We start from the raw sequence: 135,031 nt of genomic DNA, 5'->3' as shown, positions 1-135,031 counted from the left end.
ATTCAAGGGATTAGATCTGATAGACATACTACGTGAAGAACTATGGATGGAGATTGGTAACACAGTACAGGAGGCAGTGACCAAAATCTTCTCCGAGAAAAACAAACGGCAGAAGGCAACAACGTGGTTGTCAGAAGAAGCCTTACAAATAGGTGAGAAAAGAAGAGAAGTGAGAAGCAAAGGAGAAAAGGAAAGTATACCCAACGGAATGCAGAGTTCCACAGACTAGGAAGGCGAGATACGGAAGCCTTCTTAAGTGAACAACGCAAAGAAATAGAGGAAAATAATAGACTGGGAAAGACTAGATCTCCTCCTTTGTGGGTCCTCCAGGTCGCTGCACTCTCGTCTCACTTCTCTGCTCCTGGACCAAAGAGACGTCCTCACATTACTACCTTCATTTTGACTCTTCTGCACAGCGCCTTTAAAAAAAAAAAAAACAAACCCTCCTTTCCCCTCTCTTCCCCCAATTATGGAAGAGAGGCAGGACTTCCTGTTCTTTTCAGAGCGACTGCCGGAAGTGAATGCGCGCAAATCGGCTTTGCCAAGTCTGGAGAGTTTAGGCTGTCTGTGCTAGTTGCTGTTTTTGGGAACGAAAAATGCCAGGTCTGGCGGCCGCAAGCCCTGCCCCATCTGAGTCGCAGGAGAAGAAGCCGCTGAAGCCCTGCTGCGCCTGCCCGGAGACCAAGAAGGCGCGCGATGCGTGGTTAGTGCGCAGTCCGGGAGGGGGCGGCCGGAGGCTCCGCGTCTAGCGCTCAGGCCTTCTGCCCTGCCTGGGGCTGGTGTTGGTCCTCGCTTAGGCGTGTGGTACTCTTGAAGGCTATAGAGTCCAATAGGCTTCGCAGTTGGCTGGCTGTAGACTGAGCTCTTAGCTCACCCTTGGGAAACAGATGAAGGGATTGGAAAGAGGTCAGATTGACTCGAGTTTGCTTCGTCCACTCATTCCTTCCTGCAAAGAGTTTCTGAACGTGGAAATGTTACGGGTCAAACACTGCCTTAGGTTCCAAAACGTAGAAATGGGTAAAGATGCTGCTTGGTTTAAAGGAACTTAAAGTTAATGGAGCATTAAAGTTAATGACTGCTGTGCGAGGTTTGGCAGTATCAAAGAGTACAATTTCTGGTGATTTCTCCCAAAATTTAGGCATAGTAAGACACAGGGTACATTTCTTAAAGACTACAGAAAACCCCCTTATGCCCCCACCTCTTCTAGCTAGATGATTTAAAAATCAACCAGGCTATGATATAAATGATATTACTGTATTAAGAATAGTACAACTAGATTACCATCAACTCGCATTCTTGTTTTTATTGTATACAGCCTCTATTGTGAAACAAATATCTGAAGGAGTCTTCAGATAATGTGAGTGTTACACCTCTCCCTCCAGTCCCTTTTTGTCCTCACACAGAAAGTAAAGACATTAACACTTAAGTATTTTGCAAGTAATACTGTGAAGGGAGAATTGAAGACTACAGTGGGATACTGTGCTTCCACAGTTAAAAACAGTAGGTGCTTATTGAACCTTCAGATAGTATTACATCATGATTAAAAGCCTGGGATGCAGTTTCAGTTTGAGTCCTGGTTCACCAACCAGCTTTGTGACCTTGAGCAAATTAACATCTCTGTCTCATATCTGTAAAATGGGCCTAAGGTTTCTGCCTTCAGGATTACTGTGCTATAAGTCATATTTGGTGCCTAGCACAGTAGTTTCAGTATTTAATAAATGATCAGGGTGAGCTAGCTATTTTCATAAGGAGCTTGCTATCCCATGCAGACAGCCATTAAAGCTAGTGAAAGATAGGTTGTATTTAGAAGGAAGGAGAACCTACCTTTTTAAAAGATAACTTGTGCAACAGTTACCTCTGACCCCTATGGTGGCTCCCCAGATATCTAGAGTCAGGAGTCAGTTTTTTCATATAATTGATTTTTTTCGTGGTCCTAGTCTTTGTAATTTTACAAGTGAAAAGTTCTTTGATCATCATGAGTTGGGCTCCTCAGGCCACCCTTGGCAGCCAGATGTCTTTTGCTGTTTGTGTTGGGTGTCTTGTGGCTAGAAGTAAATTTATTTAGAGGTATTTGAATGTAGAGCAGAATAAAAAATGTAATTCCTCTGTGATAGGCAAAAAAAAAGCTCTTCTTTCTGTACATTTAATGTTAACTTTTTTCTCAGTTTATTTCATTACAGAGCAGTAATATTCCTTGGATATTGTCTAGGGTCAATATTTAATATGCATAATTATTTCTTCTAATCAGATTCCTCTACCCCCAAAAACTAGTTATCTGTGGAACATTTTCATGGGCAAGGGAGTATCACAAGAGCCAGTAAAAACAAATTTGGTATAAAACCATTTGGTGTAATACCATTTTTAAAACTCCAGCTGTATTCTGTCAGATCCGTGTTCTGCCTCACTCCTCATCACTTAGCTCACTTACCACTAATGTGCTTAATGCCTACTTTATTAACAAGTGCATTTTGATTTATAGCATAATTGAGAAAGGAGAAGAGCAATGTGGACACCTAATTGAAGCCCACAAGGAGTGCATGAGAGCCCTGGGATTTAAGATATGAAATGGTGAGCATGGTACTTTCTTATTTGGAAGGTAATACATAGGCTGATTGCTTCAAATTTGTGTATTGCTTTACAGGTTTAGCAATCATTTGGCAGCATTCTTAGGGCTTCGTCATAGTTCAGTCGATAAAGAATCTGCCTGCAATGCAGGAGACCGAGGTTCAATTCCTGGGTCAGGAAGCTCCTCTGGAGAAGGAAATGGCAACCCACTCTAGTATTCTCACCTGGAGAATCCTATGGACAGAGGAGCCTGGCGGGCTACAGTCCATGAGATCACAAGAGTCAGACACGGCTTAGCAACTAAACCACCACCTGTCTGAAAGGTAGCTCACCTGGTTAATCTAACATGCCTAAGTATAACTAGAAAAATAGCTTTTCAGTTTCTAGTGTACAGAGTAAATGATGCTAATAAATTGAGAAATATGGGACTTCGCTGGTGGTCCAGTGGTTAAGACTCCCAGCTTCCACCGCAGGGTCCCTGGGCTCCATCTCTAGTTGGTCAGGATCTTGCATGCTGCATGTTGCCACCAGAAAAAAGAAGTTGAGAGGTGTTTTGTGGATTTGGGAAGGGGAGAATTAAGCTTTCAAGTAAGGGCTTGGCAAAAGCTTTTAGAATTATGTTATGGATAGGAGAATCATGGCTTAGGAAGTTCAGAATGTCCAGACAAAAAATTCAGTTGTCTGATTAAAAGGGAAATATTCTGTTTTTTTGTTTCTAATCTTGTGAGTTTTTAGGAAGAGCTTTTTAAAAAAAATTAATTTATATATTATAGTTAGAGGCTAATTACTGTACGATATTGTTGTGGTTTTTGCCATTCATTGACATGAATCAGCCATGGGTGTACATGTGTCCCCCTGTCCTGAACCACCCCCTCTTCCCTCCCCATCTCATCCCTCTGGGTTATCCTAGCACACCGGCTTTGAGTGCCCTGTTTCAGGCATCAAACTTGGACTGGTCATCTGCTTCACATATGGTAATATACATGTATCAATGCTATTCTCTCAAGTCATCGCACCCTCGCCTTCTCGCCCAGAGTCCAAAAGTCTGTTCTTTATATCTGTGCCTCTTTTGCTGTCTCACAGGGCCATCGTTTCCATCTTTCTAAAGTCCATATGTATGCGTTAACTTACTGTATTGGGGTTTTTCTTTCTGACTTAGGAAGAGCTTTTAAATATGGAGTAGGCAGCACATGGAAGCATTGCTTTCTGCAAAACAGAAATGGAATTGTCGCTGTTTCTGTTGTACCATGCTTTATTCTAATAAAAGTAAAACCTCAGTTTTTGGTGTTTTGGGCTGTGCTGGGTCTTCGTTGCTGCATGGGCTTTTCTCTAGTTGCAGAGGCGAGGGGCGCTCTCTAGTTGGGGTATGCCGACTTCTTATTGCGGAGGCTTCCCTTGTTGCGGAGCACAGGCTCTAGGGCTCTCGGGCTTCATGTGGTCTCGGTAGTTGTGCCTGGCACGCTCTAGAGCACTGGTTCAGTAGTCGTGGAGCACGGGCAGATTTGCCACGCGGCCTGTGGGATCTTCCCAGATCAGGGTCGAACCCACGTCTCTTGCATTGGCAGGTGGATTCTTTACCACTGAGCCACCTGGGGAAGCCTTGCTGGACATACCAAGTGTTCAATAGAAGATTCTTGATTAAATGAATGAATAAATGAGGAAACTAAGGCCCATATGTATGAAGTGACTACCTCTAGGCAGGGTCAGACCTGTAACCTCTGTCTCTAGACAGATGCCCTCTGCTTGGTGCCCTTACTCCCCCATAAGATCCACACCATACCACCATTTTAATAATAGCTGAGAGATAAAGCCAAAGCTACATACCAGTATAAAAGTAATAGAAAGCCTGGCTTCTTTCCCTTTCACCTGTTTCCTGCCTCTTTGAAATTTTACATGTGACCAGCCTTCCTCTTTGAGCTGTGAAAAAGGGGGGATAAGGAACCAGCTGATAAGAAGTATCACTATGAGGTGGAAAACAGTCTAGACTGAAAGTCCTGGGGCTTAACTTTGGTTCTCCTCTTCTCTAGTTTAGAGTGTGTTTTACTTGAACTAAATATATGTTCATTAAGATACTAATTTAATCATATCTGAGTTTTACTTTTTTGTTTATAAAAAGAGATCCATAATATATTTTGTGATTTTTATGTATGGTATTATGAACCTGTGTATACAAGATATACTTAAGTGACTTTTTAAAAATCTTATGGTGAATCATTTTGTAAAATAAGTGAATATGGTTGTGGGGAGCTTAAAACATATAACTGTTTTTTAAAAGTATAACTTGATTACTTCAAAGACATGTAATCTCAACATTTGTACATGATTTCCTTGTCCCTTTCTTTCTAGTCAGTTGTGTAAGCTGTTGCTTAGGGTTAAGCCTGCCTTGATAAAAAGGATGATATTTTTTTTAAATGCTAATTTTAGGAGCATCCGAAGTTTTGCTTGGACTTCATGTGGATCTCAAAGGTGATACAGTTATTGCTATAAGTAGCATATATTCACGAGGACCAGAAGATATCATGGTTTTCTTTGTTATTGGGATGGAGAATGAGAGTGATTACTATGGCTTCATTTGTGTATAAAAGAAAATGCAAGAGCTTTGGGCTTAGAAAACAGTTGAACCAGTTGTGTGGTATTGAGCAAGTCCTTAAATTTCTGAGCCTTAGTTTTCTCATGTGTAAAAGAGAGAGAACAGTACATGACCAAACTACTTCTTAGAGTCATCGTGATGATTAAATGATATGTGTATGAATAGGCTTTGTAAACTGTCAAAGAGAAACCAGATAGCCATATCTTGAAACTGTGGATAGCAGACATTCTGTTGAGGTCTGTTTAATATATGTCATGATTAGGTATTTTTGAATCCTGGTTATGAAAAGAATCTGAATCCACGTAGGGCCTTTCTTAGGATTGAGAATATGTTTTTTATTTTCAGCATAATGCCACTTTTGGAAAAGGAACAAGTGTTTGAATCTACTTTGGTCCCAGATGCCCTATTTCCCTATCCCCCATGGGGAAATGGAGGGACCATGAAGTCAAAAAAAAAAAAAAAAAAGACTTGCTCAAGTTAGGAATGGATAGGTGGTGGGATTAAAACTGGAATCTTGATCTTGTTTTGTTTTGCCTGGTCTGGGTCTTTGCTGTGTGCGGGCTTCCTCCAGTTGCTCAGAGCAGGGGCTCCTCCTCTTGGCGGTGCCGGGGCTTCTCATTGTGACGGCTTCTCTTGTGAAGCACAGCACAGCAGTTGCAGCTCTAGGGCTCTAGAGCATCGGCTCAGTAGTTGTGGAGTATGGGCTTAGTTGCCCCAAGACATGTGGAATCTTCCTGGACCAGGGATCAGATCTGTGTCCCCTGCATGGGCAGGCAGATTCTTTACCACTAGACCACCAGGGAAGTCCAAATCTAGGTCTTTTTCGCTCTCCAGATTGCGAGCACTTTATACTTCACTCCTTGCACTTAATGAGATTTTACTGACAATGTATTCATTTTTAGGTTTACCTAAAACTTTATTTTGAATGCTAGTTACAAAGACCTTTTGTTGAAATACAGAGGTGGATATAACCTAGCAACCAGGTCAGTAACTGGGTAAAATTCAATACTACTATCTGCACTCTTATAAACTTAACTAAATTGTTGTCTCTTACACCATTAGACCACATTTTCCTGAGGATAGCTTCAAGGGAAAAATATTTTGCAATCTCAGATCTTCCCAGTAATGATCATGAAAGTTCCTTAATTCAAAAACCTTAGTAGCTTTTATTTTCTAAATAAGATCTTAATTGTACCTTGAATCCAGAATATTGAACTTAATATGAAAGTAAGTACATTCAACCAGAAGTGTACCTTATAATCATCTGAGGAATGTTTTCCAAAATTCACAAGCTTGAGCCCTGATCTGCACCTGTTAACTGAAGCTCCTAGATAATTTTCAGGTGTTCCTCTCTACGAACCATTGGCTTAAGCTAAAGAAGTAGTAGCTGCTGCTGCTGCTGCTGCTGCTGCTGCTAAGTTGCTTCAGTCGTGTCCAACTCTGTGCGACCCCATAGACGGCAGCCCACCAGGCTTCCCCATCGCTGGGATTCTCCAGGCAAGAACACGGAAGTGGGTTGCCATTTCCTTCTCCAATGCATGAAAGTGAAAAGTGAAAGTGAAGTCGCTCAGTCGTGTCCGACTCTAGCGACCCCATGGACTGCAGCCTACCAGGCTCCTCTGTCCATGGGATTTTTCAGGCAAAAGTACTGGAGTGGGGTGCCACTGCCTTCTCCAGAAGAAGTAGTAGGGATAATACTAAATATAAACTGTCTAAAGATTTAATAGTAGCAAAAACAGAGACTTAAAAACTACTCCAAAGAAAAAATAGGGTGTGATTGTGGTGATTCTAGACATTTACAACTGCTTTTTTTTTTTTTTGGCTGCGCTAGGGCTTCGTTGCTGTGTGAGGAATGTCTCTAGTTGCGGCGTGCAGGGGCTACTCGCTAGTTGGGGTACACAGGCTTCTCGTTGCGGTGGCTTCTCTGGAGTCAGGCTCCGGGCACACAGGTTTCGGTAGCGGCAGCACACAGGCTTTAGCGTGCCGGCTCAGTAGTTTTGGTGCACGGGCTTAGTTGCCCCATGGCATGTGGAATCTTCCCACACCAGGGATCCAACCCATGTCCTCTACACTTGCCAGGTGGATTCCTATCCACTGGGCCACCAGGGAAGTCCATGACTGCTTCTTTTCCTGAAAGAGAAACTAGAGGAACCTAAAACCTGCTTAGAAATGGCGGCTGGTATCTTTCTGCCTTTAAGACCCAGGAGGCACCTAGAGAACACAGTTTGGGGGCTAAAATCTTTGAAATAAATTAAAGGACCAGCACTGAGTAGTGGTGATACTCAGTATTTAAAGTTTGATTGAACTTAATATTTGGTTAAAATATGTTTAAAATATGCTGATTTCACACACACAAAACAAACTCAGAGACAAATGATGATGTCTGAAAATATCCTGAGAGTCAAGAAAAAGAGTCATTTTTGCTGTTTGAACATTTATTCATTCAACAGATATCTGTCTTCTGTCAAGGACTTTATACCCAGAGGCTTTCAGAGGGTAGCCCCCCTGATGATGAGTAGCTGATAACAGAAGAGGTAGCAATGCTATACAGACTGCTGTCTCTTGAAATGAGAGTGACTTCATTTTTGCATATGTTTACATGTATTCTTCTTCTGAGCCTTTTAGAAAAGAGAGAATTTATATATTTATATTGTTGATAAGGCTTATCTTTTCTAAACCAAATGCAGGAATAGCTAGGTGAGGGAAGCATTGAATTAGACTTGACCCGTCGGCCAGTCCAAATTGCTTAGCTAACTTGTTAGCATTGTTTCTGTCTTCTGGGATAGGAGTCGGGGTGGGTACGAGCTTTTTGGAGAGACACCTGCTATGACCAGCTATGACTATCCTCCGGTGCTCTCCCTTTTTGATCTTCCAGATTCATTTCAGAAGTGTTACCCTTACTTTGCCCTTGGGTTTGAGTGAGTAACTTTCCACAGGAAATGCCTTGTATACAGAGCTGACCTGCCTTCCACTTCGTGGATCTTTGCCAAACATACTTGAGTCAGCAAGGAGGGGGTTGCAAGTTTCTTCGCTTGAATATCTATAAAAATAAACCTCTTTGGGGAAGATGTTTTTGAGAAAATAAATGAACATATAGTTTTTACTTCAACAAAGACTTTAAAGATTAAACCTTGTAATGAATTAAACAGTTTCTGTGATGTTTTTATATTTAAAGTTAAGCAAAACTAAAATTTTAAAAGTGTGGATCTTTTATTTTGTGGCTGGTTTAGAATAATTGTGGCAGTTAGTTAATAGTCCTCGGCTGAAGCATCTATTTCTAGCATCTTAATTCCTGACTCCATAGGTCTAGCATGATGTTTGAAATTTTAAACTTTCTAAAATACATTTTTTTTCCTGCAGGTGGTCTGCTCTGGGAGTGAATAGTTCCTGAAGAATGAAGAAGATTCAGTAACTTTGGGAGTTCCAAAATAAAAAATTATTTATAATTTATTAAAAAAAAATCCCTGGTTAAAGTCTTCAGGTGTGTTTCTTTTTGTATTCCTCACATCCTCAAGTGGTATTTATTTTTCTTAAGGAATATCTGTGGGTTTCTCATTTGTGGATTCAAACAACATTGGATCAAAAATATTGGGGGGTGGGGGCGAGGGAATTCCAGAAAGTTCCAAAAAATAAAACTTGAGTTTGTCATTTTTTTCAACTATTTACATAGTATTTACAACTGTTTACATTGTATTTACAACTGTTTGTGCAACATTTGCATTTTATTAGGTATTATACATAATCTAGAGGTATATAGGAGGATGTGCTCAAGTTATATAGAAATACTACATCATTTTGTATAAGGGACTTGAGCAAACACAGGTTCTGGTATCCACAGGAGGGTCCTGGAACCGATTGCCCCAGATCCTGAGGGACCGACTGTAGTATAAACAAATCTTATAACAAATTTCTTATGTTCTTGTTGTCATTTTGGGAACTCTGGATATTTTTTGTCAAGAGAAAGCAGATACTGATCTTATCTAATGAAATCACAAAGATTAGTTATATAGAAGTATTCAATTTATAATGGATCTGATAGTCAAACCATCTCATTCAAGGTTTTGTTTTTTATTTTTAACTTTCTTAAAGGTAAGAATTGGACAAATCTTCAGTCTTAATATTTTAAGTCATTATTGTTCTTTAGTAATTCTCTCTTTTATGAAAGTAACTTGTTTAGATTTTGGACCACATCAGGGTGTGGTGGCTTGAAAGATCTCAACTGTTTTTTTGCATTTTAGAATAGACTAGGATCAGAAGTTTAATGCCTAGGGGCCAAACAGTTATCTCTTATTAATTAGAAGCTGGCCCAGATCAGAGGCTGGATTTTTACAAATAAGCCGCTAATGAAATAGCTTAGGCCTACACTGTCGTGATACAGAATATGTGTTCTATTCACTATGTTCTATAGTTCTAACATACAGAACATAGTGACTAGAACATAAAGTATGGATCACTATAGCAGCCCTGTGGTCCTATTAGCTGCTTTTGAGCAAATGAGGCAGCTGGTCATACTCTGTCTTTGAATTTTAAATCTTAACAACAAAAGATACTGTGAAAACTAATGAGAATATGTAGGGTTCATGTGTCATATGATTGGAAGGTTGCTTCTTAAAAAGGAGCTGAACTAAATTGTTCCTAAGATCCTTTCCTAGTTAAGAGATGGCTCTGGGGCTTCCCTGGCGGTCCAGTGGCTAAGACCCCGCACTTCCAATGCAGGGGGTGCAGGTTCAATCTCTGGTGGGGTAACCAGAATCCCACATGCTGTACAGCTGGGGGAGGAAAAAAGCGTAGCTTTGAAGTGTGCCAGGCTTAAGTTCAAGGCTTAAGTTCAACAGATGGCTACATGACCTCAAATGAGTCAGCCTCTTTGGGTCTGTTTTTCTCATCTGAAAGGAAAAATTGGAGATAGTAGTAATACAAGATTGAGTACTCATTAAAGTGGGGGTATATAAAGCATTTGGCACAGTATCTAGCATTTAATGTTACATTCTCTGTATTCATATTTTTACTTTAATATTTGCTTGGATATAGAGTTTTATTTAAGTGGACATTGTGTAGATTTCAGAGCATTCTTCTAGGGTGAGGAATAGAATCTTGGACTCCTAAGGGAGATGATGTGAATCAACTTCCCACCAATATAGATAGCTGGCAGATGGTTATCCACATTCTGCTTGAATATGTCCTGGAACTACAAAAAAAAATTCCTAACCTTATCTCCCAATGTTAATTTTTGCTGTTCCAATTTTTTCTTACGCTTTGAATATATTTTTTTTAAAACAAAAAATTTAGGTCATTTTTCTATGCTACTTTTCTTTTTTTGACTGTGCCAGTTCTTGTTGCAGCACACAGGATCTAGTTCACTGATGAGAGATCAAACCCTTGTCCCCTGCGTTGAAAGCATAGAGTCGTCACCACGGGACCACCGGGAAGGTCCTTATGCTACATATTTTTAATGCAATCATAGTATTAACTCTTCTCAATATATTTTATCACCTGTGAGTATAATTCTACAATACGGTTTCTATTAACTATGTACAAATCTACTCCATGGCTTACCACAATTTAAACAATTCTCTATCTGTACATTCATTTCACTAAACAAATGTTTATAGAATGCCTGTGATATGTTAGATACCATTCTAGGAACTGGGTCTCAGTATTGAACAGGATACATACCAGATACCTAAATTATTTCTGATTTTTAAAATGTTTGGTTTTGTTGGTTTTGTGGAAACAAGGAAGAAAGAAATCAGCTGAAATGCCACCAGTCTACAATAGACCACTTCTTGGTGACCTTGCGATTTATCTCTTTCTGCATGTATGCTTTTTTTTTTTTTCCATTGGCTATTCCATTATAACACTACAATGGACGTTTCCAAAGGAAATTATAAGTGTCATTTAAGCAAAGATGGGCCAGAGGCTTTGGATGAGTCCTGCCTGACTGATCTCTAGAAAGGTGGTGCCCATTTGTACCTTAGTACTGAGGGTGTCTAGTCCCCTGACCTCTTAGCAAGATTAATTTTTTCAACCTTTGTCAATTTGATATGCTTACCTGATTGGTAAAGGAATTAAACAACCCTTCTTGACATCTGCCATACTTAAAAGTACATCTCACAAGATTGCCCATCATTCCCTAGTGCTTAAGCCTTCTCAAAGATTATGTGTAGCATTTTGTTACTAATAATAGTAACATGTTACCACAGTAATTTGAAAAAATGAAGAACTTAGCTTCCCAGTAGGTTGTCAGCATGTTCTGACATATCTCTTGGCTAAGCTCCTGCTATTCATGATACCACCCAAATTCTCAATACAGATACATTCATGCTGTTCTCTAAAATTAGTTCCCTTTGTCTAACCTTGAAACATTTGACTTGAAGGTTGATGAGAACAGGACCATACACCTGTGCAAGGTCTGCTTTAGGATAACTATACAGGTCTGATGTGAGGAGAAACTATAATCCCCATTTCACAGGTGAGTACAGGCAGTCAGGTTAAAGAAATTGTTCTGGTCAAATATTTGGTGACCTGGGATGTGAGTCTGTCAGTAGAGTTCAAGCCCAAAAACCCAATGTTCTTTCCTGTACCAGTTAACTAATAAAAATTATGTATTCATAGCTGTAAATTCATTTATTCATTCAGTACATGTTTAGTGAAGGCCTGTTATGTGCAAGGAACTGCCCTAAATGTTGAGTATGTGAATATGTGAATCATATGTATCCCCTGTTCTCAAAATGAAAGGATGTTTGACTCAGTATTTACTGAGGACATACGAAGTGTCAACTGTGTGCTGAGTAATGAACAAAGATTAGTAAGACATGGACTCTGCTCTCAAAAAGCTTATATTCTGGCGGATATATGTATATAAGCTATAAAAATAAAAAGGTGAATATTCAGTGCTATGATAAATATTCCAAGATGTCTTCCTAAAAAGAGTACATGTGTGAATATACCCAGTGTTTCTTTAGCTGTGATAAACTGCTAGATGGTAGTTCTGTGTTGATGATGGTGCTTTTGACAGTTAAGTTATACAAAATCTTCATCAAGGAAAATACGTAACTGGAAGTCCAGGGTTAGGGCAAACTCTAGATGCAGTGATATCAGAGACTCAGTGATGCCATCCAAGAATCAAGTTATCGATATTTTTCACCTCAGCGCTCTCTTCCGGGATTGATGAAGCTAATCATGTGCTTTCTTGTTTAAGTCCAGCAGCAGAGAGAGAAACTATTCCTAAGGCATTGAAGTACCCTGCACCCCCTACCTTTTTGATCTGATTGAGCCAAATTAGGTTTTGTGTAAGACTCAATGGACTGTAGCCTGCCAGACTCTCCTGTCCATGAGATTTCCCAGGCAAGAATACTGGAGTGGGTTACCATTTCCTCCTCCAGGGGATCTTCCTAACCCAGGGATCAAACCCGTGTCTCTTGCATCTCCTGGCAAGGGGATTCTTTACCATCTGTGCCATCTGGAGAGAGTATAATGATAATTGTCAACAGAAAGCCTTATGCTGATTGGCTTAAACCAGGATCCCCTCCTTGGATCCATGTGTAGTTTAGATATCAGAACAAAATTGGAATTCTGTTATAAGGAGGAAGAGGTAAATGGTAAATACATGTTGAACAGATGACCAGCTTTGCACCAAATCATCTTGTTTATTAACCACCAAATTATTCTAATGGTCAAATTGAGTTTAGAGAAGGATTTCTTCTCAGTTTACTCAAACTTTTAAGAGAAATTTATTGATAGCACATAACAAGTCATCTGATACTCAGTTTTCATAGAATAATATAGGAGATGTTTAATAACTGCTAGCTGAAGAGCAGTCCTTATGGAGATCCTTGCATGCATGCCTGCTAAGTTACTTCAGTCGTGTCCAACTCTTTGCAACCCTATGGACTGTAGCCCACCAGGCTCCTCTCCATGGGATTCTCCAGGCAAGACTACTGGAGTAGGTTGCCATGCCCTCCTCCAGGGAATCTTCCTGACTGACCCAGGGATCGAACCTACATCTCTTATGTCTCCTGCATTGGCAGATGGGTTCTTTACCACTAGTGCCACCTGGGAAGCCCATGGAGATCTTTAGGGAGATCTGCATCTGAATGTATTCAACTGCAAGTACTAGAATGCCCAACTAGGATGGCTTAAATACTTAAGCCATGTAATTACTTAATACATGTAATTTGTTTCCTGTTATAAAGCCTGGTGGTTGAAAGTTTCAGATTTGATACAATGCTCAGTGATACTTTGAAGAACCAAAGCTTGTTCTATTTTTCTCCTCTCTAACCTTCTCATCCTTAGGTCTGTCTATCCTATCTCATGGCTCTGGTAGCTTCAAGCATTACATCATTATACAGCTGTACTCGAGCCAGAATTAAAGGTAGCAGGCGTCCTTACTGACTCTATCAGGGAAAATACTTTTCCTCGGGTGCTCCCACGTACACAGCCTCATGTCTCATTGGTCACATGCCCACTCTTAAACCAGTTACAGTAGAGAGGAATGGGATAGTGTGCTTGGCTTTGACCAGTCTTATTTCAGGCCCTGGCAACCCAGAGAGAAGCCCACCCTTCTTCATATATTGTCCAAGAAAATCAGAGGTCCACAGATTGGGGGGAAAGGGGAAATGGGATAAGAAAGTAGTAGCGTCTGCCTGAGATCAGCTCAGCAGTATGTGTCCAATGCCTAAAATCATGCCTGTGTTCTGTTTTAATAACTATATTAGCAAAGCATTCATCTCAAACCCAGTGTTTCTCAAACTATGTGAGGTGAAGGACTACTTCAATTTTTTCCAATTCATAGGCTAATAAGTTTCCTGTCAAATTGTATAAAAATGTCTAAGTGCTCTCAATTTCTGTTCATGTCTCATCGTGAACCAGTAACAGCTCTCAGACCAGCCGTGGCCTGTGACCCCTCTTGGAGAGGTGGTTCAGCTGGCCCACTTAATCTGGCCCCAGCTTGCTTCTCCTGCCTCATGTCCTGTGCTCCCTTTGATTCACCTGTAACAAACTGTTCTTCATTACCAGAATACGCCATGTATTTTCATTTTACTTCTGGATTTGACTTCACATTCTGTTCTCCCTTCCTGGCAGGCCCTTCCCTAGCTGGGGGAGCACCTACTGAGCATTTTTTTAGACCAGCTTAAATGTCACCTTCCCTGTGCTGTTTTTCCTGAATTCTTTGCTCCACCCATCAGCGAGTGCTTCCTTGAACCCCATCCTATCTAATGGCATGGTTGCGTCAAGCATTACATATCACACTACTCAAGCCAGGATGAAAGGTAGCAGGCCTCCTTACTGTCTCCACAAAGGAGTATACTTTTCCCAGAAGCTCCCCAACACATGTCCTCATTGGCCACATACCCAATAAGTGTATTTTGGGGGTTGTACTTTTTTCTGGGCCAGTCTCCCTCACCAGACCAAAAGGTCCTTGAAGGTGATCATTGTCTTACTCATCTTCTAGCCCCAGTTCCTGGCACACGTACTTTGTTCTAAGTAAATGCCTATTGAATAGGACTGATGCAAACTTCTGTGTCTTTCCTTTTATTCTCCCCAAATATTTTCTACAGTGTATTTGTGGCTTTCCGTGTAAGAACATACCATTTTGACACACACTTTTTTCTCTCCTCTTCTATCAAACCTAGTTTTAAAAATAAACAAGATACAGCTTTCCATTGTATGCCCATCATAGGTCCCTTCCCATAGACATCACTGTCACTATCACTGCAGGAGGTGGCATGTGGGATTTATGCCGCCCCAGTGGCATACTCAAACCCCCGTAACAATGAATGAGCCTACACATGGACATATATAAACTTCCAAAAGTAGCTGGCAAGGTGGTACAGCGCAGAGAACATACAATTTAGAGTCACAATGACCTAAGCCTTAGCCTCTTTTCACATACTATATCACCTTGGGAATGTTCCTTAACCTTATTGAGTTCATTTCTTCCATTAAAAAAAAAAAAAAAGCATCATGGGAAGACATGAGGAAATAATACCTGCTTGCTATATGTTAGTACCTTCTGCTCAAATGAACACATTTGTGAATTGACAAAGAAGCTAGGCTGAGAGCAACAGTCAGTGGGTCTCCTGTCTCTTTAAGGGGTCAGGGCCAGCCACTGGTCAGGCTGACTGAGAAAGATGACCTGCTTTGAAATTCTATCTTGGGCAGAGCCTTGGTTGCTTCTGATTTCCTTGCTCACAGGCTGGCAGAGACAGCCACTTGACAGCTCAGGGGCGTACATGACTAAGGTGGAGGGATGAGCAACTGTTGCTCGTTAAAGGGGGTGGCTTGGCCGGGAGGCAGGCAGGTGACAGAAGAGCAGCATATGGAAATCCCCAACTCCACTACTCAGATGATATCACAGATCCAAATCACTGCTGTGGGAAAGGCTGGGGGTTGGGGTGTGTGGGGCAGGGCATTGGAAGGGGAGGCCTTCTCCAGGCACTCTCTTTTTTCCTTTACCACTGATTTCCCACCTCAACTTTAGAAAAAAGGGAATAACATGCACATTTGTTTGTCAGGCAATTGTAATTAAACAAGAAATAGAACCAGCTTTTGGCATGCTGTGCGTTTTCACACCTCTCTTCCCATGAGTCTGCTATTCTTACCAGTGGAAATCCTCTTCTCCGTCTATCTGGCTAATTCAATCCTGGCCCCCAAATTCCTTGTTAGCCCTTGCGTCTTCCTTTCTTAATGCCATCTTCCTCTTAGGCTGCCACCTCTCCTGAACTCAACTCAGTTACTGCACTTCCCACACTGACTCGCCATTGTTTTCTGAGACCGCTCTTGATAAGAGTGAGAGCTCTTGGGAAACTTTGATTCTCTTCAATGCTTGGTTCATCGCAGGCGCTCAGTATGCATTGAGCTGAAAATTCCTACTCCTCAGCATGTCTGACAGTTCCTAACTTCTCACTAATTTTAGTTAGGTCACCAGCAGTATAATAAAGGCCTCTATGGAGGGAATGCTTGAATAATTCTAGAAGGTCACCAGGTGCCCCTCCACTTCCCCAATCCCTGGCCCCAGACCTCAGGGGCTATAGGAGTAATGGTAGTAAGGAAACAGAAGCAAGGAGTCATTTGGAGGCCAGGGGGACATTGCTTAGTGTTTGCATATTCCCAGATTTTAACTTGGTGACCCAAAGCAGACCACAGGGTCATCCAGAAGTTCCTGGACATCCTCAGACTTCCTGGGGGGAGTCGCGTTAGGAGTCACGGATCTAGTCTTGAATTTCCACTTCCTGGGCAAACTACTTGGGACACAGCTGTAAGTCTGATAGACGAGATCAAATCCTGTCTCTGTCACTACGCGTGGGAATTTGTTACCTCTCTAAACCTCAGTTTCTTTCAGATCTAGGAGAACGACAATATTTATTTGGAATGCAATTGTGTGATGACTAAATTATGTGCGTATAGAATAAGTAACCTATATCTGGCACTTTGTAGGTGTTTAATAGGTGATGGTTATTATCATTTGTCAGTATTGAAGTGGGTGGGATGATGGTCTGAGCAATGTATCACCATTGTATAAACTATTACTAGAGCCAGATACACGCAGAAGAAAGAATTCAAAAGTTGCTTCGTATAGCTATTTTTGTTTAATGAATGTCCAATAAATGCCTACTGATATTTCCAATATGACTTCATAAAGGCCTTCGAGGGGTTTTCCACTTCTCACTGTTAGGATTTTTTTCTGATAATAGTCCCCTACTTTCCAACCTTGATGTGCCCTCCTACCTCAGGAGAGCCCCGAGCCCTCCCCAAAGGGGGCTCTGGACAGTGTCCTACCTGTGGTGTGACAGTAAATTCTGGGCTTGCTTTCCCTTTGTCCACCCCCTCTGCCCCCTTCCCCTGACTTGCCTCTCTTGCCCAGGCCTTATCTTGTCCTCTGGGGAGGTATGTTAAGTGCTCTGCCAGCCTGCCTGTATGCCTGGCCTGTTTTTTCTCACTGCCAGTACCTCTTGGATTCCAATTCCAAACATGGTATCCGTCTGGGGTCACCCTTTCTTCCGGTGCCAAGAGAGACGCATTCCAAATGGAGCACAAATGTGCCTCCCGTGCTGGGAGCTCTTCATTCTGTTTGGGAACAACAGAGAGCAGGATGCGGCTGCTTTATTATCCCTCACTGCTGAAGCTTTCAGCCCCATAGCCCTATCTTTTTCTCAGGACGATTTAGGTTTCCTGCCAAGAGTCAAATGTGAAGACTCTTCTAAGAAACCTGGAGCCGAGGACACTTACCAGAGCTTTGCCAGGAGGGCCAGAGCCTTGCTGAGGGAAAGAGAAAGAAAAGTTTTCAGTTCTCCATGAAATATATGATGTTTTGCTATTCATTCCCAAAGCTGCTGGAAGCATTCCTCCCAAGAAAGGTGGAGCTGGCGGGGCGAAGCCAGAGGTGAGACGACAGTTGGGAGGACAGGTTGACCCATTTCCTGAATTTCCCATGTGGGGACAGTCTTAGAGCCCGACAGGCTTTGAGACCCGAAGATGAGCAGCAACGGCAGCGTGGAGGGCCAGCTCCTCGGGCACGGGCCACTGTGCATCGCCTGGAGGCAGGACCTGGAAGGGGCTGTCTTCCACCTGGCCAACTGCTTCCTGCTCCTGGGCTTCATGGGTGGCAGCGGGGTGTACGGGTGCTTCTACCTTTTCGGCTTCCTGGGCACAGGCTACCTGTGCTGTGTGCTATGGGGCTGGTTCGGTGCCTGCGGCCTGGACATTGTTCTCTGGAGCGTCCTGCTGGCCATGGCCTGCGTGCTCCAGCTGGCACACCTGGTGTACCGCCTGCGTGAGGGCACCCTCCCCGAAGAGCTGGAGCTGCTCTACAAGACGCTGTGCCTGCCCCTGCAGGTGCCCCTGCCAGCATACAAGGAGATCGTGCACTGCTGCGAGGAGCAGGTCTTGACTCTGGCCACGGAGCAGACCTATGCCGTGGAGGGCGAGACGCCCATTGACCGCCTGTCCCTGCTGCTTTCTGGCCGGTAAGCCACTCTGTCACTACCCAGCATTTCTTCCCCACGCCCACGCTTCTCGTTTCCCAGTGCCTCCCTTTCCATTTCGTATCTCTTCCATTGAGGAAGGATGTGGCGAGTCAAACAAACCAAAATAGATTTTTCTAAGCATATACTTGCTTCCCCTTTCTTAATATTTTTTCATGAGGAAGCTAGCTCATGGTTGGCAGAAAGAATTGTGAGTATACTTGCTGCTGCAAGGTGTGGGGTGACTGTTTCTTGACCCTGGCTCTGAAATGACCACAACATGCCAGCATGTCATGCCTAAACTGCAGCCTTATCTCTAAGCTTTGAAAAACTGAACATTTCAATAAGATTAATTAGTTTCTTCTATATGCATTCAACCTTTGCTAAGTGCCAACTATGTGTAAGGAACAGTGCCAAAATGGGAGATTTTTTGTAACCCCTGCTCCCGCCAGGACATCAGAGATATCAGCTGATATCTATGCAGATTCTATGGTAAAGCCATATATGCCCAGGTATGGAGCAGGAATGGGCTTCCCTGATGGCTCAATGGTAAAGAACCTGCCTGCCAGTGAAGTAGATGTAGATTTGATCCTTGGGTCGGGAAGACCCCCTGGAGAAGAAAATGGTTACCCACTCCAGTACTCTTGCCTGGGGAATTCCATGGACAGAGGAGCCTGGCAGGCTACAGCTCATGCAGTTGTAAAAGAGTCAGACACACCTTAGCGACCACGACAACAACAATGAGGTTACCCTAGTCCACATTTCCATTCCAGATTGTTCCATTGAGATTCCTACAGACCAGGAGTAAAGTGCTATAAATCTGAGGGCCAGAGAGTGAGGGGAGAGTGGTGATGTCCATGTGTGTCTCTTTGAGGATATGGTGGAGACACCTGGCTGACACATTTTAAGGAGGCTGACAGTCAGACCTTAGCAAAATGGGCTTTGTCAGGATTAGCCTGCATGTGAATGTTGGCCATTGACTGATCTCTTCTGAACAAATACTGTGTAGCTCTGTGCTGCACATTTGGTAGGAAATTATGAATTCTTTGAAATATTGCCCTAATGGGACTTGTATGTGGGAGCTAAGCATCTGATAGTAAGCATCTTCACCTGCTATATACTTGGACTGGCTCTGTGGAAAACAAATAGAGTATTTAAAAACTTTGTCTTTAATTTCCTCTTTCCTGCTTTTTTGAGACCAGAAGAATGCAGTGATTCAAAGAAAAAAAAAAAAAGGAAAGAAGGAAAGAAAAGGGGAAAAGAAACAAAGAAACCAGATAAGATTGCCAGTGGGGAAAAAGACTTTGACTTTGATGATGACGGTACTACCACAACTACTACTAGTAATGTGGATACCATGCATTATGGACTAATGTATAGAATCAAAGTATAATGTACACATGTCTTAATTTTGTTTGGACACTGAGGTCCTGGGTTGAATGAGCTATGAGCTTTTGTGATGTTTCATTTCATTTATGGTTGAAGTATAAATAAATGAATGTGTGTAAACAAATACACATGTAGATACAAATATATTATGACTATTGCCAAAATGTTTGCCACCTACAATTCCATGCTTAAAATAAGGACAGTTTAGGAAGCATGCTCGTTCATGAGACCCATGATATTGTTTGCATCTCCTAGTATCTCTGTTCTAAGGAGGGGATTAAGACAGGTAGGAGAAACACCCACTGCGCTGTATGGTGCTCATTTATGGAAGCACATAATAATTATTATATGGTTCAGGTATCTTTTACATGATAGATTTACCATGAACTTGTGGACCATGTTCCTGTGAAGAGGGGAGAGGGGCTTGGCCCCTCAGTGTGGTTTTTTCTAGTATGCGCTGTGCTTAGTCACTCAGTCGTGTCCAACTCTTTGCAACCCCCTGGACTGTAGCCTGCCAGGCTTCTCTATCCACGGGAATTCTCCAGGCAAGAACACTGGAGTGGGTTGCATGCCCTCCTTCAGGGAATATTCCCAACCAGGGATCAAACCTAGGTCTGCTGCATTGCAGGCAAATTCTTTGCCAGCCGAGCAACCCGTGAAGCCCTTTTCCTAGTATGTGTGTGGCTGTGTGTTAGCTGCTTAGTTGTGTCTGACTCTTTGCAACCCCACAGACTGTAGTCCACCCGGCCCCTCCATCCATGGGATTCTCCAGGCAAGAACACTGGAGTGAGTTGCCATTTCCTTCTCCAAAAGGAACTAGAGAAAGAAAGAAGGTGAAGTTGCTCAATCATGTCCAACTCTTTGCGACCCTATGGACTGTAGCCTACCAGGCTCCTCCATCCATGGAATTTTCCAGGCAAGAGTACTGGAGGGGGTTGCCATTTCCTAGTATGCTGCTGCTAAGTCGCTTCAGTCGTGTCTGACTCTGTGCGACCCCATTAGATGACAGCCCACCAGGCTCCCCCATCCCTGGGATTCTCTAGGCAAGAATGCTGACGTGGGTTGCCATGTCCTTCTCCAGTGCATGAAAGTGAAAAGTGAAAGCAAAGTTGCTCAGTCATGTCAGACTCTTTGCAACCCCATGGACCATAGCCTACCAGGCTCCTCCATCCATGGGATTCTCCAGGCAAGAGTACTGGAGTGGATTGCCATTTCCTTCTCCATTTCCTAGTATACCTAGCATCAAAAACTCAAGTTAAAAGTTATAAATTTCAATATTTTCCTTGCTTTTCAAGATTTGAAGTAAGAGTTTTGTTTTGATATCTTTCAACATCATCCTGTCTCAACTTTGTAAAGTTGGAGCTGAGGAAAGGACTTCTAGTCTATAACCAGCCTCCGACTTTAAAAGAGAATCATCGTTATCTTTGGCTGGTGAGGTACCAACCACCTTGAAGCAGCAGAATAGAACTCCATGCTGAGAAGTGGGGGCTTCTGATGGAGATCTCCCCAGCTCACATGCATACCTCATCTGGAGCCCTTTGCTAAAACCTCAGACGTCCTTTTTTATTTTCATAATGCAATCAGTCCCTTTCAAGACTCAGAAAGGCAAAGTGACTTCTTCAAAGTCCATCACCCTGTTAAGCTGTGCTTAGTGTTGGAGAGTTTTTCTCATATACAATCCCAAGCATCAACTCCCACATGCACAGCCTCCTGAAGAGGCAACCAGCTCTCTGAGCTGTTCATGGAGGAGGAAATTACCTGTTGTCAGGAGATCAAGGAGGAAGAAGAGACTCAAATGATAAAGGATATAGTATACAATATGAGTGGCTTCAGGGAGCCATGCAGGCTCATTAGATGTTGTTGTTTTAGTCGCTAAGTCATGTCCAACTCTTTTGCAACCCCATGGATTGTAGCCTTCTCTGGAGCCTCCATGGATTGTAGGCTCCTCTGTCCATGGGATTTCCCAGGCAAGAATACTGGAGTGGGTTGCCATTTTCTTCTCCAGGAGATCTTCCCAATCCAGGGATTGAAACTGCAAAATCTAAGGAAAACAAAACAAAACACACAGGGATTGAACCCACATCTCCTGCATTGGCAGGTGGATTCTTTGCCACCTGGAAAGCCCCTCATGAGATGTTACTCACACTGTAAAGTCTTGTCCCTCCTCACTGGCTTACTTGGGTGGCCAGATTCCTTGCATGGGAAGAGGATGAAGGATGGGAGGATCTGATGTGTATGGCAGCAGCTTCATTCTCTCTGGTTGTCTTTCTTCCTTTGTTCAAGAAGCTTTTCCTTGAGGTTTTGGTCCCCTTTATGGTGACACAGTGAGTTCATTTGTTTGATCTTTGCATCCCTCTTCCTTTCCTTTCTTCCTTCCTTCCTCCCTCCCCATTTCTGAACATATTTATTAAGAGAGCTAGAGACTAGGGATCTCTTGTTAAAAAATGAAAAATATTTTCCTTGTACTCCTGGAATTTACAGTCTATCAAGAGAGTCACTAATTAGTGACTCTAGTCACTAATTTCAAGCAGGAAGGCAAAGTGCAATGAGAGCATATAAGCAGTGGACCTAAATTTTCTGGGGGGGGGGGCAGATGAGACTTCCTGCAGGAAGGAATGTGTAAGCTGAGGCCTGAGGAGAAGGTGTGGATTGGGAAGAGAGGCAGCTGGAGGGAACAGAATATGTGAAGCCCATGAGGTAGGAGCACACTTCATTTTCTCTTGCATCCTTTCATTACTCAGGGAAGTTCTGGTGGCTAGCTACACATTTTGATAGGTCTTGTAGAAGCAAGAGTGTTTCTGCTATCAGAGAGTGTAGGCTGACACCACATTCTGGGCTTGGTTTGAGACCTACATCCCTTTCTGTTTTCTATCTTTAAGTTGTCAGATAATATATAAAGTTTGTTAATTGATAGTGGTCTTTGATAATTTGCACACATACATATATATCTAGGCATTCACTGGGAGCAAGAGATGGAGTGCTAATATCCCCTTGGCCAGAACTTAATCACACGGCTCTACTCAGCTGCAAGGGAAGTAGAGAAACATTGTCCAGCTGGGCAGTCATGATTCCAGTACTATAGAAGAAGGGGGAAAGCTGATATTGGAAAACAGAATTCCATACTGGATTTCTCAGATCCTCATCTGCATTCTGATCTGCTTCTCAATATCCTATACATCCTTCAGAAATCAGCTGAAATGACGTCTTTGAGAAGTCTGCCACTTGGAGAGAACTAAGCGCTCTCCCTCCTCCAGCCTCCTGTCTCACAATAGCGCATGTTGACCTACAGCTAGTTATTTATGTCCCTGTGACTTCCACTAAATTGTGAAATCCCGAAAAGTAAGGATCAGATTATTGGGTCTTCCCTGGGGGTCCAGCAGTTGCCATGCAGCGCAGCTGAAGAGTAAAAAAGAAAAAAAAAGGACCAGATCATCTCCAGGTTCCCAGACTTCCAGGAGCACAGAAGGTTCTCCATACATTTTTTTTTTAAGACAATTAAGCTCCAAAAAAAGTGGAACAATAGCTCCTTCCAACTGGACAGGATGTACCTTACAGAGCTTGTTGATCTGCCCTCTTTGTTCAATAAACTCGTTCCCAGTGCAACTGACTTTAGAAGAGAGGTTGAAACTGAGACTCTTGAGTTTTCTAGGTAAAAGAGGAAAAAGCCCATTCTGGATCCTAGTCATTTTCCAATCTTTTAACATGTAATTTAAACTCTGGAGAAGCTTTGGGTAACCACTTCTCTTTTCCCACACAGTCTCTTCTCTCCCTTTGCCAGGGTTCGTGTGAGCCAGGACGGGCAGTTTCTGCACTACATCTTTCCTTACCAGTTCATGGACTCTCCCGAGTGGGAATCGCTGCATCCCTCTGAGGAGGGGGTGTTTCAGGTAATAGGGAGCCCCATGGCAGCACTGCCCCAGCCCATCCCACTGCAACCCAGCAACATGCGTGCTTCCATCTTTCCTCTCTTTTTGCACACCTTTGAACTACTGCCAGTATGATGCTAGAGGTGGGAGCACTCTCCTCCAGTGGAAAAAGTGCCTGGCAGAGGAGGGGTAGGGTAGGGAGGCGCTGATCCCTGAAAGAGGGGCCATGTCACTCCTATGCCTAAAACTCTTCCAGAAGACGCCAGTGACCACAGGATAAAAGCCCTCACTCCTTAGAGAGTGACTTAAGACCTTTAGTGACATCCTGGAGCTGCCTCTCCAGCCCTTTCCTCACACTTCCTGCTCACACCAGCCATGCTGAATTACTTCCCCAAACATACCACACTGTTTTACACGGCCGTGCCTTGGCCCCTACTGTCGCCTCTATCCGAAATGCACTTCCCTCATCAGGAGGAGGCTATGGTGTCTCACTTCCTTTGAAGCCTGCCCAGACTGACCTCACCAGCTTCCACCCCCACACATTGCCTGCGTGCCTCCTCTGTTCCTTTTACTATGCTGACTGCACACATGTACGATTCGGTTTTCTTTCTGTCTTTTGCATAGTAAATTCCTTGACGTAGAAATCTGGGCTTTCCCTCTCCATCTCCAGGCTCCAAAGGGCAATGCTTTGTACACAGTAGTAGGTGTTCAGTAAAGTTTCACTGAACTGCCTCGCCAGTAGGCCACTGGTGTCTCCAGAGTGCTCCAGAGGACATCACATACACTGTCTAAGGTCAGGGCCTGGCTGCTCGAGCCCTCCTCTCCTCTCTGTCAGTCCTTCAGATTTCAGTTACCTTCTTTGTAGTTCTCACTTACTGCACGGCTAGCATGTGACAGGCACTACCTATTTCATTGCCTTATTGATTCTCACAACAGTCCTCTGGATTGAATATTGTTATTAACCTGTTTAACAGATGAGGCAACGAAAACCTCAAGTAATTTGCCCAAGCGCTTCATCTAGAAAGTGGCAAAACCAAGTTGCCTGACACCACTATTCTATTCTTTTTTAAAACGGGGGGTTACCAGGTGAGTGGAGGTCACACATATACACCATCATAGGGACTCCCCTGTCCAGATAGTTGGCCAGGACTGGGTTCCCTCTGTCTCCTATCAGTTCTATCAGGAAGTTCCTCAGGCAAGCACTTATGCCAGCCCCAAAATAGACACATGCCAGGCGGTGCCACCTGGCTGGGCCTGCTTCCGCCCCACCCTGACTCTTGGCTCTGTGAGGACAGGCCCTGAGGGGCGATCCTAATCCCCCTGCCTGGACCATCAGCCACAGGCCCCCCTCTGAACATGTGCCTCCCCCACCACACACTCACATCCTCTCCAAGCAGCTCAGCAGTCACCTTTGAGAACTCCCTCAGAGCCACAGGAACCTTCAGGAGGGCTGAGTCAGGTCCTGAGCCAGCCAGACCAGGCTCTGTTTCTGACACTGAAACCGAGAAACAGGTGGTGGATAAGCCGGGTGTCCTCCCCTTAGTTATGCTTGAAAGGAAGGGCTATGACCCCAGATGGCCTCTCAGCATCTGAGAGGGATGTAGGGACTGTCACATTTCTTCCATTTGTATTTTTAGTAGGCACCTCCACTGGGAGCCTTGAGATCCACACACTTGCTCTTGGCTCGGTGAAGTCCCATTTCCTCTTTGCAAATGTCAAGAGTTGTCTCAGGTTGTAGTTCGTCTTGTCCTTGCCTTTGCATTTGCATAGTCTTTGTTGACTAATAGGGAATCCACAGTGACTGAATCATAATTCTTATTGAGTTTGCCACAAGAGATAAACATTCCATCACACCTCTCAAGAATTCAATGAACAATTTATTGACTGTTAAACACTGCGACCCTCTTATCAGTTACCGAGAACATAACATGGGAGCGATCACATGGAAATCAGCATTATTTCTCCAATTAGCATCATGTTTTACTGGACTCAAGTTCTCTTTATGTACATCATCTCATTTAATCCATTCAACCAGCTTCGAAGGTGAAGGTTAAAGAAAAACCTGGTCAAACCAGTCAATCCATTGGTTTCTGAAGATATTTAGGAAGGATTTTATACTGGGCATGAGAAAACAACATCAAGTTATTTTACAACTTACAAGATTAGTAGTTTTTACCTAATTCATTCACTCATTTCAGTAATATTTATTGAGCTGTTACAGTAACCTGGGCACTACATGGTTTGTTTTTGTTTGGTTTTATTTTTGGCCACATCACATGGAATGTGGGATCTTAGTTCCCTGACCAGGAATTGAACCCATGGTTCATGAGCCCATGCCCCCTGCAGTGAAGTATGGAGTCTTAACCTCTGGATTGCTAGGGAGTTCCCATCTGGACAGTATTAAAGGTGCTCAGAGTGTATCAGTTAACAGAACAGACGAAGGTCCCTGCCTTCATGAAATTCACATTCTAGTAGGTGAGACAAAAAATTAGCCATAGAAATTATGAATAAGTAAATTATGTAATATGTTAAAAATAATTAATTATAGTAAAAAAATAGAATAGTTTAAGGGAGAGATACAATTGACCCCTGAACAACATAGGCGGTAGGGTTATTTTCACACAGTAGAAAATCCATGTATAATTTATAGTGAAAGTTGCTCAGTAGGGTCTGACTCTTTGAGACCACATGGACTATATAGTCCACGGCATTCTCCAGGCCAGAATACTGGAGTGGGTAGCCCTTCCCTTCTCCAGGAATCAAACCAGGGTCTCCTGGATTCCAGGCGGATTCTTTACCAGCTGAGCTACAAGGGAAGCCCATAATTTATAGTCCAACCTCCAAATATACAGTTCCCCCAGATCTGGGGTTCCACATCCTCAGACTTAACCAATCAGCCAATTGTGTAGCACTTCAGGTATTTACTATTGAAAAAAAAATCCCCATTTAAATGGATCCACACAGTTCAAACCTGTGTTGCTCGAGGGTCAACTATAATTGCAATTGTAATTGGAGATTTCATGGAAGTCTTTGTTGAACTGGTGATATTTGAGCAAAGACCTGAGGTGATTAGCAGTGTGAGCTCTGAGAATATCTGGGGGGATAGCATATTAGACAGAGGGAAGAGCCAGTGCAAAAGCTGGGTGTGAGAGAGACTAGCATGTTTGAGGTCCAGAAAGAAGGTCAATGAATCTGGAACAGGGAGAGAGAGGGGGATGAAGAGCAGGAGAGGAAGTCAGAGAGGTGGTAAGGAGACATGTCATCTAGGGCCAGAATGTATATTTTCTAAATACAGCCCAAAGGATTTCCTAACACATTGGATGCAGTATGTGAGAAAAAGAGGATCAAGAAAACTTCTAAGACTTCTGACCTGAGAAACTGGAAGGATGAAGCTGCTATCAAATGTGATAAGGAAGGCTGCAGATAGTACTGGCTTTGGGAGAAGAGAGGGAAGTCGTTTGGGAGGTACTAGATTTGCGTCATCTATAGACGTTTAAATACAGACACTGCGTAGGCAGTTGCATACTTGAGTCTGGAATTAAGGAACAAGGTCTGAGCTTGAGACTAAGTTTGGGAGTCATTAGCCTACAGATGATATTTAAAGCTGTTACATTGGACAAGATCACCAGTGAGTGAGTGTAGACAGAAAAGGGATTCAAGAATCCATTAACCCTGGGGTACTCTAGTGTTTAGAAGTTGAAGGGGGTAAAAAGCAGCAAAAGAAGCTGAAAGGGACGAATCAGGAGGTTATATCAGGAGAATGTGGCATCCTGGGAGCCAAGTGAAGAATATGAATGAGGAGGACTGAATGCCGTGAAAACTGATCATCAGACTCAGCAATGCAGAAGTCGTAGGCAACCTTGCCAGGAACAGCTTGTAGACCACTGGGGCAAAGCCTTGCTGGCCGAAGAGAGAGAATACAAGGAGAGGAATTGGTAGCAGCCAAGTATGGACAACTTTTTCATGGAGTTTACTGAAAAGGAGAGCAAATCAATGGAGTGATAGCTAAACAAGGAACTAGAGTGAAGAAAAAAAGATTTTTATTTTAAAATTTTGACTTAAGATGGAAGAAGTAACAGTGTATTTGCTGTTCAGCGTTGAGGACACTTCTTGCATCCTTATTAGCTCTCATGTGTACCCACTTCATGTGCAGCACCCTGATTTCTTGTTTGGGAATTGTTAGTAAGTGCACTGAAAGTACAGGTTATGGTAGATGTGACAACTACTTGTTGAGTCAGATTAGCAACAGATGGATTGTGAGGACCAGTATTCTCATGAGGCAACAAGTCTGGAGAGATTAAGCAATTTATCTGATGTCGCACAGCTGGTAAAGCTGGAATTGAAACTCGTTTCTGGTCTTGATGAGGCAATTTAGGCCCTGACTTGAGTGCTGATGACTGAGGGGTAGAGGAAATGAAGGAAGGGAACCGAAGAGGGGTACTGCAAATGGGAAGGGGAGGAGGGGAGCAGAGGGGCTGTTCTGGAGGCAATGAAATGAAAGGATTATATATATGATCTCTGATAAAGAACCCCACCTTTAACGAGACAACCCACATAAAGCACTTAACATGATGACTGGCACATGGTCACCTCAGCAAATGTTAGCTGTTGTCCTCCTTCTCATTTCCTTTGTCTCCATTCGTGAATCTTCATCTTAAGCTCTGCCAAGCTGCTCACTTTTAAAGTACTTAGGACAGGGTATAAAGAATTGTGTGATTCCACGCACTTCTCCTTTACTATACTAAGAATGTTTGCATTCGAAACCTATCTTTACTACTCATCACTATTTTAACAAGATTTTCAAGCACCTGCTCTGCGCTGTGCACACATTACTGACCCTGCAAGTGTGACTTAGCTGTGCATCATGGGCACATAGCCAAGCACACAGAAATTACTAGATGTCTACATAAACGGAGAGTGGGGTATCCTTCCACTTTGTGTTCTTAAGAGTGCCGCTTGGGACTTTCCGGGTGGTCCAGGGGTTAAGACTCTGTGCTCTTGAGGCAGGGGGCATGGGTTCTGTCTCTGGTTAGGAAACTAAGATCCTGTAAACTGCAAGGCACCTCACCCCCACCCCCCCAAAAAAAAGAGTTCCTTTTCCTCTGTGCCCCTTTTCTGAATTTAGTCATCAGATCCATTTGGTTACTTGTAGGGCCCAAGTCAAGTACAGCTCATGGGTCTGAAGACCAGGCCAGCATTCTGTCCACTTGATGTAGCCTGGCATGCCTGATCAGAGGCTCTCTTCTCACTGAAATTATTCCCAATTCTTCTTTGTGTCCCAACTCCAATATATTATCTTTTATCCTTAAAAACTGTCATCAGCATCCTGACCTTTCTTCTGAGCACCAGGAGACCCCTATTCTCTCCTGGGATCACAACAGGCTCAGAACCTTCTGCAGCCATTAGCGGGATCAGCCATGGAACATAGTGTCTGAGAGCTGAAGAGACTGGAGGTGGACTGTGAGGTTCCAGGAGGTGATCTCAGGGCTCTTCACAAGACAACCCCCCTACTCCATCCCTCCCACCATATCAGTGCACACAATAAAAGTCATTCATTGGACCTCTTCAAGGCAAGGCCCTGGAGAGGTACTTCCATAGCTTCTTCAGGAGAAGTGCAAAGTGCAGCAATTTGCCAAGTAAACTGTATATATCTCTGTACTAAGCTTGGACACATGTTTGAGTTTCAACCTTCACTTTCTGTCCCTGACCCCTCTCAGGTCACTCTGACAGCTGAGACTGAATGTAGCTACATTTCCTGGCCCCGGAAAAATCTCCACCTCCTTCTGACCAAAGAGCGATACATCTCTCGCCTCTTCTCGGTCCTGCTGGGCTATGACATCTCAGAGAAGCTCTACGCTCTCAATGACAAGCTCTTTGCTAAGTTCGGGCTACGCTTTGACATCCGTCTCCCCAGCCTCTACCACGTCCTGGGTCCTGCTGCCTCAGATCCAGGACCAGAGTCTGAGAAGGATGATGAGGAAGTCCGTGAGCCGGCGGCATCCCCTCCTCAGGCCCTGCACACGTCTGTCCAGCAAACACCTCCTAGCTCCCCACCTCCACTGGTCACCAGCTCTCCTGCACCTCCTCCCTGGGTCAGAATGTCCAGGCCCAACAGCGGCGTCCTGGGTGAGGACTCCACCAGTCTGGTTCTGGAGGATTTTGAGGAGGTGTCGGGATCAGAATCATTCATGGATTATAAGAGTGATGGGGAGTACATGAGGTGAGGGGAGAACTAACATGGGCACGGCCCCCCGGCTCGGGATCCTGTGTAAGTACTCAGAAGGCAGTTGCTGCAGTCTTGCCAATAGCTGGCCTTAACTTGGTTTATGAGGGCAAAAAATCATTTCACGGAGCCTGTCCTCTCAGAGGACTCCCAGAAAGTGGCATTAACCCAACCCTGCAGATAGCAACTCACTCCTGTTGCATGAAAGGCATGAGGGTTTTTTAAAAAAACTCATCCCTTATTAATTGTGATTGCTTTCAAAAGTGGTCTGGCTGGCTGACATTTGACCAAGCAGATAGGTTGCTAATTTTTTGTTTTTCCAAAGTTGTGCTAATAACCAAGGTCACATTTAAGGCTAAAGGGTATTTTGTTATTGCATGCATTTTAAAGAATACTTTAAAAAGCTGGCATGGCTCAAATTCCTAATGATTCTTCTTGGCATATAGTCAGCTCCAGAAAGCAGTCATTATTTAGCCTGGATTGGACAGGCACTTCTGTTAAAATCGCCCCTATTTCAAAGAGGCTTGTGATTGGAGGCTAATGACACTGGGAGGAAAATGTGCCCACCTTGCTATCCTCTGACCCAGTGGAGAGTGTATTGCTCAGGCCCAGGACTGGACACTGCTGAGTGAATGTTACCACGATAGAAGGACTTTCCTAGAAAATCATAACTGTGGGAGGTAGAGTGGGCGTGAATCTGACGTAGGAAAGTGTGTGTACAGCTCAGGAGAGTGTACATAAAAGGCTGTGCTGAGCAGTTCTGGGAAATTGTTCTCACGTTCCCTCTGACTGCTCTCACAATGCTCTGACATTTTCCTCTAGGACTCCACCCAACCATGGTGCAGGCCTGGCTTTTCCTGAGGAAAATACCACTGTTCTCAATTTGGAAGACATTTCCAAGGTTGGGGAGGGGTGCTTAAGAGATTAATCATTCTTTAGGAAACACTGTTTTCCCAAGGAACTATTTCAGGTAGGAAGGCATCTAGGGTACTTTGAGGTTAAGTGAGTGAATGTTTGTACGTTTTGAAAAGCAAATCACATAAATGGAGAAAGAGGCAAGAGAGATGAGTGCTAAAAGATTAGCTATTTGGTTTCATGGATATGGAACTAATCATCTATGGAATCAGTCCTTAGAAGCAGTGTCTAGCAGATCACCCTCTTGACCTCCTCCACTTGTGTGGTCCTCTCCCAGGGTCCGTCCCCCGCTGCGCTGACAGTCGCCTCCCTGCTAGCCTACCCACCAGTGTGTGTGAATTCTGTCCCGTGGGCCCCACTCTTTGTCCCCATACCTACCCGCCTGCACACACTCTGAACTCACACAGCTCCCTGGGTCCTCCTGTTCTGCCTGCTTCTCTTTTCCCGGCTCTATTGGTTCTCCTCTTTCTCCCCTCCTTTCAATTTCTGCTCAGTCCTTGGCTTCCTCAGTGTGCTGCTTTTAAGAAGAAAAAGGCCCATTTCTGCTTCTTCTCTGTTAACTTCCCCTCTCTACACTTTTCCTCCACGTTGACCCCATTTGACTATTTATGTATTTATCTCTGTTGCCTTCTTCCCATTCCTCCACTTCCCATCTTGCTCCATCTCTTCTTCCTAAACTGCCCTATACGCCCAACTTAATTTTCAATCCTGACTCTTCCAAGATCAGTACCTCTCCCTAACCCTATGAAGAAGACCATTCAAGTGAGGATGCGAGAATTCTCTTCTCTGATGGCTACACATTTCATGCATGAGTTTTCCCAAACGTTAATAGGCAGGCAGTGTTTTAGACAAGAGACCTGCCCTGGGAGCCCAAAGTCCTGATTGCTATGTCTGGCTCTTCTACTGTTTGCAAAGCACACAATCTCACTGAATCTTACTTCCTTCACATGAATGTGTTGACCCAGCTGGCACCCCCAAGGCCCTCCTGGGTTTATGTGAGAAGGAAAAGGATGAACTGTTCAGAGGAGGAAAAAGGAGCAGGCAGGCAACCTTATAATGGACACAAGCCCCTGGACATCAGTGTGTCTTCCAGTAAGAACTCGCGGCTGTGTTTCACTATGATTTCTCTTGTGACTTGGAGCTGTCCTCCTCTCTGCTGGGTAGCAGGGTCCTACTTGACTATCAGTTCTCTCCATTCTGTACCTGTGAAGAATCTCACCTACCATGTGAGAAGCATGGTAGGTGAGATGTTCACATGCAAGGTGGTCCCACCTCTGTCTCTCAGGTCCTCTATTCTTAATACTATTGAAAAAAAGGCTTCTTCCCAAATTCAGCCTTTTCTGAGGTTCACAGTGAGAAAACTGCTAATATAACTCACTTTCTTTATACTTACTAGTATTTGAGTATAAAGAGAGAATATATTAGAATCATTTTTGGTTTAAGTAACAGAGAGAAAGGAAAAAACTGTGTTAACTGAGCGCCAAAGAATTGATGCTTTTGAACTGTGGTGTTGGAGAAGACTCTTGAGAGTCCCTTGGACTGAAAGGAGATCCAACCAGTCCATTCTAAAGGAGATCAGTCCTGGGTGTTTATTGGAAGGTCTGACGTTGAAGCTGAAACTCCAATACTTTGGCCACCTGATGAGAAGAGCTGACTCACTGGAAAAGACCCTGATGCTGGGAATGATTGAAGGCAGGAGGAGAAGGGGATGACAGAGGATGAGATGGTTGGATGGCATCACTGACTCAATGGACACGAGTTTTGGTGGGCTCCAGGAGTTGCTGATGGACAGGGAGGCCTGGTGTGCTGCGGTTCATGGGGTCGCAAAGAGTCGGACACAACTGAGCTACTGAACTGAACTGAACTTCCACAGAGTTTTCAGAACAATTTGAAAATGTGATCAAATTGACCAAATTTCAGACAGCTTTAGTTTGTGATAATGGGATAATTTAGCCCAGAGACATTTTTCCCAAATTGTATTTTGGGACGTTTGGTTTGACCTATTTGTCATCAAATTCCTTTTATGGTTATTATTGTAATGAATAAGCATAGTGCCTCAAGACTGGTACCAGTTTACTTCTTTCCTTTCCAAAGCAGGGCACAATTCACCATCCAGTCCCTGACTCTTCCGCAACCAAAACTGTAAGCTCATTGCTATTCACGCTGGTCTAGAACTTAACTTAAGAGCCATGAAGCTGACTGGATTCTGCATTGTTGGGAGTGACATAGCTGCATCACACTGACAGCAGTGCTGTGCCTCACACCAAGACAGTTTAAACCAACTGAAAATAGTCAGCATTTCCACTGGAGCATTCTTCGTTTGTTTGTTTTGAAGAGCACAGTTTTCAGCCTGGTGGTACCTAGAACTGAGCCAAAACTGGTTGTTACTTTTTTAACATGCAAAGCAATACTGTACGATAATGTATTCATGCAGGGTCTCACAGTTAGACCTCACATTAACCCTGCCTTCTCTAGAATCTTTCCTGTTAATTCTATGAACATACTCCACAGTGTTTCATTTGATGTCTTACAGGAGATGCTCAGTGAATACATCTCTGAAGTGGTCAGTTAAGTTAAGCTACTGAGTCTACTATCACAAACTAACTGAAAGCTGTCTAAAATTTGGCCAGTTTAGCTTATGTTTTCAAGTTGTTCTGAAGACTCTGTAGTTTGAAAGTAAAGACTCTTATTGCTTCCTTTTTATTATTTAAATAAACAAAGAAATGAGAAACACATTACAACATGGAGACTAATTGTGGTCAAGGAAAGAGGCCAGGACCAGGACATATTACCAAAGGCCAGAGAACCAATTCAACAAACATTCACTGAGTATCCACTATGTATTTCAGGCACTGTGCCAGGTAATCGTATTATGAGTAGTCATGAGTAACAGCTGAAAGACTGGAAGATGCTTAATCTGCAAGAGATGGACAAGAGTAATATCTTCAAATTTTGAAAAGATATCTTCACCTTAATCGGGTGACGTTCTTGAGGACAAAGATGAATTAAGGACTGAAAGCTATAAGGAGAATGGATTGCTTCAAGGAGTAGTAAGTTACTCATTACTAGAAGAATTCAACTAGTGATCAGAAGAAATCTTCTCAGAGGTTTTTTTTAAGGTGATTCATGCTCCAAGCGAAGGATGCCTTATGTTATTGCTATTAAGGTGACTTCTAACTCTGTGATGCTATGATTCAACGATTCTAAGTTGTGAATCTTGTCCTGCCACATAATTACCTTCAAGGGCAGTTCCCTAGCTGCGGAACAGGGCTTATAGTCTCATAGATAATTAATACCTACTAGTAAGTAAGTGGGATTCCCTGATAGCTCAGTTGATAAAGAATCTGACTGCAATGCAGGAGACCCCAGTTCGACTCCTGGGTCAGGAAGATCCTCTGGAGAAAGTGGCTCAGCTGGTAAAGAATCTGCCTGCAATGCAAGAGACCTGGGTTCGATCCCTGAGTTGGGAAGATCTCCTGGAGAAGGGAAAGGCTACCCACTCCAGTATTCTGCCCTGGAGAATTCCATGTACTGTGTAGTCCATGGGGTCACAAAGAGTCAGACATGACTGAGCAACTTTCACTATCCAGTATTATTCAGAAGTAAGTAAATAGGTAGCTTCTGTTGATGTTATCAGGTTGCTTGAGGAGTAATTGAGATAAAATACACAAAGGCAGTTTGTTAAGCTGTATATTCCTAGTTTAATGTATAATGTATTTAAAAATTCTGTACTATGTATAGTTATTTGCAAATTCCTCCCCTTCTCTCTCACTCTCACTTCCCTCCCCAATCCCTCCCCCTACTCCTTCTGAGACACATGATTTCCCCTTATTTCCTCCAGTCTGGTTTCCTAAGGGAGGTAATAACTGACAGGATCCCCTGACAACAAAAGGAACAGCAAAAAGTTGGAGGCCCAAAGAAAACACACACTAGCTCCTTGGCCGCTGGATAGCTAAGGGATGGTCAGACCTTCATCTGTTTTATTTGTGCAGAGGAGACAGATCACCGTCACACTATATTCAGGTCCCTTCCCTCAGAAGTCTCTATGGTGCTTTGTTAGCTCTCAGTGTTGTTAAATAGCACTTTTCTCCCAGAACCACTGGAAAGCCTCCTGGGGCAGAAGACTTGCCCTTGAAGGTAGCCTGGCAGGAGCTGCCTGGGGTCTCCTGGTCTGGGTCTCTGGATGGTAGCTCTGCTTAACCTGGCAAGGATCCATGTTCAAGTAGTTAAGTTAGAGGCAGCAGTTCCCTCCCCACTTAGGACCACAACAGCCTGTATTTGTTTTTCTTCTATTTCTGTTTTACAGGTCTCATTTACCTACTCCTTGCTTTGTAAAAATAAAACACAAGGGTTTTATAAAACTCACTGGTTTTCTATGCAGATTTTTAAACTCATTCCATAGTGTTAGATAGGAAGCATAGTTCTATAGATTCTTCATAGGAAGCAACCAAAGTTGATCTCTTGGTCTCTTCTCCTATAAAATGAGGGAATTGAACTATATAACTTCAAAACTGACTCACCCTAATATTATAGAAGAAAATGATGCAACGATTCAACTGCTCCTATCGTGGTAGACATTGCATACAGTTTAAATATTGGAAACTTGTAGAGGAAAAAGAGACCTGAACAGAACCCTCTGAAGTTATGTGAGCTATCCCAAGCCACAGTGCTGAAATCCTTCCTCTGTTTTTCCACAGCTTCCAGAACTCCTCTCCGGAGCTACTCTGAAGTTATGTCCAGGGGACAGGCGCCCTTGGCTCCAACCCAGACTCCTGAACTGTAAGGGTCAACGGACCATCCTTTACTCTGGCCACGTTAATCCTCACAGGATGGTCACTTGCGTGCACACCCCTCTTCTCACCCACTGGAAGGCTCACAGGCAAGGTTGGAGCAGACACAGAGTATGCCAGCACTGCAACCACACCAAGGCCCCCGAGTGACTTTTAGAAATTTGCCTTCATCAGCCTTCCTTCCAAGAGAAGGCATCCAAAAGTGCCAAAGCACAGATTCTATCCTTTACTAACTGCAGAATTTCAGGCAAGTCACATAGCCTCCCTGAGCATCATCTGTAAAGGGGTGATCATAAAACCCACTTCACAGGGTTGTAAGGATTCCGTGAGTTGATTTCAATAAATCACCTAGGACATGCTGTGACACCTAGTAAGCACTCAATAAATCACTCATTTCCTTTCCTTATGTTGTTTCCTTAACTTTCTGAAAGGATCAATGAAGTTAGCTATCCAAGAAGTTTTCACTGTTTTTGTCTTGTTTTATTTAAAATATTTTTCTCAGTTAAGGTTCAATTTAGATAAGTAGAAATTTTAGAATCTAGTTTGCCCTTAATCTTTTACATTCAACTTATAAGTCTTTCCCTTTATTTACGACCCTAATATTAAACAGTAGTTTTTAGAAGTAGTTTTACAAATCTCTTTACTTAAATTTCCTTAAACATTTTAAAGTAGACTTACAAATTTAACATATTCTGTTTTATTTTTTCCCCTAAATACTTACACGCCTATTCTGGTTACCTATTGCTGTGCAACATTCATCCCTAAAGCAGTGAGTTAAAATCATCACGATAATTTGTTTTGCTCATAAAAGTGGGGCTTGACTGGGCTCAACTGAGCTGTCCCCACTCAGAGTTTCTTGTGCTGTTACATCAAGACAGTGGCTACAGCCAGGACCTCAAAGGCTTCTTGACCCATGTGTCTTGGGGCCCAGGCTGGGAAGACTCAAACAGTTGAGGGCTGGGACAGCTGGGGATCCTCGGGCAATCCTTGCTCTTTCAAAAGTTTGTTTATTTTGTTGCTGTATAATACTCTGTTTTAGGGCTTCCTTGATAGCTCAGTTGGTAAAGAATCTGCCTGCAATGCAGGAGACCCTGGTTCCATTCCTGGGTCGGGAAGATTTGCTGGAGAAGGGATAGGCTACCCACTCCAGTATTTTTGGGCTTCCCTTGTGGCTCAGCTGGTAAAGAATCCACCTGCTATGCGGGAGACCTAGGTTTGATCCCTGGGTTGGGAAGATCCCCTGGAGAAGGGAAAGGCTACCCACTCCAGTATTCTGGCCTGGAGAAATCCACGGACTATATAGTCCATGGGGTTACAGAGTTGGACACGACTGAGCGACTTTCACTTCACTTCACTTCATTCTGTTGTGTGAATATACCACAATCTATTTATCCATTCCACTACTGATGGGTGTTAGGGTAGTTTCTAGCTTGGGGCAATTATGAATAGTGTTACTATGAACATTCTTCACCTTATCTTTCAGTGCACATACATACACATTTGGTGGTATATGCTGGAATTACTGAGGCATATGTTCAACTATAGTAGATACTGCCAAACACTTCCTAGGTGATTGTACCAATTAATATTCCCACTAACAGTTTATGAGCGTTCTGGTTGTTTCACATCCTCCCCAATAGTTGGCATCGTCTTTTTTTTTTTTTCATTTTAGCCACTTGGGTGTATGTAGCAGCATATCATTCTGGCTTTAATTTTTATTTTCCTGGTGAATGATTAGGGTGAATATCTTTTCATGTTTTTCTTAGCCATGCAGATATCCTCTCTTGTGAAGTGTCTACTCCAGTTCTTGTCCATTTCTCTCTATGCTTTTCTCATTGACTTTAAGGAATTCTTTAAATATTCAAGTTAAAAGCCCTTTGTTGCTTAGATATTCAAGTGTATTCTCCCGATTATTTTCTCTAAATAATGTCTTTTGATGAAAATAAGTTCTTAATTTGTATGTAGTAATTTATCAATCTTTTCCTCCATCATTAATGCTTTCTGTGTCATGTTTAAGAAAACTTTTCCTGCCTTGGATTTATTCTTCTTTGTTACCTTCTAAATGTTTTATTGTTTTACATTTCACAGTTAGGTCTACAAGCAACCTGCATTTGGTTTTTGTGTATGGTATAAAATAAGGATCAAATTTGTTATTGCCTTGTGGATATCCAATAGACAGCAGAATGGATTATCCTATCTATACTAGTGTTCAGTGTCCTCTTTGTCATAAATCAAGTATCCATGTATTTGTAGGTCTCTAACTAGATCTTCTATTCTGTTCCATTAGTCTATTTTTCTACCTGTTGACAATACCATCTGGTTAATTATTGTAGCTTTATGTTTTGATATCTGGTGGTCTTCATTCTTATTCAAGTCTTGGTTATTCCCTTTGCATTTCCATATAAATTTTAGAACCAGCTTGTTATTAATAATTTCTACAAAAATATAGCTCTGCTGGAATTTTATTAGAATTACATTCACACTGTGGATTAGGTTGCTAAAGAGTTAATATCTTTATAATATTGATTTTTCAATTTATGAGCATAGTTTGCTTCATTAAATTTTTTTTCTTAATAATGTTCTGTAGTTTTCCATACAAATATTCTTGCACAAATTTTGTTACATTTATTTCTAGGTATTTGTTGAATTTGGTGCTATTGTAAATATTATTATTTAATACTTTTACTTTCTTTTATCACTGGTATACAGAAATATAATGGATTTTTGTATCTTCAACCTCCATCCAGAGATCCTGATGAATCCATTTATCAATTCTAATTACTAATCCATGCAGTCTTCCAGATTTTCCATAGATACATTAGTGTCATTTGTAAACAATGACAGTTTTATTTCTTCCTTCTTGACCTATATTTTCTTCCTCCACCCTCCTCCCACTCTTCCTCCTCTTTCTTTTGGTACCTTGCTGCACTGGCTAGGACCTCAAGTGCAGGGATGAGCAGCAAGGATGATGAGGACATTCTTCTCTCATACCCGACTGTAAGGAAAATACTTTCAGTATTTCACTATTAAGTATGACATATGCTATTAGGTTTTTATAGTATCCTGTCAGATTAAAGAAGTTCTAGTCTTAATTTTTAAAATCATGAATGAGTATGGAATTTTATAAAATGATTTTTCTGCATTAGTCAAGTTTTTTTTTCCTCTATTTTATTAACAAACTCCAGATAAGTAAATGCTAAAACAAACCTGCATCCCTGGAACAAATCCAATTTTATTATGATATATTTTCCTCTTTATGTATATAGAGCTTGGTTTATAAATACGTTGTTTAGGAGTTTAGCATCTATGTACCTTGTCAGGTTTTAATATTAAGGTTATGCTGACTCTCTGAAAGGAGTTGGGAAACATTTTCTCTCTCTCTTTCGCCTTGTCCTTTGAAAGAGATCTTTTCACCGAAACAAATTTTATAACTCTTTGTTCTCTCCCTATTCAGTTGCCCAGGCCCCAAACCTTGGAGTCTTTCCATCAGTTTTGTTAGTTTTTTTTGGCTGTGCCACACAACTTGCAGGATCTTAGTTCCCCAACCAGAGACTGAATCCTGGCCCCTGGCAGTGAGTGCCCGGAGTCCGAACTACTGGGTTGCCAGGGAAATCGCCTGTCTTGTTACCTCTTTCTTCACAATAGATCCCCAGTTCAACTCACCATGTCCACTGCTACCACGAGATTCAAGCTACCATTATTTCATGGCTAGATGAACTTTAATAGATTTATAACTGGCTCCTGATTTCTGTCTGTCCTCCTTATAATCAGTTCTACACAAAGTGATCATATCAATGTATGTATGATGTCTTCACTCTCTTGCTAAAAATTTCAAATGACTTTCTATTATAAATGACTTCCAGAATAAAAGCTAAACTTTTCACCATGTGTTATTAGTCAGAATCAGTCTATTATGACGTAATATCATACAGATTTATTGCTCTTAAAGTCTACTGAGAATCTGTATGACTCATCAGGGCAACTGTCTTCATATTGCAATTCAGTGATTCAGCCTACTTAGACCTGGCTCTGTCCGCTGAATAAAGAAGTGGCTTGACGTTCCTGCACTGGCTCTTTGATGCTTTGGCCCCAAAATGATACTAGTCCCTCTGCCCTCAGTCCATTGACTAGAGCTAGTCACATGGACCTACTTAATTAACTCTGTGCTTTGCTGATTAAAGGAACTGTGAAATATGGGAAAGCAAAAGAAATACCTGAAGAATGCTACTCTTTTAGCCATTTATGACCCACGAGGCCCCACCTGCCTGCCTGCCTCTCCAGCCATGCTTCGTTCCTCTTTCTCACTCATGTTTCAGCCACAGTACACTTTTGGGTGCTCCTCATGCACACCCAGCTCCTTTCTACATGAGGATCTGTGCAGTTTTTCTTTCTCTCTGCAATGCTTTCAATCATAGTTTCTCCTGGCTGCTACTTCTGGTCATCCAGTTCTCAGCCCAATGTCATCATCCCAGCTAAGACACCTGCCTCACCTCACCATAACCTTCTGTCCTCTTGCCTTCTTGTCATCTTCAGAGCCCTATTTCCTCTTTCCTCACATTTTAGGATTCCAGTTATGTGCTTTGTAGAACATTTCAGTGTGTTCTATAGAGCTCTTCTGTTCTTTTCTCATTTTTTTTCTAAAATTATGCTGTGCATTTATTTTCTTTCTTGTTGGATTTCTGTCTCTTCCATGTACATTTCACAATAGAAGCCTCTTGTCAGTCTTACAAATCCAACCGCTCTCTTGCCAATCCTTGAGGGTTGTTGTAGGCAGTGAATGAAGCAATAAACGAACAACAGAAAGGCTCATTGTACACTGTAAATTGAGACTGAAAAATGTCACCTGGAGGGTAGGGCACCACCCCCCTGCAAGCTGGGGGCCTGCCCAGGTAGGGCTGTAGTTACACACATGTGGTACATAACAGAAGTTCCTCGGGATGGAAACCTCTTTTTTTAAAGAAAGATTGTGACTGTGCTGGGTCTTCATTGCTTCTGCATGGGCTTTCTCTAACTGTGGCAAGTGGAGGCTCCTCTTCATTCCTATGTGCAGGCTTCTCATTGTGGCAGCTTCTCTTGTTGCAGAGCACAGGCTCTGAGTGCACAGGCTTCAGGAATTGTGGTGCACGGACTGGTGGCGTGTGCAATCTTCCCAGACCGGGGATTGAACCCATGTCTCTTGCACTGGCAGGCAGGTTCTTATCCACTGTGCTACCAGGGAAGTCCTGGGGACCTCTTTTAATGTGTGTTTGTTTTTAAAAGGATCAGACTTTGATGTCATAGAAGTTGTGTTTTTATTTTTTAATGTCATATGTAATGGCAAAAGACATTTGGATTCCAATAAGGGTTATAGATAAATTTATAGATTGAAAAAATTAACCAAAATAGTATCTTTATCTATTTGAAACAGTGTTGCATACATGTATGTACAAAGCATTGTATTTATTCAGTCTCCATAAAATTGTTCACATGATATGGATTTGTGAACATTTGACAATAAGCCCATGCTAGAGATCCACACGTGTATAAAAAAAAAAATCTGATTACAACTTCATATACTCAGGAATAAAGCCTGACATATACTCAGATTTGCTCTAAGGAGAGGATAGTAAGTATTCTTTTATCCCATTAACACTTACAAAATATCCACTGCTGTCAAACACTAGTCTTGATACCACCTGCTTTGCTGGATGAATCACTTCATGGTCTCTGCCCTGAAGGAGCTCCATATCTAGAAAAGAAGATACATGAGCTTTAGGCACCTCCCCCATCTCTACCATAGCCTTACTAAGTCAAGCTCCCTGAGCCTGACTCCTTTGAGGATTAATCTTCCCAGATTTCTCAGTCCCTTGTACAAATAGGCTTCCTGTGACTCATACTAGTTTAAGATGAAGCTAGAGCCCTGATACATTTACTAATAAACACTATGCCCGTCCTTTGTGGAAAGCCTTAACATGAATGGTTGAAACCACTACAAGAGCTATAGCAGTTCAGCAGGTGTCACTTCCCATTTCTGGGATTGGGAAGGGTTCACAGCAAAGTTGATTTTAAGCTGTGTCTTAAAAGCTAGAGAAAGGAAGGCAAAACAGAAGCAATTCAGGTAAAAAATGCATGTAAGTCAAAGTCTGTGGGCTGGATGTACAAGGAAGGCACGCTTGCAGAAGAAAAGCAATAGCTCTCAGTGACCGGCTGTGGAATCCGAACTCCACAAGGCAGTGGGACGTGGACCTGGAAATGGTATTTTCAAAGCAGCATGGAGGGAGATTGTGTTCAGTGCACCCCATGGGGTCTGGCAGAGTGTAGCTGTTTCTCAAATATTCATGTTCTGAGGGACTTGAGAAAACAAAGCCAGGAGAATAGTCAAGGTCACTGAAATGGTCACTGGGTTGTGAGGTGCTGTTAGCAAATGCATGTCTGTGTGCTTGATACACAGCAAGACCAAACAATTTTAAAAAATGTTGGAGTTTGGAGTAGAGAAAGGTTTATTGAAGGGCCATACAAGGAGACGACGAGTGGCTCATGCTTTAAAACCCCTGAACTCCCAGAAAGCTTTCAGCAAAGCCCTTTTCTAGGAAAGGTGAGGGAGGGATGTGGTTAGTTGTTGCAGACTTCTTGGTGTCTGATCATTTGTTCTTGAGGTCAGGTCAGAGTCAGATAATGATGTTTCTATAAATTTCCACCAAACAAACATTACTTTCTGTTTTGACTAGAAAGAACAAAATCCCAAGGTTCAGCTTTTACCCTCTGAGGTCCAGGCCCTGGCTAAAAGTAGCAGGTCTCTGCGGGGCTAGTTACCCTGCTGGGAGCATTGGTCCAGCACCCAGTCTGGGTCCTCATGCCTGTGCCCAGGCCTGGCTGATGAGGCAGACCTCAGCTGGCAGCACCCTCAGGGCCAGGTCCCAGACCCTGCCCAGCCATCATCACTGAGGAAACAAGGTACCCAGGACCCAGCCAGTCCTCAGGCTTTCATTTAAACTGGAGAGAATTACTTGCATAGGATCACTAGGAATATATATTGTAGCAAATACCAATCAGGTTAATTCCTAGCTCACAACAATTGCCCTTCTTTGAGAAGGGCCACGACAGACGTGGAGCTGAAGTAATGATGTGCAGTGTCCTTGCAACTTAACCCTGGCCTCTGGCCACCTCCTAGGGGTAGACAGCTGATCTCAGCTATACCAATTTTTGAAACTTTGAGAGACTGAAGTTGGTTGAAGCTGTTACCTTAACAGCAGTATCCATATACTCCAGGTGCTGAGGCCTCCATGGACTGTGACCCACGGAGACTGTCGTCACCATTAGGTAACGGAGCTGGGTCTGGGCCTGGCCAGTGGGCAACTATGGCGAGGGATCTGGAGCTCTGTAGAACACAGACCTCAGCCTGTTCCTGGGTCCCCCAGCTAAACCCACCCACCTAAGGCCTGGAGGGCCGCAGAGAAAAGGCTGAGATCTGCCTCCTACCACACTCTCTGCAGGGAGAGGACCACTGCAAGGCTGACTTGGTGGAGTGGGACCCCTAACTGCGGCACGAAGGGTCTCCCAATAATAGTCTCGAGCTAATAGCTGCACACCTGCTCCGCCCCTATCACAGTACCAGGGGCCAGAGAATGTGATGGCCGTGGGAAGAGACACCTGGGAGAGACCTGGGGAGAACTTCCTGGGAGGGGAGTCGAGTCCACCTTAGAGATTCTGGGTCTTCTTCCCTGAATATTCTGAACACTCTGGTTTCCTGTAGATGCCCTCACAAATCCTGATGACTGAAGAAATGTGAGTAATGCCCTGAGCAGTTTCATTTCTAATTGTCACTGAATTTATACACTTACACATGTCTTCTACTCAGAAATTTCCCTGGAGATCATGGGATTTTATTTCACTTTTGGTTCACTTCTCTGACGTGAGCCTTCCCACGAGCCCTCCTCTGCACAGCACATGATTGCAGCTGTTAACGGACAGATGCTCAATGGCCTGGAATTGCCCTCTGTCAGCCCTGAATCCTATGCGTCCCACAAGGCTGGTGCAAACATCCCCTCCCTGCCCACTCTCAAACCATTTCCCTTCAGCTCTGTCAGTATCAGTCCCCACAGGACTTGAAGATCCTGTGGGCTTGCCTTGTTCAGCCCTCCTCTCCCCCTAGGCTTCCTCTGGAGGCACCAAAGGGCCATGCAGACCCTGACCCATGGCCATGGTCTCACAGGGCACTGGTGTTTAAGTGGCACCGACTGGAGCTTTGTTAAGTTCAGCTGCTACTCATTTCAGCTTGGGGGGGGGGAGGTCAGATAAAACTCTTGGGATTTTAGCCCTTCGAGTTCTGCTTTCCAGTTTCCTTTTGCTTCTGTCCACTGTTCAAGCCAGAACACTTTCTCTTTGACTCGTGTGTGGCTGAGGAACGAGGTCCTTTCTGTTTGGTGTCTTGGGGCTCAGGCCTGGGGGTGCCCCCATCTCCTGCCCTGGACAGCTTGGTCTTCATCCTCCGCCCTGAAGTGTCTGAGAGGAAGACATTGGCGGCGACTCCGTTCTCCAGTTTGGTTTCTTCTCTTCCTTGTTTCTTGTAACTGTTACCGAGCACAAGGTCTAGGTGCCTGCTGCACAGTGAGGCCAAATATACCAAAATGCAAGAAATTGGAGCAAATAAAGGTTTAATGAAGGGCCCTGCGAGGAGGTGGATGGCTTATATCTTAAAAACCCCAAACTCCCCCAAAGCCTTCAGCAAAGCCCTTTTTCTAGGAAAGGAGAGGGAGGGGCATGGTTAGTTGTAGACTTCTTTGTGTCTTTGTACCCTGGGTCAGGAAGATCCCCTGGAGAAGGAAGTGGCAACCCACTCCAGTACTCTTGCCTGGAAAATTCCATGGATGGAGGAGCCTGACGGGCTACAGTCCATGGGGTCGCAGAGAGTTGGACACGACTGAGCAACTTCACTTTCACTTCTCACTTTCTTTGTGTCTGATCCTTTATTCTGGAGATCAGTCACGGTCAGATAACCATATTTTTGTAAAACTCCACCAAACAAACAGTCCGTTCTGACAAGGAAGGGCAAGGTCCCAAGACTCAAAGTTCATCTTCCAAGGTCTAGGCCCTGGCTAAGAGAAGGCGGCGGGGTGGGGCATCCCTGCCCTGGCCAGTTACCCTGCCCAGGAGCATTAGTCCAGCACCCAGTTGGGTCCTACTGCCAGTGCTGAAGAAGCAGATCTCAGCTGGTGGCTCCCTCAGGGCCAGGTCCCCAGACCCTGCCCAGCCATCATCGCTGAGGGAGCCAGGCGTCCAGAACCCAAATAGCCCTCAGCCTCCTCAGGCCACCCAAATAGCAGTCTGGGGGCCAGATCCCGCAGACCCCAGCCCATGCAGATGGCCGCTGCTATTAGATCCCAGAGGCAGGAATAGGGGCGAGGTTCACTGCTACCTCAAGGCCTGGGACCAGCCAGTGTGTGTGGCCGGTGGACACAGGCCTCTAGAGCCCTGCAGGACACAGCTCTAAGCCTGTTCCAGGGACCCCTCAGCTCACCTGATGGCCTAAGGCCGGGTGAGCTGGAGGGCCCCGGGGAGGCCAGGACCCACCTCTTACCTCACTTTGCTTTGGACAACCACCACCCCTCTGACCACTGGCAGAGCAATGCTACTAACGGTGGCTCGCTCTGGGGAGGGATCTCCTGTGACTCCAAACAATGGCCAAGTGGCCATTGCTCACTGACAGTTGCCGGTTGGGGGTGCAGTCTACTGCCGGCGCCGACCAATGGCTAAGCATGACCACTAATCACTGCTCGAATCTTCTGGCTTAATGGTCTCACAGCAACCGTTGCCTGGTAACAGGTTGCTGGGTAAGGCCGGCTGCAACAGCTGCGCGCTAGGGGCTGTGCACTGCCCCACTGTATTAGGTAACTGGATTCCTCAATATTCTCGGCTCCCCTTCTGTTTCGTTTCCCTCCTTCCTAAATGATTTCAACGTCTGTTTCCTTAGTCACAAACATAAACATTAAAAAAAAAAAAGCATCCTGTTTATACTGTTATTTTATCTAACCTAGTAAACTCCACTTTAACGCAACTAAATATGGATATATATTTGAGAAGGCCTTCAGTTTGTGGGTGTGTGAGCATGTGATTCCAGCTTCCAGCCTGGGATCCTCAGGCCAAGCTAAAGAAGCACCCCTAGCAGAGTCTCAGACATCAGAGCTGCCAAGGGATGATTTAGCCCTGGAAACCCTGAGATCCAGTGAGGAATTATGGAAAGTGAAAGTGAAAGTGAAGTCGTGTCCGACTCTTTGTGACCCCATGGACTGTAGCCTGTCAGGCTCCTTCGTCCATGGGATTTTCCAGGCAAGAGTACTGGAGTGGGGTGCCATTTCCTTCTCCAGGGGATCTTCCGGACCCAGGAATCGAACCCGGGTCTCCCGCATTGCAGGCAGACGCTTTACCGTGGGAGCCATCAGGGAGCTGCCAAGGGATGGTTTAGCCCTGGAAACCCTGAGATCCAGTGAGGAATTATGGAAACCCTAGCCCTTTTCTTTTGGTGGTCAGTGTTCATCATCCCGCTTCCGCTATGTCTAATGCATGCTTCTTTTTGCAGTGATTGCACTTATTTGTTTGTTTAGAGCAATGATTCCCAAATCTGACTGCATATTAAAATAAACTGAGAAGTTTTTAAAATACACCAATGCCATAGACAAAACAAGACAGCCCCAAGAGTTGTTAACTGTTGAAGCTGGATAGCAGGTATATGGACATTCATTATTGTATATTTCTAATTTTATATGTGTTTGAAATGTCCCATAACAAAAATGTTTGAAATATAAATATATAAAACAATATGAAACTGGGCCTATAGCAATCCAGTTACAATTGAATTTTGAGAGCCCCTGGGCTTAGAATCTGTAGTTCTAAATGCTTCCCAGGGGTTCTGAGGGTGGAGATGGGGCCATGGGGGACATGAAGAGGACTGAAGGGATTATAGTAGCTGCCTCTGGACTGTGAGCTTAGGTGAAATGTCAGATGACTTCCCCTAAAGTATTTATTCCTGATTTAGATAATTGATCAAACATCCCTAGAATGGTGACTAAAGGTATCCCATGCATCCCACTGTTTAGCTCAAGTATTTTTGTAAACTATTGTTATTTGTTTATTTTTCCTTTTGGCCGTTGTGGGCCTTCATTGCTGCACGGGCTTTTCTCTAGCTGTGGCGAGTGGGGACAGCTCCCTAGCTGTGGTGCCCGGGTTTCTCACTGCAGTGGCTTCTCTTGCTGGGGAACGTGGGCTTTAGGGCACGTGGGCTTCAGCAGCTGCACTCATGGGCTCTAGAGCACAGGCCCAATAGATGTGGTGTGTGGGCTTAGCTGCTCCGCAGTATGTTGGATCCTTCCAGATCAGGATTGAACTCGTGTCTCCTACAATGGTAGGAGGATTCTTTACCACTGAGCCACCAGGGAAGCCCTAGCTGAAGTATTTTAAAGTAAATTATAGACCACCAACACTGGCACGTGATGGCTCACTTAGGAGCTAATGAGTGAGTTTCTGAAGAGAATAGTCCTTTCCATTTTATTTGTATTTGCATTCTCAGCATCTAGCACATGGCCAGACATTTTGTCATTATAAGTAAATGTTTGTTAATTTTTTTAAGAAGGTGAGAATGACATAAGTAGACATTGGGTTAAGACACACCGTTAACTTCATGTAGGGTTAAGAATATGATGCTCTGGGGCTGGATTGCCTGGGTTCAGATTTCAGCTCTGCCATTTAACCTCGTCATTCACTGTCTAGTAACTTTACTGCTTGGCCCCTTACCTTGCTCCTATGTTAAATAGAAAAAAAAAAAAAAAGAACCTATCTCATATATTTGTTGTAAGAGTTTAAGTATATATACTTAAACATGCCTGGGACATAGTAAGCATTCAGTTATGTTGTAGTTCTTGTTAAGAAGAAGATTGCCCTCAGAATGGTGCCTGGTACATGGTACACCACTGGCTTATAGTAAACGTTTGCTGAATGAGTGAATATTCTGGTTTTGTGATTATTTGTCTCCAGTTTTACCCATTTCACTGTACTCTCCGGTTACGAAATACAGCAGAGGGTAACTTCTGAATTGAAGGTTGGGTTGAAAGTCAAAGGAAGTAATCCTGAGGTTGTGTAGATTCAGTTTCAAGCCCAACCAGGAGGGCTGAGTGAACACTGTGGAAGTTTTAAAGTTGAGAGGCCTGGTGATTGCAAGAGAGAAGGGATGTTTCTAGTTAAGTCAGTCTGACCCCAGTGCCTTGAAGAGGGGTACCCGTATATGAGGCTGCTCTTCATAGGGTATTTACCTAGATTTCTTCCCACCTCTCCACCTTCCAGCTCTGTCTAAACTAAGAATCTGTACTGGCTTAGGCCTGGATAGATGTTAGAGATCCACACTTCAAGGCAGCAGCAAGGATTTACTTCCAGATAAACACTGTCCCTTGTTTATCTTCAAAATGTTATGAAAGCTCACACTCACATGTAATGAAGAGCCATTTAAATTTATCAAAACCCAGTAGAAGTGCCCAAGTTTGGAAGTACAATATAAATGGGAGAATTGCTATGCTTTCCTCTAGTGGCTAACAGCTTTGGGAAATTCCCTTAATCTTTTTGGATCTTGGTTTCCTCCTCTGACACTCTGTAGCTTGATGACTAATGTGAAAGGTTATTTAAAGAACATAATAATAATAAGTATAGTGAATCAACTCATCAGGGGCTAAGGATTTCTTTTGCTAAAGAATAAGAAAGAAATCAAGGAAAAGAGATAAGAATTTAGCCACAAAGTTCCAGAAGTCTAGTTAAGAAGTTAAGTGAAAGTGAAAAGCGAAGTCGCTCAGTCGTGTCCAACTCTTTGCAACCCCATGGACGGTAGCCTACCAGGCTCCTCCCTCCATGGGATTCTCCAGGCAAGAGTACTGGAGTGGGTTGCCATTTCCTTCTCCAGGGGATCTTCCCAACCCAGGGATTGAACCGGGGTCTCCCGTATTCCAGGCAGACGCTTTAACCTCTGAGCCACCAGGGAAGCCATGAAGCCCTTATTCTAAGGACATCAGTGAAAATTATGGAGCAGGAAACTGGTAAGTGTAAAAAGAGTTTGTAGAAGGGTTATTGGCCGAGGTAAATAGAATGGACTAGAGGAGAAAGAAGCTGGGGGAAGAGAGACTAGTTTGAGTTTGGTGTCAGATCCAGGGTCTTACCACATAACTGAGGGAACAGACAGGAGGGGACAGGTAACAGACAATTTTTTAAGAAACAGTCTTTTTTTTTTTAATTTTAGCAAGCGCTATGATGTTCTGAGTCAAAGATGACTCAGGCCTCAAGCCTGGAGATTGGATGATGGTGGTGGCTCTTACACTAAGGAGAGGAAGAATAACTTTGGGGGAGATGTTGATTTAATTTTGCATGAGTTGAGTTTGGGTTGCTGTCAAGATACTGAATGGCCACAAAAATTAAACAGTATGGTTTCATAAAAAAGAGGGTAAATACTGAGGATCAGGGAGGATTTCAAGGCCTTCAAATGGGCATGGAAAGACTCAGGTACAGCAATGCTCCCATCACCTCTAAACTCTCCTCTAGAAGGAGGAAGCCATCTCTTCTGGAGAAGAGGCAGGACTGAGATGATCACCACTGGGCTTGGGTGTGCTCAGAAGTGATGTCAGAGGTGTGTTAAAGGCTAGGGAAAGCAGTACGTCACTTTCAGAACGTCACTTAGAAAGACTCAACAAGGAGATCAAGGACTGGATGAGAATGCAGCAATTTGGAAAGAGTTGTATTTATATGTTGTGTCCTTTATGCACAACCAGAGCTTCCCTCTGCAGCGATTTTAAAAGGTTAAAGTGTAACAGTGGCAGGTGAAATTCTGAAACAAGTTGAATAAATGAAGGCCATTCCCAAAACTTATGAAAAGACACCAGCCTTTCGAGTCAAGCCTCTCTGTGCCTTATCCTCTCTCTTTGCCTTTGTCTATATCCTTAGAGCATTATCTTTAATTAAAAGAGCTTTTATTGCATGCTTATGATGTGGAAGACACAAAGAAAGAGAATACATCGCCTATCAACATGGAATAAGCTATTCACCACCAGTGCAAGGCTGCACAGATACCAACTGCAATGACCTGTGAGTGGCCGGGCTTCCCAGAGGAGAGAGCTGGAAGTGGACCCAGAATGACGGGCAGAGTCTGAATGGAGGTAGCACCAGCTGCAAAGGATTGGAGTAGGCATTGTCCACAGTATCTTTTAGGGGATACTGGCTTAAGCACACTCGGGGAAATGGCAAGTAATTTTAGTTAGATAGAATGGGGCCAGACTGAGGAGATCTATGTTTAGAGACATTGGTTAAGACATCTAAGTGCTAGAAACCAACTGAGCAAGTTTTTATGTACAGCTGTATAATGTGGTGGTTAGAGCCTGATGGCTTGGTGGGAATCCTGAACCTAGTTGTCCAACCATGGGCAAGCTGTTTAATTTTCCTGTCCCTCGGTTTTCTTATACGTAAAATGAAGTAATATATACAATTGTCGGGAGGATTATATAAGGCAATTTATATAAAGGGACTAGAATGCTAAATGCTTAGGAAGTTTTAGCTTTTTACTTTCTCTTTCATAACTTTTAATATTAATTGAATTTGGGGACTTCCCTGATGGTCCAGTGACTAAGACTCCATGTTCCCAATGCACAGAGCTTGGTCAGAGAAGTAGATCCCGCTTGCTGCATTGAAGATCAAAGATCCCACGTACCTAAGACCTGCTGCTGCTGCTGCTGCTAAGTCGCTTCAGTCGTGTCCGACTCTGTGTGACCCCATGGACAGCAGCCCACCAGGCTGCTCTGTCCATGGGATTCTCTAGGCAAGAACACTGGAGTGGGGTGCCATTTCCTTCTCCCTAGCACAGCCAAATAAATATTTTTTAAAATTAGTTGAATTTTATAACCATGAAAACAATAGCCTTTATTTTTAAAAGTTCATCACAGCTCACCTATAGGAAATTTCACTGCTCTGAGGACTACTGTGTCTAAATGAATGTCATTTTTAAAAGGTAATAAAATTTCAGGCCCTATTCTTCTGAAGGAAAGAGCATTATTCCAGTTTCACGGATGGCCAACTAGTTGGCCAACTTGGAAAGTGTTGAATACTACATGGTAACTCCAGAGGAGAAATTTGGTGATTTGGGTTACTGATCTTAGGTGAAGCAATTACTTGAATAAGTAGTTGCAAAGAAACTATTTCTTTCAACCATTGTCAGAATGTATGTGAATTGATATGACATTTTTGGAAAGTAATCCAGCACTACTAAACTTTTGCTTTATCTGTTGACCCAGCTATTCTCACCAAAGAAATATATCATATAGAAATAAGTTTACAAAAATACTTATTGCAGCATCATTTATAATTGAAGAAAACTGGAAACAGCCTTAATATTCATCTCAAGAAAGTGGCTGGCTAAATTATGGTACGACCATGCTCTGGAATATATATATATCCAGGGAATAAATTAAGTCTATGTATGGCCCAGGAGGAATATTCATGATACATTGTGAATAATAAGGGAAAATTACAGAATGATGTGTGTGCTATGATTTCATCTTTGTTAAAAAAAAAAAAAACCCAAACAAAAAAAGTCCAACAATCGTGTGTGTATATATTTGTATTGATGTGGAAAGATGTATAGGACATACATCAAGTTATTGACACTCATTAACTTGGGGTCATGGAAACCATAAAGTGTGTCTACAATCTGACTTGTCAAAATGAACATATATTGCTTTGGGGTGAACGTAACAGGAAGACCAAGGTTGAAAAGAAATCACTCAACTGCTTTAAATCAACCACAGTATTCAGATCTTGAGTTATAATCTTGCTTTCGAAAGACTTCACTGGGTAACTGGGGTCTTTATTCAGTAATCACTAGATAATCCCAAAGAGAAGGTTAGAAGATGGTGGGTAAGTATATTCTCTCCAGTAATCAGAAAGCAGAGACTCTTAAAATTAGAGATCAGGAAGTTTGATGTTGATTCCCAGCAAAGAATAATTCACTAAAAAGTTTGCTGGCATGTATTTAGATAATAAAGTAGCAATTATTAGGAGCCTGCATTTCCATGAATTAAGTCATGCTAAAGTTAAATTAATCATATTTTAATCAGGCTATTGCTGTACATATAAAGAATTGAAACTTTTATCATAATATGTAAGTACCAAGGTAAAATGAGTTAGAAATATATGCAAAAGTCCAGAGTATTGGTTGATCTTAATTATATTTGATTAAGATCAATCAATCTGTTGATTTCAATTTGTTATCTCTGCTGCCCTGGTGGTTCAGTTGGTAAAGGATCTGCCTGCAATGTAGGAGACCCGAGTTTGATCCCTGGGTTGGGAAGATCTCCTGGAGAAAGGAATGGCAACCCACTCCAGTATTCTTGCCTGGAGAATTCCCTGGACAGGTGAGCCTGCGGAGCTAGTCCATGGGGTTGCAAAGAATCAGAGACAGCTGAGCAACTAACCCAGAAGTAGGTCTCTACCTTTGGCCTCCTTTCAAGTTCTTAGCTATAGATATAGAAAAGAAGTCTACAAAAAATGTCATATATATCTACATATAGATATAAATGACATAAAGCTTAGAGGGAGTGCTAAGTATTCTTTAAGAAAAGATTAGGATGTGAAAATTTTCTGATGGGTTGGAGAGACTACAATAATAATATGTGAAGGAACTGCATTACATGGAAAGTTCATTCAGGTTCTAAAAATTAACTCCACAAGAAAGCAAGCAGTCTGGATCAATACAGATTTTTAAACTCTGAAGACCTGTAGGTAACCCTAAAGCAACTCTTGGGTGACGCAATGGAGGATTAACAAAGAACAAATGAACCATGTGCCTCTGGTGTACTGTGGGGGGGAAAGCCTAGTAAATGGAGCCCACTCTGGGGACTGCAGTACAAACTGAACATACTCAGAATAGTGGCCGGAGAAAAGAAGCCTCCAGAATTAATGTTTTTAGTGTCACATAAGTATAGGGGCCGATTCCTGAATTAAAGAGATATCACTTTGCCTATAAAGGTCTGTATAGTCAAAGTTATGGTTTTTCCAGTGGTCAAGTATGGATGTGAGAGTTGTACCATAAAGAAGGCTGAGTGCTGAGAATTGATGCTTTTGAACTGTGGTGTTGGAGAAGATGCTTGAGAGTCCCTTGGACTGCAAGGAGATCCAACCAGCCAATCCTAAATGAAATCAACCCTGAATATCCATTGGAAGGACTGATGCTGAAGCTGAAACTCCAATACTTTGGGCATTTGATTCGAAGAGCCGATTCATTGGACAAGACCCCCGATTCTGGGAAAGATTCAAGGCAAAAGGAGAAGGGGGCAAAAGAGGATAAGATGGTTAGATAGCATCACTGACTCAACGGACATGAATTTGAGCAAACTCCGGGAGACAGTGAAGGACAGGGAAGCCTGGCATGCTGTAGTTCACGGTGTCACAGAGTCGGATCCAACTTAGCAACTGAACAACAACAGTCTCTGTTCATGAAACCCTGTCTCAGTGGGAGTTGGGAGTGACATGGGTATGAATGAGAGACCCACACTCCACCTTTGCCCTGCCATCAAGCAAGTTGTTACCGCTGCCCTTTTCTTAACTCCACACACATCCTACATATGTAAAGCCAGGTTTCCTGGAGCATAGGCAGTGAAATTTAAGGTAGCGCATAGACCCAGCATTAAATAACATCAGATCTCATGGTGAATTTGCCAGTCATGCTCTAAATTTCTTTCAGTCCACTGACTGTATACACAGAAGAAAGTCTCTGTTTGGTGTTGATAAAGCTTTTGACATTTCTCTCACACTTGCTGATTTTTTCTTTTTAATAAGAATCAAGCAGGCCTGGGGCATAGAGCCTTCAGCAAGCCACAGGAGCTAGTTGGAGTTTTTAAACACTGTTATGCTCTTGTATTTATTTTTATAAGGGAAACTGGCTTTCCATGTATGGTAATGATCTAGTTGCTAATGGGGAGCAAGATAAAATGTGAGAGTCTAACAGTGCTTTAAAGTAAGAGAACAGGAAATACAGCCTCATTCAGTTCAGGGTAGGTCTGTCTCTAGGGAGGTTTTTTTTTTCCCCCTCCCTAAAACCTTATTTAATACACATGCAAAAAAGGATAGTCTTGTAAAACCTTTTTAAAATTAGAAATTAAGTTCCCTGTGATCACTTCTGGCCTTTACATTTCTAGGTTCAGCACAGGGCATTTCGGACAGTCCCTAAATTCAGCTTTCCATTCAGCCACACTGGCGTTTGCTCTGCTTTCTGCCTCCACCCTTTCCTCTAGGGAAGTTCTTGCAGGGAACCTGGGTGGAGTGAAAAAAGGGAAGGATAAAAGGAAAGAAGGGTTTGGGTTTTGAGGGGAAAAGAAACCTCTTAAGTCCATATATTGAAGAAGATTTTTCAAGTATGTTGTTCTACTGACTGGGGTGGACAGTGCCGAAAACAAAGTGTGTCTGTGAACATTCATACTGTATCACCTGGCCTTTGGACAAGGGCTGAAGCTCTCTCTCCTGATGACCTAGGTGAATTAGCCCGGATGCAGCTGCAGCCTGTTGCTTGCATCATTTGCCCAGCTTCTGTTGTGGAGAGTGAATTGGCAAGTCAGCAGTTTGCTTTCAAAGCCCATTTATTTAGGTGTGGTTTTTTTTTTGGTCTCAAACACTATATGTACGCCCACATTCTTAGCAGCATTATTCACAATAGCTAAAAGGTGGAAGCAATCCAAGTGTCCCTGATGGATGAAACAATAAACAAAATGTGGTTTGTACACACAATAAAATATTATTCACCCTTGAGAAGGAAGGAAATTCTGACACATACTGCAATATGGATGAACCATGGAAACTTTATAGGTAAAACAGGCCAGATACAAAAGTATAAATATTGTATGATTGCATCAGGTATTCTGGAAGAGTAGAATTCATAGAGACAAACATTAGAATGGTGGTTACCAGCATTTGAGGGGAGTGGCAAATGGGGAGTTACTGGTTAATGGGGACAAAGTTTCAGTCCTAGATGATGAAAAATTTCTGGAGATGGATAGTGGTAATGGCTGCGCAACAATGTGGATGTGCTTAATACGACTTAAATCTTACACTTAAAAATGGTCAAAGTTATTACTAAGACTTTAGCCAAACCCGGGTGGCTCAGCGGTTAAGAATCCGCCTGCCAGTGCGGGAGCCGCAGGAGGTGCAGTTCCGATCCCTGAGCTGGGAAGACCCCTGCTCCTCCCACTCCGGTATTCTTGCCTGGGGAATCCCATGGACAAAGGAGCCTGGAGGGCTACAGTCCAGGGGGTCTCAAAGAGTTGGACGCAACTGGAGCAACTGAGCACAATAGAACCCAGGCAAAACCATTCAGTACAGAGGAATGCAGGAGTGCCTGGCTACGGAGAAGGCAGTGACGGTGTGCGCCATGCCTCTCTGTTCCCACGGCCATCCCAGCCATTCCCACCTTCTCTGCTCGGTTGTATACCCCGGGGCCACATCAACGCGCCTCTTGCCTTCCAGCTTCTGGCTGGAGTCACTCAGTGGGAGCACCAACAGGAGAACGAGGGAAGAAAGAAGACTGAGGATGGAGAATCTGTTTACCTGGTTCCCTCTCTGCAGGATTGCTGCCCCCTCACTGTCCCTTGACCAGAGGTCCTGCAGATCTGTCTGTCTCCAGACTCTGGTGCTTCCTCCTCTGGCCTCTTCAGACATAGAACCCAGCAGCTCCCACTGCCCCCAGCCACAGGGAACTTGCACTGTCCCCTGTGATTTCCTCACTTCCTGCCAACACCTTTGTAAACAGTCCTCTTAATAAATTCTCAAATTACACAAGTTGAGTGTACCTATGGCTTGGTACGAGGTTATTTATAAAGATCAAGGTTTTAGAAACACTGACCCAAAGAAAATCCACCTATATTCCCCAAAGATTGCTCTGAGCTACCTAAACCTCCCAGATACTCAGAGAAGGCAATGGTAAGGGATGGTGAATGGTATCGTCTTCCTCCCCATCCTCCATTCCCTCTCTCATACCAAGTACTTCTTTTCAGTTGCTATTTTAACATTTTCTCATGTTTTCGCCAATCCTGTAGATCGTAAATCACATTTTTGTACCTAACAGAATTTCATTCCAATAAAACAATTGAATGATTCAGATATTCCATAGTTTTATTTTGAAAAAAAAAAAAAAGGTATTTCTCCTGTATATGTTTCTATTGAATCCTAGGTACAGTTGTCCAAGCATATGGGGCAATTGTAGTTAAGCATGAATAGGAAGGTTGAAATGGTATCTTTGTAAAACTCTTTCAACTGACAATGGAGATAAAGCTCTGTAAAATGAGCCCTCTCTCTCCCCTCTAAGGTGGCTAATTATGGAGAAAGTAAACAAGACTTCTGCATTCTTTCTTAGTCTTAATGGTTTAGAATAAATTGAATGCCCATTATCCCTCACTCCCAATCCAGGGGGATGCATCCTGCCCGTATACTATATACAGGTTATTTTCAGGTCATGAGACACAGTCTCACTTGCTTGTAAGTTCACTGGCTCAGGTAAGCAGACCATCTTTTTGCTGCAAAAGAAGAGAAACAAGAGGGTGTGTGCTCAGGGCAGGTTCCTGGCTGGTCAGGAGAGAAGGTTCAGAATTGTGAGATCTTGTGTTTCACTGACGTCAGGTCTACAATCATCTCTGAGAAGATTACTACAGGAGTCCACGCCTGTCCTCCAAGGGCCAGGTGTGGTAAGACATACTCTAAATGCCTGCTAGAGGTGGTGCTAAGGGGAGAAGAATTCCGTGTTCACACCCATGACCGTGACCAGCAGAGGCTGGAGAAGGGGAAGTATGGAATGAGCAACCTTTGTTTCAATAAAACTTTACAGAGGAAACTAAATAGAACAGATACATAAGACATATATATCAGATAAAATGGAGTTCCTTATATTAAAGTGGGAATGGGGAATTAAAGTCCACCCTCTTTGGCTTCTTAGCATCCCAACCCAAGATGGCCCTGCAGGAAGTTCAGGACACCCTTGGTCTCTGTCATCTCCCCATCAGGAAGCTTATCCTCATGATGAAACTGTACCTCAACAAGTGTCATATCTGAGCTCAGCCTGGTCCTGGTGGGTGTGTTTGGGGTGGGGTGGATCTGGGGCTTACTTGTCATTGACAGGCAGAGGAGCAGTGCAGAACCTCCCGATGATGGTCGTCTGGTCTTTTTTCCAAACCCGGTGGGAAGCCTGAAGCTTGAGCTTCACCTGGTGTATCTGGCACTGAGGGCTGGGGTGAGCTAGGACTCCTTTCCCAACACGCTGCTGTTTAGGTCTGGAAGGGAAAGGGAAAGTCACTTACTGTCACACATTTGGCCTTGGCTTCCCCTTGGCTCCCATGGGCTCTGTGGGTAGCCCGGTCAGTTAGTTCCTGGGAGGTGGGCACACAGTCCTCTGCATCATCCTTACCAGCACCTTGCCTGCACCCCACAGCTTTGAACATGAAGCGAAAAATAGGTGCTGAGTTTTGAAAGTAAACAGGTGGATCCTGCAGCAAAACAGCAGCTCCAGGATTTACACATCAGGGTAAGTGTCCTAGTTAGTGATGATCTAAATTCAGGTTAGTGAAGATATTTACTCTCAGGTCGAGGCCTCTTCCAGGATGTTGAGTTCTAAGAATTTTGCGTGAAGACTACTCTCTCTATTCAGACTGAGTGTGAACGTGTGAAAGTGTGAACGTGAAGTCGCTCAGTCATGTCTGACTCTTGCGACCCCATGGACTGTAGCCAACCACGCTCCTCTGTCCATGGGATTTCCCAGGCAAGAGTAATAGGCCTTGAGGCCAATCAGAGCTGGGGTGGAGTCCAGGTGTGGTCTCCTTCCGGCTGCAGCTTTGGTGTCACCCAGCCCTAGGTCTGAGCCTCAGCCCCTGCTCCCTGTGCCCTGCCCTGAGCTGCCCCTCAGGGGCAGGCTCCTCTGGGCTCAGAAAGAGGGACTGTGAGAAAGAGGGAGCTCCCAAGGGTGCTGCTTTCCCCTCAGAATGCCATTGGGTATTGTCTAAGCCGAGCATGGTTCCCTTTCCTTTCTGGCCTCTGTGTGCTGAGGAAATGTCTTCTGTGTGTACTTTCTAACCCAGGTTATAGTTTGTTTGTCCTTTTGAGGAAGATCCCATAAAACTTTGTATAAAAGCTATTCCATTTTTTTTACTTTTGATTTCAAAAGTGTTTATTTCAGAGGAAAAATAACCAAACTGTTCACTTTAAGAGGCTGCTTGGATGGAAAGCTTGGAAACTAGAAGGACTAGTTGCGGTGGCCTGGGGACTTGACCTGGGTCCATTTTCTAATTGGAAGGAAATCTTGGGGTTTCACAAATTTATAAAAAGTAGGGGAAAGACCACACATAAACCCCCTTCCCTTCTTTTCAATTTCTGTTCTGCAAGAGGAAACAAAACCCAAGGAATTGAAGTAATCATGTTTTTCAAAACAGTAATGCAAGTCTCTTTGGGGAGAAGAAGAAATCTTTGGATACCCATTCCAATTACTTAGGAAGCTTCTCAAAGTGTAGGAGGTGAGACCATGCCTGGATATTCTGTGACTGGTCTGGGCTGGGGCTTGCTGTCAGCAGTCTTTAAAGCTCTCCAGGTGATTCTAACAATCAGCCAGTCATTATCATGATTTCTGCAAGTGTTGGCTCATCTACCCAACAGAGAGGTGGGCTGGAGAGGTGATAGAAACCCATTTGTAGAAGTTAACATGATCTTGAACTAATCTAATGAAAATTACTCAGCTGTATAATCTGCAAGGCTTACGTGGGCACCCGAGGTCTGTGTCGGGGTCCTGACTGCCTGCTGTCTTGTGCTGTGTGGCCTGGGAGAGTTGGAACCCTGCCTGGTGGCAGAGTGTTTGGTAGTGTAGACGTGCACTCCTCCAAGAGGAAACTCATCTTCCCTGACAGCACAGTTAATCTGCATCCCTGAAGCCTGAGAAGTGTTTCCAAACCCAGATCTGATCCTGTCGCTCTCCTGTTTAAAATTTCCAGCAGCTCTCCAAACTGCTCTCAGGATAAAACCCTAGGTCCCTCCCCTGTCCTCCAGGGGTGGCACGGTCTGGTCCTGACTAGCCCCCCCAGCCTCTTGTCCCCATGCCTGATACCACTGCCTCCAGGGTCACATCTCACGAACCCATGGGCTGGGGGGAAGGATCCTCCCAAACCTTCAAAACTCTACTCAAACACTGTTTCTCCACACTTAGTCAGGCTCCATCTTCTTTGTTCTCACAGCCCCTGTCACTGCTGACAATTGTGCATTTGCAGGTATGGGCACTGATCACACCCCTGTTTGCACTACACCCCTCCTGCTGGCTACATTCCTCAGGTTCCCAGGCATGAGTGGGAGGCTGCTTCAGGCAGTGATTCTGAGCTCCTGCCAATCACTCACCCTTCCCACCCCCGATCCCTACTTGGTTCTACCAGCACCACTTGGCTTTGTCCCTGTGGCCCTGGAGTGTGAATGACTGCTATTGCTGAGCTCTGCATTGCTTCCCCATCCTCTGTTGGGTCTTCAGTTCTCCCAACATATTTGTAATTAGCTCCTTGTGTTAAATTCCTTCTGTTGGACTGCCTGGCTTGGGCTCTAGTTACCAGACTAAACCTTGACTGAGGCAGAGATTTATCTGGTTAGTCTGCTTCCTGCTGCTTGTGAGTAACTAATCAATGGCTTTTTAAAGAAACATGCACCACAGCTGCTGAGTTGCTGTCCCCTGCCAGGCTTGCAGCTCCCTACAGTTGAGGCTCTCTGCCTGCTTGCCTCAAGCCTGGTCCCACCAGCTGCTTGGCTCAAGTGTGACTCCACAAAGGAGGAAAATCAGCCCCAGTTCCAGGGACTGGTGCCACTGGGCATCAACCCCACTGGCCCTTACCTGGCACTCCCTGGCTAAGTTACCCACTGCTTGGGAGTCTTCTCCGGTAACCCACACTGATAGCTCCCTCCCCACTCCCCCCATCCCTCCATCCAGGAGTAGGGGCTTCCCAGGTTCTCACCAGCCCTGCTTGGGCCAATGGCCGAGGTCCTCCTACTTGCTGGCATCTCTGATGCCCCTGCCTGGATTCCTGACGCAACGTCCTGTCAGGGGCCTAGTTCCCACATTCTCACCCCCTGTTGGGATGTTCCCTTACTGCTGCCTGCCTGCTATTGTCTGAATACACTCTTCTTGGGCCCAATACTCATCCTGAACCTGGAACAGTTGCCTGGCATGTGTCTGTGGGTCCATCTGCGGTAGGTGCCACCCTCACCCCCACCCCTGGCCCAGTTGGCTCCGCCCACCCATCAGTGACCACACAGAGCATGTCCTGGGATGCGTGTATGTAGAAGGAGAGAAACCAGCCGTGCGGGACACTTACGTACATGGTGATCTTGACCGAGGAGGTGACACTGCCGCTAAGGAAAGTGACTGTGATGCAGGTGTCCTTCTTTCTTGGCTCCTGCAAGTGAAACTCCACGAGGCTGTGATACACTGGGAAACCAAAGCAGAGCAGACAGCTGGGCCAGAGGTCAGTGGGTGCAATACATGAAACATCCCAGAGAGCAGCACAGCAGTTAGAAATCTCACTCTAACACTTAGCAGCTGTGTGCCTGGGCACAGTTACCTCTCATCACAGGTTCTCAGCTTCCTCAAGTCTAAATTGTGTTCAGCTGCCCAGTTGCATTCTGCTCTTTGAGACCGCATGGACTGCAGCACACCAGGCTTCCCTGTCCTTCAGTCTCCTGGAGTTTGCTCAGATTCTTGTCCTTTGAGTCAGTGATGCTATCTTAACTATATCATCCTCTGTTGCCAAGTGTAAATTGGGATAACAAAATTACATACCTCACAGTTCTGAATGAGAATTAAATGAGTTAATACATATAAAGTCCTCAGACAGTCTGTGCCTAGGAATCATTCAGTACATGATAGTTTTCATTATTACTTGTAATCCTAGAATGTGCCTCTCCTCTCTGTTTGGCAACATTATCCTGATGGTGTGATTCTGAAAACCAAACGGTGTCTATCTTATACTAAATAATTAACTCATAAAATTTGGCAATGCCCCTCCCCCCTAGCATGCACACAGTGTTAGGAAATCCACCATATGTGCAGGAGATGACTGTGGCCCTCCCTGTGGTGGCTGGGGGCCCTCCCTGTGGTGGCTGGGGGCCGCCCTCCTGGGCAGCACTGAAACTAGGGCTCTCAAAGCTGGTATTGTCTGCACAGAGTGGGTGAGCAGCCTGGTTCATGGTGATACCCCTGGGTCTGCGGTCCCTCTGTCAAGAGAGGTTAAGAAGGATTGCAGCTTCCCCAACACCCTAGCCCTTCCTCAATAAGGGGTAAGCCCATCTGGCGGCACCTGGCTGTGACTTTGGTCTCTGAGCATTTTCACAGACTCCTTTGGTGGTTGGGACATAGCTAGAGAGGTAGTCCTTCACCTCTGCCCTACCCGTTCTTTGTTCATTTGTTATGTTTTATGGGTGATTATTGGGAGGAGGGGCTAAGTGGATTTAGGGAGACAGCCCAAGTTGAAGTAATGATGTGATCCATATGGGCTCATGGGGTTAGCAACCGGACTCCTGCCAAGAACCCACAAGAAGATAGGAGAGCACTGCACTCTGCCCCTCCATAGAGGGGAACAGCAGCTGCCGCGTCCCCCGTCTCTCTTTCTTAGTTGTTTACTGTGGATGCAGAGTGTTATGTTGACGGGCAAGGGCTGAACAGGAGTGGATAATCAAAATGTGGGAAAAAAAAAAGTCTACCTTACATAGTTTTAGGAATCTAATTCTCTGTGCTGAGTTGGATATATCACTTTACCAGCAGGTATCAGTGATCAAGACAGTTTCCTAAGGTTCTGCTTTTCTCTTCTCTGATTACTCTGGAAGCCCTAGGAGGGCCAGGTCTGCTAACATTGGTGGATGGGAACTGGTAGTGAAATTCCTACCTGCTCTGGGCGTGACAAGGGCAACAGAACGTGAGCCCTGGAAGGTTTGCCAGGAGAACTGGATCCAAGGTGAGGCCCTGCCACTTACCAGTTGTGTTGTCTTGCCTAAGTCATCAAACCTCTCTGTGCCTCACTTCCTTCATGTGGAATCAGTAACCCCCAACATCACCTCATAGTACACTGTGAGGAACGGGGTGATGGAGAGAAAACACTTTGGGTGAAATGTTGCTCTACAAGAGAAAAATAGTATTTTTGGAAAAATGATTTTTTGGGAGCAGATTCTCTGTCCATGCTGGCACCTGCCTGGCAGAAGCCAAGGGTGACAGCTGTCCTGGTGAGCAGTGCTGAGGCCGAGGCAGGTCAAGAGTGCTGGAGAGTGGGAGCTTGGTGCCACAATGACCTGGGAGTGGATGAGATGGATGTCAGGTGGGGTACCAGGTGGGCGACACATACCCTCCCACCAGGAGAGGAGGGGCCCATCTCTGATGCTCAGAATGGAAGGCTCAGAGGATGCAGGCCCCTCTGAGGTCTTTGAACAGACATAGCCATACTTCTGGGGGAATGGGGAGGGGATCTCACAACAAATATGAAACAGAAAAAGTCTGGTTCAGTGAATTCCCCTCAGCAGGGATCTAAAAATGCCTTCAGCCTTCATGTGTGCCTCAGGCTCCCTGGCTGTCCAGCAGGGAGGAGGCACCAACAGCTGCCCTGGAGCTGGAAGTAGGAATGAGAAGTCGGGTCCCTGCAGCCCTGCCTCTGACCCAGAGAAAGCATCCTGCCTCAGGCTGACCTCTGAGCGGCGGCAAGGACCCAAGAGTAACTGAGAAAGATGCCTGAAAAGAGCAGGTTCTCGGAAGAGGGGGCAGAGATATGAGTGCGGAGGCAAGCAGCGATGGCGTGGACAGGGTAAAGATTTTGAAGACAGAAGACCGGAGTTGAATCCTGGCTTCTTCACCCTCCCACGGAGCCTTGGGCACATCACTGCTCAGGGCTGGGTTGTCAGATGAGAGGATGGATGTGAAAAGCCCCCCACTTTCTTCTTAAGAAGTAGCCATGAATTCTCTCTAATGAAGTTACCAACACCCTCATCTCAGCTTCCAAATTTTCCCATTGTCGGAGGGAAGGGAATTATGACTCACTGAACCCAGTCACTGTGCAGCGTCTGCCTGTGTGCCATGTATTTCATTTTATCCTCATAATTAATTATTTGCAATAAGTACTGTTTGCCGCATAAGCATGTAGAAGTTCAGAAAGATTAAGGAACTCCTGATCACATAGCAGGTAAATGGAGAATTCGAGAACAATTTAGGTTTGGGTGACCACAGAGCCTGAACTTCAGGCGCTCTACTACCAGGAAGGTATGGCCACAAACATCCCTCCAACAACCAGCCCAGACACCAGTGATCAAAAAGTCATTTAGAATTAGGGTGGTCGTATAATTTCCCACCCAAACCAGCATACTTCTACTCTGAACACACAATAAAGCAGACAGGACTCCAGGATAAAAAAAAAAAAATTAGGAAGTATAGCCAACCTAGATAAGATGCAAATACCATTGGAAGGAGGATGGTTCAGCCCTTAATTGATGTTATAGATTCTAAGACTCCCTTTTCTCTCACATTAATCATCATTCACGATCACCGGCATCTTAGCGTCAATGAAATGCAGTGGTTAGGAGCCACAGTAAACAGTTGAAATATATATGTGAAGGTTCACTATTCCTCATGAACCCTGACGTAGGAGGGCTGCTAGAGTGGAGACACGCAGGGTGGACAATGAGGAGGGGGAAATGTATGCAGGAAGAAGAAACCCAAAAGATGCTCCCAAATACCACCCTAGAGAGAGAGCCCACCCTGGAGGGCAGGATTCCATGGCGGGGTGGGAGGAATGAAGGTCAGTATACTGACCGAAAGATAAGATGCCCCCAGGTTCTTATCCAGAGAGCAATGATTTGGGCTGGCTCTGATAAGTTTGGGTTCTATCTAAGCCCCGGAGATGCTGCCCTCCACCTGTCACTTTCCATGACTTTTTGCCCCAGTTCTTCACCTCCCACTTTGGCTACCACGCTGGGCTGGACACAGCCCAAGATGGAGGCCTGGACCCAGCAGGTCAGCACACTGGCAAAGCTGAGCAGGGCGTTCCTCCCCACTCACCACAATACGGAGCCATGGAAGTGGTCAGCAGGTAGACCTTCACCTCCCTGGGAAGTGGCTCTATCTTGACACCACCTTGTTCCACCAGCCCTGGAGATAAAGAAGCAAAGACAGCAGGGCCCTGAGGAGGCCATTTCAGGGTTCAGTGGCACCCAGCCTTTTAGTGATGAATTCATGCACCCGTTCATTCTACAAACAACTGTGGTGAGTCCTGGAATACAGCAACTCCATCCAGACAGGGATAAACACACAAGTAGCCAGAAAATACATTCTTCAGATTATCTAGCCCACTCCCAAGGGGTATTTATGTGAAATTATGAAATGATGTCTTCAACTTGCAAGACAATCTATATGACAGTTCTTTTAGTGGTATTTGTATCCTGTGCATTGGAGCACAGGAAGTGTTTGAGCTGAAGAATAGTGATTGATAAGTTGGAGAAGGGCTTTCCAAGCAGAAAGTATAAGTCTGGGCAAAGGGATATTGGGTGAGGAAACATGAAAAATATTCTTGGAAGTATGAGTAGTTAGCATCCCTGAGGTGTTTAGAAAAAAAGGAAAATCTCGTGGGAGATGAGGCTGAGCAGAGAGTGTAAAGTGGTTGTTAACCATCTGGTCCATCACATGCGTGGGAAACAGTGACATATGCCTGATGAGCAGGAAGTAATGTTGTTTTGCTTTATAATGGGAAACCACGCCTACTTTAACACTTTGTCAAGCTGATCTTCATTTCATTCATATAAGCAATGGCAGACTGCTGCAGTTCTGAGTGGCAGCTGGGGGATGGGAAGTGGGAGAGTGAAGGAGAGGAAGCAACCACACATTACCCAGGAGTTTTTTCTGGAACCCTTCAGGCTGGATAACCCCAGGATATTCACAACAATGATCTGCACAGGGTGAGCTGAGGCTGGATCCCTCAACCTTCCCGAGCCATTCTCTCCAGACTAGCCTGGATCCTCCAGGAATGTGTCCAGGTCAATCAGTAATTAGGAACCCCTCCAGCTGGCACGTGGCCTCACACCTCTAAGGCAGGCAATGTATGCCAGTCTTAGGGATTTCCCCCACAGCACTTGGATTTCAAGCCTATCAGGAACTGGAGAATGGCTGGCCTAGTACGGAAGACCATGGTGCACAGACTATGGTGTGCATCAGGTCCAAGAGTGGGTGCAGGGGATCTGGACCACACTGATGGAGAACACGCTGAGGTGGACTTGCGGGTCAGGGTCTCTGTGCCTGTGAATGGTGCATACGGCATCAGGAAGCACTACAGAGGGCGGGGGGTGGGACACAGAAAGCTAAAGGCCACCTTCTAGGTGAGAACACCTTCTAGCTGAATTCTGAACATTACTTAAATTTTCTTTACCCCACTCGAATAGACTTTTTGACCATGGGAGGTGAGGACTTGAAGAGGTGACAAGGCTTGAACTCTCCCCAAGTTGTCAGAGGGAGTCAAAGGAGGAGCATTTACCGATTCTTGGACAGGAAAGAAGAAAAGGGTTGAAACAATCCAGACACTGTCCAGCAAGGAAGTCCTTGTAGTTTGTACAAGGGAAGGCCACCAGTGGACAGGAGTTCTCCAGTGCGCTGATGTAGAGGTGTACAGCCCTCATATGATCACAGATCAGATAACTGTAGCCTGAACAAGGCCAAAAGACACAACCAAGGTTTCAGTTCAAGACACCTGGAAACTCCCTCCATGCTACTTACTGTAACTCTATTGAATGTTATAGTCCAACAGGCTATAAATACATGGGATATCCCCCCGAGCCACATTTTTGAAATATTGATGAACATGGTTACTATACTCTCATTTTTCTTTTTAATCTTTTTTGAAGTGATTCTTTTTTTTTTCTTTTAACTAAGCTTAATTTACCAATAAAATTGCTTACTTAGAGACCCATTCTTCCATGATCATGCAGATTCTCTTTTGAAAGATGGGAGCATATGAAGAGTTGGCAATCCTGACCCTCCTTCTCAAAATGGATATTGGTCTGCACATTTTTGCCTTCTTCAGCATCACCCACACAACCAATTTTATTCAACCTCATTAAACCCAATCCAACAAAGAGACAATCAAGGGAGTCAGCAGCAGCTCATGGTCCATCTATGAAAGCCAACCCAATGACTGACACACTGAATCTGCCAAATGTCCCAACACAACAAACACTTGGTTTCTTGTTATTGTTGTTGTTGACTATTTTAAAATTTGTGATAATTCACACTGAATGAATTTGCTTGGGCTAGGAGGTCCATAGTGAGCCATAACTCCAGCATTTAAGGTCTTCATACTCTACCTTCACCTTGGGACCCCCTCACCAAGCCTGAGCCGCGTGCGGATTTTCCCTTCCCCCATAGTTGGGACACTGTCCATGGCCAAACTCCCTTCTAGCTACAACAGGGAGCCGGAAGACACAAACCAAACCCTTCTCAAATTGTGTTTAAAAAAATTGTTGTTTTTTTCTTCTCAATTGTGAAGAAAATTGAAAGTGACCAACTAAAATGCAAAGAAATTTTCAAAAGCCATTAAAATCAAACCATCCAATCTGATCAGAATTGCTGAAAAAATTATGAATTATTAAGAGAAACATGATTTGGAAAATCAGTGAATTTGATAAGCTGGATTAGTGGTTACTCAACACGACTGTCAAAAGAATCTTTAAAATGAAAAAATTTTGGTAAAGCAGGAAAACATACTATTCAGAAATCAAAACTCCCATATGAACTGTTGATAGGTTAGCTGCATTCATGAGAAGAATATAAAAAGACTAAACAACCCTTAATGCTTAGCTTTTGATAAATTTAAAATTGTTTAAAATTATGCTAAGAACATAATCAATATATACAAAAAGAACATTCCAGAAGAGTGAACTTAGAAGAGAAGATATGTATATTCATTGAATGTATTCAAGAAGATTATCTTGAAAGCAAATTTGGAGAACTTAAATTTAGTTAGTTTGGGGAAATGGTTGTGCAGTGAACTGAACCTTCAGCTAGCTAGCTTTGGGTGCATCAGCCTGGTTCTGACACAACGCAGCACTGCAAAGGATGTAGCTAGTGTGGACTCTGCCACAAAGTGGGGCCCAGGAAGAAGAGAGGTTACTGGCTTGAGGGATGGTGGATGATGGTAGGGGCTAAGACGTAGGGAGAGAACCTAAATATGGAGCAATCTTTTAATTTCAGGCAGTCCTCCCCTAGAATTCCTTGTCTCCATAAACATCCATTCAATAAGTGCTGAGTAAGCTCGATGGGACATAGCAGAGGATACTGTCAGGAAGACTCCTGTGGCTCACACTGGCTGACTCAACACGAAACCTGTTGATAAAGTCCAGTCTCTGGAGCAGCCAAACATTGAGTATTTCTGGCTTTCTGACCTGCATAAATGGAAGTGGGACAGCCAGGCTGGTCTTGGCCCCCATTGATGAAGTAGTCCACGTGTCCGACAGGAATCCGAATGCCCAAATCTGCAAGAAGGCAGAACCTTGTTACCCTCTTCCTTCAGGGGCTATTTTCCAGGTCCCATAGCAGGGCCTACTGGCCGCAGAGCCTGAAGTCTGACCTTGGGTACTCACCCCTTCTCTGTGCTGAATGGGGGCCCACTTATTCCTAAATGCTAGAAGATGACAGAACTAACTAGCCCTTAGATGGTTTTCTAAGAGGTTTTGTCATGCTGAAAGGAAGCTAAGAATAAATTCATAAGAAGATACTCATATTTGCCTAATAAAATCAAGAAAAATATCCCTTAAGTAATATCCCTGAAGTTTTTATGAATCAGTAAATGTTACAATAAGCTTGGTAAGTTTACTTGTTGAATAGTTTCTATTTTACTTAAAGTAACAGTTCAGATATATATATGTGAGACCACATTTCCAGTCTCTTGCATGCTTTTGTGCTTCTATGACTGAGAAGAAATATAACCTGACTACAAAGAGATGAGTTTGTGAGGTAGTAGCCTTTATCCCATCAGTGTGACGATATCTGACCCCTCAAAATCAGTCCAATTGAGCTGCCAAAAACCATGACTTTCTCCTTCATATTATCTGTCACAGTTGGAAGCAGTGGAGTGTGTATTACTGGTTTGACATCATCTATCCAGGGTGTAAGTGATGACCTAGAATGCCTCCTTGCCCATCATCTGTCAGGTCAGTTCCACCTCCATAATATATTTTGAATCCTTCTGCTTCTCTCCATCTCTACTCCCACCACCTTTGCCCAGCCACTATCACCCCCTCATCCAGGCCACCACTGCAAACACCTTCCAAAGGGCCTTCCTTTACTGCCCACCTGCAGTCCATGCTCTGCCCAGCAGAGTCACCTTTTAAAGGAATCCAAATCGCTGCCCTATTCTCACTGATCGTAGAATAAGATGTAAACTCCCTGCCATCTCCAGTCTGGTCCTGCTCCACTTTCTCATCACATCACTTGCTGCGTGCTAACTACATGGTTCTCCTTCCTGCCCTCACCCACCGTAAGGCTTTCATTTTGGCTGTCCTCCCCATCTATAATGGTCTTCTCCCAGCTCTTTCCAGTGCTGGCTCATTCTCATCCATGAAATCTCACCTCAGACATCACCTCCTTGGACAGATTTTCCTCAATAACCCTACCTGAAGTAGACCCCGCACCCCCTGCCAAGTCACACACACTTCTCCCATATCCCTCATTACCATTATTGCGAGGTAGAATTATCTTGTCTATTGACTTGTATGCAAGCTCCACTAAGGCAGGGCCTTTACCCGTCTTCTCCCTGCCCTACGGCACCTATGTTAGTACCAAATACTTATTTATTGAACAAATCAGTGAACAAATGCTTTCCCTATTAGCCTGCAAGTTCCATGTGGTGCCCTGGGCATTGCAGTATTCTTAGTGCCTGCTACATAGATCAATCAAGACTCATTGAATAAATGGAAGTTATTTTTTTATCATAAAAATAAAAACTTTCTTTTATCCTATTAGGTAGTGGCTACAAATTTGAGGGGGACTGAGAGGCCTAGGACAAGTAAATAGAGACCAATGGGTCACCTATTTAGCAAATTTAGGGAAGTAAAGGGTTAACATTGTTAATTAACATGGTTAATTAACTTAATAACTAAGCAGAGGGCTATGGACTTTGTTTTCTTATTTGTGAAACAGAGGTAGAAAAGAGGGTTGAGTTACATGACTACATGAACATCTAGAATCATGAATCCGTGAGTTTTGGATGCTAAAAAGGCTTCTAGCCAAATGGTAAGAGACAAGGCCGTTTCTCAGTTGAATTGCAAACTCTGCGGTCAGAGACAGATGCAATTTCCTCTTGTACCCAACACACTGAACACAGGGCCTGGCACTAGACTCTGTGGGCATTTGACATTGAGTAGAAATGAGGAGGAGTGCCCGCTGGTTATGATGGATTCAGAATTGGGGGTTCTTGCCTGCGCCTGTCATTATTGGAGGCAGCAATTCTCATTCTTCACCGGACTGAGGGCTGGCCTCATCTCCTGGGAAGGAGAGAAGTTCTGATAGGCCCGAGCATCTTCCCCAGGAGTGGAATGCCCCAGTGTCCCGGGGTGAGGCATGTTCACCCTGAAAAAGCAGCCTGACTTTCCCATGTGCCTGCCAGGCAGAAGTGCCCTCCAAACACTACCTCAGATGAGGCATAGTGTTGAATCAGAGTGAGACTCATGACCAAACAGTTTTGGTCCACAAGTGAGAATCCTTCTGTCTCATGCTGGCTAAAAATAAAATCATTCATCTCAGTCCCAGAGCAAGATAGGGCTGGAAGAGACTTTGGAGATCATGCTGATAAACTCCTCACTGCCACAGAAGCTCAGAGGGGAAGGGTCTCCTCCTAGGGCCACTCCAATAAATGTCAGCCTCTTAGCCTCTGCCCTGTGCTCATTTGCCCCTCAACCCCCCAGCTCACTGTCTGTGTCTGTGTGGATGGCTTCCACGAAGAGGGCATCCCCAGGGTCCAGACGCTCCTCCAGGCTGGCTCTGGTGTACTCCGGTCCAGCAGGGTCCAGGCCTGCAAGGACAGACATGTCAGGGGCCCTGTCATCTCAGCCACAAGAACTCTCATGGATCCACTGCACACTTACACAGGCAACCCTTATAGTTCGGATCAGAATCCCCCAACAAGGACCCAAAGGTGAGAGAACTAGCTCAGGACCACCTTTTCCAGGGAACACTAATCTGTTGAGTAGACAGAACTCTAACTTCTTCATGACCCAGTTCTTCTGGCTCTGAAATGAACTTGCTAACCCCAACCATTTGGTAAGGGTTAATGTCAGTAATATTCATCCTCACATAGTAATAACAATGGCTATAATGTTTTGAGTAGTTACTATTTGCCAGGCCTTGTGCTGGGCAACTTCACACATTCTAGTCCTTACAACAATGTGTGTGCATGCATGCTAAGTTGCTTCTGTTGTGTCCAACTTATTGTGATCCCATGGACTGTAGCCCACCAGGCCCCACTGTCCATGGGGTTCTCTAGGCAAGAATACTGGAGTGGGTTGCCATGGCCTCCTCCAAAGGTATCTTCCTGATCCAGGAATCAAACCCACATCTCTTACATCTCCGGCATTGGCAGGAGGGTTCTTTACCTCTAATGCCACCTGGGAAGCCCCTTTACAATGATAGAGTGAAGTAAATGTTACTCTCTCCCAGCCTTACCTTGGATCCCTCCCTATTCCACCCAAAAAGCAGACTGTGAGACAAGTATGTAAAGTGCAAGTAGCTTATTTGGGAGAAAATCACCGAAAGCATTGACTTCCCAGCTGGTGCTAGTGGTAAAGAATCCGCCTGTAAATGCAGGAGACATAAGAATCACAGGTTCAATCCCGGGATAGGGAAGGTCTCCTGGAGAAGGGAATGGCAACCCACTCCAGTATTCTTGCTGGGATAATCCCATGGACAGAGGAGTCTGGCGGGTTACAGTCCATGGGGTCATAAAGAGTCAGACATGACTGAAGCCACTTAGCATGCATGCACAGAAAGCATCATGAGGGAGTGGAAAAAAGCCAGAGAATGAAAGACAATTTAAATGACTAGACTATCACTTTGAGTCTCATCCCACTGGGGTCCCCCTGCAGGACTCAGCAAAACACAACTCAGAATTGTCCCACTGAAGTGCTAGGAAGCCAGAGTGTTTACCATACAGCTCTGACTCCTTACTGATTGAGGGTAGTTCCTGAAGCATAAAATTCCCAGCACTGTGCAACTATTTAGAAACACTGTGTAAAGGTGATTTCCACAGTGGCCAAGAAGATAGGAGCTGTCACAACCCATTTTAGAGTTGTAGAAACTGAGGCTCAGAAAGAAATAGATGGCCTCTAACACTGACACTAGAGATCATGCAGTAACAACACAATACCATCTTATCCAAAATGGCCACAATAGGTAAATTTTAGTGATGATCAATGACTTGATCTTAAGAACAAAGGCCCAACACACTTCCCTCTGCCTGCCTTAGCAAATGCTCTTCCAGGCATGTTCTCTCTCTCTCTAAACCTGAGAGAATGGGCAGGGAATAATGTTACCTGTGATCCGTCCCAGCTGGCCATTGTAGAAATGTCCTACCATGCCCCCTACATGGGCCCCCAGGCTGATGCCGATGATGTGGATTGAGGACGCTGACACACCCAGCGCCTAGAACAGGCATTTACAGTGAGTTACATTTGGGCCACCCCAGCCCCTGTTACAAGGGTAACAATTTTCTCCGAGGCATCAGAAGCAGAAGGTCTTGGGCGTGACATACCAGCCACACATGCTTTGGGGAGAAAGTGCAGAATCTCACCCGGTTAATCACCTGCCCTCTCCTTGGGCTTCCCACCTGGACAACCCATTCACTTTTGGTGCCCAAGGTGTGTGAGGCATGACCACAGCCATTTCCTCCTGAAGGCATAGAAGGGCCAGCTATCGGCACCCCCGATGTAACATGCAGCGGCGCATCTTACAGAGGAGCAGCTAGAGTCTCAGAGAGGTTCAAAACTCCGCCTCAGGTCAACACAGTAAGTGGTAAAGGTGAGATCTGAACCAAAGACCCACAGACTACCGGTGGCTCTGCTTCCTCCCTAAAGCTCCTCCTCATGTGTTATTTCTTTCTTCCTTAGCTCTCGCTCCCCCATAAGCAGCCAGAGCTCACCCTAAGGTCTTCTACACCTACCAGGAGTTTACGGAGGAAACGAGAGATCTCGAGTCCCAGCTTAATCACATTTTCCACGGCTGAGAAATAGGCACCTGTGGAGCCATACACCCAGTCCACAGCAATCACGTTAGCATCTCCTGCCCGCAGAAGGGCACCGATGAATCTATCAATCCAGGAAGGCTTTGTTCCTAAAGCCCTAGATGTGGGGCCAAGAAAGGTTAGGAAAATTAGCTTCCAAGTCAATATTCATTGTCATGGAAATTACAATGACATTTCTACAAACAGAACAAATCTAGAGGAAAAAAGTCACAAGTGTGTGTGCGTGTGTGTGTGTGTGTGTGGTGGGCGTGGAGGGAAATACGAGCACTAAATCCTACAGCTCTTTGAGCAGGAGGAGGACATAATCCTGAAGTCAGCAGGGCTCCTGCTTGCACCTGTGGAGCCTGTGGGTAAACTGTAAAGAGGTACCTTTGTTCCAGGTGGACGTAGCCTTGGGCCAGGGCTCAGAGCTCAGGTCAGAGTTCAGCCCTACTGGCCCTCAGCCAGGTACCTTTGTGCAATGCATAAATCACATGGACCACATGTGCTGACCCTGCCTGTGTTACTCATGGGAAAGAAAAGATAGCTTTGTGTATTAGAGTTCAAGATTTGCAATCTTAATTCTCACTCTATAATACAGACACCTTCCTTGGGGATGTTTCCATTTACTTGTTCATGCATTCACCCTTCAGGCAACAAATGGGCCAGGCAATGTCTTGGGTGCTTTCTGAGAAATAAAGAAAAATGAGATATGTTCTTTATTATTCTAGAACTTAGAGTATAATAGGACTTTTCTAGGAAAAGAAGAAGAGGAAAAATTTCAGAAAGCTTTCCTAAGAGATTGGGAATGGGAAAGAAGTCTTCTCCATGGCACAGAGCTTGCTCATGTGGACAGAGGAGCCCAGCCCGGATGCACACCAGGGAATATGGCCTGGGGGCATCTGGAACAGACAGCATAGCAAGGCTTCAGAGCTCTCCACTCCATCAGCTATCTCTGGGTCACAGGTGTCTCTGGCTGAGCCGCGGATGGTGGCTGAATGCAGGATTTGCCAGAGGAGAGACTTTGGCCCAAGAGTGGGAGGGAATACCTAAGGGAGGATATGGCTGGGACCCTGGGGTCAGGGGTTTGAGAGGCAGGGAGAACCCAGCCAGAGATAAGGAAACAATTATCCTTTGTGCAGTGTCTCACTGTCCACCTCTTCACTGGGTCCTCCCCAATTTCAGTTGTTCTAGCTACTGTTTCTCCATATTCTCTCCCTTTCTCTTCCCAGCAACTTTTTACTGTCTTTGGCATTGTTGGTGAATTTTGGAGAGGAGATGTTGGAAGGAAGGATGGTGATTGATTTGGGACCCAGAGACTATATATTACAACAAAAGTTGGACTGTGGCTCATCAAAGAAATTGAAGAAGGGTGTAGTACCTGAGAAACACTAATCTCTGGGAATGATGGAAGTGGAAGTTTCTTATGTTGTGAAACCCAGGTAGAAGTGAAGAAGAGGAAATAAAACCCTGGGTAAAAACACCATGATGTTACATTGCACAAAGCCTGTGACCTCACTGGCTGAAATGAATCATGCAACCCACACTTGAGGGACGAAAGGATCACTGAGACCATTTTTACAGCCTCCCTTTTATTCAGGCTTGGAAATCGAGGCTTCATGTGCTACTTATCCAGGGTCATTCATATTTACTGTTTGAGAGTATATAGATGAGACTTAGCAGAGGAATAACATATGTGACCAATAAGAAAGAGCAACACATTGTGTGTTCATGTTGCTATGAGACCTCTTCAAGGCCAGCAGAAGGTGAACAAGGGGACTTGTGACAGGCAATGAATCCATTTCTCCTCTTGCTCCCCACTAACTTCCTGTGGCATGAGGGTCATTTTCTAGTTCCTAGCAGAGGTGATCTTATTGGTTGGTTGGCTCCCACCTGAATCCATGGATAACTAGCTTGGTTCCTAGAGTGGCATTGAACCCAGAATTTTGGATGTCACTACTTTCTTCCACTAGCTGCCCACAGCTGGGATTCGAAGGAGTGAAGAGGAGAAACTGGACTTTGAGATTGGTGCCTCGGAGGAGATTGGCATTCTGGAAGTCAGTGCAATTCGTCTGTGGGGTAGGAGGTGCATCCCCTAGAAGAAAAAACAAATAAAACCCAAGAAACTTCAAAGGTGAGGTCATCTGTTCTTAAAAAGAAGAAAAGTGCTTTTGAAAGGAAGAAAGAAAGAAACAGGGGCTTACAGGGATTGATCATAAATCAGTAAGGGTAATGACTCATTTATTAAAGGCATCACTTCTATAACCAAAATCTATGACTATTTTTCACAGATTTTTTATCTTATGTAAAGATAAGATACCAGAGAAGAATAAAATATTGTTCAACTAGAGAAGATTAAAGGCCATGATGAAATGGATATTGTCATGGCTAAATTGAGTCCCCTTCCCCCCATAAATTCATGTGTTGAACTAACTAACTAATCCTTAAAACCTCAGAATGTGACTCTACTTGGAGACAGAGTCCCTGCAGAGGTAATTACATCGAAATGAAGCCATTGAGTGTGTGTTCAGTCATGTCCGACGCTTTTCCAACCCCATGGACTGCAGCTTGCCAGGCTCCTCTGTCCATGGAATTTTCCAGGCAAGAAGACTGGAGTGGGCTGCCATTTCCTTCTCTAGGGGATCTTCCTGACCCAGGGTTGGAACTAGTGTCTCCTGCCAGGCAGATTCTTTACCACTGAGCCACCTGGGAAGGCCATGAAACCAATAGGGTGGGCCCTTATCTGATACGACTGATATCCTTAGGTGAAGAGGCAATTTGGTCACAAAGAAGAAAGATGACGTGAAGACGTGGAGTAGACAGCCATCTCCAAGCCAAAGAGAGAGGCCTGGAATGGATCCTTCACTCAGAACAGTCAGGAGGAACAAACCCTACCACCACCTTAATCTCTGACTTGCAGCCTTCAGAAGTGTGAGAGGATAAACTTCTGTTGTTTAAGCTACCATCTCTGGCACTTTCTTACAACAGTCCTGACTAAATAATACAGTTTTCTGAAAAGAACCCTGGACTATAAAATGAACAGTTGCCCTGGGGACTAGGCTTATTCTGGTCTGTTCATCCCATCCCAGAGTGATCACTTCTCACTAATCACCTTTTGTCCTTAGGAGCAGTCCAGAGCCACTCCAGAGCCTGCAGTGCCCAGCACGTGGCTGCCCAGGTGATAGAGAAGGCCTTTAATGAGCTACATGTATTCAACAGTGCCTTCCAACAGGTACATTTAAATAGGGTATTTTATAGTCAAGGTCACTGAAGGAGGGCCTTCTACAGTACTGAACTGAAATGGCAGCATATTGTAACTCCTGCATCCCAGGGAGCTGAAAATCTGGCCTATCTTTAAGATCCAACAGCCCCCTCTCATGCCTGTGATAAAGAGGGGGGCCTCCAACACCCAGCTGTCTCACAGAAAGAGACTGGCAGGAGCGGCAGGGCATACACCGAGTGGCCACAGGGCCCCACTCCTGGTAGTGTTAGCAGCAACCTCACATTCCTACCACAGGCCAAAGCCATTTGCAACATCAGAAGACAGGTCTAGGTTGCAAACTGATTTGCACAGCCCTCTTCACAAGGAAGACAGCTCTCTGAGGTTTCTGGAATAGTTCTCTGCCTTCAGAGGTAACTGGGGAGCATGTACAGAAGGCCTGTGGATCTGCAGTGCAGTGGGCCATAGTACTGTGAGCAGAATGTGGGCGCCCCACCCTTGCAGCATGCCAGCAGCGGTTTCCTCACCTCTGCATCTGAGCCCCAGGCCTGGTCCCAGAGTCCCCTTGCATCTCCCTTCTCACCAGCCAGGCCTCGGACACCCCTGCAGTGAAGCCCACTCTGACAGTGCAGGCTCCTCAGCCTGTGGCAACTTGCACTCCTATGACCCAAGATAGATTTGTCATGACTTGACCACCTCATCTGCCTCCCCTAATTTTTGGAAGAAAAGATGAAAAGCCTCTACTTGAACAGGAGACCTGAACCACATACATGACTGCATTGCACTATTGGTCATGTAGCAAACATAGTTTGTCACAGAGCAAGGCGCAACAAGCATCACAGAATCAATATAGTCCAGACAATGTTATAAATAAGCGGTAATAAAAATTAGAAATCAATAACAAAATTATTTAAAGATACATTTGGAGATTTTAAGTTTAAGTCCCTTTTAAGTAATGAATGAGTTGAATAATCACAATAGAAATTAGAGAATATTAAAAACTAAAGACAATAAAACCAATGCAATATCAAAACTTGAGTTAAAGTAACTAAAACAGTACTAGACTGATAGCTATTAATATAACCTTAAATGCAAATATGAGGGGGAAATGGGGAAAGATACAGATCATGTAAGTTAATCTTGTAAGTCAGAAAATTGAGAAAGAATACTACAGCAATTGCAAATAAAATGTAGGGAAATAAATACAAAGGAAGTAATTGAAATTAAAGAAAAAAATGAATAAGAATGTCATCGGGAGCAATTCAGCCCATGCAGTTGCTCAGGTCCACCTTCCTGGAGAGATCTGACACTTTGCTTTCTCCCACCCCCAGACAAATGGTAAGTAAATCCTCAGAACAAAATATTCAGAATTAAACCATTCTCACTACCTACACTGGTGCCACTTTGGTCTAAACCACCATCATTTCTCAAAATGATGTGGCCTGCAATGCTTTTCCTGCCTTCATCCTCTTCAGCCTATTTGCAGCACAGTTGCCTGGAAAATCCCATGGACGGAGGAGCCTGGTAGGCTGCGGTCCATGGGGTCACTAAGAGTTGGACACGACTGAGCAACTTCACTTTAACTTTTCACTTTCATGCATTGGAGAAGGAAATGGCAACCCACTCAGTGTGCTTGCCTGGAGAATCCCAGGGACAGTGGAGCCTGGTGGGCTGCCATCTCTGGGGTTGCACAGAGTCGGACATGACTGAAGTGACTTAGTAGCAGCAGCAGCAGCTAGAAAAGTAAATTAAATCATGTCACATCTCTGTGCAAAAGCCACCAAGGCATTTCACTCAGAATAAAATCCGAAGTCCCAACAATGGAAGAAAGCCCTAAATATCTAGACCATCCTCCTGAGGAGCCTTCTCCTGCCCCACGATTGCTTCCTCTGTTCCAGCCACTGTCCTCCTAGCTCTTCCTCACTCTAGACAGGTTCCTGTTGGAGGTTCTGTGCACTGGGCATTCCTTCTGCCTGGCATGTCTTTCTCCAGACATCCACGTGGCTAATTCCCACTTCTGCTTTAAGTCTTTGCTTGTCAAATGTCATCTCCTTTCCTCTAACCCCCATTTAAATTGCCATCTGCCTATGTGCCCGAAACATATGGCTCAGCTGGTAGAGAATCTGTCTACATACAGGAGACACAGGAGACGCAGGTTCCAGCCCTGGGTCAGAAAGATCCTTTGGAGGAGGAAATTGCAACCCACTCCAGTATTCTTGCCTGAAAAATTCCACGTACAGAGGAGCTTGGTGGGCTACAGTCCATGGGGTCACAGAGTCAGACATGACTGAACACAACACACAAACTAAGTGCCTCACCTCCATTCTCTGAATCTTGTTTATCCTGATTTATTTTTATAGCAATTATCACCTAATCAAGTTTTTATTTACCAGTTTATTATTAAATGTATTGCTTATTAATTTTCCCACATTAGAAGATATGTTCAAAGAAGGGAGGAATTTTATCTATTTTGTTCACTCTACTATAGAATAGTACTTGCCACACACAATAAATACCAAAAAGTAGTTCTTTGAACAGGATAATAAACTAGATGTACTTAAAAAAATAAGATGTACTTTTGATGCTGCTGCTGCTGCTAAGTCACTTAAGTAGTGTCTGACTCTGTGCGACCCCATAGATGGCAGCCCACCAGGCTCCTCTGTCCCTGGGATTCTCCAGGCAAGAATATTGGAGTGGGTTGCCAGTTCCTTCTCCAAGGTATGTATGCATGCTAAGTCGCTTCAGTCGTGTCCGACTCTATGTGACCCCATAGATGGCAGCCCACCAGGCTCCTCCATCCACAGGACTCTCTATAAGACATAGTAAAAAAGAGGGAAGTCACAAATAAATAATATAGAGAATTAAAAGGGGATGTAAACACAGCAAATTTTTTTAAACCACAAAGGAGCATATTTACACCCATCCAACAGTTTAAAAATACAGATGTTTCCCTAAACTAATTATTTCCTAGAAAAATAGCTTACTAAAACTTAGTCAAGAAAGAAAAAAAACAGAAAATCAAATCTAAAGCTATAACATAAAGGAATTGAAACAGTAGTTTTAAATCTATTCATCAAAAAACTATATCAGGACAGATTTCACATAGAAATTCCACCAACAGGTCAATTCCTATCTTACTATTTCAGAGAATAGAAAAGGAGAGAAAGAATCCAAACTCATTCTATGAAAATAGCCAAAATGTCAAAACTGGACAAATAAAGAAGGAGAAAGGAAAACTAAAGGCCAGTTTCACTATTGTACATAGACATAAAAAGCCTAGATAAAATATCAAACCCTTCAAGGGTAACAAGAACTAAAAATACATCATGGCCAAGAAGGGTTTAGTCTAAGAAATGAAAAGATGGCTTAACATCAGAAAATATATTAATGTAATTCACATGTGAGCACATTAAAGAAAAAAAAAAACATATGCTCAACTCAATAGATGTAGGGGGAAAAATGCTAAAATTCAGTACCCAATATTCCTTAACATAAGAAAGGAAGGCTATCTACCGAAAGCCTATAGCAACAATTATACTCACTGGTGAAATGTTAGAAGCATTCCATTTGGAACTGGGAACATGAGAATGTATGCTATCAGTGCTTTGATTAAATATTGGACTGGAAGTTCTAGTCCTAGCTAGTAAAACAAGATAATGAAATAGGATAAAAGTTATGATGTTTGAAAAAGGGGAGAAAAATTGCCAATATTTGCAGATGATAGAATGAAACTGTTCAGGGACTTCCCTGGTGGTCCAGTAGCTAAGACTGCACACTCCCAATGCAGGGGGCTGGGTTCAATCCCTGGTGTGGGAACTGTATCCCACATGTCACAATTAAGAGTTCACATGCCACAGCTGAGACTCAGCACAGTGAAATAAATAAATAAAAATAATTTATTATTTTTTTAAAGAATTAAACTGTCCATCATTCAAGGCTATGGAGCATGGCCCAGTGCATGCACCACTTCAACCAAAGTGTAGTCACAGATGAATACCCAAAAGAGACAGAGAGAAAGAGACATAGACAAACTCAAATGTAAAAAGAATATCTCCACGAACAAGAACAGAATTGCAAAACGGTTCTGGGTTTCAGGTCTGGGAGAAGGCAGTGTTTGTAAGAATTCAGGTTTGTGAGGTTTGAGGGGTCCAAAGTGCTCTGTCAGGGGTAGAGAAGACCCATCTGTAGCCAGCAATGGAGAGAAGGACTTCCCAGCTCGAGAAAGGAAACTAAAAATAACACACACAGAAACTTTTTACTGGGGCAATAGCTTTTTATGGAGGAAGATAGATGGAAAGACAAAGCCTCACTAACAGAAGCTGAAACAACGCCCTCCCCGCCCCCAAAGGAGAGAGGGCAAAGATGGGAGCTCAGGAAGGAAGACACAGAGATGAAGAGAGACTGAAAATTAAAGTGAAACGAATCTATTGTGTTAGAAGTCAAAGTAATAGTTACTTTTGGAGCAGATGTATTAAGATGGGATATGGGCAATGGGTTTTAAGAAATGGGTGATGTTTTCTTTCTTGATCTGGATGATCATTCTAAAAACTCATTAATATGTGTATTAATAATCTGTGTACTTTTTTGTATATATGTTGTACTTCAATAACAAATTTATTTTTAAAAAAGCTTGCAAACAAATATATAAAGACATCAAACATTTACAAAGATTGTCAATGAGTGAATCATTGATTCAATCCAGGTGAAATAAAGTTTAAGAAATTGTTGACAAAGGTTTAAAATGAGTAAGCTGAGATTATATACAAGGACAAACATTAAAACAGAGTATAGGAAATTATTAAATAAAATAGGCATGCTGCTACTGCTAAGTCACTTCAGTCGTGTCCGACTCTGTGTGACCCCATAGACGGCAGCCCACCAGGCTCTGCCGTCCCTGGGATTCTCCAGGCAAAAACAATGGAGTGGGTTACCATTTCCTCCTCCAATCCATGAAAGTGAAAAGTGAAAGTGAAGTCGCTAAGTCATGTCAGACTCTTAGCGACCCCATGGACTGCAGCCTACCAGGTTCCTCTGTCCATGGGGTTTTCCAGGCAAGAGTACTGGAGTGGGGTGCCATATAGGCATAAGTGATAAGATATACAGTAAAAAAAAAAAAGCTAATTAGAAGTTGGAAATGAAAATGTCATCGAAATAAAAATATAATCAGTACACTATTGTCTAGTACAGAAGAAGTCAAAGAAGCTTTTTAATAAGAAAGTGCAGTTAAAAAGTACAGGCAATACATGGAGAAGCTCCAACATTTATCTAGTGGCTGTTCTCTAAGGCAAGAGGATGGGAAAAGAAGTTGTGCTGCAAATAATTTCTATAACTAAAAAAAGATATGATTTCTCTAATCAAAAGTTAAACTCAGGGTAATGAGCAAGATTTTTTAAAAATGCATCTATACTAGACAGGTGATAGCAAAACTGCAAAACATTAGGTATAACAGACATTCTTAAAAATTCATAGACAAATGCATTGGAAAACTTAACAGCAATGAAAAGTATAATTTCCTAAAACTGAATCAGAAAGAAATAAAAATCCTAATAAACACACACACACAAAAAATTGAATTGGTAATCAAGAGTCTTCTCTCACCATAAAATGTGCTAGAGCCAGATGGTTTTATTTGAGAAGTCCACAAAATCTATAAATCATAAATAACCTTTATCTTATATTGGGTTGGCCAAAAGTTCATTTGGATTTTTCTGGAGGCTGAAAGAACTTTTTGGCCAACCCAATATAAAACTGTTGCATAGAACACACTTATTTCCTGCAGTTATAATCATCTTGGAAAAGGAAATGGCAACCCACTCCAGTATTCTTGCCTGGAAAATCCCATGGAGAGAGGAGCCTGGTGGGTTACAGTCTACAGGGTTGCAAAGAGTCAGATATGACTGAAGCAACTTAGTAGCAGCACCATCAAGACCAAAGAAAGGCAATAAAAGAAAAGAAAATGATAGATAAGTTTCCTTTATGAACAAATATACAAAATAATAAATATATGCAAAAATTAAAATAAATGTTGGCAAATAAAATTCAACATCATATTTAAAAATACCCCATGGGAATAGGAAAAAAATACCCCATGACTAAAAGATTTGCCCCTGGTGATCTTCATTTAAATCCATAGAGTTTAGAAGAAAACATGAAAGATTATAAGAAGATTGCTTAAACAAGACATCAGAAACACAAATTGTAATAAAAAATAAAAATTAAGGCAATAATGTTATACTGCTTTTCCTATGAGATTGACAATATGAAAAACATTTGGTAACATTAACAAAATATTGGTGGAGAGATGGGGAAACAAACATGCCCACATACTAATCAACAGTTATAACCTCCTTATAAGGCACTTTTTCTCACATTCATCAAAAATGTATAAGATATACATCCTTTTAGATCTAGTGTATAGTATATAAATAGCCACTTCACAATACAAGATATATGATCACTTTATACACCCACACACACTCACACACACAAATATATGACTGAGTTAGGGAAAAAGCACACATAAAACTGGCTTCCCTGGGGGCTCAGATGGTGAAGAATCCACCTGCAATGCAGGGGATCTGGGTTCTATCTCTGGGTCGGGAAGATCCCCTGCAGAAGGAACTGTATTCTTGCTTGGAGAATCCCATAGACAGCCCTGGCAGGCTACAGTCCATAGGGTTGCAAAGAGTCAAACGTAACTGAGTGATTAACACACATACATTCACACACATAAAAGTAAGTAGACCTTTTCAACATCACCCATGGAGGCAGGGAAGGGTTAAGCAGTACTGCAAGGGTGGTATCAATCATGGAAGCTTTCCTGGAAGACGTGAAGAGCAGAAAAGGTAGTATGAGCAACTGCAGGCAGAAGGCAGACAGACACGTTGTAAAGCTGGGGAATGAGAATTAAATGTCTTGTGGAGGTGACAGAAGAGCAGTCAGCTGTTGGGGGCAGGGGAAAGGGAGCTTTCTAAGGGTGATGCCACTGCTGGTCAGAGAAGGGGATCTTCACTCTTCCCGGACTGTCTACGCCATAGGAGAGTTTAGATTTGCTATATTAAGCAAGGGAGAGTGGTGGGTGGGGTTTTCACATCGGAGGGAAATTGCGCTAAAGGTTGCAGGTTATCTGTGACTTAACAGACTAATTATCATAGTCCTACCAGGAGGGATGACAAACCTGAGCTTGAGTTGGGTCAGCAAGATTAGAAAAAACCTCTAACAATCTCAATGACAAAACCATTGTTAGCTTGGAAAATTTTGATTTTAAAATTAAATACATCTTGGAACAGTGAGTATGTATAGTGTGGAAATGAATCATATTTTGGAGTTAATTGCATTTATTTCCTTAAACTCTTCTTGTCTTGCGCAAGGTCAAAAGGAGTAATGTAGATTTTAGAAAAATGAGTAAAACAGCTAGAAGAAGTTTAGTTTTTATGACTTAAGGGCGTGCCGTCATTCCCCTTATGATTGAAGGTTTTTTCCTCCCTCTTTTAAATTCATCTCAGGAGAGGACTTACAGGGGACCTTCCAAAGGTTAGTGCTGCATAAATAGATGGCATGAAAAAAAACAGAATTATTGACTGAAAGAAGTTTCACCCAAGGACCTGGCCCCCAACTTACCTGTACTTCCAACACTGAGCCACAAAAGGAGACCCCACAACCAGAAGCATCTCTCCCAGAAGTCTGGGGGCATCACCGAGCTGGAAGTCTCAGAGCTGGTGTAGAACTGACCTCTAATGACAAAGAGATCGCATAACCCAGCCTCTCACCAAACACCCACTTGGGTCTCACTAATCATTAACTGGCCTCATGACCTGTAAAAGAAAACTCTCCCTCTTTGTTTAACTTACCCAGTTTTTCTGTTTCTTCTCAATGAAAATAAATACTTTTTTTTTTTTAAGGTAAGGGACATTGAAACACATTGTCCTTCCTCTCTGAACCAAACATCATCAGGAAACAATTTCCTGCACCTCTCCCACTTCTCATTATAAAATGTTAGTAAAACCCAAGGCAGAAGTCTTTCATCTCTAAGCAATCACAAACCCTCATTGTCCTGGAGTCATCTGTGGATATGTTTATTCCCCTAGAAGGACTCTGAACAGCTTGAGGGCAAAGACCTTCTGTTTTCATTTTTCAGTCCCCAGTGTCCAGCACAGAGCTGAGTCAACAGTATGTGTTTAGTGTACATTTACCAGAAACAATGAAAGAAGATGAAACTGGCCTCTGAGAGTACTATTCTTGATAGAATCTTGAGGCTACAAGTAAGTCCAACCTCTAAGAAGAGATGTTCAGCTTCTTAAATTCACAGATAAAGGAACCAAGAAATAGAGAAAGAAAATGACCTATGGAGAGGAGAGGGTGCTGCTGGAAGTGGCAGAGCTGGCCTGGAACCAGGGTGTTTCCAGTGTACCGCTTGGCCTCTTCATCCAGAGGAGCAGCAGAAACCACAGAGTGCTCGCTCCGGACAGCTCAGGGAAAGGGGAGGCACGGTGCTTGCCCAGCACTCCTGAAACTGCAGCACGCTGTTGTGAGGATGAGAACCCGCCAACAGGGCAGCACGGAACGTTCCAGACCATAGTTCTGTGAGGTGACTACTATCTATCTATAGCTTCAGGGCACAGAGGGCTTATACCCTGCACAAGCTCATGCAGAGTTGAGATTTGAAGCAGGACAAGCTAGCACCAGAGGCCATGCCCTGAACCTCTGCACCAACAGGCTGCACCAACCAGTGCACCAACAGGCTGTGCTAGGGCCCACCCAAGACAGGAATAAAATGATTTTGGAAGGGCCAGCCTTCGCTTCCCCTCCTGTGCGTGATCCTACCGCTCAGGCACTGCAACCATCTGGAAGCAGAGTGGCAGCAGACAGGGCACGACTGGTGTCAGAGACCAAGCCAGGTGTAGAGCTCTAGGTCCTCAGAGAAGAGAAGCCAGGGTGGGACTAGATGTGCAAGAGATTCATCGGGGGTAACATTTGTGAATAGAAGACGGCAGGGAGAACCTTGAGACCCTGCAGGTGATGGAGGGCTGGCATCTGTGAAGAAAGAGGACTGCTCAGGAAGTTGCTCAGAATCACCCCCGGGACCGAGGGCAGACTCTGGGCCCAACCCAGACACGCTGACTGAGAACCTCTGGGGCTGTGCCCAGGACTCTGCAGTTCTCATGCCAGAGCCACTAGTCTTCTGTTAATTCTTACCAAGGCCGTCTCCATGTGACCAGTGAGGAAACCAATGCTCACAGAGACCAGTGGCCTAGAAGCACTGTTTCAGGGCACCAAGAAAGTGGGGTACCCCTGGAAAGTGAGGCGACATGTTTTAGAAGGTGAGGATAGAGATTTTTCTACAGGAGACACTGGTGGGGACCAGCTTCTAATCAGTGCATATGGCCCGTCTCCCTCAGGGAGAATATCAGCCTTCAGAAGGCAAAATTCTGGTCTCTTTTGTTCATTGAGGTGTCCCCAAGCACCTGGCACAGCACCTGCCACTCAGCCAGTGCTCAGTATTTGCTAAGGGGAGGGGCTGGGGAGGGGTGGTACTCTGCAGGGCATGCTTATTTAGAGAAGGGCTGTGGGAAGGGGCTTGATCTTGAGACCACGTGGAGGCCTCTTAGAGTGGAATCAGATGGTTTTACTTGCCCACGATCTGGGAACACGGGGAGGCAAATGAGAGATTGAGGATGCTGGGTTCAATATCCAGCGCTCATCGCTCAGGCTCCCTGCTGTGTGCTTGCTACCTAGAACATTGCCGGGCACATAGGAGGTGCTCATTAAACACTTGTTTTGAGAGAAAGAGAGGGGAGAAAGAGGTGGGGGGTGGAAGGGAAGAGAGAAAGAGAGGAAATCATAGGCTTCAACCCCTGGAATCCACGGAATCCCTTCCAGCCTTTCCTGCCTGCCTGTTCCCAACTCAGACACCCAGCTTCCTCATCTTCCTTCAGGATCCCAGGCCTTCAGTTTAGGGGTTGGGTTGGAAGTGGGGGGAATATAAACTAACACACTAATATAAAATAAATTTTATTATTTATTTAATAAATTTAATTAATTCTGGGCCTCACCTGTTTATGACTACGAAATGAGGTCACATTAATTTTTTCAAGTGTGGTTTTTAATAGTTCTGCACGCGTATGATTTTTTTAAAATTAAGAAGTACAAAAGCCCAATGCGCATCTCAAACCCACCACTCACTTCCCTTTTGACGCCACCTCATGGCTGTAGGAAGGTGAAGAGAGAGCACCAGCTGCTGCCACCAACATCTCACTCTTGGGTTTCATTCTGGCTTTGATTAAGGGAACACTTTCTAATTATAGCAAATAATTAGGGTGTAGTACGACTGAAGACAAGCAGACCTGGGTTTAAGCCTCAGCTCCATCTCATCGCTTAGCAACTTTCTTCCTGCTCTTGTCTTTCCTTCCCCAAAGGAAGGTCTCACCAACTCCCTAGGTATCAGTTTCCTCAAACCCAAACCCCAAGGATGAAAAAACAATGGCAAGACTGCCCCCTCTATGGTGTCTGGATGACCCCTGGTCCTTAATTTGACCCCATTTCTTGAGGAGGTGATCCATGGGGATGGCTGACTGAAATCATGCTCCCAGGAGCTCTGGCTGTTTTACAAAGATACACATTAACTTGCTCTGCAGGGGTGGAGACAGACGAGGAAATGGAGAATATTTCATTCTCCACTGAGAATGGAGAATAGTGGTTGAAGAAGCCCAGAGATGAGACCAATGCTAATTTTGCAGGTTAAAAAGTACATATTGCCAAGACTTCTAGAGAATATCTAGCCATCAGGTAACAAAGCAAGTGAAGTGCCATCATTTAGCAGGCCAAAAATACCATTAATCCCTGTAACGTTACTCATGATCTTTTCTCTTTTCCAGGACACACATATTAACTTGATTAGCATGAGAGGTTCACACTGTGGTTCAGGTCGTCTTCTCAATTTATTCTAACATCATGCATATAATTAAGTCTGTTATCTCTCTCCTGTGTTCATTCTGGTTCTTCCTCCTCTCTCTCTCTCCCTCTTTCACACACACACACACACACACACACACACACACACACACACACACACACACCCCAACATTCACAGGTCGGGGGAGAAGGCAGAGCCCGGGTGTGGGTGGGCGGAGGCAGAGGTGATGGGTGCGACAGTTGTCCTCTCCTGGCTGCTTCTATCTTCTCAGGGAAGCAGGAAGCAAAGCTGTCAACTGAGAGTCAGGCTTGGAGAGGAGGTTTTGAGAAAAAGGAATCTGAAAGTCTGATCTCATTCTGAACTGCGCCTGCTGTGAAGAGTGAGAATTTGCAGAGCAAATAGAACAGGCTCTTAAAGAGATGCTCGCTCGCAGCTGAAGTGTGACTAGAAAACAAAAAACGCTAAGTCCCCACCCTCTTCCTCTGCCGTGACCCCCCTTCCCCACATGCACATACTTCCACCACCACATTCTAAGGGGACTGGAAGGACAAATCCCTGGGGACTTCATGGGAGGCAGCTGAACTGCTCTAGGAGACTCCCTTCCCCACTTCCCTCTGCAGGAAATCAGCGGTTTGATGGAGAAATCGCGAGAATCCTAAGTTCTACGGTTTCCCCTTCCTTCCTGTAAGGGGAGGAAGGCGGTGCTCTGCTTCACAAGTGAGTGAGGGGGTGCTACCGGCTGAGAGTGAGGGCGACCACGTGAAGGTGGGCAACCTCCCCGGCCTCCAGATCTGTCCTATTGGAGAGGGATGGGCGGAGTCTAGAGAGCAGCAGGGGGCCAGGGGGACCCAGCCTGCACCCCTCTGCTGTGACCAGGAAGGATGAGGAGAACCTTCCGGAGAGAAGCTGACTCTTTTCCCTCAGGGCTCCCCTGGTGAGGGTGGTCTAGGGCAACACTGGAGACAGGGAACCCCGAAAGTGGAAGGCGAGGAATGAGAGCGGCATCCATGTCTCCTTTTCTCTTCTAAGCCCTTTGGGCTAGGGACTGACTGTGGTGGGCAGGAAGAAGGACATGACTTTAAAGTGTTAGAACTGATCAAACTGGATGGGGCTTGCTATTTCTGGGTATATATCCAAAGGAAATGAAAACGGCATCAAAGAGGTATCTGTGCACCATGTTCACTGCAGCTTTATTCATAATAGTCAAGATAAGGAAACAACTTAAGTATCTGTCAACTGATGAACAGATAAGACGCAGTACATATATACAATAGAATACTATTCGGCTATGCAAAAGAAGGAAATCCTGATGTTTGCGACAGTATCAGTGGACCTTAAGGCATTATGCTAACTAAAATAAACCAGAGAGAGGAAGACAAATATTACATGATATCACTTATATATGGAATCTTAAAAAAAAAAAAAGTCAAATCCATATTAATAGAAACAGAGAGTAGAAAAGTGGTTGCCAGGGGCTGGTTAGGGGGCAGTGGTGGTGAGGGAAATAAGGGGAGGTTGGTAAAAGGGTATAAACTTTTATGATGAATAAGGTCTGAAGATCTGATGGAAAACATGGTGACCATGGTTGATAACACTATATTGTGAAATTGAAATCTACTAGGAGAGTAGAACTTAAATGTTCTCACCAAAAAAAGGTAAACATGTGAGGTGATAGATACGCTCATTAACGAGATGAAGGGAAACCTTTCACTGTGTATATGTATATTAAATCACCACAATGTACACTTTAAATATCTTACAATTTTACATTCATTCATATCTCGGTAAAGCTGAAATTTAAAAAAAATCTGGACTGGCTTGGATTTTTAATACCCTTCACCACCCCACTCTCCACACAGAAGTAAGAAGATGACACTTAGGAGCAGGGAAAGCAGTTTCAACAAAACTAAAAAGACACTAAGGAGCAGGAAAAGCAGCTTATACGAAGGCAGTGGCTGGAGAAAAAGAAAATCATTCCATGTTTGCTTCCACTAAATTCAGACAATTCATCAAACCAGTTATAGAGGTAAAACAGGTCATGCCTCAGAATCCACTAAAATGCTAAAATGCTCTTCTTCCCTTTTCTATACTACAAGGTTTAAGCATCTCAGTTTTGCCGCTTGGTCAGTGCTCACCGAATTCTAGTGCTCCACCCTAAAACTGCAGGCAGGGGACTTCCCTGGTGGTCCAGTGGCTAAGACTCTGCCCCCAGTGCAGGGGGCCTGGGTTTGATCCCTGGTCAAGGAACAGCTCCCATAAGCCACAACTAAGAGTTTGCATGCCACAAGTAAAGATCCCACAGGCTGCAAGACCTGGTGCAGCCAAATAAATAAATACTGCAAGCTCTCCTGACTACTGGTAAGAGAAACCCCAGAAAGACAGGGAACAAATGTCTCCTTTTTTCCTACAGCTGCAGAAAAGTACACACTATTCTGAACTATACTGACACTTTTTATCAAGTGGGAAATTGAAAAACAGTCATAAAAGTCTCCATCTTAATCTTCTGTTCAAGAATCCTGTGTAAATATGTATTTACTAACTGTTTTCTATTATTCTAAAACTGTCTTCAAAATATTTCTACAGAGGAGTCTTCTTGTGCACATGGATTTAAGACACCTGCATTTAAGAGGTTATTACCATGTTCTGTAAATGGTAAATCCCCACCCCTAAAAGTCTGCAATTTCTGATTGTCCTGCTGAAGAATTTACTGTACTAGTTTCATTATTTAAAACACATCTGTTTTCTGAAATATATAAATACACATGAGAGGTTTTTGAACCAGAAAAAGAGCTTTGGAATTTTCTTCTCCCTTTACATACAAAAGAATGATAAATCTGATGCCTTTGCTGCAGTCCTGCTTCAGATACAGAGTTGAGATCTCTGTCTCACTGAAGTCAGCACGCAGGCCTGGTTAAAGCCTCAAATCCTCCATCTCTCTCAGGCCAGCACACGTCACTCCTGATAGTTATGGAGTAGACGGTATCTGAAACACAAGAGACAGTGCAGGCTCAAAGCATTCACATCAAAACCAACGGATGAACCTCCACAGTAAACATTGAATGTCTCCAATAGGCTAGACAGGAAGACCACAAAGAGGGTAAGACACAAGCCCTTACAAGGAGCCTCAGAAGGTCCTCAGAAGACCCACAGTCACCATACAACATGCTCACTATGGTGACAGAGCTGGAGACAGAAGGCTGTGGGTGTTTTGAAGAGAGAGGCCAAGAGCCTGAAGAGTCAGAGTGGGTTTTCATCAAGGAGATGCTACTTGAGCTGGAACTTGAAGGTAAAAGAGGAGAAGGAAGAGCACCCAGAAATGTAGAAGCAGAAGGTAAGTGTTCACTGTACATGATTAGAAGCGCAGTATGATCAACTTGTTATGTGTTTGTGAAGTTCTCGCTGGAGGGCAATGCGGAAGGCAGTACTGGAATTAGAGGCACCAGACAGGAGGCTAACAAAAAACATTCATTTGATATATGTTGATGAAGCATCTCTTGTGCACCTGGGCACCACGCTAGATTCTGTCTAGAGGAGAATAAAGACTGTCAAATAGGTGACAATGAGCTGGCACCATGTCAAGTGTCATACCTAGGAAATTAGAGGGTGCAGCTATTAATAGGAGCAGAATCTCTGCAGACTTAAATAGTTTGCAATGCAGAAATCCAGCTGAAAAATATGTGGTGCCGTAAGGTAAAAGAATGACAGATCTGAAGGATATTCAGGATGTAGAACCATCTAGCAGATGCTGTGGGGACCCCCACATACACAGCTCACTGTTCCCATGCACCCTACAGCCTGCCACTGCAAACATCTCTGAGTCTTAACCTTAACTCATGTTTGGCTTTATAAGAGACATGCCAGGAAGCACCAGGGGGTTAGCACCCCTGGGAGTGGTCCTCCACCAACATCAGATGGAAGACCGTGGGACAACTCTGAGTGCCTTACGCAAAGGATCTAGACGGACTGCATCTCAAGTGCCTCCAGTGGGAACCTGCTCATCAACACACCTTGTCCTGGCTCCTCTCCCTTCCCTGTTTCATTTCCCCATTCTCCTAACAGTCCTTCCTGGAATCACCTCCCAAGTAAACTACTTGCACTCATATCTTTGTCTTAGAATCCACTTTTGGGAACCCAACCTGAAACAAACAGAAAAAAAAAAACTTAGTGAAAGATTAGATGGTAAAAATGGAAACCCAAATGTGAGGCTATAAGATTTCTAACTTGGGAAATGCTGATCCCATTAACTGAGAAATAGACTCTTCAGGATAGGAAGAGGGGTACATTTGGGGCAAGGGCTGGTGAAGACAGGATAAGTTTGGAAACACTGAGTTTCAGGTGCCCAAGGGACTGTTACCTCAAAATTCCCTGAGTACAAGGTTAAGACTCTTGACTTTGAAAAAAGTGAAACAGTAGAAAAGGGACTACACAAGAGGAGAAACCACCAGAAATGAATGTCACTTCTCCCTAGGGTAATTACCTAAGAGAATACAAAGCCCTAGCTGTCTCTTGCAGCCGGTTTCTGTACTCTAGCTTCTCATAGTTGGAGGGACTCACTCCTTTAAAACCATACATCACTCCCCACCAACAGCCAGCAATTGCAGCGGTAGAATCACTGTCTCCACCATGGAAAAATGCTCGGTGGGCAAGCTCCTTCCAGGAGTCTCCTGCAGCCAGGATGGCATCGTAGGCAATCATGGGGGCATCGTGTCCACTGCTGCCGCCCCAGCCAGAGTAGCTCACGGAAGCGTAGAACTGATCCCTTTCCTTCACATCAAAGGGCTTGGGGAACGTAGGGGCTGATTTGCCATCCCAAATTCCTCTGAGTTTTAAGTACTTTTCCCATTGGTCTTGGAAGTAAGACCTATAGGAAGAAAAAAAGACTACAGTCAATTGACAAAATAAAGTCAAAAGCCATCAGGAAAGGTACCAGAGAGACATGTAAACAGGGAGAGTTCCAACATGACTTCAACCTCTAGAACCAATATGATATGATATTAAAAATCAAAATGAATGCTAAGTGACCTTCATTCAACACATTTTTGCTAAGGAGTGATATAAATAATGCATTGATATCTGTTGCTATTAATGCATAAAGAAGATATACAGCAAGTTAAAGGTGAGAAATGTGGGTTTGTTTTTCCTGAGTTGAGAAATAGGTCAAGTGTCAACTTTCAATGGTGAACTTTATTTATTTATTTATATGACAGATCTGTCATCATATGTTTTATTATTTTATATTACTTAACAAAATTGTACATATTTAAGGTGTATGACATGATGATTTGATATACATATGCATAATGAAATGATCACTACAATCAACCAAATTAACACATCATCTCCTTATACAGCTACTTTTTTTTTTAAGAGGGAACTTCAGAACATCATGACTGTACATGATTTCAGTAGAAAGCCTCTGGACATTTTTATTCTAAGAAAGGCAATGTGAAGTGAATTCAAAAAAGGGGAAGATGTGGTCTTACCACTTGTTAATTACCTGGTGGAAAAACCTATCTTTAGGTCATTTTAACCAAGGATTTCACAATATTATTTGTTTGTCAAGACAACACTGAAAAAACAAGTTCCAGGAAATAATCAGGAAAGTTCATCTCAGTAAAGAATAGTCACAGGGACTTTTCCCTGGCGGTCCAGTGGTTAAGACACTGCTCTTCCACTGCAGAGGGCACGAGTTCAATCCCTGGGTGGGGAACAAAGATCCCACATGCTGTGTGGCATGGCCAGGAAAAAAAAGAGCGAAAAGGAAGAGCCACAAAACTCTGGAGAACAGGATCCGTACACACGAGGGAAGCAGTGCAGCCGCCCTGCTCACTGAGGTCTTCACTTGGCTCCTTGGTGGCCATCACAGCTGGGACTGTACTTAGAATGCTTAGCAGGAGGGTGGGGAGAGGGCTGGATGCAGTGGATGATGAAATTGGATGGGAGACCGACAATGGTTGCTAAAAGGCTGAGTTTTTTTTTTTTTTTTTTTTTTTTTTTTTTAAAAGGCTGAGTTTTAGGCGTACACACGCATGCAGGTGTGCACACAGACTCAACCATTTTCTAGCAGGAGTGTGCACCTGCAAACTCACCAGTGTTGAAGATTCTGCTCCACAAAGTAGCCTGATTGGACAATGTACTTTTTAGCTTCCGGAAGTACTTCCATCAGTCCTCTTCCCCACTGCTGGGGAGGCTTGCCGTTCACAGCATAGGCTGTAAAAAGAGCAGACACAAGGGCTCCCAGGTAGCCTGTGGGGTGGTGGTGGGTCATCCGGCCGCTCTCGATGCTCACCTGGATCAGTGTGTCCAGCTGACTGCTGTGAGGGAACCGGAGACCAATGCACATAGCCCTCATGGCGGCCCCGCAGCCACCCTCGTGACTGTTAAAGGGAATCCTCCAGCCGTTGGCTTTGTCTGGCTCCAGCAGCATGGCGTTCTGCACTGAGGCACCCCCTGGGAAGAGTCAGGCAGAGAATGGGGTCAGGGTAACCGAAGCAAAGGCCTGGCAGGAGGAGAGAACCAAGCCCTGCCTCCAGCATTCCTGGGTGGAAAGGGAAAGCCAGAACGTGTGATGATGAAGGCCCCCAACTCCAAACCCCAAGTCAGCACTGTGCCTTACTTGCACAAGCGTATTTAGACGCTGTTGGGTTTGTGGGAGGGGCTTTTCATCAGGAAATGTTATGAGCTGAACTGTATTGATGATGAGCTGAACTGTATTCCCCAAAATTCATATGTTGAAGAACTAATCCCTAGAACTTCGACTATATTTGGAGATGGGCCTTTCACAAAGGTGATGAATTTAAAGTGAGAATGTTAGGACGGGCCCCAGTTCAGTCTAATCAATCAGTGTCCTAATAAGAAGAGGAAACCTGGACACACAAAAAGACATCAGAAGTGTATGCTCTGAGAGGGCACAGCATGGTCTGCAAGCCAAAGAGAAAGGATTCCTTCAGAAGAAATGAAACCAACACCCTGCTCTCAGGCTTCTAGCTTTCCAAACAGTGAGAAAATGACATCTGTTGTTTAAGCCCAGCCAATCTGCGGTATTTTGTTCTGGCAGGTCAGGCTCATAAATACAAGAGCCAGGGGAAAGGTGGTTCACATTAGCTGTTGGCCAAGTGACTATAAAAAACTGAGCAAGAAGCACTTGTGAGCAGACCTGGAACCAGAAAAAGAGTCTCTACAAGACCTTTTCCAGTCTTCTTTAAAAAGAAAAAAATTGTCTTCATAGATATTAAAGAAAACTTAGAAACTATGAATAATTGAAAGGAAAATATTAAACTATAAATACTCTTATCACCCAGATCTTTCCTAACAGATATACATACATACTCTTAATGAGAATGGGTTCATAAGATACACAGTGTTTCATAATCTACTTTACTTCATATACAACATCTTTCCATATCAGTAAATACTTATCTGTGTAATTTTAAATGGCTGCAGATGTGTCACCATAACTAAATAAATGACAGAACATTTAGCTTGTTTCTATTTTTATCATAACTAAGAAAACTAATGTCTCAGGACTTCCCCTGTGGTCCAGAGGTTATGACTGCTTTGCAATGCAGTGGGCATGCGTTTGATCCCTGGTCAGTGAACTAAGGTCCCACATGGCTCAGGGTGCGGCAAAAAAAAAGTAATTAATTAAAAAATAAAAAACTAGTATCTTTGATATTTAAACCCCAATCAACATTTTAAGTGACTTCCTTGGGTCTGTTTTAATTCTCCACCTGCCCAGGATCTCCACCAGCTTCTCTCACCTGGTGCCCGGCCATCCATGTCTCCCATGCAGTCCTGGTAATGCTTAGCAAGGAGGGAATACAAGTGAGTCAAGTCTGAGACTTTGCCGGCTTCCAGGAGTGCTTCTGCTGTGGCCAGGTGCATCACGGTGTCATCGCTGACTCTCCACCTCTCCACATCTATGGCATCCAAGCCACCAAGCTCGGCCAGCTGCCTGTGAATTTTCTCCCCATTCCGGAGGAACTCCCACTTTCCATTGAAGTATCCCAAGGCATCTCCAGCAGCACTCAGCACCATGGCTGCCACATACCTCTCCATCAGGACCTCACACATGGCGAAGCTGTCTCTGGGGGAATATAAAGACACACAGAGGATGGGGAGAAAAAAAATCAGAAAAAATAATAGCCCTATTAGCATTTTACTGGGGCTTCCCTGGTGGCTTAGTGGTAAGGAATCCACCTACCAATGGAGGAGATAGGTTCAATCCTTGGGTCCGGAAGATCAACTGGAGGAGGAAATGGTAACCCACTCTGGTATTCTTGCCTGGGAAATACCATGGACAGAGGAGCCGGGTGGGCTACACTCCAAAGTGTCACAAAGCCTAAGACTCGACTGAGAGACTGAGCACACACATCACATTGTACTGATTACTCACTCCTTGCAGGCACAGTATTAAGGGCATATCATTTAATCCTCACAACAGCTCTATGGGGAGTGGAATAAGCCCATTTTGTTGTGTGGTGGTTGTTGTTTAGTCACTAAGCTAAGTCGTGTCCAAGTCTTTTTCAGCCTTGACTAGCCCACCAGTCTCCTCTGTGGGATTTCCCAGGCAAGATCAGAACTTTGTCTTGTCTTGTCAAGTTAGGCAAGACTAACTAGGACCCTATCTTTGCCTCTCTGTGAGTGGCAAGCCCATTAAATTCTGCAAATCAACCATTTTCTCTTTTCGGTTGAATTTGGCCTTGGAATGCATCCTTCCTTTCCGTAAATGCTAACTTTCCACTGGTATCATGAGGTACTGTTTGCAAAGCACCTGCACCTTCAGTCTCATCAGAGGGCCTGGATCACCGTCTGCATGTCAGAGATAAGAAAACTGAGGGCCAGAGAGAGTAACTTCACGCAAGCAACAGATGGAGACACTGGGATCCAAATCTTCTGTTTCTGGGCCATTCACCTCAGCACAGACCTACTTACCTTGAGCAATCTCTTTATGCCTTACCCTTCATATCTGTAAGGCAATGGCACAAACAGTAATAACCTCATGGGCTTGTCATGAGTAGTAAATGAATCAACTTAAAAAATAACTGTAGTTATTCTTTTTAAAAATATCTATTTGGCTGTGCCAGGTCTTGGCTGTGGCATGTGGGATCTTCCATCTTTGTTGCTGCATGCAGGTTCTTTTAGTTGCAGCACCAAGGAGCTTCAGTTCAGTTCAGTCGCTCAGTCGTGTCCGACTCTTTACGACCCCATGAATCGCAGCACACCAGGCCTCCCTGTCCATCACCATCTCCCGGAGTTCACTCAGACTCACGTCCATCGAGTCCGTGATGCCATCCAGCCATCTCATCATCGGTCGTCCCCTTCTTCTCCTGCCCCCAATCCCTCCCAGCATCAGAGTCTTTTCCAATGAGTCAACTCTTCGCATGAGGTAGCCAAAGTACTGGAGCTTCAGCTTTAGCATCATTCCTTTCAAAGAAATCCCAGGGCTGATCTTCAGAATGGACTGGTTGGATCTCCTTGCAGTCCAAGGGACTCTCAAGAGTCTTCTCCAACACCACAGTTCAGAAGCGTCAATTCTTCGGCGCTCAGCCTTCTTCACAGTCCAACTTTCACATCCATACATGACCACAGGAGCATTTGGGACTATTCTGTCACAGCGTGCTGAATCTTTAGTTGCAGCATTCAAACTCAGTTGCAGCATGTGAGATCTAGTTCCCTAACCAGGGAAGTTCCAGTGAATTAATCTTTATAAAGTACCTAGAACAGTGTTTAGCACATAATAAGGAGTATTTTTTATTATTCATACACAACCAGGGGAAATGATTTTTCCATTAACTGAACTAGAATACTGTACTTTCTCCCCATAATCTTCCTTTACAGCAGTATTTAAATTTTGTGTTCCTTCTAAATGTTTGACTTGTAGAGTCTTGGGGTCTCAGCTAACACTCTATCTCCATGAATCTCAGTTCAGTTCAGTTCAGTCACTCAGTCATATCTGACTCTTTGCGACCCCATGTCCTGCAGCATGCCAGGCTTCCCTGTCCATCGCCAACTCGCACAGCTTGTTCAAATTCATGTCCATTGAGTCAGTGATGCCATCCAAACATCTTATCCTGTCGTCCCCTTCTCCTCCTGCCTTCAAACTTTCCCAGCATCAGGGTCTTTTCCAATGAGTCAGTTCTTCCCATCAGGTGGCCAATGAATATTGATGAACATTCCAATGAATATTCAGGACCGATTTCCTTTAGGATCAACTGGTTGGATCTCCTTGCAGTCCAAGGGACTCTCAAGAGTCTTCTCCAACCTAACCCGCAGTAAAGTGCTGGTTTCCCACTGTCCCCTACAGCTTGTAGCATTCACCGGCAGAGCCTTGCACTATCTGTCCTCAGTCTATCATCCACTCCACTTATCAGGCCAGGAAAACACTTTGAAATGCCGGTGGACTAGCTCATTCTCTCCTCAGCTCCAGCTCTTTCCCCATCCAAGATGTCTTACTCTCCTCCTCTTACCTAAAACCTATTTGCTCAGGGTTAAGTTCAAATCCTTGGGCTTCCCAAGGGAGTCCTGCTCCAGCAGCACTGCTGTAGCCCAGGGAACGCAGGCGCAGGTTGGCAAGCACCTGAGAAAAACGTGAGGACATACTGAGCAGCCCATTACCAAGTTACTGATCATGTTGAATTTCCTGGCCCAAAAATGGTATTTGTAAAAAAAATGACTTACATATTTTAATGTTTATAAATGATGCTCAGGAACTGGAGTTCTGGGCTAACAGTCCTGGCTCTGTTCAGAATCAGGTGTGTGATGATGGACAAGCTACCTCCTTCCAGGACCTCAATTTTCCCACGGTAAATCGTATTGCGGGGATGGGTGCAGAGGTAGTGGGGAGCTATAGATGCAACCTGGGCTCCCATCCTACGCCGAGAACTTCCGAGACCAAGCTTAGTTCTAGACTTCTGAGGACGGATCTTTAAGCCCCTGTGCCCTCTTCTAATGAAGAAGGAAATGGCAACCCACTCCAGTATTCTTGCCTGGAGAATCCCATGGACGGAGGAGCCTGGCAGGCTACAGTCCATGGGGTCGCAAAGAGTCGGACACGACTGAGTGATTTCAAGGAGCTTCCCTTGTAGCTCAGTCGGTAAAGAATCCATCTACATTGCAAGATTCCTGGGTTGGGAAGATCCCCGGGAGAAGGAAATGGCAACCCACTCCAGTATTCTTGCCTGGAGAATCTCATGGACTGTAGTCTGCCAGGCTCTTCTGTTCATGAAATCGCAAGAGTCGGACACGACTTAGCGACTAAACCACCACCACCACCCTCTTCTGAAGTCCTCAGCTTCCTGTCTGTAATTCCTCCTGGCTCCACCCGAATGTGTTTCTGTGGGTTTCAAGTGAGGCTGGGGGGTGGTGGGCGACGACCACCTCACCCTGGAAGAAATTTTCTTTTGAGTTTTTACAACGTGCTGTGGCCTCCCGCTTTCCAGAACGCTGTTATTCTTTATACGCTTAACTTTTCCAGTTGACAGTCTCGTCCCCGAACTTTACATTCAAAACGGAGATCTGGGCAGCTGATTCAAGGCAGTCTTCTGCGGTTTTGCTTTTTTTTTTTTTTTTTTTTGAGCGGGGGAGGGTACAGGCGAGTGGAGAACAGGTTCAGCCGCGACAGGGGTGGAGGGTGGCCCCTAGGTCATCGCGGGAGAGGGGCGCGAGGGACGGGACGGGATGCGGGCGGGGAGGGTGGGGGAAGGCAGGGCGGGCGGGGCCGGTCGCCGCCGGGAGAGGAGCGCGGATGTAGGGGCCTAGCGCGGGGAGGGGTACCTGCTGGCCGGGAGGGGTGTCACGCTCGTGAGCCCAGGGCGGGGCCGGGCGCCGGGAAGTCAGGGTGCGAGGAGGCCCAGCGCGGTCCCCGGCGCGAGCCGAGAGCTGAGCACCAAGCGGGGTGGAGCGCCGCGTCCGCGGATCGCGCTCAGGTTCCGCAGACCCGGACCGGTGCCCGGCGCTTGCAGTTGCTCGAGCGTCAGCTGCCCGCTGCGTCAGCCGCCCCCTCGGTTCGGAGTTGGGGGCCGCTGCGGAGCACGGACGACGGGAAATGGCGCCGCTCCGCCACCAACACCCCACCCCGCTCCCGCCCTACCCCTGTCGAGGACTCAGGAGTGACCCCGGCTTGAAGCCTCGGCCTTTCCTCCAGTCCAGCTCCCCTGGGCAGTGAATAGTGTGTGGCCCCGATCTCGGAAAACGGTGCTGATTGCGTGAGTGGCCTTTGTCACGGTTCTGGGCCCCTCACCCATAAAATGGGGCAATAATAGTACCGACCTCTTTAGGGTGGTTGGTAGGATTAATTTCAACTCTTGTCATTTATTTGGCCGCAGAATAGGATATTTTCATGCTGATAATAAATAAAGCAAAGGAAAACTAAGAGTATTTTTGCCTGAATAAATTCTTGAAAAGAATTAGAAACACTGTCTGCAGGTATTGTATGCAGATATTCTAAAGATTATATGCAGGTATTCTGCAGACTTCTCTGTATGCCTCTCTTTCTTGCTACAGGCATTCAACACCTGCTGTTTACCACGTGGATGCTAGGCCCTAACACAACCCTGCTCTCCTAAGAGTGGACCCATGCAAGGGATCCCATCTTAGGCTGTTGATTTACATTTCTGGTTTTTAAATAAAATGTTCTTTTTATGATTAAAAAAAATAATGCATACTTCCAGTAGAAAAATTGAGAAACCTTTTAGAAATATTTCTTAAAATATGTATCTCTCGTGTGTTCACAAAGATAAATGTTTCTGGATTTCTTTGCAGAATTGTTTCTCAGCAGAAAATTGGAAATAATCTCAACCTCTATTTAGAGAGGAGAATGAGTTTCCTTCTCTTAAATTAGGGCATAATTATGAAACTTTTCCAAAAAGGTAGACATTTAAGTCAGTAGATTTGGGGTAAATAATTAAGTTCACAGGGGAAGAAATTGGAGACATTTTGTTAATCAAAAAATCAGCTTTTAGAGTGAGGGATATACATGGTCTTATTTATGTTAAAAAAAAAAAAAGAGCTCTGTGTGTGTGTATGTATGTGCATCCTGTGTGTAAAATGACTGAAAGGATATATGTTACATTGTCATTAATGATTATATAATTATCTCTCAGGTGGCTAAGGGGAGAGTTTGCAGGGAGTAGGGAGAGAGAGAAGGGGAAACTTTTAATCTTTCATATTAAGAATTTTTGCATATTACATGTAGAAAGAAATTTTAGAAAGAGCCCACATTCTACCACTCATACTGTAAAGACTGATACAGTCTTTATGCACATTTTTTTTAAATGGGGTCATTTTGTATATACAATATTATATCCTATTTTTAATCACTAAGCTTTACATTGTAAGCACTTCTGTCATTTGTAATAGTGTCGTTACTACAATTGGATCCAAATGTTCAAATAATAAAATAAACCCCCTTTCATGTTGAGACAAAGTAATATGAGGCCCTGATCGTCAGTTCCTTTCCAGCCACTGCATGGCCAGGGCTGGTTCAACAGAAAGAAAACAGAAGTATAGATAGTTGAAAAACAGGGGATTAAACAAATCTTCATCACTTCAGGGGCCTGAATGTGTTATACCATGCCACCATGCCTCGTGAAATCTTGAGAGCTAAAAAAAAAATTTTTTTAATGAGCGAGAGAGAGAAAGATAGAGCTAACAGGAAATGGTTAATAGACAGGGCCCCTGACCTGGGCAGCAAATGCAAAATAAGAAGGAGTTTCAGAGAAAAATATACCACAGAATAGGACCCAATTTAACACAATTTGTTAAAATGATTTAAAGTGGTAAAAAATGAAATAGAGGCTTTTTAGAAGAAAACAGAAGAAAGCTAGGCCAGGAGAAATAGGAAGCCTAAAATGGCTGTTCACATATCATTCAGCATCAACTCACTTCAGAAGATTCAGTGAGCATCCATGATGGTTAATTTTAGGTATTCACCTGGCTAGGGAAAAGTACTCAGATATTGGGTCAAACATTTTTCTAGATGTTTCTGTGAAGGTATTTTTAAGATGAGATTAACATGGAAATCAGCAGCTAATTTTCTCCCATGGTAAGTGGGCTTTACCCATTCAGTTGAAGACCTTAATAGAAAAAAGACTGATCTTACACAAGGAAGAAAGAAGGAATTCTGCCAGCAGACTCTCTTCACAAGGAGTTGCTACATCACCTCAACCTGGGTCTTCAGCCTGCTAGCCTATTGTGCAGATTTGGACTTGGTGACCTCCACAATCACATGAGCCAGTTCCTTACAATAAATCTCTCTCTCCATGTATGTGTTGGTTTTGTTTCTCTGGAGAACCCTATTACAGCATATAAAGTATGCTAGATACTATGCTAGGTGCTTACTGCAGTTACTGAGGTAGAGCAAGAATCACAGGGACAGAGGAGACTTTGGAGGCACAAGCACTGTGACCAAGGAGATTGTTCAAGGTACCAGCTCGGCAAATAGGAGGAAGACATTTTCAGCTTAGAGGGTTCACAGAAGGCATCTAGAGAAAATTATATCTGGGCTTATTTTTTTAGAGAATAATTAAGAAGATAAACTAAAATTTCCAGAAGCCCAGAAATAACCCAAACAGCTAGTTCAGAGGAGAAGCAAAGATTTAAAAAAGTAAAAGGACAAACAAAGATGCAGACTTAGGCTGACATTTCCTCCCCAGTGATGCATGGGTGCTCAGCCTGACCTCATTGTTGAGGCGTGAGCTAGTTTTCAGTCTGGCCTGTCACTGGGTTAGAAGACTGGTCACGGTCTTAAGCTTTCTCCTTTTCTGTCTTACTGAATCATTTCCAAACACTTCATCGTAAGACTGAGTACTAGATTTGCACAATGGAAATCAAGTATCCTCCTGGAGGATTTTAAAGAAGGCTGGAAAAGAATTCGAAGATGTTTATCAAAGAAAACAGGCTCTCTGGCCACTGGTCCCAAAGTACTTTTTAAAAATAGAATCCGTATGTACATAAGAGCAAAGTTTACATCATAACGTGTCAGAGCCAGAAGGGATATTTGCATACCTGTAACTTTACAGTGAGGAAAGTGAGGCCCAACTAAGTAAAGAGAGTTCCTTTGAGTCACACAGCAGAGAGAAGTAGCCTTCTCTGAACTCTCCTCTGAAGGAGGCCATGGTCTTGGAGCTCTCAGTCCAGGGCTTCTTCCATCCCCTGTACTGCCATTTACACAAACTTTGACATGATATGATAGACTAAACATTGAGTTCATTAACGCTCTGACCCTCCTGAGCCTGATTTTTTAAAATATTTCATACTCCTTCCACAAGAGCCCTCCATTTGATGACAGTGTAAAAGTCATATTTACTATTATACAGAGTGAAGTAAGCCAGAAAGAAAAACACCAATACAGTATACTAACGCATACATATGGAGTTTAGAAAGATGGTAAAGATAACCCTGTATTCGAGACAGCAAAAGAGACACAGATGTATAGAACAGTCTTTTGGACTCTGTGGGAAAGGGCGAGGGTGGGATGGTTTGGGAGAATGGCATTGAAACATGTAAATTATCATATGTGAAACGAATTGCCAGTCCAGGTTTGATGCAGGATACAGAATGCTTGGGGCTGGTGCACTGGGATGACCCAGAGGGATGGGATGGGGAGGGACGTGGGAGGGGGGTTCAGGATGGGGAACACATGTAAACCCGTGGCAGATTCATGTCAATGTATGACATAACCAATACAATATTTTATAGTAATTAGCCTCCAAAAAAAAAAAATAAAGTGAAAAAAAAATTCTGATGCTTAAAAAGGAGAAAAAAAATGAATAAAAGTCGTATTTAAAGAAAGATCCAAGATGTGTGCTGTAATTCTAATAAGCAGGCAGTAATCAAATATGGCAGAAGGTGGGCATGGGGACACTGAATGGAGAGACAAGTGGATACAAATTGGTGTTTTAAAAGCAGGCAGTGGCTTCTCTCCTTCTAAGCAGAACAGAAAGAGGCCTGGGGGAAGTCCACATTCCTGCCCACCCCTCTTTCCCCATGTCTCCAGAGTGCTCTCATTTGCTTCTGTAAGTTGTTTTTTCCCAACCTTTGATCTGGAGATCCATGTAGATTTTGAAACCTTCTTTGGTACATTTTCTACCAGATGGCCCCCACCACTCTGCCTCTCCCAGTCCTATGGGGATTTCCCACAGCTGGTCAGCTGAGTCCCCAAGCTCCCCTTCCTGAGTTTGCAATGGACTTTTGGTGCTCCTGACCACAGGCTCATCCTAAGCACTTCACTGCCCACAAGTCTGGCTCTCAGTGGGTGAAAATATAGCTTCCAGGAAATGGAAAGCAACTACTGAAGCCAAACACCTGGGGAGCCTTGCTTAAGGTCCCTCCCCACCCTCCCATCCTCTCCTCCACCATCCCTCCATCAGCATCAGACTAGGCTAACCTACCTGAGTCTGTTCATTTTGCTTCGAGAAGAATCCTCGGGTCTATAGGTAAAGGAAGACCTCATCAGGGGACATCTGTCAGTCCTCTCCTCCTGTCCTCTGATGAGGTGTCAGTTCCCTCATCGCCTCTGGCATTCATTCCTAAAACTGCTCTTTGGAGAGAGCTCAAGTTTGGGGTGGGGAATCTGAAAAGAGTGAGAGTGAAACCAAGACTTCACAAAGGAAGCTGGTTTAGGCAGGTTAGCTAATGGTGACAGCCGCTGGAGAGTCCCTCAGCCTCCCCCTGCGGATGCCAGTGAAGTCAGCTCCAGAATCAGGAGGCAGTCAAAGTGAGGGCTTGCTTTGGCTCTTCATGCCATCAAATAACTTCTGCTCTTCTCAGGCGTCCTTGTGTAAATGGAGCCACAAGTGGCCAGATTTCCTCTCCTGTACAAATAGTAGCTGAAAGTGTCTGTGCAAGGTATACTTTAAATGTTGCCCTTTCTGGGGAGAGTTGACGAGAGATAAATCTCCTCTTGCCACTCAAGCCATGCAATTTCTCTTTAATTTTATGCATAAAATTAGACGACTCCCCTCCCTGCAACCCCTCTCCACAACCCCTCCCTCTTCTTTTGAAATAGGAGACCATGACCTTTGGTTACAGATTGTTTTTCCCCTAGATTACTGTGTCACTAAGAAACAGAGGGCAGCTATCTATTTCACTTTTCAAGAAAATATGCCAGAAAGAAGAAAGAGGAGGAAAGGGAAGAAGCTGAGGAGGAAGGAGAAGAAGGGGAGGGTGAAGGAAGATGGTTACTTCCTTCTGTTGATGTTTAGCTGGTAAGTCCTTTCCAACTCTTTGTGCCTCTTAGGGTGGTTAAATAGTTTAGTGTGTTTAAGAAGTAAATGCCCTATTGTTCAGTCTTTAATGGGCTCAGCCTGGCACTCAGTGATGACCTAGAGGGGTGGGATAGAGGGAGGAGATGGAGGCTCAGGAGAGAAGGGATATATATATATATATATATATATATATATATATATAATGACTGAATCTAGTTGTCATACGACAGAAACCAACACAAAATTGTAAATTAAATTTAAATAAAATTAAATTAAAAATTCTTTCATGGGCTGACTTGACTCTTCAGCTTTCATTTATTCAAGCTTGATATCATGACAGCTGCACTGACCCATTATGAGAGCCCCAAAATCATCTCTGTCCTCTCCTTCTACAGCCTTTGGATGGCTCCTTTCTATGTTTCTGGGGGAACAAGGAAAGTGAAACACAATCTGAAAAAAGGGCAGCTTTTGCGACTTTGCCAGCAGCTCTAATGGGCAGTGCGGGCAGGAAGATTGCAGCCAGTCTGTGGTGACTCTTAACCCCCAGAGTCCTATCATCACGGAGTTGCCAGGATTCAAGAGCAGGTCCCTACCCTCAGGCAGAGAACTCGCGTGGACACACGGTCTGTCTCTTCTCTTGAAGGATCAAGTGATAAGCATGGCAGCCCACTCCAGCATTCTTGCCTGGAGAATCCCACGGTCAGAGGAGCCTGGTGCATTACAGTTCATAGGGTGGCAAAGAGTCAGACACAGGCTGAAGCGACTGAAAAGGCAGTACAATACGACACTCCCAGTGCCTTTGAAAGTTGCCCTTTCCAGTCTCATCACACACACACACACACACACACACACACACACACACACACACACACACACACACACCAAGTCTTCCTTAAACACAACCGAATCCCCGGCTTTAATTTAAGAGTATTTTCTCTAATTTGGTCATCCACAGAAGTGAAGTGTATTTACATCCATTAAAAGCTCAAAGCAAATAAACAGGAACACCTCAAGGCAGTGAAAGATCATTATCAAGAACCCCCAATCCCCTTGGCCAATCTTAAAAATATCTCAGTTCTCCTCTGTTTGCTCTCTTCTCTGAATTACCCAGTTTAACATCCTTCTTATTATTGTTTGTTACTTTTTTCTGGATCCATTTCTACATTTAGTTTGAAATGGAATGTAGTATTTCAATAAAGGTCTGGGCTCATGTGCAAAGATAATGAAGATAATTCCTGGCTGTGGCATGTCATTTTTCCACTCATACCTCCCTAATATTTTGTTGGCATTTTCACCATCTTGCAGCCTCAGAATGCCCTGGTCTTTTTCTGTGATTTTTTTGTTTCTTTTTCTTAGGGTCTGTCCATCTTGTTCTTATCTCTCTCCCATTCTGTTCATCTTTGCATCCACAGCACATGATACGGTTCTAGGCATACAGTAGGCACTCAGTAAATTTGGGGGAACTGGCTTGATGTGGCAAAGGAGTGGTACAGACATTAGGAGCTCAGAGGAGAGAAAGAGCAGATGGGGATTAGAAGAGCCAAAGAGAGATTCTTGAGGAAGTGTTTTTTGGAATACCCCTTTAGGAAAGGAAGATGTTTGGACGGGCAGAGAGGATGGGAAAGGCTGTGCAGGAAGTTATGCTGAAGTCAGGATTTTCAGGCAGAGAGTAGAGCCCCAAATGCAGAAGGGAGAGGGGCAGTGGGCAACAGGGAAAGAGCCCTCAGTTTAGATCAGAGTTAGCGCTGAATGTCCACTTCTCTTTTCATTTAAAGAACTCTGGTGATTTCCATCTCCGTGAATCAGAAAGAATGTGACAGCGTACAAAGAAGAAGAGATTGCCACTCTCACACTGATGGCCTTTACCACCAGCTTTAGCAGAGTGTGGCACCACTCGGGAGCACCAAAGTCTTAGAGCCCAGCTCTGGCCACCCCATTCTGGGTGCAGGCTATACAGATGGATTTAAATGAACCTGAGAACGGGAGTCAGAGAGGCTCCACAGAGAGGCTGAAATTCATTGCAGCCACAGTCCAGGGCAGAAATCAGGGTGCTGGTTGCCAGGTAGGTGCCCAGAGGAACTGACCTGAAACAGAGGTCAGAGAGCTTCTTGTGACTCTTCATTGCTGAGATTGCAACCAGTGTTGTTAGAAAAGATACAACTTCCTGAAAATTTTTGTTAATGCAAAAATGGGTTTGTTTCTTTGGCAACAAAAGAGACCACTGTGGGAAAGAGGTTTTCTCAGCACCTAAGCTGTCCTAAATAACAATAACAAAAGCTGTCCTAGCACCTTGGACCCTGAGTACTCAATAGGCAAAGACTTTGCAGTAGCCCTAGTTGGCCCAGCCCAACCCTGCCTGTGGTACAGTTTTAGCTCAGCCTGGCTTTTATCTGCATGAAGAGAGTGAAACAGTTCTAAGGTTGAGAGAGGCTAGCCTGAATCACCATTTTAGAGAGATCACTTTGTTCAGGGGCAAAGCCAAGTGCATTATCACATTCATGTATAGTCACATCTCCTATCGTTTTATTTTCCTCTAAATGGAGTCACCTTTCTACTTTACCCAGTTATTTTAGACGGGAAGCCATTGTGTGTCTACCACATGAAGTCCCTCCTGCCTTAAGCCTAGTTTCTCCAGAAAGCAAAGCTAGTTACAAAGCCCCAGACGACTGGGGATGTGAGTCTGGTGGTATAAGACAGGGTGATTTGACACAGGGAAGAAAGAAAGGCCAATACAAGAGTGCCTCACCATGCTGGCCTCTGCTTCAGGCAACTGGTACTCCATCTCACTGGGGCCTTCTGGAAAGCCTCATGAAATGTCTCTCAATTCCCCATCTGGGTAATGAAAATGGAAAGCAGTTATCCATCGTCCTCCAGCCCCTTTGGATCAAGAGTAGCCCCACTGGTTCTAAGTCCCTCGTATTTCCAAGTTGCACATGCTTGAGTGCAGACTTTCCCAGGGAATCTGATGTGACAGCAACAGAGAGGCCTCAAGCACCAGAAGCAAATGAAGAAAGGTATGGGCCAGATAAAGTGCTATCACTTTCCGCGGGTGCAAAAGAGAGCTACTGGACCAGTGTGGGTTGGCTGCCTTCCCATGAAATGCTCCAGAACTCTTCACGGGAGTAGCAGGCTGGTTGGAAATTGGTGGGGGAGGACTGAAATCTTCCTCACCTCACCCTCTGGTTCTGTCACTGTTTACCTGAGGGTGACGGTGCCAGGCTAGGCTGGCTGGGGTTACTATCCCATGTGGCTAGTAGGACACACTGTCCAGCCACTCTGTAGAGATGGTGGGGGTGGGGGAGTATAGGTAAGAGTGGTCTTGTAAGCTAGGCACTCTCCCAAAGTTTCCACTACCCATGGGATGGATGGCCCACTCCTGCTGTGGCATGACTGTAACTAGGGAGGGGTAATTCTGGGTGTGAAACGAAACTTGAAAAAGCACAGAAACAGCCAGCCTTATGGCTCAAATACTGTCTACCCCCAAAGTTGATGGGTCAGCCCCTCCCACTGTGGGGCACCTTCCTAGCCTCTCCCCCAGGTGGCCCAGTGCAGTTTCCTCTCCCCCTTGACCCTGAGGCATTGCTGGGGCAGGTGAGGGAGACTGGCTGTGCGGTCTGCGATACCTTCTGCAGGGAACTGACAAAACAGGACAGCAGAGGGAGCTTCCTCAAATTGCACATAAAGAACACTATGCTCTTCCCCTGGTTGGACTTAAACATTTCTGAACATCAGAGTTCTCTATCAAGTAAAAGGAAGTTGGGAGGGGAAATGCCACCTCTGTGAAATATCACCCGAAGAAAAACCGAGTGACTTGCCATTAGTTTGAAGACGGCAAGAAAGGAACATCTCAGAAGTGGAGCCTCATACTTCGGTTTTTAATACAAGAGGAATTGTTCTTTGGCAAGTAAGTACATTTATTGTTAGCTTAATATGGGGATTAGCTTAATTTTGGGGATAGCTTGGTGGATCTAGTTACCAACAAGCTGACTGCTTTTTAAACAAACATGTCTCCAAGATGCATCCTTCTCCCCCAAAGGGCCTTCTGGGGGTCTCTTATTCCAACATACTGGAGAATCATTATCAGGGTTATGACTCTAGAAGGTGGAAAGGAAAGTGGAAACTGTTGGTCGCTCAGTCGTGTCTGACTCTTTGTGACCCCATGGACTGTAACCTGCCAGGCTCCTCCATCCAAGGGATTCTCCAGGCTAAAATTCTGGAGTGGGTTGCCATTTCCTTCTCTATGGGATCTTGCCGACTCAGGGATGGAACCTGTGCTGCATTGTAGGCAGATTCTTTACTGCCTGAGCCACCAGCAAAGCCTGGGCATCAGTTATGGCCCTAGATGGTAGAAAATATTAATTTTTCAGGCTGAATCTGGGTTTTCCAAAACCAGTAAAATTCTGGTGAACAAGTGAAGCCAGGCTAATTCTGGTTAAAATACAGTGTGGCTGATAAGACAATCTGATGTGGCCGACAGACTAGCCCTGGGGTGGTTCCCCAAGACGGGTCCCAAACATCTGGGTAGCACCCAAACTGGGTCTCTGTTGGAATCTGAGAGGATCATATCAAAGCACAGCTTTCATTTTCATTCCTAATGTTTAATATATTCGCTAAAAAAAAAATCAGCTTGCTCACATTGTAGTACATAATATAACCAAGTAATGATTTCCGTATGTCTTTTCTCTTCCCCTTTTACTGACGCTCTTCCATTGATTGAATTCCTCTACCCCTTTAAGACACAGTCTTTGTGTAGAAGCATTTAAAAACAGAAACATTTGTTTTTCTGTGTTAATATAGTAAGAAAGAAGTAGTTTCATGACTTAAGTACTGCCTTGGACAAAATGCTCCCTCCCTGGTGCTCTGTGTTTCTCGATATGTTCTGAAAAGGGTCTGAGCTTTCATGGGTTGGCTGGCTGGTGTCCAGGGCCCTTTAGTTCTCGTTGTTTCTAACAGTCTTCAACATCTCCCAGCAGTAGGAGAGCAGTGATTGGTTCTCGGAACATGTGCAAGGCAGGGTCACTTCCTCAAATGTCCGTCAAGTCTTGCTTTTCCCTCAAGATTGTGCTGTGATTTAGAGGTTGCTCAGATTACTGTCCCTGACTCATTTCAGGCAGTAAACTAACAGGTTTTACAACCCATGGTGGGCCAATCTCCCTTCCTGGATGACTTTTCTTTTTTCTTTTCCTTTTCAGGTTGTGAAGATAAATCCTGTCTTTTAATTTTAGGAGTCTGGATACCCAGGTACTCCAACCAGCGTCTCCTCAGTGTGTTTTGCAAACATCACAGGAGGAACCCTCTGTGCGGGGGGCAACTGAATTGTCTTCAGCCCTGCCTGGCGTAAACTGTGAGGTGCCAGCTCTCACGAGGCTTGAAACTGTTTGCTTTTGTTTTCCATCCTCACCAGCAGAAGCCATGGGTCACACAATGAAGTGGGGAACACTACTGCCCAAGCGCCCATGCCTCTGGCTCTCTCAGCTCTTGGTCCTTGCTGGTCTTTTTCACTTCTGTTCAGGTAAGCAACTTCCAGGAACTTGACTGAGTCCACCACTTGGGGGTTTGGAAGAGAAAGGACATGGTGTTCTCTGGCTGTCTCCTTCTGTCGCCCTGCAAGAGGGAAGGGACATTCAGGGTATTTCAGTCCATTTTAGGGATGAGAAAACAGGTCCAGAAAGGTTAAAGGACTTGTCCTCGATCACACAACAAGCCAGTGGCCAAGCTAGCTCAGGAACACAGACCTTAAAGGAAAGGCGGGGCTGTGTTATTTTAGCAAAACCAAACGCCAATTCAGAAGGACAGCTTAGAGTTGTGATCTCCTCCACTAGATGCTCGTTTACGTTTTGTGACACACCGAGGGCACACTGGCCTTGGGCTCTGCTTCCCAAGCTACATTTCCATGAGACAACACAGCTAACATCCTCTGCTTCTAAAACTGAACAGTCATGATCTTTCCAAGTTGAAGGGGGAAAAGAAAGTAGTGGTGACATACAATCTTTTTCAAATTAAAATTTTCTCTTAATATTTACTTTTATGCTTTAGGTGCCAATGCCATTTGTCAATGCTGGCATCTGACATTAGGTAGTATCAGATTTAGTACAAATCATATTTTGAGTTACTTTAAACTTACTACAAAGGTATTTCAAGTGCATCCTACAAAGGTTATTTTGACTTCTGGAGCCCTTTTCCAGCTCAGGTGCTGAATTTGGGGGACTGTTGAGAAGGGTAGTGCTGATTCTGCTGACAGGGTAGCTCTGACTCTTTTTTAGAAGGCAGAACAAATAAAAGATCTGCTTTTCTGCTGAGCAGCATACCACCTGGTTTCCTCAAAATAAAGAGGAGGTTTTGCCTCCTGCACAGTTTCCTAGTCTTCAAAGAACCAAATATCAAAGGATCTTGTCTTAAGCTCTGCTTGCTTAAACTGCAGCCATCACCCAGAATGACTTTGCGGGTTGGGGTGGGGGGTGGCGGGAACAGATGGGGGTGGGCACAGTAGCAAAAAGATGACTACAATGCAGGTATTTATACATTTTCTGTCCTGAAATGGCTATTTTACACTTGCTGAAGCAAGAGAACCATGATTCAAGTTTTGCAATTTATGCATCAGATTTTGCATATATTTGACAGTAATATTTCCAACAGTTACAATTTTTTTTCTGGGTAGCTGAAGGCAGCATTCCCAATCTAGAGTCTTCTGGGGAGTCTAAATGAGCTTTAAAAGATTTAAAAGTAAATTTACAGGCTTCCTAGAAATGTGGTGTGTGTGCAAGCATGTGTGTGTGTGTGTGTGTGTGTGTGTGTGTGTCTGAGAGAAAGAAAGAGAGAGGTGGAGGTGGGGTGAGGAGAAAGAAAGAAACAATAAAAAAGAGAGAAAGCATAAAAAGAAAATTAAAACTAAGGCTTTAGCAATTATACCACAAAAATTAGAGGCAAATAGAAAAAAATGAACTTTGAGCTAAAGAAAGGTATTTTGGAAAGCACCTTGTTATACAGTTACAGCCAGATTTTATTGTTGTTCTACTGGGTCAACAAAGGAACCATGAGCTTCTTTTGTCTGAACACCTACTGTGTAAAAGATGAACTTTGAAAAACTGAGCCTCAGATTCCTGCTCTCAAAGAGAGATTTGAGTATGTTAGCTGGAGAAGGCAAAAGTAATTAATCGCAGGCAAGTGAAAAGCAGAGAAGTGCCTGGCTCTGACTGTAAGCGCCCCTGACCTGGGAAAGGGGGGCAGGCTTTACGGTGGAGGATGGGGATCGCAGCAGCAGAACTTGGGCAGAGCCGTAGCACAGACAAATGCACAAAGATGAGGATGACTCAGCGGGTGGGGGACTCATTTTCTGGTTTAATCATTTGTGTATTCAACAAACACTGAGCCTTTCTTATGTACAAGACACTTCTTGGTCCTGGGGACAAGCTGTTAGCAAAATTGACTTGGCTTTTGCCTTCATGGAATTTACAGTCATTAGCATGAAGACGAAGATGAATCAATCGCTCAAATAAATGTATGACCAAGAAACACGGTGTTTCCCTGCCAGAGGGGAGGGTGGTGAGAGTGAGCTGGGTGAAGCTGGAAGGAGCAGCATGTGAGGGACATGGAGGAGCAAAGAAGTGAAGGTGGGCAGTGTTGGGGCAGCAGGGAGACAGAGACCAGACTCTACGGGCTCGAAGGCCAGGGATCTGGAAGTTATTTGGGGGACTGGAAGGCCATGGAAGGATTTTAAGCAGGGGAGTGACACAGTCTCTGCCACGGCTGCTCACACTTTTATTATACATACCAATCACCTGGAGGACTCTTTAAAAAGCAGCTTCTAGAACAGGGGATTTTTAAAAAACTTTTATTTTATGTTGGAGTATAGTTGATTAACAATATTGTGTTAGTTTCAGGTGTACAGCAGAATGAGTCAGTTATACATATACACGTGTCTATTCTTTTTCAAATCCTTTTGCCATTTAGGTTATTACAGAATATTGAGCAGAGTTCCCTGTAGCACAGGGGCTGTTTAGAGCAGTGAAAATACTGGGTATGATACTGTAATGGTAGATGCATGTCATCATACAGGTGTCAAAACCCATAGAATGTACAGCACCAGGAATGATGTATAACGTAAACCGTGGACTCTGGGCGATAGTGATGTCAGTGTAACTTCACTGATTGTCACAAAGGTACCACTCTGGTGTGGGATGTTGAAAGTGGGGGAGGCTGCACCCATGGGAGCTGGGGTACATGGGTACTGTCCGTACTTTATGTTCATTTTTCTATGAACCTAAAAGTGCTGTAAAAGATAAAGGCCATATCTGTATTTCTTAAACTGCAGTTTCTGCTTAGATGGTCTTTGGGGAGGGGCCAGCAAATCTGTATTTCTAACAATCAGCCAGGTGATATTGATGCTACTGGTCCACAGTCCTTTAGGTTTAGTAGTAAAAGATACATTATACAAAAAAAGAAAAAGACAGTGTTGCCAAAGCATGAAGAATGGCTTTCAGAGCAGTCAGTGCAATCAGGGAGGACTTTGTTCAGGGCTGGGGATTTGCCCCCCCACCCCTTCTCCCCTGTGCAGGAAAGCTACACTTGCACCTGTCCCCACCCGCTGCTACCCAGGACAGGGGGGCCTCTTTCCTGCACAGGGCAGCATCAGCAGGGCTCCTGTTTCACTGCTGGTTTGGTCTGCAGAGGGAGGAGCACTGGACTCGTGTGCTCCAGAATCTGGTGGTCGTCTGATATGGGTACCTTTTCCTCAGAGCTAGGGTCCTCTCAGGGAGACACAGCCCTAAGGAGAGGAGAGAGACCTTAGGTAGGAGTAGGCCAGGAATTCAGGAAAGGTGTTGGCCTGGAAGTCTATAGCCTGAGGAACACTGAGCTAGAGGGAAAGAGGGCCCCAGAGTGCCACAGTAACCAGGGCCTCTTCCCTGTCGCCACGTTCTGTCTGCATGCCGCTGGCCAAGGCGTCCCCAAAGCCGCGCTTCTTGCTATGACTGCTGTGGTACCAGCTGTTCAAGTCCCCGAGCATTTTGGAGAGAGACACACAAGTAAGGATCAGATTTACAAAGAGCATACAGTCTGGGTCTGTAGAGGAAAGTTGGGAGCAGTGCATAAATCAGGTCACCAGGGTAAATTTGTCAGCTGCTGGACAGCAGACACCTTTAGCACACCCTCGTAGCCCAGGGCCCACACCAGCCCTGTGGATGCTGGATCACTTGATCAAAAGCACTTAGAAGAGTCCCAAAAGGTCACTTTCATTGTGTTAAAGGTCACACAGACCATTAAATCTCCAAATGGTGAGATTATAGGTGATTATTATGTTTTTCTTTATTTTTCATTCTTTCCAAATTGAATGTGTGTTTCTTTTAGAGTCAGGGAAAACCTTTATTTAAAAAGCACACCACATTCCTCAGCGAGATACACAAGAGCACACGGTATCTAAGGTGCTATGGGCACCTGATTTTTTCTCCTTTAGAAGTGTTGGTGCTGCCCTGCTGACTACTGCTGGGGTTCACCTATAAGCAAGGGGTGCTGTGGGCAGCCCTCTGTCCACACTGCCTTCCCTTTCTTTGGAGGGACCAGGGGAGACTCATGGCTTCCTAGACTGGGTTTTTATTTCTTTAAAGCTAAACATTAAAGTTTATTGTCATATCTCCCAACTGTCCCGCATGGGTTTATTGTTGTTTTTCTTGCAAAGACGTAAAATTTACCATTTTGAAGTGTGTGATTCAGTGGTTTGTAGTATAATCACAAAGAAGTGAAACCATCACCAGTATAATTTCGGAAGATTTCCATCACTCTGAAATGAAACTCCAAACCCATTAGCTGTCCCTCTCCATTCCCTCTACCCCACCTCTTGGTAGCCATTAATCTGTCTCCATGAATTTGCCTCTGAGCATTTCTTTTAAATGGAGCTATATAATATGTGGCCTTTGTGTCTGGCTTCTTTCATTTAGCACAACGTTTTTAAGGTTCATCTCTGTTGCAGTAACAGTGCCTCACACCTGTTCTGGTTAAATAATATTCCATTGTATTTTGAGTTCTGAGAGGTACATTATCTGTCGAAAACTAGTGTACTCTGCACTTGCTGGCAGAAAGCTCCCTCTCTTGGACTTATCAGTGGGGAGCTGCTGTGATCGGGGCAGGAAGCAGGCAGAGGGGTCAGGAAAGGCAGGGGTTCTGAAGTGCACCCAGAGTGCCCTGCGGGGGGGTGGGGAGCGGTTTGCACACAGACTTGCGAGAGATGAGCAAGGTTGCCTTCCATCTCTGCCGTCCCTCCTCCTCCCCCTCACAGATGGGCAGCGGTGACAATGGGCACCATGTGCTGGTTGGGGGCGGTGACTCAGTGCAAGTGTCAGCCAGTTACCACAGTGACTCTGGCCCCATCCTGGGCGTGACTCACGCAGGAGGCACAGGAGGTGCTGCGCCTGAGAAACAACCCCATGCGGGAAAAAAACAACTGTATAGCTTTCACGGTTCATAAAACACTTTACATTTGGGTGTCATGTGACCTGTGGTAATTACGGGAAGTAAGTTGGGGGAGATAGTATTATGACCATTTTGTATAAATTATACCTGAGGCCCAAGGATGTTAATCAAAGGTTATGAGTCTAATACACAGCGGGTAGAATCAGATCCCATCTCCTAAGGCCTAGCCAGGCATTCAGCAAGTACTTAGGGAGCACCTGCTCTGGGCCAGGCCCTAGTTCTGCAGATATGACAATAAACAAAACAGATAAAGTCCCTGCTCTCATGACCCCCAAAGTAACTCCAGCTGATATGTAGCAGCTAGACAAGCTCAAGAGAGAAATAAATCAAGGCAAGTGACTAAAAAGGGGCATGAGGATGGTGCTGGTTGGGGAGAGTCAGAGAAGGCTCACCACAAGAGGACATCTTCCCTGAAGGAAGCAAGGGATGGAGCTGTGTGGAAGTCTGGGAAAGGCAACGGTCCTGATCGTGTGCCCGGTACTGGGTCAGGTTTTACCTACATTCCCTCACAGAAACCTCAACCCACATTATCAGGTAGGTGCTGCTAGGCCGTTTGTAAGACGGCAAAGCAAGCTCAGAATCCAACATTGCAGGCAGTAATGCTGAGACCTGCTTCTCCCCTCCAGAACCACTGAAGCAGACACAACCCTTCAGAATCTTTCAACTGTTTTCTTGTAACTATGTGTACCGGAGTCCCTGAGTCTGAAAGCCAGGTCCTGGCGGGAATTGCCCAGAAGATTTTTGGTTCCTCATTTCAGTCTGGTTCTTCCTCAGCACCAGAGTCTGGTGAGGGGATCTCACATAGGAACATCGAAGAGCCCATTGATGGTTTGCTGTTGACCTTTACACAAACACCCACACTTCTCCTCAGATGGCTGGACAAAAACTCCTTAAGAACCATCATTGAAATTTTCAGTGAAGAAAACTTTCAGATCAGTTTCAGTTAAGAATTCTTTCTGCTAATGTCACCACAGGTCAAAATTAGAAATCCTGGATTCTTTTTGGGTGGGAACCAGCAGAGCACAGGAAGGACTCAGTTATTTAGGACCCCAGATGACTGAGTTGCTTTCTGTCATGGGGTCTGTCTGGCCCATAGCAAGACTAGTGTTCCATGTGTCTGTAATAACCCCGGAGTGAGAGACCGGAGGGTACGAGTGAGGGGTGAGAGGAAGGAGAAAGAGGAAAGGAAACCCTTATGGAAGACGTGCTAGGTACTAGGGGACTTTTCCACTTATACCATTTAATTTGAATTTAAGTTTTCAATCATCCTGAGAGGTTGGCATCATACCATTTTACAGATGAGAAAACAGGTTGATCAGTAAGTGGCTGAGCTGGGATTAGAACCCAAGTGAATAGGAATCCTTCTACATACCGTTTTGTTTCAGTCGTATCTTTTTTTTAAAGAGAGTTTGGATTATTTAGCTATTTTATGCTCTCCTAAAATATAAAGGGACTCCTGAAAGTCCCTTGGAGTTCAAACCAGTCAATCTTAAGGGAGATCAACCCTGAGTACACTTTGGAGGGACTGATGCTAAAGCTGAAGCTCCAGTATTTTGGTCCTCTGATGTGAACAGCCCACTCACTAGAAAAGTCCCTGACGCTGGGAAAGATTAAGGGCAGAAAGAGAAGAGGGAGAAGAGCCGTCAGAGCATGAGATGGCTGGTTGGCATCACTGATGCAATGGACATGAACTTGGGGAATCTTTGGGAGATGGTGAGGGACAGGGAGGCCCGGCACGTTGCAGTCCATGGGGTCACTAAGAGTTGGAGATGACTGGGCAAGTGAACAACAACAACAAAGTATACCTTTTCATTTATATTCCCTAAATCTAGGGCTGGCAATGTTCAGCACAACTGCTGCAAAAAGTGCCCTGGATCAATCGAAGGTACCTCACACTGCTATGAAAGTACCCACAATCACAAAACTCTCTTCTGAAACGCTGCAGTGGGGCCACATCCAGTCTGATGTCGGCCGGAAGGATGGCCGGGGAGGTGGAGACGGGCTGGTGTCCCGTGACTCTGCTGTTCAGGGAGAGCAGGCCTGGAAATGAGATCCCACTCCTAGCGAGATGGGGGCCTCCCCGGGGATTCTGTGTGGCTCTGGAGGATACGGAAGGGAGGATGTCAGCACTGGGGGCCTTCGGGGCCGGCCAGTTTGAAAGTGCTGGGGTTTTAGAGGGACTCTGCTTTTAGGTCAAGCACAGCATGGGAAAAGTTACTATGCTTTATAAGCAAAAAAACAGAAAATATAGTCTTTCAGGGGTTTTGGTGCTACTGATGAGTGCTTTCAGTTCAGTTCAGTCGCTCAGTCGTGTCTGACTTTGCAACCCCATGAATCGCAGCACGCCAGGCCTCCCTGTTCATCACCATCTCCCGGAGTTCACTCAGACTCACGTCCATCGAGTCCGTGATGCCATCCAGCCATCTCATCCTCGGTCGTCCCCTTCTCCTTCTGACCCCAAACCCTCCCAGCATCAGAGTTTTTTCCAATGAGTCAACTCTTCTCATGAGGTGGCCAAAGTACTGGAGTTTCAGCTTTAGCATCATTCCTTCCAAAGAAATCCCAGGGCTGATCTCCTTCAGAATGGACTGGCTGGATCTCCTTGAGGGTCCAAGGGACTCTCAAGAGTCTTCTCCAACACCACAGTTCAAAAGCATCAATTCTTCGGTGCTCGGCCTTCTTCACAGTCCAACTCTCACATCCATACATGACCACAGGAAAAACCATAGCCTTGACTCTACGGACCTTAGTTGGCAAAGTAATGTCTTTGCTTTTGAATATGCTATCTAGGTTGGTCATAACTTTTCTTCCAAGAAGTAAGCGTCTTTTAATTTCATGGCTGCAGTCACCATCTGCAGTGATTCTGGAGCCCCAAAAAATAAAGTCTGACGCCGTTTCCACTGTTTCCCCAGTGCTTAGGAGCTAACAAAAATATGAAGTTTGGATGCTGAAATTTCTGTGATATGCTGATGGGAAATGGGCAAATGTTTTAAATGGGGACCTTCTTGCAAAGTTAGGTTGTAGGGGACCGGCTATTTGGATTGCAGATAGCCAAGAAAGATAAAGATAGGGTAGCCATACGTTTCAGTAGATAGAGAGGGCAGAAATGGTCCAGAGGTGTAACTGAGGTCTTGTCACATGGAGATGAGGACAGTCATTTCAGTCTGAAGTCACGGGTCTAGCTGGGCCTGGAAGATGGGACCAGGCTCAGAGCAGGCAGTGCTGGCTTACCTATCCTAGGAGTGGGTCTCAAATGAGGGAAACAAATAAATAAGGAGAGTGATCCAAAAAGTTCTCTGCAAAACTGGAGCAGTTTCCTTTCCTGTGCTTAGTTTTCTCGTCTATAAAATAAGACCACCAAAATGAATGACCAGGGAAATTCCTTCAAAACCTCACATTCCTTAACTATGACCTCTCTGTCCCCATGGGACTGAGAAAACTGTCTCACCAGTAGCTGGTATTCATGTGCTGGGGTCTCCTAAAGTCCTTCTTCTCTTGGGACTAGTGTAACTTCTGTCTCATTGTCCATGGACAGACAAATGGGTAGAGGAAGTGTGGCATATATTAATACATACAGTGGAATATTTAGTCATTAACGTCATGACTCATGAGTGAGTCAGTGAAGTCGTTCAGTCGTGTCCGACTCTTTGTGACCCCATGGACTGTAGCCTACTGGCTCCTCCATACATGGGATTTTCCGGGCAAAGGTACTGGAGTGGGTTGCCATTTCCTTCATCATTATCACTCCTTAAAAAGGGAAGGAATTCTGATACACGTAAAACATGGAGGAACCTTGAGGGCATTATGCCAGAGTGGAATAAACCAGTCACAAAAAGACAAATACTGTACTATTTGGAATCTAAAGTAGTAAAGTTCATAGAAACATAAAGTTGAGTGGTGGTTACCAGGGGGCTGAAGGGAGGGACAAGGGGCAGCAGTTTAATGCATACAGCATGGAAAATCTGTTTCACAAAAATGTGAAGATACTGGATGCTACTGAGCTGTACATTTTAAAATGGTTAAGATGGTAAAATCTATGTTATTGTTTTAATCATGATTATTTAAATGGAGAAAAAAATGCACTAGGGACCAAAACAAACAAACAAACAAAAAATCAAACTGAACACTCTGTCCAATCCTGCTTCGACACTAAACACAACACTCTGGAAATTCTGTTACTGCCAACTCTGAATTCCTGCTTGTGCAGGTATCTTACATTTAATAGATACAAAATCTTGTTTTGTTTGCCTCTCCATAGGCATCACCCCAAAGAGCGTGACCAAAAGAGTGAAAGAAACAGTAGTGCTATCCTGTGATTACAACACGACCACTGAAGAACTGGCAAGCCTTCGGATCTACTGGCAAAAGGACAGTAAGATGGTGCTGGCCATCCTGCTTGGAAAAGTGCAGGTGTGGTCTGAATACGAGAACCGCACCATCACTGACATCAACAACAACCCCCGCATTGTGATCCTGGCTCTGCGCCTGTCAGACAGTGGCACCTACACCTGTGTTATTCAGAAGCCTGATTTGAAAGGGACTTATAAAGTGGAGCACCTGACTTCAGTGAAGTTGATGATCAGAGGTCAGTGGAACTTTCTGATTTTCAATAAGCCATCAATAGGAGTATGTCTTTGATGTCCTTAAAGACACACTCCTATTGGTTTAAGTGGAAATTTTACCAGAGGGGTCTATCTCACTTCATTTCTTGGGATTGAGTCTCTAGTTTTACAGTAAATCATAATTTGTTTTCTCAGGATGTCCTAGAAATATTTGTTAGTTGCATTTCTTGCACTTTGACAGTCTAAGCTCATGACAGCCACCATGGAGCACTCTCATGACCTGAAGCACCTTCTGAATCATAAAGGGACACATTTGATTTGATGTAGTTGTACTGTTTTTTTTTTGTTTGTTTTTTAAGAGAAGGAAATGGCAACCCACTCCAGTAGTCTTGCCTGGAGAATTCCATGGACAAAGGAGCCTGGCGGGCTACAGTCCATGGGATCGCTGAGAGTCGGACATGACTGAGCAACTAACACATAACATAGTTGTACTGTTAAGTGCACTAGATCCAGTAGTATATTCTCGTAAAGTATATTGAAGGGTATAAAAGCTGCACAGGCATAAATATTTTTCAAGTAGTATTTGAATGTCTTTTACTATTATATTTACTGCATATTTGAAGCTCTCATCTAACGGTCATTCCTGCAAAGTTAGATGTTAGAAAACTGTGAAAGGCACGGTAGGAACCAGCCTTGACTTAATCACAGGTAATCCTGCTAGAGGACACTGATATGTCCTGAACCCTCATTGATAAGTGGCAGCCCTGGGCCATTCCTTCATACTTGAAACTCAAACACATTTCTTTTTCTTTCTGGGCACTTGAGCCTTTAGTGGAAAGAAAACCTTTTAACAAAAGGTAAGAATTAACCTTGATAACAGTTAGCTTAAGAGGATCCTTAGTGAGTTCTTCACTGTTCTTCCCTGCTTTTGGTCTTCAGCTATATTGAATTTTTAGTTGTGTAACACCCAGATCATACCTAAAGCTTAGGAAGTAAGCCAGATTTACACAGGATTATCTTAAACTTCACTCTGTGTACTCCCTACCCATGGAGAGAACAAATATCCATGATCATGTGGTGGGATGTGAGGGGCTCTGAGAGGCCGATCTCCTCCAAAACTTAGATCTGCATGGATTCCTCCAATTCCCACTATTATAGCCTCTCCTACTAGTTTCAGCACTATTCTCCCCTCATGTATGTGTCCTCAGCTGGTAAGCCATGTCTGACTCTGCAACCCCATGGACTGTAGCCCCCCAGGCTCCTCTGTCCATGGCATTTCCCAGGCAAGAATACTGGAGTGGGTTGCCATTTCCTTCAGGGATCTTCCTAACCCAGAGACTGAATCCACATCTCTTGCATTGCTGGCGGATTCTTTACGACTGAGCCACCTGGGAAGCCCTCCCTCTCCCTCCAGGATCCCTGTTAAAGATGAAAATATGTTACCTGGGTGGAGATGTCATCACAGACATATTAGCCTGTATCAGTTAATTACGTTAGAGACATAGTCGGTCCTTTAACAGAATATCCAGAGAGAAACAGACTCAGAACATGTACATTTTGACAGAAAGATGAAGAAGATCCAAGAACGAGAGAAGAGGCAGAGTTTCAGGGAGGGCAGGCCTTAGTAGCAGGTTATAGTTGGAGACCAACGCAGCTAAAGGGCTAACAGGGAGAGTGCTGTTTGAGGCTAACATGGCCTCAAACGGGGATGCGGCGCCAAAATCAGACAAGGGAAGACTAAAGGGGAAATACTGCTTAATTAGACCCAGAACCAATTCTGGTATTCCCAGTTGAATCAATTAGAACAGTGCTTCTCAAATGATAAGGTGCCTGTGACTTGGGGACCTTGTTCAGCAGGTCTGGCACTTCCGACAAGCTCCCTGGTGATGCCTGTACTGCTGCTAAGGATTATAGTCTGAGAAGCAAGAAATTAAGTAAATGCTCATTTGGCCAGGGTGACCAACTGTCCCAGTCTGCCAAGGACTGAGGAGTTTCACTGGACATGAGACTTCGGGTATTAATACTGGGAAAGTCTCAGGCTAACTGGGACAGGATGATTTCTCTACATTGCCGAAGGATACAATAACAGCATAGTATCATGAAGTGGGATAGCTAGTTCCTCAAAGGTGCTGCACGACCGATGAAAACCTGCAGTAAGCAGCACATTTGAGGCACTAGCTATACTAGTTAACATTAACTGCTGCTGCTGCTAAGTCGCTTCAGTCGTGTCTGACTCTGTGCGACCCCATAGACGGCAGCCCGCCAGGCTCCCCCGTCCCTGGGATTCTCTAGGCAAGAACACTGGAAAAAAAAAAAAAAAGAACACTGGAGTGGGTTGCCATGTCCTTCTCCAATGCATGAAAGTGAAAAGTGAAAGTGAAGTCGCTCAGTCGTGTCCGGCTCTTCGCGACCCCATGGACTGCAGGCCACCAGGCTCCTCCAGCCATGGGATTTTCCAGGCAAGAGTACTGGAGTGGAGTGCCATGGCCTTCTCCCAACATATTAACTAGGTTAACAAATTTGTACCTTTCTAAAACGTATGCACCTTTTCCTTTCCTAGTAGGATATTCTTACTGTACCCATTAAGAGTGGTGAAAACTTGGGTTAACTGATTGAAACGAGATACGAAAGAGTAATTCTTCGGTGGTTCAGTCTTGCAAAACCTTTGGAGCTGCTACTCTGAACAGATCATCTTACAGAAGGAATAGAAGACAGAGCTTAGGCTGTTCTAAGTCCAGGCAGACCTTGAAAAGATGATTTTCAATACGATCCTTGGTGTTGGTGGCATTCTTGTGGTTAAATAGTTCTTAGAAAAGCAAAGTCCAGAAATGAACATGAATCATAATTTGGATATGTGTTACTTAGATTTGTTATTCCAAGTTATAACATGACATACTGATATTATAAGAAACAAAAGGAGTATTCTTGTTAGCTACCATTACAATGATTTGATCTTACAGGATAAATGAAAGGAGTAGAAAATAATGTCAACTAAAAATGGCTCAAGAAAATGTCAAACAATTTAGGAACAGGACTAATTCAAAAAAGAAAGGTGACTCTATCTGCATCTAGATCCAAGTTTTTCCTTTCCTTGGCAATCATAATCACTTGTCATAACTTCTCCTCTCCCAGTCCTGGGAGCTTTCACCTGGCAACCTGATTTACATGAAGGAACTCCTCTAAGAGAGGACACATTTAAGACTCACATTAGTCCAGCTAACTTCCTGTATGTCAGTCTCTGGTCTACGTGATTTATGTAAATGATACCATTTAACTCTTACAACACTGGGAGGGAGGTATTATAATCCCCTTCTTACAATGAGCAAACTAAGACTGAAAGTGGTTAAGTAATTGGCCCAGGATTAAAGGCAAAACTGGTTTTAGAACCTGCCCTTGATGACCACGGTGCATTATACTACATCCGTCTGTGAGGCTCTGAATTCTGAAAAGAAAACTAACATATGAGATGACGTATGAGAGGGTTAGACCTGTGTGTGTGTTCAGCTGTCTCTGACTCTTTGAGACCCCATGGACTATAGCCCATCAGGTTCCTCTGTCCATGGAATTTTCCAGGCAAGAATACTGGAGTGGGTTACCATTCCCTTCTTCAGGGGATCTTCCCAACGCAGGGACAGAACCCACCGTCTCTTGCATCTCCTGCATTGGTGGGCAGATTATATACCACTGCATCACACACCAACGCGGGAAGTCCACGTTTGGATTGGTCTCCCACACTTATGCTAAAGAACTATAAATTCTTTAAGCCTCACAATAAGTGAGAAAGAGGTGAGTGGAGTTTTTTCCTGTTTCCTCTGTAGTCATTTCACTATGCTTTGCTTTGTGTGTATATATATATATATATTTTTTTTTAACTTTACAATATCGTATTGGTTTTGCCATATATCAAGATGAATCCACCACAGGTATACACATGTTCCCCATCCTGAATCCCCCGCCCCCGTACCATCCCTCTGGGTCGTCTCAGTGCACCAGCCCCAAGCATCCAGTATCATGCATTGAACCTGGACTGGCAATTCGTTTCATATATGATATACATGTTTCAATGCCATTCTCCCAAATCATCCCACCCTCGCCCTCTCCCACAGAGTCCAAAAGACTGTTCTATATATCTGTGTATATTTTAATATGTTATTAGGGGTCAAAAACACAAATGAAAGAGTGCCTCAAGTACTTTGGAGGAATATTAGGAAGGCCTTTCTGTCCTTGTTAGGTGTATCAAAAGGGGATCAGTAAAGTACGGTGGTTGAGATTACAAGCTCAACAGTATAAAATTGGAACAGAGGTCTGTCTGATTAAAGACTACTTTTGAAAATGTAAAGGTAATGATAAACAAACTCTAGAGTGGTGTTACTCCAGGTGTAGGAACTAAGGGGCCAGCAAAGTTCAGACCATACAGGTAGATTTACGTAAGTTATTGTCAATGCTCTGGTTCTCAACTTGGGTGGTGGGCTCCCAGGTGTATAGTATAGTATGAATTAATAAATAGATACATAAAAGAGGGTCAGGTTGTATACCTCAAAAATTGGGTAGAAAGGGAAGAAAAAGAAGTAAAAGAAAGGAAGGAAAGGAAAGGAAAAGAAGGCAGACATATTTAAATCTGCTTGTTTATAACTATCTCTAATACCATGCCATTGGTATTTTTCTGAGGCTACATTTTTTTCAATATAATCTTATTTAATGTTTTAATAAGACAGCAAAGTTTAAAGCTCTAAAAAAGAAAGGAAAAGAAATCAACGGAAGGGAAGGCTCTGGTATCAGAAAAACTTGAATTCAGTTCTCCCACTTATTGGTTGTGATTTCTCTAGACCTCAATTTGATTATTCATGAAAAGGAAACATTGTATTAGGATAAATAATACAAAACTACTGATATTTGACCTTTTTGGATCTACAACCTACCTCCTAGGGTTGTTATAAAGACAAAATGAGACAACGTCCAGACATAAGAAATATTAACAGCTCAATAAATGTTGTTTTTAAACTCAAGCACTATGTCAATATTTATTCACATGAATTTAGTTCTTTAATAAGTGCCCTCCTATCTCCACTCCATCAAAAGTAATGAACTGATATAATCAACTCAAACTAAAGTTAGTCTTTGGGTTATACATAACTACTAATACTTATGGGAAGTTGAAAATTATATTTTATTATTCTTATTAAAGCTATGTATTAAAAATATAATTACACACAAACATGTAATGATATGTACTTACATTCTTGTTCTTTCTTCAGCTGACTTCCCTGTCCCTACTATAAATGATCTTGGAAATCCATCTCCTAATATCAGAAGGGTAATTTGCTCAACTTCTGGAGGTTTTCCAAGGCCTTACCTCTCCTGGTTGGAAAATGGAGAAGAATTAAATGCTACCAACACAACACTGTCCCAAGATCCTGAAACCAAGCTCTACACGATTAGCAGTGAACTGGATTTCAACATGACAAGCAATCACAGCTTCTTGTGTCTTGTCAAGTATGGAGACTTAACAGTGTCACAGACCTTCTACTGGCAAGAATGTAAGTGATTGTCCTGGGGACTTTCTGCTGTGTAGAATCTAAAAAGAAAATAACTCAGCCAGATACATTACACAATTATGCATATTGACTCTGATACTATTACTTGCAGTATTTTTTAGACATGCAAATAAAATAATAAAGAAGTGTTAGTATGACTTATTAAGGTCACTGTACAAGGTTTGACTATAATGGTACTAATTTTATTTTCTTTAATAAACATTCTAAAATTTAGATATCCAAGTAAGTTCTGTCAAGTCAACATCTTAGGAAGTTATTATAATAATATTGTTGTTATTGAAAGCACTAAAATTTGCCTTTCTTTGAAATTGCTCTCTAGGCTTTGGCACTTCCATTTTTTAAAAATTTTATTTTAATTGGAGGCTAATTACTTTACAATATTGCGGTGGTTTTTGTCAAACATTCACATGAATCAGCCATGGGTGTAGATGTGTTCCCCATCCTGACCCTCATGCATCGAACCTGGACTGGTGATCTAGTTTACATATGATAATATACATGTTTCAATGCTATTCTTTCAAATCATCCCACCCTCGCCTTCTCCCACAGAGTCCAAAAGTCTGTTCTTTACATCTGTGTCTCTTTTGCTGTCTTGCATATAGGGTCATCGTTACCATCTTTCTAAATTCCATATATATGCGTTAATATACTGTATTGGTGTTTTTCTTTCTGACTTATTTCACTCTGTATAATAGGTTCCAGTTTCATCCACCTTATTAGAACTGATTCAAATGCATTCTTTTTAATGGCTGAGTAATACTCCAGTGTGTATATGTACCACAGCTTTCTTATCCATTCGTCTGCTGATGGACATTTAGGTTGCTTCCATCTTCTTGCTATTGTGAACAGTGTTGCGATGAACATTGGGGTACACGTGTCTCTTTCTATGCTGGTTTCCTCGGTGTATATAACCCAGCAGTGGGAATGCTGGGTCATATGGCAGTTCTATTTCCAGTTTTTTAAGGAATCTCCACACTGTTCTCCATAGTGGCTGTACTAGTTTGCATTCCCACCAACAGTGTAAGAGGGCTCCCTTTTCTCCACACCCTCTCCAGCATTTATTGCTTGTAGACTTTTGGATAGCAGTCATTCTGACTGGCGTGAGATGGTACTTCATTGTGGTTTTGATTTGCATTTCTCTGATAATGAGTGATGTTGAGCATCTTTTCATGTGTTTGTTAGCCATCTGTATGTCTTCTTTGGAGAAATGTCTGTTTTGTTCTTTGGCCCATTTTTTGATTGGGTCGTTTATTTTTCTGGAATTGAGCTACAGGAGTTGCTTATATATTTTTGAGATTAATTCTTTGTCAGTTGCTTCATTTGCTATTATTTTCTCCTATTCTGAAGGTTATCTTTTCACCTTGCTTATAGTTTCCCTCATTGTGCAAAAGCTTTTAAGTTTAATTAGGTCCCATTTGTTTATTCTTGCTTTTATTTCCATTACTCTGGGAGGTGGGTCATAGAGGATCCTGCTATGATTTACATCAGAGAGTGTTTTGCCTATGTTTTCCTCTAGGAGTTTTATAGTTTCTGGTCTTACATTTAGATCTTTGTGTACGGTGTTAGAAAGTGTTCTAGTTTCATTCTTTTACAAGTGGTTGACCAGTTTTCCCAGCACCACTTGTTAAAGAGATTGTCTTTTCTCCATTGTGTATTCTTCCTCCTTTGTCGAAGATAAGGTGTCCATAGGTGCGTGGATTTATCTCTGGGCTTTCCATTTTGTTCCATTGATCTATGTTTCTCTTTGTGGCACTTTCATTTTGGGAGCCCCCTTCCCATGATGGTCCCATGATGTCAAATCATTGTCCTTTGAGGGCAAATGTGCTCTTTAAGAAATATTTGTTCATTCAGAACCAAGCCTGGCAAAGAAAGTGAATGACAAACTACTAGAGGACAATGCTTGAAAAGTGGTCATTTTTGACCAAAACCATGACCAAATATTTACCCTACATGTAGTAAACTTATAAAATTTTCTTTCCCCAAGAGATGAAATCATATGAAAATATAAAATGGAAAAAGTAGGGCTTACATAAATGTATGCATATTAAATCCACAATGGGTTATTACAGAAGAACTCACATACTTGAAATACATTTCTAGCGTATTTGACTGATTATATGCAGCATCACCAGGCCTCTGCCCACCCCCAACCCCACTTATAACAATTGTTTTGTGGCTGCACAGTAAAAAACAATACTTGTGTATAACATATTGATATTATATATAGTATATCTTATATCTTCCGCTTATCTTTGCTTGTAGTAGAGGAGATATTTTAGATGGTCTACTAGTTTATCGTAGGTAAGATTAACTCTAGGTCTTTCCATCTTGAGTGGGTTCTTTGTTTTCTGTAATGGGTAATGAGATAAAATTTGGGGCAAAAATTAGTTCAGATACTAACTAAATTTTGTTGAAACATGATACAAAATTAGTTCAGATATAAACCAAATTTTGTTGATATGATTTTATTAATAGTCCAAACTCATCTCTATCATATTTCATGTATCCTAAAAAAGCTTATAAAAATTAAGTTTGAATCATAAAGATAGTTTACTAATTCATCATTCTTGTCACTCTATTGATAAATTAATCAATTTTAGATCATCATGATTAAGGTAGAAGTTAATAAGTACAGTTTCAATTATATTTTGTTTTAGACATCATTTATATTTGGAATATGAATATGTATGATATTCTGAGGCAATGGTTAACAAAAATTTTCAGAAAAGGGCCAGATAGCAAATATTCTTTACAGGTCATAGTCTCTAGCAACAACTCAGTTCTGTTATAACATGAAAACAGCCATAGACAAGACATAAATGAAGGACATGGCTGTGTTCCAACAAAATTTTATTTAAAAAAATAGGTGGTAAGCCAGGTTTGGCCTACGCATGGTAGTTCATTAACTTAGAGGAAATAGAATGTAGTCCTTTAAATAAAAGGATGGGTCTATAATTTAAAGATGATTTAGACTGCCCAGCTTTATCATCTTTTCTCTAATTTGTCTTTTCTCCACTCTTCCTTCATGCTGAAGATGAGCAGTATCCCTTTTCAGAATAATGAAAAATACTGGCTCTTTGTCCTCTTTGGTCTACATTCACAATGACTCATGGAGACAGGATTAACTGTTTAATCATTCCTTCTTTCAATCTTTTTTTTTTTTTTAATTCAGGCTTCATTAAGTAGTTGTCACAAAGCAAGCATCTTGCTAGGTGCCAGTGTTGTCTTTATGGTCAGACAGCTTTCAATACTTCAACTGGGCTGCAAATGTCATTCAGAGTCAGAAGCAAATAAAGCATTTGTGGGGGTGTCAAGGGGTGACTGCATAAGCAGATGTAAATTAGTGTATATAGTGAAAGAAAGTGAAGTCGCTAAGTCATGTCCGGACTCTTTGCAACCCCGTGGACTGCAGCCTACCAGGCTCTTCCATCCATGGGATTTTCCAGGCAAGAGTACTAGAGTGGGTTGCCATTTCCTTCTCCAGAGGATCTTCCCGACCCAGGGATTGAACCCAGGTCTCCTGCATTGTAGGCAGACACTTTACCATCTGAGCCTCTAGGGGAGTCAAATTAGTGTATAGCTGATAGCAATTTTGAATGGATGTGAGCAAAGCTCTACTATTTAAATACCCACTCTTAACTCCAAATTTATTAATTAAGCAGACTGGGTCTGTGGCTCTTTTAGCCTGGGCCCACCTAATTTGTTAACCCTTGATGTACTGGAACGTATGGGGGGGTATGTGTGTGTGTGTATAAGGGGTGAATCAGGGAAACCTACTCAGGCTGTCTTATGAGCTATACGTGCAAATGTCCTCACACAACTATACACTTGGGATTTTGGGTCTTCCCTATGGAGTAGTGCCAGTTTCCTAATAGGCATCACGAGAGAGTGGGATTGCTGTTACTGATTCCTCCTTTCTCTTAAACACTTACCTTCTTCTAGGCTGAGTGAGGCTTGAGAATGCATGAGGAGTGACCTCTGAGAGGAAGCCTGTGAAACATCTAGACTCCCAGGATAACAGCAAGAGCTTCTTTGTTATTTTGGGTGTCATTTTGGTCTGCAGAGGCCAACCCTGGTAACCACTGGATGTCTCTATGCAATTGGGTGTTTTAGAGAAAAATACAAAAACAACTTACCCTAGTTTTCAAGTAGTGGGTGCTCTATGGTCAAATGTACATTTTATAATGATCACTGTGGCAGAATGTATAGGAATTACTAGTGCCTAGAACACCAGAGGCAAAGAAACCATAAAGGCTACTTGGTTGGAGATCAGAAAAACCTGAACTAATTATTGCAAGAGATTTGGAGAAAAGGAATCAGTTGCAGAGATAGTCTCAGTACAGAATAGAAAGTCGGTGGGAGCTACTGAGCAGTGAGCACGAAGGCAAGCCTTCCCTTGGTCACTGATGGTGTTGCCATTAACTGAAATGGGAGAATGCAGGTGGTAGATACACTTTAGAAAGAATACATATGCTGAGTTCACTTTTAATAGGCTGGCATCCAACCTCTAGTTAGCTGTTGGAAATACAAATTTGGGGCTCAGAAGTGAGATCAGAAATATGATATACAGACTTAGAAATCAGCTGGTGTTTCCGACCTTGGGTGTGGCTAAGATCACCCATGATTACCAGGGCTAGTGAGAGAATGGGACCACAGATGGAACCATGGGGACAAGCTAAAGAATAAAAAGAGGAAGAAGAGCTGATGAACAAAACTGAGTCACAACAAACAGAAATAGACGAATGTGGTGTCACAGAAGTCCCAGGAGGAAAAGTGTCAACGGGACCAAATGCTGATGAGAAGTCCAATAAGCTAAAGACCAAAATTTATCCCCAAGGTGTATAATCAGAAAAATGAGAATCAAGTACTTTGTATTGTATTAATATTTATTGTAAACATTAATTTTATAATATTAATATTGTATTAATACAATATTCTAAATATTGTATTAATATTTCCAGTATTGATAAATGTTTAATATTTATTGATGAGCCACTCCAGGGAAATCAGAGGAGGATGAGCTGCTAGTATTTCTTTAGTGTCTCTGCCCTTTCTCCAGATGTTGGTGCTAACTATTCCTTAAAGGAGTTGAAGAATAAATGGTGTAGCTGCTGCTCCTGAGTGGAATCAGGAGCACCTTTCTCCTCCCACACACATCCTTCCTCGTGTGCCCCCTCTTCTTTCTGGTTCCCTGTGTTCTACAGATGAGAGCGTTTGCAGAGCTCTCCTCCAGGATGATCCTACCTACCACCAAGCAATAGCCATGCTTGGTTCTTTGCTGGGTTTCTTAAGCTCTAGGCTGAATGATGAAAAATGTGTTACCTGAAAATGAATGCAAAGTGACTTCTGTAGTTTTAGGCAGCTATTGCGAGGTGTGTATGTGTATGTGTGTGTGTTAAAGAGGACACCCAAAAAGGGAGAAGGCATGACAGAGCTGGAGAAGGAAAATCTAGAAGGTACATCTAGAACACAACATCAACTATTAGTAGTAGTACATAGTAATATCAGCTGTAGAAATACTTCTGTTTATTTTTCTACTTTTATTTATTTTAAAAAATTTCTTATTAAGCTCTGATATTTATTTGGCCACAACACACAGCATGCACGATCTTAGTTCCCTGACCAGGGATTGAACCCATACCCCCAGCATTGGAAATGCAAAGTCTTAACCACTGGGCATCCAAGGGAGTCCCTAAAATAGCTTTTAAAGGCTCTCCTGAGAATCTTTTCTTTGTGCCAACTAAATTCAGTAAATGCAAACATTTAAATTTTCTTTTTCACATTCAATATCTATATCTGACATCTGATATTAGTTGCCATAAGTATGTGTCTGATTAGAGTTATGCAAGAAAAATGATAGAAGCTGCATTTTGGAGAGCTAACCAGGCAAAGAAGTGAAAAAGGCTTTACAGTTGTGTCATTATAAGGGGCATGAAGGGTATCTGAGCAATTGGAAACACATTAGAGCTGACACTGTTCTTTTCCCTCAACAGCAAAACCGACCCCTTCTGCTAATCAGCACCTGCCCTGGACCATTATTATCCCAGTCTCAGCATGTGGGATTTCTGTGATCATTGCAGTTATGCTAGCATGCCTGACCTGCAGTAAGTAATGTTGTATTCTGGTAATGATCTCAATTCTGGACACTCAACCTCTTATCAGTACAGGTCAGCATCTCTCTGAACTTTTAAGCCTATTTCATTCTTTTTGGAGCTAATATATGTAAACTTTAGTGTCTCCTTTACTTGTCTCAGCAAGTTCTGTTCATTCCCTGCACAGATATTTCTTGGATACCTACTATGTGCCTGGCACTCTACTAGGCACTGGAGTTACACAGATGAGAAATCACTGACCTCAAGCACATTCTAGCTTAGTCCGTTTATCTTCCCCCAACTCTGTATTTTCTTAGAGATACTGAGGCTTGCTAACTAAATTGATAACATTATCTGATGCAAAGTGATAGTCTAATCTTGATTTGGAATTGGAGGAAAGGCAAGAATGACAAGGTTTAGGGGCAAGAATCATTTTCATGGAGGAGGGTAAGATGCACTAATGAGATGTAGTTGAGTAATTATATCGCTACAGGTGATTTTACCAACTCTCAGTTCTTCAGAATTTATTTTTTGATGAAAGATCAGGAGTGGTTGAGGAAAGAAGAGATATTTGGCATATCTTTTTCCTATGAATCTAAATCTTTGGCCTTACACATATCCTATACTCAATCTCTATAATTAAATGAAGAGGAACTGCTAGGCCAGTGTTAAAGCTATAGTCACCGTGAAGGAACACCAAGCTTTCTTGAAGCAGAAATTTTATACACTGAGCAAATTGGAAAATCAACATCTGCTGACTTTTCCAACTTCCAGCACACAAAAAAATCAAGGCTCGAGGAAGTCACTAGAGACTCTGTTATGAACAACTTATGCCACGGGTAGGATAAAGAGGTCTGGTGGGCTCAGGGATGCTTCTAATATGTTTCCAGCCCTACCCCTCTAGTTTACAGTTTTTCATCCTTAGTACTGTTGACTTTGAGGGCTGGATAACTGTTTGTTCTGTGCGTTGCAATGTTTAGCAGCATCCCTGGCCTCCTCTCACTATATTACAATAGCACCTCTTGGCCCAGTTGTGACAACCAAAGATGTCTCAAAGCAGTGCACACGTCCCCAAGGGGCGGTGGTGGTGGAAACCTGGGGTTGAGAACCACTGCCATAGTTCTAAGCCAGCTGAAGTTTTGCCAAAATATATAGGTGTGATTTAAGGGAAGATTACCTATCTGGATTTTTATTGCTTGCGCTTGCCTTCAAGGAAATGCTGCAAGATGCAGACGGAGAAGGAGGAATGAGAACATGGAAATGCAAAGGTGGTCTGTCTCCATAAAGTCTGTGGAAGGATGAAACTGACCAAAACGCCTGGAGGTACCTTCTCTGCCAGTGTGGAATGTGTGAGATCTTGTGGCTTGCGAACACAGGGTTTTCTTCCTCTCAGGACCAAACCTAAGATCCTTTACCAACTACCACCTTCTCAAAATCTTCATTCAGAGTACTCTCAACAGGTGGTTGGCACATCTCTCCTTTCTCCTCACATAAAATTTGCTTAGTGTAACCTTTTCCTTTGTTGTGCCATTCTGCTATCTTAAAATGTTCCCCTCTTTCCAGTCAACTCAGTGTATTTTAGTATCTGTCAAACACATGTACTATTTCTAGGGTAACTCCTTATTCTCATCATTCCGTTTCCCCTGTATCCCTCAGCACTGGGACACAGAATGGGGTAGCTCTGTACTAATTCAGTAACATCTCATTGGTCTGTCTGCCTCTTACTAAGATAGTCATCCCACTGACCCAAGCATGGTGTCATTTTCATAAAGAATTACCTCTTTGGGTCATTTTCTCACTTAAAAACAGAAGAAACCCCAGTGTCTACAGGAAAGGCTTCAGAGCTTACTTTCCATATTCCAGTATCTCCTCAGTGTAAACATCCTCAGTTGTTTTGATCGTCCTTTACATGGCAGTTTCCAGGAGCACATGTGGACACACTAGTCAATAAATGGTGTCCAAGACTTTAGATTTGATCTGATTCTAAATATATGCTGCTAAGTTATTTCAGTCGTGTCCGACTCTGTGCGACCGCATAGACAGCAGCCCACCAGGCTCCCCCGTCCCTGGGATTCTCCAGGCAAGAACACTGGAGTGGGTTGCCATTTCCTTCTCCAATGCATGAAAGTGAAAAGTAAAAGGGAAGTCGCTCAGTCTTGTCCGACCCTTAGCATGGACTGCAGCCTACCAGGCTCCTCCATCCATGGGAATTTTCCAGGCAAGAGTACTGGAGTGGGGTGCCATTGCCTTCTCCTCTAAATATATATGATGGAGTAATTACTGTTCATCCAAGGATGTTAAGGGAGCCTAACACAGAATCAGCTTTTGTGAGTAACACTATTACAAGTGTTGATCGCTCTTTGTGACCCCATGGACTGTAGCCAGCCAAGTTCTTCTGTCCATGGGATTTTCCAGGCAAGAATACTGGAGTGGGTTGCCATTTCCTTCTCCAGGGGATCTTCCCAACCCAGGGACTGAGCCTGGGTCTCCTGCATTGCAAGCAGATTTTTTACCATCTGAGCCACCAGGGAAGCTCCAATTTTGGGCTTTGAGGGAGCCCAATTTGCACTATTCTATAATCCCCAGGTCTTTTAAGAGAAAGATTGGGACATTAGAATCCAAGAGACTGATATCAGGACCAGGATGGTTTACAGTCTCCATAAGCAGTTCAGTTTTGACTTGTGAAGGTTAGGGTAACAGCTTCATACAAAAATCAGACTCTGCAGAGTTACTTTTAAAAAGAAGAAAAAAAAATGAGATCTAACATCTAAGACTTACAGAGCAGGTTATGCTTTCAGTTCAGTTACTCAGTCGTGTCCAACTCTTTGTGACCCCATGGACTGCAGCACGCCAAGCTTCCCTGTCCATCACCAGCTCCCAGAACCTACTCAAACTCATGTCCATTGAGTCGGTGATGCCATCCAACCATCTCATCCTCTGTCATCCCCTTCTCCTCCTGCCTTCAATCTTTCCCAGTGTCAGGGTCTTTTCCAATGAGTCAGTTCTTCGAATCAGGTGACAAAAGTATTGGAGCTTAAGCTTTAGCATCAGTCCTTCCAATGAACACCCAGGACTGATCTCCTTTAGGATTGACTGGTTGGATCTCCTTGCACTCCAAGGGACTCTCAAGAGTCTTCTCCAACACCATAGTTCAAAAGCATCAACTCTCTGGCACTCAGTTTTCTTTATAGTCCAACTCTCACATCCATACATGACTACTGGGAAAACCATAGCTTTGACTGGACGGGCCTTTGTTGACAAAGTAATATCTCTGTTTTTTAATATGCTGTCTAGGTTGGTCATAGATTTTCTTCCAAGGAGCAAGTGTCTTAATTTCATGGCTGCAGTCACCATCTGCAGTGATTTTGGAGCCCCCCAAAATAAAGTCTCTGTTTCCAGTTTCCTCATCTATCTGCCATGAAGTGATGGGAGCAGATGCCATGATCTTAGTTTTCTTTACAAAAGCATTATTTCATCTTATAAAAATCTCTATGAGCAAGATCTGTTTTATGGAGAGAAACTCAAGCCTCCCAGACATTGAGTGATTTGCCTGAAGTCAGACAGATAAAGAGCAAAACCAGAACCCAAACTGGACATCAAGCTCAGGTTCCTTTCATGGCTCCATAGCAGCCTATGTGTATTTCCCCCACAGCAGTCTCTCAGCTTCCAATTCTGCTTTCTTTACAACTTACTCATTCCCCAGGATGCCGTTCCCAGGATATTCGCCTCAGTTCTGCAATTACCTTGCATTTCCCTGACTTTCCTTCCATCTTAAAAGTTTTGTGCTCAGTCAGCTGAAGGAAGCCATGAACCCAATCCCCTACACAAGTCTTCTGTGGCCTGCTGTCCAGTTCAAGCAGCTCTGCCTGTGACCTCTATAGTTGTGCTCTCTCAGGCACATCACTCTCCACCCTGGGTTTATTTTCATGTGTCTTACTTTACCAAATTGTAGGCTAACTAAGAAGAGTAAGCATGCCTGATACACCTTTGTTTGTCCCACACATATCCGAGTGAGCGCCTTTATCGATAATGTTTGGATGGTTGGTGACTGCTGGTGTATAATACTTCAGTATTTCCTGTAGCGAAATTCATCAGACCTGTCCTAAATTCTCTCATACTTTGGACCTGCCTTTATATCATTTAGCCATCAAGATCAGTATCTATAACAGTACCTCAAGCTGGGAATACCCTTGCAATAAAAAAATATAAAAATAATTTTAAATGTTTTCTTCAGGTTCTACCTCCATCTGAGATTGGCCTCCTCTTGGTGCTTCTGTGAACGGCCAGGATTATCCCACCTTGACCTTCCTGTATCTGTTCTCTAGGAGCCCCTTCACTCCAGTGGCTTTGCTGAAAGTGACTAGAGGAGTATGATGGGGACGAAGTAGTTCTGGTGACCTTGCCCAAGGATTTGGAAACATGGAACTCTTTAGGCCTGGAAGAGACATTAGTGAAAACCACTTGCTAATGACAAGGATCTCGAAGTCCTGTGTGGTGACCTGAATTATAAGGGTCAGGGCCAGAACCCGGATTCGGTGCTCTGGCTCTAGTGTCCTTTTCCTTCACGAATCGGGCTCTGTGCTACTGATTGGTTTGTGTGCATATACACACACGTATCCATCAAAGTGCTTCTGGAAACAGAATTTATTCAGTATCAGTTAGGTCCATCTCAAGAGACTTAGTGTGATGAAAGAATGGAGGATGTCATGCTGTCAAAAACCAATCTAATGTTCATGTATGGGAAGTCTGTTGTAAGCAGACCTAGAAGACAATGGGAATAGTACTGGTATTTAGCCAGGACATTATTTTCACTGTGTTCTCCTTTTTGGCTTTCCCACTTCTCAACCAGGTTCAGGAGAAAGTAGATCCATCTAAAACTGATTTCCTCTGACACAGAGGATGAATGACTTATACAGTAAGTCCCTTACATATGAACCCCCAAGTTGTGACTGCTACTGCTAAGTCACTTCAGTCGTGTCTGACTCTGTGCGACCCCAAAGACGGCAGCCCACCAGGCTCCCCCGTCCCTGGGATTCTCCAGGCAAGAACACTGGAGTGGGTTTCCATTTCCTTCTCCAATGCATGAAAGTGAAAAGTGAAAGTGAAGTCGCTCAGTCGTGTCTGACTCTTAGTGACCCCCATGGACTGCAGCCTACTAGTGTCCTCCGCCCATGGGAATTTTCCAGGCAAGAGTACAGGAGTGGGGTGCCATTGCCTTCTCCGCCAACTTGTGAACTGTTAACTAAAAATAAATTTTAATTCCTTTAAAAATCTTTGAAGTAACAAAATAGGTATTGTGCCAATTTTTAATTCAAAAGTGAACCTATGAGCTGTTTCATTTGTAGTTACTTTCTAGAACAAGTTATTGGTTAGATCATAAATTTTAGATAGAAAAAAAGTGTGTTTTGCACACTTACACAACTTTCTCT

The 135,031-nt window shown here is 43.8% G+C and overlaps 5 protein-coding genes across 11 annotated transcripts; 3 read left to right on the top strand and 2 right to left on the bottom strand.

Annotated features, from left to right (window-relative positions):
* LOC102170266 (cytochrome c oxidase copper chaperone) lies at positions 488-8,631 on the top strand. Its single transcript, XM_005674965.2, has 3 exons — positions 488-703; positions 2,480-2,568; positions 8,516-8,631. Exons 1-2 carry the CDS (start codon positions 597-599, stop codon positions 2,562-2,564), a joined length of 192 nt encoding a protein of 63 aa, XP_005675022.1. The 5' UTR covers positions 488-596; the 3' UTR covers positions 2,565-2,568; positions 8,516-8,631.
* POPDC2 (popeye domain containing 2) lies at positions 17,216-35,709 on the top strand. 3 transcript variants are annotated; one of them, XM_005674964.3, is made up of 4 exons: positions 17,216-18,123; positions 23,288-23,396; positions 29,093-29,501; positions 35,211-35,709. In XM_005674964.3, exons 1-4 carry the CDS (start codon positions 17,633-17,635, stop codon positions 35,294-35,296), a joined length of 1,095 nt encoding a protein of 364 aa, XP_005675021.1. In that variant the 5' UTR covers positions 17,216-17,632; the 3' UTR covers positions 35,297-35,709. The 3 variants fall into 3 exon arrangements, with proteins under 3 accessions (XP_005675021.1, XP_005675019.1, XP_005675020.1); XM_005674962.3 differs by having other exon boundaries at positions 29,093-29,643; positions 35,211-35,299; XM_005674963.3 differs by lacking the exon at positions 35,211-35,709 and having other exon boundaries at positions 29,093-29,855.
* PLA1A (phospholipase A1 member A) lies at positions 55,398-82,585 on the bottom strand. 4 transcript variants are annotated; one of them, XM_005674959.3, is made up of 11 exons: positions 82,431-82,579; positions 73,484-73,685; positions 71,531-71,708; positions 70,905-71,013; positions 69,287-69,388; positions 66,762-66,851; positions 64,859-65,026; positions 63,394-63,483; positions 59,679-59,787; positions 56,447-56,611; positions 55,398-55,861 (listed from the first exon to the last, which is right to left on the bottom strand). In XM_005674959.3, the coding sequence occupies exons 1-11, from the start codon at positions 82,501-82,503 to the stop codon at positions 55,777-55,779; spliced, it is 1,371 nt and encodes a 456-aa protein (XP_005675016.1). In that variant the 5' UTR covers positions 82,504-82,579; the 3' UTR covers positions 55,398-55,776. The 4 variants fall into 4 exon arrangements, with proteins under 4 accessions (XP_005675016.1, XP_013818178.1, XP_013818188.1 ...); XM_013962724.2 differs by lacking the exon at positions 64,859-65,026 and having other exon boundaries at positions 55,439-55,861; XM_013962734.2 differs by lacking the exon at positions 55,398-55,861 and having other exon boundaries at positions 56,523-56,611; positions 59,675-59,787; positions 82,431-82,582.
* Positions 87,428-98,320, bottom strand: ADPRH (ADP-ribosylarginine hydrolase). 2 transcript variants are annotated; one of them, XM_018042087.1, is made up of 4 exons: positions 97,498-98,320; positions 93,483-93,808; positions 91,812-92,172; positions 87,428-90,583 (listed from the first exon to the last, which is right to left on the bottom strand). In XM_018042087.1, the coding sequence occupies exons 2-4, from the start codon at positions 93,793-93,795 to the stop codon at positions 90,196-90,198; spliced, it is 1,062 nt and encodes a 353-aa protein (XP_017897576.1). In that variant the 5' UTR covers positions 93,796-93,808; positions 97,498-98,320; the 3' UTR covers positions 87,428-90,195. The 2 variants fall into 2 exon arrangements, with proteins under 2 accessions (XP_017897576.1, XP_005675015.2); XM_005674958.3 differs by lacking the exon at positions 97,498-98,320 and having other exon boundaries at positions 93,483-93,850.
* CD80 (CD80 molecule) lies at positions 106,602-134,619 on the top strand. Its single transcript, XM_005674957.3, has 7 exons — positions 106,602-106,833; positions 108,122-108,441; positions 117,652-117,978; positions 123,211-123,492; positions 129,504-129,614; positions 130,816-130,925; positions 133,837-134,619. Exons 2-6 carry the CDS (start codon positions 108,342-108,344, stop codon positions 130,902-130,904), a joined length of 909 nt encoding a protein of 302 aa, XP_005675014.1. The 5' UTR covers positions 106,602-106,833; positions 108,122-108,341; the 3' UTR covers positions 130,905-130,925; positions 133,837-134,619.

Source organism: Capra hircus, chromosome 1, assembly GCF_001704415.2.
Source record: "Capra hircus breed San Clemente chromosome 1, ASM170441v1, whole genome shotgun sequence".
Lineage (NCBI taxonomy): Eukaryota > Metazoa > Chordata > Mammalia > Artiodactyla > Bovidae > Capra > Capra hircus.
Note: the sequence above shows the minus strand (reverse complement) of the source record. Positions and strands in the feature narration are given on the sequence as shown.

Coding starts and splice junctions, on each gene's coding strand:
- POPDC2 (XM_005674962.3), top strand. CDS start 17,633: ATGAGCAGCAACGGCAGCGTGGAGGGCCAGCTCCTCGGGCACGGGCCA. Junction 18,124..23,287: donor TCCCTGCTGCTTTCTGGCCG/GTAAGCCACTCT, acceptor TCCCTTTGCCAG/GGTTCGTGTGAGCCAGGACG. Junction 23,397..29,092: donor CTGAGGAGGGGGTGTTTCAG/GTAATAGGGAGC, acceptor GACCCCTCTCAG/GTCACTCTGACAGCTGAGAC.
- LOC102170266 (XM_005674965.2), top strand. CDS start 597: ATGCCAGGTCTGGCGGCCGCAAGCCCTGCCCCATCTGAGTCGCAGGAG. Junction 704..2,479: donor AAGAAGGCGCGCGATGCGTG/GTTAGTGCGCAG, acceptor TTTGATTTATAG/CATAATTGAGAAAGGAGAAG.
- PLA1A (XM_005674959.3), bottom strand. CDS start 82,503: ATGCCCCCAGACTTCTGGGAGAGATGCTTCTGGTTGTGGGGTCTCCTT. Junction 71,709..73,483: donor CTAGTTATCCATGGATTCAG/GTGGGAGCCAAC, acceptor CCCCACATCTAG/GGCTTTAGGAACAAAGCCTT. Junction 66,852..69,286: donor CATCCACACAGACACAGACA/GTGAGCTGGGGG, acceptor GCCTTCTTGCAG/ATTTGGGCATTCGGATTCCT.
- CD80 (XM_005674957.3), top strand. CDS start 108,342: ATGGGTCACACAATGAAGTGGGGAACACTACTGCCCAAGCGCCCATGC. Junction 117,979..123,210: donor AGTGAAGTTGATGATCAGAG/GTCAGTGGAACT, acceptor TTCTTTCTTCAG/CTGACTTCCCTGTCCCTACT. Junction 123,493..129,503: donor GACCTTCTACTGGCAAGAAT/GTAAGTGATTGT, acceptor TTCCCTCAACAG/CAAAACCGACCCCTTCTGCT.
- ADPRH (XM_018042087.1), bottom strand. CDS start 93,795: ATGTGTGAGGTCCTGATGGAGAGGTATGTGGCAGCCATGGTGCTGAGT. Junction 92,173..93,482: donor CATGGATGGCCGGGCACCAG/GTGAGAGAAGCT, acceptor GACTCTTCCCAG/GGGGTGCCTCAGTGCAGAAC. Junction 90,584..91,811: donor GAGCAGAATCTTCAACACTG/GTGAGTTTGCAG, acceptor TTCTTCCTATAG/GTCTTACTTCCAAGACCAAT.